Below are 144,179 nucleotides of genomic sequence, written 5' to 3'. Positions count from 1 at the left end.
TATTGCCATTATACTACACAAAAAGAAACTGAGGCTCATGTGGATTAATTAATGCCCTCGCATTGAGCACACCCATGGCCACGCTGGAGAGCAGAATGAGGCTGTCTACTTGAAGTGCTTGGGTTTATAACTGTGGTGCAATGTTACGAGTTCATTGAAGAGACATTTTTGCGTGAGAGACATTTTTGAACACAGGGCCTGTGCCCTGTCCCGGAGCTTTTTGTGCTCAAGGTTAGCCAACAAAAAGCTCTACCACTTGAGCGACAGCTCCACTTCTGGCTTTATTGGTACTTAGTTGGATATCAGAGTCTCACGGGTTTTCCTGCCTCGGTTTGGGCTTGAACTGCAATCCTCAGATCTCAGCCTCCTAGAATTACAGTGCCTGGCAAGAGAAATATTTTTAAATCAACTGTGAATACATAAATTTATGAGCCATAAAATATAAAGTTCTTGCCCATTGTTTTGAACTGTGCTCTGGCTGAGAATCCTAATATTTCTGGCCACAAGGCAGACTCTGTTGCTCATCTTGTCTGTAGTAGCTCTCTACCTCTGGCTTCAGCTACCCTCAATGGTTCATCTTCACAAATGATGCCGTGTGCCTTTGTTTGAACTAGTCCAATCTGCCTTAAATGTTCTGTTTTTCATCAGCCCAAATCCTGCTTACTTCTTGAAGTCTGACTCAGAAACTGGAAAGTGGCAGGATGTTGAAGTTTTGTGGTGGAACTGGATTGTGCACTTAGCATGTGTTTTGGCAAATATGACCCTGAAGTGAGTGAAATGACATAGTTTTAGGAGTCCTTGTCTTTGCCAAGTGAGGGCAGACAGGTCTCATTTTCTATCCATTGTGATTATCCAAGAGCCAAAGAGGTTTCTCTCTAATATGGGGAAACGACAGGGCTGTCACTCCAGTTACAAAAGCTAAAAAACCCCTTTACATCGAAGAGAAAGCTCAATCAAGGTGGAAGCCAGAACATTTTTATGTATAAATTAGAATAGTAAAAGCAGTCAATAAGTCTTTGATACCTCATGAGACTTGTCTATGCTCTGTTCTTCCTTTGGTTTTTTGTAGGGAGGATGAAACATGTTCATGCATTCGTTGTGGTTGATTATGTTATCAGGCAGCTTCTGTGCAGTAATAAATAGTCCTAATTCCTAGTGATAAAAAAAAAAAAACAATTACCTAAGCCAGGCACTGGTGGTTCATTCCTATAATCCTAGCTACTTAGGAGGTTGAGATCTGAGCATAGAGGCTCAAAACCAGGCCAGGCAGAAAGTCTGAGAGATTTTAATTTCCAGTTAACTATCAAAAAGCAAGAAGGGTGGAGCTCACTGGACACAGGTGAGAGTGCACTACACAACTGGTGGGTGGAGATGGGAAGGAGACTCTGAGAATGAAGGAAGGGAAGAAGGGAAGAAGTGTAGAACTGGGAACGTGGCTCAGTGGTAGAGCGTTTGCCTTGCATGCATGAGGGTTCGATTCCTCAGCACCACATAAGCAAAAAGAAAAAAGCCAAGCGGGGCGCTGGTGCTCACACCTGTAATCCTAGCTACTCAGGAGGCTGAGATCTGAGGATCATGGTTCAAAGCCAGCCCAGGCAGGAAAGTTCATGAGACTCTTATCTCCAATAAACTGCTAGAAAACTGGAAGTGGTGCTGTGGCTCAAGTGGTAGAGCGCTCACCTTGAGCTGAAGAGCTGAGGGACAGCGCCCAGGCCCAGAGTTCAGGCCCCACAACCGGACCCCCCCCCCCCCCGCCAAAAAAAAGAGGAAGTGTACTTATTACTTGATGCATGTAATTGTAATCCCTCTGTACATCACTGGTATAATAACAATAAAGTAAATAATATTTCAAAAAAAAAAACAAAAAGCAAGAAAGGGAAGTATGGTTCAAGTGGTAGGGCATCAAGCTTGAGTAAAAAAAGCCAAGTGATACTGTGAGGTTCTGGGTTCAAGCCCCAGTGCCAGTACAAAACAACCACACAAACAATTCTTTGGCCATTTGCATTTCCATACTACAGATGTTCCACACATGGGTTGCTCAGCCCTATCAGCCTCTTCATCGTGAACTCCATCATCAGCCTCCTCATCATGGACTCTGGGCTGAAGGACACTGAACTGTGCCTATGTGAGACACACAATCCTTATGTCAAGGGGAAAATAAAACCAAGAAGGATCCTGAAAAACAGTCCATGGCTCCTGGAATGTTCCTGTTACCCAAATTCATGTTGGATGGCCTAAGTCCTAGTCCCCCAGAATGTATATTTCAAGATAGGATCTTTGTCCAGGTGTGGTGGTGCATGCCTATAATCCCAGAAAATCAGAAGTCTAAGGGAGATATGATGATCATAAGCAAGTTGGAGGCCAGTCTAGGCTTCATCACTACAAATAAATAAACAAACACCACCAATAAAAACAAGATATAGACTTTTTTACTTGTCACTCTTATTTCCAAGATGGTATGTGTAAAGTCATAACTAAGTCCATCTAACCATTGTATAGGTGCCTAGAGAAATGTGAGTAATACAATACTGCTATTTATATATTTAAATTGCCATCTTACTGTATAAAATGTCCCTAAATTCGACTTGTTAGAGTTGCAACATAAGGATTTTGGACCTAGCACTGTAGGGCAGAGGATGAGTCCACTGTAGCCATGGGTCGTCCATACCAGCTCAGCCAGTGACTGCTGACGTGCACTACTTCAGGCAAAAGCAAAAATTCCACATGGACTCTTTCCACACAAACAAGGTAGCAAGCAAATTAGAATTCTATCTTTTCTAGAAAGCATTGCAAACGGAAAAGGGAACTTAATCCCATGCAAGTTGAGTGACAGGTGGAATCTGTTAGTAGAAAATGACATTAGCCTCATGCATTTGTGACTTTAATTTGCTCCTTGGCTTGCTTGAGTAATCCTAGTGTAGCCCACCCTGGTGTGTAACTTGCCATTCCCCTCCTTCTGCCTTCTAAATGCTGTAATTACACGTGTGTACCACTATGCCTGGCTGTAAATATGACATCCAAGGCATTTAGTTCTAGTATGTATAACATGAAACTAAATACAAACAATATATTTATTGGTATAACATAGTGAAATTTCAATTTTGCTTTGTCAGTCCAGAATTCCCTGAAATAATCATCTAGGCTCTTTAAAGACATCAGGCTAAATGAGTTTATTGTGGTTGATCTTGATCCAGGGTAACTGGTAATTTTATACAAATAGGAGATTAGGACTCTGTTGAGCATTGATGAAGCAGTGAGGGCTCCGGGCTCTGAGAGATGATCACCTACAAACTAGGGAGAAAGGTTTCACAATGAAAGCAACCCTATGGGCATCTTGATCTTGGAGATAAAGCCTCCAGAATTGAGCGAAAATAAATCTCTGATGTTTAAGCCACTCAGACTTTCTTATGGTAATACTTTCTTATGGTACTTTCTTATGGTAGTACTTTCTTATGGTAGCCCTCTCAAAATTAAAAAACAAACAAAAGAACCTTGGCAATTGGTGACATAGTTCCACTCTTTTCGATAACAGTATTCCTTCAAACTATGAAGTGATTATTCTGTGCGCCGTACAATGTTAAGCAGTCCACATGCATCATCTGCTTTATTCTCTCAAGACAACTCCATGATAGAGGCATTTTGCACACGTTTTAAATATGGGAAGATGTTTTATATATGGCTTAGAAGGCTTGAGATCCTAGATCTTCTGATTCCAGAATCATCTTCCTGCCACCAACATCAAGAGGTAATAAGACATTACTTAGTAAGTAAGTTAAAAAAAAAATACCAGAAAGTGAAGGGATTGTAAAATATATGAGTAGTACATCATGACTGTTTTGAGTTCACAATCCAGTTTACAAAATAAGAAGAAAGATAACCCAGGGAGGTTGAGATAAATGTCATATAAAAGGCCCTGTTCAGAATAAGTATTTATAACTTGGATGAGGAAAATGACCACAAAATAATAAGCAGTGCTGAGGATTCAGTTGGAAAGGAAAGTATATTCCTTGGATAACAAATTCAAAGCTTTAAAAGATGATAAAAGAAAACAATCTTGCCAGGCTTGGATGAGAATGAAGTGTAAAGGAGGAATAAAATTCTTTTAAGTAAAAAGAGAAAAGAAAATCAGAATCTATACAAGTTGATCATTTTGTGACCAAAAAGAAACAAGCCAAAGTAAGTCACCACTCTCAAGGTTCATTGGGATACAAAGATAGAATCAAATGAGAAAGATTTGAAGATAAGGATTTGAGAGATGCTTTTCTATGCATCTGAGTAAAGCAACCTGGTAAAGGTAAGAGAAAGCAAGTAACCTTGTACACGATCATAGAAAGGAGCATGATGAACAGAGAAATGAGTTCATGGCAGCCTAGAGGAAGGCCCAGTAAGGGAAAATTCCATGTATAAAAGCCCTACTCAGTTTGACATGGACGATGGACCATGGACCCAGGCATGTGGTTGACTAGAAGTGGCTTGGAAAGGTACTCACTCAATCCCTTCCTCTTGTCTTGTAGATTACAGCAAGGCAATGGAAATTTCTAGGATAGGGAAGATAACTGTTTCAAGAAACTTGGAGAAAAGACAGGAGGGTGAACAAATCATATCGGGGAGATGAGCTAGCCTTCAAAAGTTCTAGTCCATTAAAGAGAAACTCTAAGGGCGTTTAGGTAAGCCAAGTAAATGGTTAGGGTGCTCACGGATGGCTGTTCTACAGGTGCTCAGAGGTCAGGTACCACAATGCCCGCGAGAACCATCCCAGGTGGGCACAGTGACAGATGCCAGCTGTGTTCCCTGGCAGGGGGCATGCAGGACTCCAGCAAGAAGGCATGGCCACCTCTCATTACTGATGTGTGTCCTTTGCCTCTTGGTTGCTCTGGGAGTGCCCACAATGGTTTTTCTGTGGGCAGAGACTGGATTCTCCCAAGCGTAATTCCTTTGGGCGTCCCATCCTGGTGGGCCAGAAGGTCACTCTGATCTCTGTTTTATCAGAGTCTCCATCTTCTAGCTACTTCTTGGAAAACTGTAGTCTTCACTTTTTTTATTTGCAGGCGGACTTATACCTTTATCTTTAAATCCTTCGCCTTTTGAAATAAGAAAACAATTCTCCGAAAAAACCTCAGCTCTTAAAAATTAACAGATTTCAAAACGATCATCTTTTATGTGGACTTAAAAACTTGGCAGAATATTTTTTTGCTATTTCCCAGCTAAATAAATTTTAAATTTCCATTCTTCCATCCCCTTGAAACTAAAGATAATTCAAACAGTCTAAATCCCTAGATAGGGAAAAACACTATCAGATGAAATGAATATACATTTATTTTTTTGTTTTGTTTTGTTTTGTCAGTCATGGGGCCTGAACTCTTGGCCTGGGCGCTGTCCCTCAGCTCTTTAGCTCAAGGCTGGTGCCCTACCCCTTGAGCCACAGAGCCACTTCCAGCTTTTTTCTGCTTATGTGGGGCTGAAGAATCAAACCCAGGGCCTTGTGCACGCAAGGCAATACTCCACCACTGAGCCAACTTCCCAGTCAAACATTTACTTTTAAAATATAACTTTATTATAATACTTGTCCTACATATCTCTGGAGGATAAAACTTACTACATTCAAAATGAATTTACTTACTAAATTCAAAAAAAACTTACTAAATTCAAAATACATATCTCTGGAGGATAAAACTTACTAAGTTCAAAATGACAAACAGGAAAAAAAGAATAATTTAATTAATAATGGGGACAAAAACCTGAAAAAGATGTCAAATTCTAAACTATCGCCTGATAAAGATGCCAAGTTTTATTTATGAAGCTTTCAAGGATCAACTATAATCTTAAGATTTAAAAAAAACACAAAACTTTGCTCGAAAGCCTTGTTCTTCATGATATCGAGTACAGCTATCACTTGGAGGAGTTTCTTGGGTTCTGTTCCTTTTTCCTTCCCCTTGTCTTCACCTTGGGATTTGATTGCAGTAGTCTTGAGATGAGAAGACTGAATCTGAACGTGCAACAAACAGATTGCGTAGAAAACCGTGTTCAACATTGTGAAATCTGCTCTTCAGCCTTTTACATATAAAAGATCTGTTCTCATTCTCAAGGATGCTGTGTTCTCATTCCATATTTATCCATAAGTTATTTTATTTAAAGTTGGCTTTAGATTCCACATATAGTAACAAGACCTACATTTCCTCTTTAACACCAATGGCTGTGTGCAGTGGTGGGTTCCTGTTGCCCCAGCTACTGGGGAAAACACAATGGTTGCATGCTGTGGCATGGCCATGGCTCATATAATAGAGCACCTCCCCAGAAAGTACACGGATCTGAGTTTGGTGCCCAGTACTGCTAGAGAAAACCAATAAAATGTAACATACACAAAGGTACGATATATCTCCTTTGATAATACTATATTAGGGAAGGAAAATGAGGATGTATGATTAAAAAATAGTTGTAGAAGCAAAGATTTTATTTCCTTCTAATTCTTTTTTTTAATGGAAAAGTTCATTTTAGTTTATTTTCCGTATTTTTTTTTTTGCTAGCATCTATTTTCTGCACAGGGTGATTTCATTTTGAAGTGTTTGCATATCCCTCCATATACCTCGGTCAGGCTTAACCCTGCATCTTACAAAGCTTTGGTGGAGAAGTAAAGAATGAGAGCTAGTGCAAAGCAAAGGATCTACCCAAAGCTAGTAGGAGGTTCATGGAGACAGACAGCAAAGTCTGCAGCAGAGAATGAGACGCAGAGCCAAAGTGTTGAGTCTTGAAGGAAGAAGAGAAGTTTAAAATGGTTATTTAGTGCTGAGGGCCTACAACTGGCAGTGTCCAGGGCCACCAGCAGCTTCCCACCATAGCTACCCAGTACTACCCAGTGATCATTAAGTACACACAAGTATTCATAGCGAGTGTGATTTCTGCTGACTCTTTTTCTTTTCCTGTTTCCTGATTTCATCAATGTTTCCCAATAGACATTCATTACTTTTCAAATTAGTCTCAGGAAATGTTTTGGCGAGTGAGAAAATAGAGCATATAATATCTGAGAGGGGCTGTCATGATTGGGGGACAGGTATGTTTCTTATTTAAAAAGTGTCAGTTTTGAAATATTGTTGTTTTAGTTTCTTACTACCAATATTATTGATAACCTGTGGCCTATTTCTTTCATTTCATTGTGACAGTATACTATACACTGCACACATAATAGCTTAATACTTTTTTATATTTGAGGAATTTGATTATAAAAAGTTGGTACTCGTAAATTAATATAAACTTAAAATTCATCATACATTTATTTTTTTTTACCTTGACCCTCTAGCAAATCTTTAGCTTCATTGATTTTGGCTGCCATGTAAGGAGATTCTCCTTTGTCTGGACGATTTAAGAGCATAACACATCAATGAGCATCTCTTCTCCTTCCTCTATTGGCAGCAGGGCTAGGATTAATGCTGCTTCCCATTTTGTCATTTTGGGCTTTAAATACACCCCTTTAATCGCTAACACTGAAGGCAGATTTTGGTAGGCTTTGAAAAAGTTGTTCGACTTGACGCTCCATATGCTTCATGGCTTGTAAAACATAACAGCCTGCAAATCCTGCAGCAGCAATGGCCAGCCCAGCTGCTACCACTGTACTGGCCATGACTCAGTGGGGCTTCTCTGCCTCCACTGGGAGTGTCCCAGCCCTACTCAGGGCTCAGCCTTCACCACAGGTCCAGCCAGACGGCCGCAAGCTCTGGGTTCCAGGAGCCCATGAATTCTTTTTTATTTATATGTATGTTTTTCTTGTAAAAGTACTGTACAGAGGGGTTACAGTTACATGAGCAAGGTAATGGGTACATTTCCTATCAAGCATTGTTACTTCCTCCTTTGTTTCCCTCTACCATCCTTGCCCACCTCCCCAACTCCTCCCTCCCCCCACCCAAGTTGTAAAGTTCGTTTTCACCATAGTGTTTTGTAAAACTCATTGTACAATGGGTCAACCTGTATCTTTATTTAAGCATTTTGTTTTTTCCCTTCCCCTCCCCGAAATAGAGAAGTGTATATACAAGATGCAAGGCACTGACATCAAATACAGTGAAAACAGGGGTTATTCCATGGAGGAGGAACATACAAAGAAACAAAAAAATCACATGGTACATTATAAATACATTAGAAACAATAGCAAGAAAGAAAAAAGATATTTGTGTCCTATCTTGGAGTTCATTTTGCTTAACATCATCTTATATGGTATGTGTATGTAGCTTTTGACCTTTTCTGCTTGTCCCAGACATATGCTAGTTACTGCAAATAAGGGAAACTATGGGACCTATGTTTCTTTGGGCCTGGCTTACTTCACTTAATACAACTTTTTCCAGGTCTTTCCATTTCCTAACAAATGGAACAATGTCATTCTTTTTGATGGAGACATACAATTCCATTGTATGTATGTGTATGTATATATATATATATATATATATATACATATATATATATATATATATATATATATATGCCACATTTTCTTGATCCATTCATCTACTGAAGGGCATCTGGATTGGTTCCATATCTTAGCTATGGTAAATAATGCTGCAATAAACATAGTTGTGCTAGTAGCTTTAGTATGGTCTTGTTTGTGAACATTTGGGTAAATGCCCAAAAGTGGGATTGCTGGGTCATAAGGGAGCTCTATGTGGAGTCTTTTGAGGAACCTCCATACTACTTTCCAAAGTGGTTGAACAAGTTTACACTCTCACCAACAATGCAGTATGGTTCCCGTCTGGCCACATCCCCTCCAGCATCTGTTGTTATTAAATTTCCTGATTATAGCCATTCTAACTGGGGTGTGGTGAAATCTCAATGTTGTTTTGATTTGCATTTCTTTTATGGCTAGAGGAGTTGAGCATTTCTTCCTGTGTCTATTGGCCACACTTATTTCCTTTTCAGAGAAGTTTCTCTTTAAGTCTTTAGCCCACTTATTTATTGGGCAATTGTTTTTTGAGGATTTGGGGGATTTAATTTTTTGAGTTCTAAGTATATTTTAGATATGTATGGCTAATGAAGGTCTTCTCCCAATCTGTGAACTTTCTATTGATCTTGCTAGCTATGTCCTTTGCCATACAGAAGCACTGCAGTTTCATGCAATCCCATTTGTCTAACCTTTCTTTGATTTTCTAGGTCTTTATTAAGAAAATATTGGCCTGTGCCAAGGAGCCCTAGAGTTCCTCCTATTCCTTCCTATAATGTTTTCAGGGTGTCTGCTTTGATTTTGAGGTCTTTGATCCATTTGGAGTTGATTCTGTTGCAATGATATATAAAGATTTAGCTTTAGTTTTCTACAAGTGTTAATCCAATTTTTCCAGCACCATTTACTGAAGAGGCTGTCTTTCTTCCATTCTATTTTTTTAGCTCCCTTATTGAAGATTAGATGGCTATAGGTCCTTGGGTTCATTTCTGGGTTTTCAGTTCTATTCTATTGGTCCTCAGGTCCGTTCTTGTGCCAGTACCAAGCTAGGTTTTTTTTTCTTACTATGAGCCCGTTAATTCTTATGGAATAAAATAATCTGATATTATAATCAACTAAATGTTAAAAAAGGCAAAGGAGACCTCATTCTGTTTTTCTGGTGTAAAGAAACCTCTAGCATGAGGATTAAAAGATTCTGCTTTTCAGGAAGTGGCGCTGTAGCTCAAGTGGTAGAGCGCTCGCCTTGAGTTGAAGAGCTGAGGGACCACGCCCAGGCCCAGAGTTCAAGCCCCACGACTGACCAAAAAAAAAAAGATTCTGCCTTTCGTCAGAAATGCTTAGGATGACTTTGACCTGTTTTTCCTGCCACCAGATCTATTTCATGGCTTGGAATTGCCACCATTTGTATGTATTATTTGAGCTGCACAGTTGGGTAGGCTTAGTGATGAAAATGCTCCAGGGTTCAGAAACCAGAGAGGCTGAATTCCTTGTGGTCTGCTCATTCCAGGCTCTCTTCAGGGGTGTCTCAATGGGAAGTCTGATGAGGGTTCCTTGGAGACACTGCAGACAGCTCTTGGATAAGAACTTCATTGATACTTTAACATTGTCTTGCTTGCTAAATCATATAAAAGTGAATGACAAAGTAGAGATTCTTGATATCTACTTTTACAATGTCTCAGTCACTCCCTACTTCATCTTCTAAAGCAAACTGTCAGATATTTTTAAAGTTTCAAGTCAAGATCACTATTCCAAAAGGGATTTTAGAGATAATAAATTGCTTTGAAAGGAGCTCCCAGGGCTCATCCTGGGAGGTGCTAGAAGATGAGCTCATGTGTTCTTTGATTCCGATCCATGATCCTTGGGTGGTGAGAAGGGAACTGCAGAATAACCTTTTAGACTGAGTTCCTCTGAGCTCTACTGCCAAAGTCTTTATTGAGATTGTAAATCTCAGCTCTCTGGACAGATGTGGGAATCTGATCCCGCAACAGTTGAACACCACATGGCGTTCAGCTGTGTAGACGGTGAGGCAGTAACTCTGTGTGGGGTGTGAGTGCAGGTGTGGGTTTGAACTCCTGAGGAGGGGTGACTGGAAGATTTCACAGCCACAGGCAAATGCAGAAGACAAGCCCAGAGACTTACACCAAGACAAAGAGGGTAAAAAATAGTGGTTGACTTTACAGCAAATATGTATTTGGTGGTTGTCATGCAGCCTTCATGAACCACACCAATCCATCAGCAAGTGACTCATGCCCCCACTTTCATCATGAGTTTATTACACAGGAAATCCCTTTCATAAATGTATACATCCTTTATATTCATACATGATGTAACTTCTTACAAGGGCAGCATGATAATAATATCTTATTATTTTCAATGTTATTGTTATAAGGCTTGATAGATGAAGAGTTCTGTATAAACACCAGGTCTGACTTGAAAGCATACTTTTGGAATTTGGAGTGGTGTTAATGTTCAAGTCAGTTAAAAGACATTGTTTTAAGCCAGGCATCTCCTCATGTGACAAAAGGTCAATGGCATAGTAGATAAGTGGAAGGAGAACAGTAAGAAGCTTGTTTTTGGTGGGTAAAAGCCCTAGATATATATACAAACAGGCTTTTCAGATCTCATGTGAACAATCTTTAAGAACAGTGTGATCAGCTAGACAATGACCAAAGCAGGGCTGCTTTAAAGATGATGAGATTTAAGGTGGAAATTTCCCTCATTTATCATATAATTGCAATGAAAATGCTAAGTTTATACGTCTGCAGCATTTAAATAACCATGCATGTGTGTGTTTCTATGTCTGTCTCTCTTGGATATAGTACAAGTTAAAACACAGTAGTTCATCACCAGGTTCTTGAGAGATGGATCCAATGGCAAAAAGGGCCCCTTGAAATTCAGTTGGGGGTTAGCTAGGACTAGACCACTCGCCTGTCATGGGCGAGGCTGTCAGTTCAATCATCAGCAGTGCCAAAACAAATTACAGGAGAATACCGACATCCTAGATGATATTTTGTCCAAATGCCAAGAGCATCTGTCAGTGTCCATTCTCAGAGACAAAAATGGACAAGAGGGGCTGGGAAGGTGGCTCAGGGGTAGAGGCTTGCCTTGCATACCTGAGGTCCTGGGTTCGATTGCTCAGCACCACATAAGCAAAAAGAAAAAAGCCAGAAGTGGTGCTGTGGCTCAAATGGTAGAGTGCTAGCCTTGAGCTGAAGAGCTGAGGGACAGCGCCCAGGCCCAGAGTTCAGACCCCATGACTGGAACAAAAAAAAAAAAAGACAAGAATGGATGTTCTCTCCATTCTTCAGAAAAGAAACGGGTATTGTGCAATGATTGAAGATCATCTATCCAGATCTATTATCTTAGCTGATTTTTGACAGGTAGCACAGAAGTTCACTTTTCAAACATTGAAGGAATAGAGGTTGTAGTTTCTCCTCGTTTTCCAAAGCTCGCTTAGAACACTGATCATTAGGCTTGTTGGAAGGTGAAAGGTTAGCAATCTTCATTTTACAATGAGTCTGTGTAAGCCATAGACACTACCAGTCTGGGTGGATGGTGACTTGCCTACCTGTATGGCTGGTCAGGGACCCAGACATTGGCTTGTTTATAGTCATCTAAATGTCTGGAAGTGAAGGACAAACATGGAGGATCAGAAAGCTATAGCAACCATATTCAGATTCACTCACTGTCCTAAAGCACTGATGATCCTTCAGCTTGACACCAGTGAAGGGATAAGTTGAGTTTGTTGCTCTTTAGATAGTTCCTCTTCTTTGGAAAACTTTCAGTCATAGGAATTGGCAACATTCTCCCTCACTCCAGTGATGTTTATTATCTTAATAGCACCTGTCCTTTACCCTGTGCACATATTCCAAAAAATAAGTTAACAAGAAGAGAAGATGATTTATTTTCTATCCCGATGTTTTGTTATGACTACAGCTGGGGCCACTTCAATGTCCAGCAAAGAATTTCTTTGGCAAGTAATTTAGGGAAGGGTGGAAAGTACAATGGAAAAGGTCTCTGGCAAGAATTGAACACTGGGGTGTGTTCTCCCTTTCTCTTGCTGGCTCCAAGGAATTCTCACTCATGGAATCTGGCCTATCATGAAGACCTTCTCCTTTCTGTACTTGACTCAACCTAATAAATCACGTCAACCTCTTATAGTGGATCACCGGAGTTCAGCACGCTACAGAACAATAGACTTCTTAGCTGAAGTCCCAAAGGGCAAGAATAGTTCAGTAAATCCCCTTCTGCCAGGCGTGTTTTCTAACTGAGTGGGAACTTCATCACAATTCCTCCTCCAAAACACGCTCTTCTTACTACTGATCCCCTCAGACACCTGATGTTCATCCATCTCTCAGCTGCCTGTGTTGGCCAATAGTCTGAAAGGGATCACATCCTTTTAAGATAAAGAAAGGGGATATTTATGATTTAGGAGACAAAACACTTCATGAGGACAACTTGTATTCAAAAATACATCACGCCTAAACTAGAAAGATTGAGAAGTTATGGAGCCTTTCTGCCATCTTAAAGGAAGACTTTTAATAAGTCAGTCTGCTCCCCAAAATTAATGGTAACTGGTATATCAAAGGATATGAGAATGAGACGTGGGTTTTTTCCCATGTCAACAGTAGTTTGTGTGCCTGTGCTTTTAATTGTATCACAAACTGTCAGCTCTTGGTACATGGTTGTATTTAATTATTTCACACCTCTGAATCTTCTTAGAGAATCATACTGTCTCCAATAGTCAGCTTTCTAAACAGCATCTCTCCTGGAATTGATGTCTTCACCTCACTGTATCATTGACCGTGTGGAATGATCCTTACTTCTGCAAATCATCTCATTGTTTCCTAAATTTGGATTTGCTTCCATTTTTTATTTCAATTTTTTAAATTATTAATAAGTTTTTTATTGTGGAAATACTGTACAGAGGGGTTACAGTTACATGAGCAAGGTAATGAGTACATTTCTTATCAAGCATTGTTGCCTCCTCCTTTGTTTCCCCTTCCCATCCCTGTCCTCCCATCTCATCCCCCCCAACTCTCCCGCCAAAGTTGTAAAGTTCGTTTTTCGACATAACGTCTTGTACATCTCATTGTTGCAATGGGTCCACCTGTATCCCTATTTAAACAACTTAAACAGGGGTTATACTGTGGGGGAGGGACATACAAAGCAACAAAAAAATCATCTTATAAATGTTTTAGAAACAATAGCAAGAACAAAAACATTTGAGTCCTTATCTTGGGGTTCATTTTGCCTAACATCAACTTACCTGTCAGTTTCTGCTTGTCTCAGACATATACTAGTTATGGCAAATAAGGGAAACCATGGGACCTATGTTTCTTTGGGCCTGGCTTACTTCACTTAATATAATTTTTTCCAAGTTTTTCCATTTCCTAACAAATGGGGCAATGTCATTCTTTCTGATGGAGGCATAGAATTCCATTGTGTATATATACCACAGTCAACTATGTTTTATGCTTTAACTATCTTGAAGCATCTTTAAGAGTTCCTTTCAAGTGTCACTTTTCTGGGATACCTTCATCCTTCCTATCAAAGCTGTTCATCATGTAGTTCTCTGTCTTGTCCTCACTAAGTTCCTCTGTCTGAACATGTCCTATAAGTAGTTCTATAAAGAACTACAACTCCAGTTATATCCAATTTGAATTCAGCTTACAATGAGTGTGAGTTTTGGGGGAAAATAGAACCAGTGGAATACATAGATGCAATAGCGCTTCCATTCATACAGGGATGAGGGCTGCTTTGTTTTATTTTATTTATGTTTGGATGATACTGGGTATTGAACTCAAGGCCTTGTGCTTTCCAGGAAGGTACTCTACCAGTTGAGCCATGCTTCTTGTCCCTTTATACATTGTTAACGTTCTAAGTAAGGTGTCACTTTATGACCGCAAAGACCTGGGCCACAATTCTCATCCCTGGGTTTCACATGTTGCTAGGGATGTTATGCACACACCACTGGCCCAGACATTGTCCTTCCTCAGGAGTTGGGATAAGAAATGAGTTTCACTGTGCTCAGCCATTGATTGAGATAGTCTTATGAACCCTTAAGCCCTGATTGGCCTTGAATCACAATTCCCTTGATCTCCACATCCCAAATAGCTAGCGCTAGCATGCCTCATGACATTTTTTGTTGTACCTCTATCCTAAAGATTGGGGACCAGGAGAAGCCATGGTGTAAGCCCCTCTTCAAATCTGGAAGTGTCATGTCAAAGGGCAGAAGAGGTTAAATAACCCAGCTTATCTAGAAAGAATAAATGGTTCTTCTTAACTCTTTGTGGTACTGAATAATTCCTACATACACTGGCAAGGGTGATCTAGTCTTTACACAGTCTACTGATTTAAATGGTTATCTTTTCTGGAAACAGCCTCACACGCACACCAGAAATAAGACTCTATCACCTATCTGAAAACTCCTCTAGCCTGTTCCAACTGATACACAAAATCGGCTTTCACACAGAATGCTCAATTTTCATTTCTTTCTTGTATTGTCATCCTTGTGACACTTTATCTATTGGCCAATTTCTTCTTCTAGTGAATCTTCACAAAACAATATTATATGGCTTTATCATCCACATAACTAATGAAACTACTTACCTCTCTGTCAGTGAATGGAGGAAAAGTAGATAAATGGAGATCAGTCACTGGTAGATCAATCGTGTTTTATTATAGGTCATTAGTCATGATTCACATTTGTTACATATGTATGACATGTGAAATAAAGATCTTTGCTACAGGCTTCTATTTTATTCAATAAATCATAGCTAATACACTAGACTAACCAAACTCAGGGTTTGATGGGGGCTGTTATTATTTAATGAAACTATGACAACTGAAAAGGTATTTATCTATTATTGGACCCATGCTAGTTAAAGATGATATGATTGTTTCCATGACAATTTTATGGCTTCTATAAACTTTGATCCTTCTGATTCATCTGACATTTATAGTTCTAGATTTTTTTTCTAATCTAATTACCACTTTATTCACCATTTAGCCACTCAAGGATTTCATGTATCTTAAAGGTAGTGTTTTCCAAATTTAGAGGAAACACAGTTATGAGCATCTTTGATGTCCTAATCACTTATACTTGCTTCCTAATATCTCATCTCTATTAGTATTAATATTGAGGTGTAATAAATATTTCTGAGCCCTGATGCAGGACTCTTACATCTGCTTTGATGTTATTGTAATTTGTAGCAACATCTGTCACAAGTGAATTTGAAGATTGTAGACCTTTGTTAAATCTGGAATTTCTGGATATCTTGTCTGAGGCATTGATCTTCTTCATAAAGCTTGTTCATCAAATAACCCCAACTCTGGGGTAATGGCTTCTGAGTTCCCAATTTGGAACACTTGGTCAGACTTCTCACATTTTGCTTTGTAGGAGACACCAATGAAGGCATTTCTGCCTGATATTCTGTCTGCTGTCTCCATAGTCGGTCTTGGGAGAGTAATTTTCTCTTGGTTACTCACTCAAAGATACTTTTCATCCTTTGTACAGCTACAGTGGGAGGTCAGTACCTTCTCTTCCCAGTTTCTATTTTGGTCGCTAGAAAAGAGGGAAATAAATATTCCTGAAATGTCTTCTGGATATGCCATAAAACAGAGGCCAAGACATGTAATTCACAGGCGGTCTCAGCCTACCAGATGTGAAAAAGTTACATCCAGCTGATTCCTGATTCCAGTTACATTGCCATCCCCATCATGGCTTCTTCCCTGCTCATACCCCAACTGTAGTGCAGCAGACACACAAACAATCTGCTCTTGCCCTGACTAAATTCCTGTCCCCCAAAATCTCTGAATACAACTTTGTGCTGCTGAGATTGGGGTGGTTTGTAATGCAGCAGTTGCACTAAGAAGAGGAACACTTAATTCTATAAGGCAATTGGCAGATATAGGAATTGAGAGATACGTGTATTTTTCTATGCTAGGCTTTCTGACATTTCCACAATACACACAGAGCTTGTATGTCAACAAGGGCATGGGAATGACTGAGTGGACTGGGGTGGGAGAAATAAAGATTTGGGTGCTGCTAAGGCATCGTGTCCTTAGTTGCTGGTGGGAAAAGATTGTTATGTACTCTTCCTATTATTTCATCCTCAGGAAAATAGTATATTTCCTTGTTAAAGTAACTACACAACTTTGTGCACGTGCCCCCCCGTGTGTGTGTGTGTGTGTGTGTGTGTGTGTGTGTGTGTGTGTGTGTGTGTGTGTGTGTACTACTACTGGGGCTTGAACTCAGGGACTGGGTGCTGCCTTTAGCTTTTTCAGTCAAAGTTGGTGCTCTACTACTCGAGTTATAGCTCCACTTCTATTTTTTTCTTTCTTGTGCTTTTTCTTTCTTTTTTTTGTCAGTCGTGGAACTTGAACTCTGGGCCTAGGCGCTGTCTCTCAGCTCTTTGGCTCAAGGCGAGTGCTCTACCACTTGAGCCACAGTGCCACTTTCGTTTTCAGGCAGTTTATTGGAGATAAGAGTCTCACGGAGTTTCTTGCCCAGGCTGGCTTTGAGCCAGGATCCTTAGATCTCAGTCTCCTGATTAGCTAGGATTACAGGCATGAGCCACTGGCACCTGGCCTCCACTTCTGTTTTGTGAGTGTGTGTGTGTGTGTGTGTGTGTGTGTGTGTGTGTGTTTGATTGGACATAAGAGACAGACACATATTCCTGTCAGGGCTGATTTTGAACCATGAATCTCATATCTCAATCTCCCGAGTAGTTATGAGTACAAGTGTGAGCCACTCGTGCCTGACCATACAACTTCTTTTGCAGTAGCCTCCGTCAGCACAGGAGGCATTTATCTGAATTCCACATATTCCAGTGATAGTTCACTGCTAGGTTAACCTTCAGTTTCCCATTTCATCTCCTGATTCTGTGCTTGAACTGACGTGCTGAAAGACTTAGGACCTTTCTAACCCAAATCAAATGAACTAGCCAAATGGTTCAATAGTAAGTTAGAATCAAGACAACCATCAGCTCACCACATGAAACTGAAACATGAGCACCAAGAAATAAGCCTATTGGGGGCATCAATGCATGTGGCAGAAGTCACATGCTTTAGAACACTGAATGCAACACAGTGTTATAATAGGTAAGTAAAGAAGTAAAGGTATTTCCTTTGTCTTTAGCAGGTGAGTACAACTTAGTCTTTGATCTTGGAGGTAGGGAGTGCTGTTATATCTTCAACAGAATAGATTGCACTGGTGCTCTTTGCATTGGCCTAGAATGGTTAGAGATTGAAGGAAGAAATGACAAGTCCCTTAATAAAAGATGAAAATAACCACACTTGTATCTTTGTAACACAACTGGCCCAAACCAGAAAGCTTCATACGAGGTTTCGTGTCTTGGCAGTAAATATGGCCCTTACACCATTGAATATCATTGTGATCATCTGGTATCTGTAATAAGTGAGCAGTGGCCAGAATGTCTCAGGTCTGTTCTTCTAGACGTGAGATCTGGATTTTCCTCACAAAGAGCATGTTCACTATGAACCCTGGCCAGTTGTCTGACCTTTTTGCTGACCTGAAAGGGTTGTGTAGCTAGACTAAGACTCAGACTAATGCCTAGAGTAATCCCTGAGTGGACAAAATATTTCCTTTGTGACTGAGAAGAAGTTTCCAAGTCACATTGCTTTCTGGAAGAGCTCACCAAACTATTGAATTGTACAATACATCCCAGTGTAATCATTTCCAATTTACTTCTCAAGATTTGAGGCCTCTTTCAACAGGATTTAGACAAGCTACTAACTGATGAGATTATGCTGGCTCTATTAAACTAGATTTAGGTTTTAGAGTCAAGAAATGTGGGTCTGTCTATTCTCTTACATTATTTTTAATGGTCTTTATTTCTCACATGGCTAAGACTTAAAAGCTTTCACTAAAATAGTAAAAAAAAAAATTGAAGTATTAAACGTCAATTGTAGGGGAAAAGAAATACAAATTAATTAACTCTTCTGGGTAACTGATAACAAGATGATGTAATGGAGAAGATTTTGTTTTGTATGTCACATGATAAATTAAAATAATAATAGGTTAAGGTTAGACAAATATTTTTTTGGGGGGGGTCCGGTCATGGGGCCTGAACTCTGGGCCTGAGCGCTGTCCCTCAGCTCTTCAGCTCAAGGCTAGCGCTCTACCACTTGAGCCACAGCGCCACTTCCAGCTTTTATTCTTTTTGCTTATGTGGTGCTGACGAATCAAACCCAGGGCCTCATGCATACAAGGCAAGTGCTCTACCCCTGAGCCACCTTCCCAGCCCTAGACAAATATTTTTAAACCTAATATGAATTTGATCTTTACAACTTACTAAAATCCTATTTTAAGTATCACAGTTACTGTTGGGTTAGTAAAGGACTTCTCATCGGTAAGAGAAGCCATCAGGAAGACTGCATCTACTGATGATATTAATTAGTAATTCTACTTCTAAGCTTAAAGCAATATGACCAGAAAAATAAGTCATACATGGTAGAATATAACTTTCAGGAAATGAAATGGAAAAATAATAGAAAACAATGGTAAAGGGAACAGATAAAAGAGGAAACAAAACTCGAAAAAAATCTCATTGGATGGCCTTCAGTGATAATTATAAAGGCATGTAAATGAATGGAAATTGGCCTAGCTATTACAGAAAATGGTATGAAGGTTTCTAAAAACTTAAAAACAGAACCACAGCATACTTCAGTAATTCTACTACTTAGTATATATCCAGAAGAATTGAAATCTTTCTACCAAAGAGATGCATGCACTCTTTACTTCAGCACTACTCACAACTGTCAAGATACAGAATCAAGATGTGGAGCACAACACAGTAAGGGCTGGGAAGGTGGCTCAGTGGTAGAGCGCTTGCCTTGCATGCCTGAGGCCCTGGGTTTGATTCCTCAGCACCACGTAAGCAAAAAGAAGATGTGGAGCCACAGATCCACATCTGGCTTTTTGGTGGTTAATTTGAGCTAAGAATCTCACAGACTGCTGGACAGATGGGCTGCAAGCCTAGTTCATCAGATAATAGACTCCTGCGTAGCTATGATTACAGGCATGGGCCACTGGTGCCTGACTCACATAGAAAAAATTTATATTATTATGAAGAAACATTTTTTTCTTTCATGGATTGTGATTTTCTGTTATATCTGAAAGTGCACCAGCAGATTACTATGCTTTCTTCTGTTACACATATTATGGTATCCATAATAGTATATGGTATCCATTTATAGCTATGATCCATTTTGTTTAGTTTTTTGGTATATAAAAGGTATAGAGTTTGTGTCCCAATGTATTTATTTTTCATATAGATGTATAATGATTTCAACAGTGTTCATTGAAAGGATGATCCTTTCTCAGAGTGTCTTGCTCTTTTATAAAGGATCTGTTGATTTGCTGGGCATCAGAGGCTCACACCTGTAATCCTAGCTACACAGGAAGCTGGGATCTGAAGTTCAAAGCCAGCCCAGGCAGGAAAGTCTGTGAGACTCATATAAAATTAACCACCCAAATAGCCGGAAGTGGAGCTGTGGCTCAAGTAGTAGAGTGCTAGCCTTGAGTAAAAACCTCAAGGACAGTGCCCAGGCCCTGAGTTCAAACTCCAGATCAGTTGGTTATATCCAAGTGGGTCAATTTCTGGGCTCTTTTACTAACTGTTGATCTACAAGTCTATTTTCATCATTATCATATTATTTAAACTATTTTAACTGGATGTTAATTCTTTAAATGACATCAGTCCTCTGGATTTATTCTTCTTCAGTCTTGACTTAGCTATTTGGGATATTTTGCCTTTTTATACAAACTTTAGTTTAGTTTTGACAAACTTTCAGTTTGTCAAATTCCACAGAATAGCCTGCAGGGATATTGATTATGATTGGGACAAATCTTTAGATTAATTTGTAAAGAACTGATCCTTTAAAATGTTGAGTCTTCTAGCCCATGAATATGGAGTATCTTTCCATTTATTTAGGTCTTCTTTCACCGGAGTTTTGTAGATTTCTGCATAGTGATTCTATGCATCCTTCCTTACATGTATATCTGTTTTGTTTTTGTGCTGTTTTAAATGGTGCTGTGTTTTCAATTGCAGATTTCACTTTTGCACTGCTAGTATATAGAAAATTAATGTTTTGATATTAACCTGAATTCTGAAACCATGCTACAAATCAGTTAATAACATTAGAACTTTCTTTTTAAAGTTTTCCTAATATGTATAGCTTTGTTTTCTCTTTAAAGTATTTGATTGCATGACTTGTTGGACTTCCAGTATAATACTGAAAGTTTTGAGTGAAAATATTTTTACTTCCTGAAAAAAGACACCTATTTTGTGTCCATTAAGTATGGATGTTAAGTCTAGCATTCTTTTGTAAGTTTGTTTAAGAAGCTGAAAAAGTTTCCCTCTATTCCAGGCATACTAAAAGATTTGGGGGGGGGGGGAACTTGGCTATTACCAAGTAGTTTTTTTCTGTAGCTGTCAATATCATCATTCGACTTTTCATCTCCAGCCGTTGTCATGAGAAATGGTTGGGGATCCTGGAGATAAAACCCAGAAAGTGTTGGGATACTGCTATGACTGGGACCCATGCCTTTTAGTCTTAAGTTATTTAATTGTCAGCAATCCATTAAAATCAATGCTTAATTGTTCCTCTTACTTCATGTCAGTAGCTTCCAGTCATGGTCAGCTGATACCAGCTGTGATTCTCTGCATTTATTCTCTCTAGCTTTCAGGGTAACAGTTTGACCCTTAATCTAAGTTCTCTAATGACACTAATAAAAGTTCAATTTTTTTTTCAATTTTTAAAGATGAGACTGGCATTTTCCAAATTCTTTATATATCAAAGCTGAAGCCGCAAGTCAACTTGTATCTTCGTTTTATGTTGACCGCTAGGCAGCAAATGTTTCAAACTCTCCAGCTCAGCCTCTGCCATCTGGCGGTCTTGCAGACATGGCTAGGAATTGATGGCTTATGATTTCCAATTCCTGGCACTGATTTCCACTATGAAGGACCAGCTGTTGTTGTCATTTTATCTTTTAGACTGTTAGGATGACCACCACATTATAGACTTCAGAGGATGCTCTAGAGATTCAAGCCTGAGAAAACTTATGTTCCTTGGTTCTTGGGTTTTTTCCTGACTACTCATTAACAACTGTGTAATTTTCTCTGCTCACAGTCCAAGATACATCACAATAACATCCCCAAATCATGACTATCTGTTGTGGTGACTGACAGGGGAGAAACTGTGTGTATTATTTCTCCCTCTACATTTGCTCTTCTTGTCTGTCTTGATTTTACTAATCCAAGACTTGCAGAGATCATTTCAGATCAGCAAGCTAGCACCAGCATTCTCTATCATAATGTGATGTATTATAGGAGGAAACTCTAGCTGAAACTTGACTAGAATGGAATGGAGAGTGGGTAGAAAAGTTCTGGTGAGGAAATGGATCGTGGGTAAATCAGTGGACAACTTGATAACTCCCTGTTTGCTAGAGATACTCTTTTTTCATGGCATAGATTGGTAGAATAATCATTCTATCTTTGTCCTATGTCCTATGTCCTATGTCCATTCACTTCCAATGATGACAACATAGAATATACAGACTTTTGTCTGGTTTTGGTGATTGATTAATTCTATTAATCATAATAATTCTATTAAAATGCTGATGACCATATTCAGTTGGCTTAGATGCACACTTGAGGGATATCTACAGAAAGTAATTCTGTGAGTAAATACCATATACTTTTGGACAAAACTGTAGTAAAGGCATAGGGATACCATAGGACTCAGAACTGAACAAAATCTATCATCAGTGACTTATGAAGATTGTCTAGCTCGATGGACTAAAGTAGCCACTCCCACAACCTCACCTCCCTTTCTTTTCTATAATAAAGCTCATGGCCTTTGATGAATAATTATGGGGTTTTACTTTTCAATAAGAAGCAAGTCTCTTTTCATTCAAAGAGCAGTCATGTGTGACCAAGTTCAGGAGTTTGCTCTTTTTATTCTAATAATTGCCTTTTATCTGGCACTGAAACACATCAAATAGGCTAACTCAGGACATATATCAGCCACTCACCTGACAATTGTGTCATTCTTGTCATAAATATGTACCCTTGGTAAGATCGTTTAATATACTCCTATCTGCCCCTTTACTAAAGTCATCATCTGACTACTCATTAACAACTGTGTGATTTTTCTCTGCTCACAGTCCAAGATACATCACAATAACATCCCAAAATCATGACTATCTGTTGTGGTGAGAGACAGGGGGAAAGCTGCCCTTCTCCAAATTCTGTGGTCTGCTCATAGTGGTACCTATGCCTTGCTTTCAGAAAAACCACAGAATCTGCGGTGAAAATTCTGCTTGCAAATGTTAAGAAAGAAATTAAATTAAAGCAGCCTACCTCGTCTTGTATGACTGGTAACTTAGCTGCTGCCCCGTTCGTTTTCCTCAAGACCCTGATTTATATCCTTCAATATTTGAGTAAAGACCCTCCAGTGCAGGGTAACACTTGCATTTTACTGGCTCGTTTTGCTGCCTTTTATACCTTAGTACAAAGAACTAAATCTGAAATTTGATAAGATAAATTTAAAAGAATCCCAAATTCTCCTTCTCTCTCCCTCTCTCTCACTCGGTCTCAGCACTGAGGCTTAAAATGAGATTCCTGTGCTCTTTTTGCCCATGGCTGGTTCTCTACCACTTGAACCATACCTCCACTTCCTTTCATATTTTTAATGATAATAAAAGCCTACATATAATTGTAATCCCAATGAATATAAATATATTTAATATACCAGTTTAAAATAGCAGTTGTGCTCTGAATTTTAAAATGTTAGTTGCAAGCTATGAACAAGAGACACCTAAAATATATAACACTTGAAACTAAAGAATGGAGAAAGTGTGTGAAGCAAATGTATCAACGGAACCTGGAGTAGGCATATTCATGTGTGACTATTTAATATTTAATATTTAATTGAACTTTAGTAAGGATAAAACAATACCTTAATTATATAAAAGGAATCCCTACATAACATTTCAAAACTTCTATGAACTTGTATCTGTCTATCTATCTGGTAAAGGCTACAATGCTTGATAAGAAATGTACTCATTATCTTGCCCATGTAATTGTAACCCCTCTGTACAGTATTTTCACAATAAAAATAGATGATATAACTTTTTAAAATTGTATTTTATTTTGTTGTAAAGGGTTATAATTACATAAGTAAGGTAATGGGTACATTTCTTGTCAAACATTTTTACCCACTCCTTCATTTTTCTCCCACTATTCCTCCCCCAACACCCCTCCCCCAGGTTGTAAAGCTCATTTCCAACGTAGTGTCTTGTGAGTATCACTGTTGCATTGGTTCACCCTTTGTCCTTTATTTCACCAATTTGTTGTTATTCCCCTTCCCTTCCCCAAATCAGATAAATGTATATATTAAACTCAGGGTACTGGAATCAAAAACAGTGACTACCTGAGATAAACCAGAGGGAAAAGAAAGAAAGAAAACCTGATATACTTCATTAACAACAACAATAACAACAACAACTCTCTTGTTTCCATATCTTAGAGTTCATTTTGATTAGCATCATTTTATTTGGTCGTATGTACATAGCTATTGAACTATTGTAATTCTCTGCTAGGACTATCCTAGACATATAATAATATTATAAATGAGGGAAACCATGGAGCCTATGTTTCTCTGGGTCTGGCTTATTTCACTTAATATGATTTTGTCCATGTCTTTCTGTTTCATTATGAGTAGGGCGATGAATAGATGATATAACTTTTTAATGAAAAAAATTGTGACACATCTTTTATTTCTTCTACATGGGCCTATCATTAATGAAGATGGTAGATGAGGTTAGAAAGACATCTTGACATTTTCCTGGTTCTTGTCCATAACTTGCCTAAATTGCTTATTCCCACATCTATCTTCTTTTGGAAAACTATGCCTTCATTTTCTTCTTTTCTTCTTGAGGTCTTTCTGGTGAGTACCAATTCTTAGGTGTCAAAATAGATCTGCTATTGCACAGGAGTCTGGACCAATGTTAAGACTTGGAGACTATTTTGCATTTCTCTCATCAATATTTAATGCTTTATTGGCTTTCTGGCTCAGGATTTATGTTACATTGTCAGTATCTCCAGTTATGTTTGGAAAAAGAGCTTGTCTGAATTCTCTATGTCACTTTGATTTATTGCGATTGGCGATGGCATGGAAATAATCGTGGAAGCTACAAGCACCTGCCAGGTGAAGTGGTCACCTGGCCTTTTCCCACTGTACACAACTGAGGATTGATGGGCGTCACTGGACAGGTTCTTTTTAAAAATAGGTAATGATCCTTTAAAGGATGAAACCCCACTTCACAACATGCAATTTTGTTAACCACTGTGTTTAGAAAACCAGGCTCACTCTGGGTTCCCAGCGCCTGTCACCCCGTTTGACGCATGAGATTGGGGCCGGTTGGTCATGCCACTTTAGATTACTGGATCTCACAGGATGCTCCAAGGCAGACACACCCCAGGGTGACTCATTGAGTGGGAAGTTGAAAAAGATGGTTTTCTTCAGCCATCAATTAGATAAGCCACATTTTCCAAGAGAGGGGAAAGAAAAGACAGTGTCTTGAAAAAGATCCTTGCAAAACAAAGCTCACTTGCTCATAATACTTTGGGCTGTATGAAGGGAAGGAAGACCTTAACCTTAATTGTGCTTACAAATGAGCAAGTAAAATAATGCTACCCTTTCCCTTTCCTTCCTTCCTCTCTCACTCTTTTCTGTGTCCTCAGAAAGAGACACAGTTTTATGTGAGCTTTGATAAAATTAGAGATCTCTTCTTCCATGCCTCTGCCCCCAGAGTTGTGGTTTGTACTAACCGCATGATAAGTTAAGTCGTCCATTCAGGCCTGAGCTCTGCTTCTTCTCCTCTGGGTCTCTTCTTCACACATATTCATTCTCTCTTTTATTGCAACCACAGGACATTTATCATGACTATAAACATTTGTAGTGTGCAGTGTATTTGTTTGTAAATGGCAACTTAGACTTAAGAGGAAAGGTCCGGCCATGTTAGCACTCTCTTCTCCTCCAGTTTATTTGCATGTTTTGAAAATAATAGATAAGGGGTTGTTCTACTTAATTTACATATCTTACATATTTCTCAAGTGACCAGAGACATCCATGGATCTTAGTAAATTGTCTAGATAGCTCAAGGTATGATGATCTTCTTCAGTTCATTCCAATGTTCAAATATTTTCCCATTTCATCTCATTATCTGAAATAAAAGTCTCATATACCTTAAACTTTCCATAACTCACAGTCTTATTTAAAAAAATTTTTTTTAAAAAAACTTGGCCTGACTCACAGATGGCCCCAGATTGCTCCCTGATGCTAGCCAAACAAAGGCTTAGCAGACTTTGGATCCTGATTCTGGTTTTTTCTCCCAAGTTTCTCATGCATCACCATCCAGCAGGCTTTACCTCCAGTCTTTTAACTTCATCCTCCTTCAGCAGTTTAGGAGCCTAGGCTTGAAGTCAAAGCCCAACAGTTTTCTCTGATGGCTCATGAGAACCATTCCCACTTTGTTCCTAGGTAATGTGTGGCTTGGGAGGATTCATAAGCAATAAAAAATAAGGGCAAAACAGAAAGCCACCAGAGTGCTTTTTACTATATATTGTATTTAGAGCCACAGGTGATCTTACATAAGCATCTTTTCTTGAATGACTACATACGAAGGATTTATTTTTTTAGTAGAATCATGTTAGTACTGTGTTTTCAAAAGTCACACATTCTCTGAATGTTTGTGTCAACATACAATGGAGATTCCATTTTTTAAAAAACTCTACTCATTACCTGATTTAAGTAATCCCTCTGTACATCACCTTTCCAATAAATCTTTTTAAAAAGTTCAAAGGTTATACCAAAGAAGCTAAGGAAATTCATCAATAAATGGCTGCATTGTTGAAGCACTGCTCCCTTTATAACAAGTTGCATAGACTCATCATTCAATGTTTGTCTCAAGGAAATGTGGGACCCTAATGAGTAACTTAAATGCTTAGAGCAGGGCTAAAAGTAAGATTTTGCTCCTAGGTTAGAGGAGTCAGTAACATGTAGAATTCAACTTAATAGAACTACAAGTTTTAAAAAAAAACAAAATACAATATAAAAATCACAATCAACAAAGTGGCCACAAACTTATCTGCTTAGGAGTCAGGCTGTACTCTGTCTCTGCTATATTGCTAGCAGGTTGGGGTGGTGGGGGAGGGTGTCAGAGGTAATAATTTCCCTTAAGGTGGTTGTTGTCTTTGAGTTTACACAGAGACTCTTGAATGGAATGTGACCCCTGTAGTTCTTTTGACTGGATCCATTATTATGATGCAGAAGCAACATTGATATAGTGGCAAGGTATGGAAAGACAGGAACTGTTCCATAATCTCCTCATAAGCTTTGAGTTCTATAGAAAGGTTGGGCCTTCCATTGTGAATTCTCTAATACCTTTAAGTGTTTTTCTTCACCCAAAGGTAACAGAGGGATCATAATGCTAACTGAAACTGGAGGTGGATATTACCCTTAACCCCTTCTCCCACTTCCAAAAATGCTTTTTCTTGAGGGCAGTTCTTTGTTAATAGAATAGAAAATCCTTCATGCGATTGCTTTTCCTCCCTTCTGCCAGAAGCACAAGAAAAAGTTCTTTTTTATTTCACCATGAGAAGCCAGTGCTCAGAAAGACATGAGGGGCTGCTTGAAGTGTTAACTCTGCAGTTGATCACCGCTGACCCTTCAGTCATCAAATATAGACTAGAAGTTCTCACCAGTGCTGGCTCTAGACAGCAGCTTTCTCTATTGGGCTTTGGCTCTGATTTCTCTTATACCAGCTTTTGTAGCAGGCATTTGCTCTGTGATCTCAATTCTCTGATAGATCAAAGAAGAGTTATTCTTGTTCAGTTTGTTCAGTTTTTTATTGTTATTCTTACAAGGGTGATGTACAGAGGGGTTATAGTTTCAGACCTCAAGTAAAGAAGATATTTCCTTTTTTGGACAGTGCTACCCCTTCTCTTCACTTTCTCCAAGTTTTTCCCTCCCATTCCCACCCACAAGTTGTATAGGTCATTTTCCACATAATATCTAGCGAGTACCACTGTGGCATTTGTTCACCCTTTGATCCTCCACTGTATTCAGTTTTTATCTTGCTGTGAGAATAAAGTAGCAACTTCATGTCAGACTGAAAACTGGTGTCAGAATGACAGATTTAAATCCTGATGCAGACAGAGGGCAGGAGGCAAGATCTAGCCTGACATATGGAAAGAATGGAGCTTAGCTGTTCTCACTCCTCTTGGAAAAACATACCCAGAGATTGGTGTATGAAAAGGTAAGCCAAGCGGCTGCTGGTGACTCACACCTGTAATTCCAGAAACTTCTGAGGCTGAGATGGTCAGAATGACAATTTGAGACAGTCCAGACAGGAAGCAGTTTCAAGAGGTCCCTTCTCAACAAAGAGCTGGATGTTGTGGTGTGTGAGCGCGTTATCTTAGTTACTGAGAAGGAAGCCAAACATAGGTGGGTCATCCAGGTGCTCAAGATAATGAGCAAACATCGGGTTGGAGGCATCTCAGTGGTAAAAGCACCCACCAAGCCAAGGGGAGGGATCCAAGTTTAAATTCAAAGAAAGAAAGGACAAGGAAGTTATGCATAAATAAGGATCATGTTTTAAATCTGAAAATGGATATAAATCAGCATTGGTGCCACACACCTTTTGCCAATACGATCATTTATCCTCTGTCTTAATGTCATTGCTTTGCAACGTGTGACTTACAACATAAGTAGAAAACACCATCATCTTATTTTGTATTACTTGCTTAGGGCTGATAAAGTGATTTCTAGCGAGATGCAAGGAATTCTGTGCATAAATACCAATATTCAGGGCTCTCCAGCTACTGTTGGTAGACATTTGATGAACGTATTTTTTTCTCCAGATAATGATGCCATTATAATTTGGTAAAGTATAGAACTATGACTCATCTCTTTCTCCTTCTGTCTCAAAAAATACCAAGAAATTTTTATTTTTCTTGAGTAAAGATGATTCAAAGTCAATAGAAAATTTCCCACAAAGAAAACATCAGAGCCAGACAGCTATACAGCAGTTCAGCCACACATTCAAGGGGAAAAAATAACTTCAGTTTTATACCAAAAAGAACCCTGAAAATTCAGAGAGTAGAGATGGATGAAACACATATATTTTGATGACTGAACCTGATTATAGTAGCCAAATAAATAAAAATAATAAAGTAATTATGGTCTGAAACAAACAAGTCTATAGGCAATAATACATACAAATATATAATATATAATTTAACACATAATAAATAAATCTCCAAAATTCAATGTTGGTTTAATAATACAAAATACAGTTAATTTACTAAGAAATTTATAAACACATTTTGGAGTAGGGCATTGTGGCACATGTCTATAACCCCAGCTGTTTGAGAGGTAGAGACAGGAAGATTACTATCTGGGCAAGAACCAAACCAAAACAAAACAAAAGAAAAATCACTAACAGCAAAAGAATTGTATGTGTGGCTCAAGTGGTAGAGTGTTTGCTAAGCAATCACAAGGCCCTGAGTTCAAACCTCAGTATTCTAAACTTCTTTGCTTCTGAAGCACCTGCGAACTAGCACAGGACAGCATTTGCCTTTGACAGGGGCAATAATTTATCTCACCTAAAAGGACATCTATTATGCATATGGCTTGCCTTTCTGTTACAGGATTCTCTACAACAGATAAAGGTTTACACATTGATTCCTCAGTATAGACAGAACACAGCATACTACTCAGCATTATCTTTCACCAAAGGCCTTACTCTATAGCATAGACAAATATCCCTGGGGTCTCTGGGATCCCTGAGTTTTAGAACAAAATATGTAACAAATAACATACTGGTATAAGAGCAAATGAGTGGCTGAAGGTATAGCTGAACCACTACCTTGAAGATGGCACCCTAAACACATGGCAGAGGGCATTGCCCAGGATGTCTACAGCCTGTTGGTCTAGGGTTCCTGATTTCCAGGGACTACTTCAGAATCCATTTGCTGGGGATTCTAAGCTAAGATGAGCATTTGCCATGGCTTGATGAGCAGTTGCTTCTGGAAAGTGTATGGAAGTGAAAAATGCAGAGCAGAGGACAATCTCCTGAAGGAGAAGGGGAATGCTGGGGCATGGGGAATGGAGTTGGATTGACTGGACTGTCAGATTCAACACTTATTACAGTTACAGAAAACATGTTAACATCACTGCTATGGAACAGGATAAATGCTTAATGAAAAACAAGACTGGGCATAGACTCAAAAGTATGCAGAGACTTGATTAACAAGAATGTATCTCAAAGATCACTGGAAGAAACATCAATTATATCATAACTAGGTCATGAAAATCCATACATATTCGAATATGTATGACAGCACAGTAAGAATCTTCTAAAGAGTAACAGCAAAATCTAGACTACAAAACAAAAGAGGAAATTTGACTATGAAAATTAAGAACTTCTCTCTGGGTGTCAGTGGTTCACACCTGTAATTCTAGTTATTCATGAGGCTAAGATCTAAGGATTGAGGTTTAATGCCAGCCCAGGCAGAAAACTCCCCATGAGACTCTTATTTACAATTAACCACTCAAAAACCAGAAGTGGTTCTGTGGCTCAATAGAGTAGGGCACTAGCCTTGAGAAAAAGAGCTCAAGGACAGTGCCTACACCCTGAGTTCAAGCCCCATGATCAACAAAACAAAAAAAAATGACCTTTTTACCAAAAACAATCACTACAAATAAAAGTATATTTGAAATTCAAGTGACTATGAAGCATTAAATATTCAGGATTCATAAATCAATCCTACAGACCAATAAAGAAAACTTTAAACTCCATGGGTGAAACAGGAAGCATCTTTCATGACTTCTATCTCTCTGTCTCTCTGTCTCTGTCTGTCTGTCTGTCTGTCTGTCTGTCTGTCTGTCTGTCTCTCTCTCTCTCTCTCTCTCTCTCTCTCTCTCTATCTATCTATCTATCTATCGCTACTTCTGGGGCTTGAACTCAGGCTTGGGCATTGTCCCTGAGACACTTTGTGCTCAAAGCTAGTGCTCAAGGCTAGAGCAAGAGCACTACTTCTGGCTTTTTTGGAGTAGTTTATTGGAGATGAGAGTCTCATGGACTTTCCTTCCAAGCTGACTTCAAACTGCAGTACTCAGATCTCAGCCTCCTGAGTAGCTAGGATCATAGATGTGAGCCACTGGCACTTGGCTATAAATATTTTTTTAAGTACATAATGAGCCAGGCATTGGTGGCTCATGCCTATAATCCTAGCTACTCAGGAGGCTAAGATCTGATGATCAGTGTTCAAAACCAGCCCTGGCAAGAAAGTCTGTGAGACTCTTATCTCCAATTAAATGCCAAAAATCTGGAAGTGGAGCTGTACCTCATGAAATAGAGGACTAGCCTTGAGCCAAAAAGCTCAGAGACAGGGCCCGTGCTCTGAGTTCAAGTCCCAGGAATGGCATACAAAACAAAAGTGTATAATAATTAGGGGTGAATCTATAAACTATCAGTGCCTAGGTACCCATACATTCAGGCAGGGGAGATGCAGCATTGAGACTCTGAATGTAGATAATCATTCACTCATATTCTTTAATCTATGTACACTTACATTCATTGGCTTCATCACTAACATATTGACTTTAATGCATTTTCTTTACATGTGGAGGTGCACACCTATAATCCAGCACTTTAGAGGCAGAGGCAAGAGGACTGCAAATTCTAGCCCATAGCAAGACTCTATCTCCAAAAAGTCTAATGCACCATTTAAAGTACCTGTACGTCCCCCCCCCCCCCCCAATTTGGGCTCTTGGGAAAATTCTATTCCTACTCATGGCAGACATATGTGTACTTCTTGGACACTCTTGTTTGTAGTCTTAAGCACAGGAACTTGGAAGGAGCAGGACTTGGAATAACACAGTGGGATATGATGCCATTTCCCAATTTAAAGTCTGTCTTATTTTTAATACTAGCCACTTCAGTCATGTTGACCAGAATTATGTAAACTTTCTAAATAGACAAATATTCTTAAAAAAAAAAAACAGAAAAACACCAGCCTCCACATCAACCAAGTCACAATATAATGTCTGACCTAAGCCCACAAAATGAGAATATGATGAGTAGATCAGCTGTCAAACTGGCAGTGATCATAATATGCTTGTATCATTGGATACAGAACAAAAGCACGAATACAAAAATGGTTATTATACAAAGCATGCCATTCAGATATCCATTCATTCCTAAACGTGTTTATCATATCTCCTTTACAATTTAAATGCAATAATAGGTAAATGTATCTTCTGACTCTGTGTGATAGTTTGGATAATGGTGGCACTATTTGTAACATTGTAGCTCTGTTTTCAAATTCTTCCTTGAAGAAATAGGAGTGTAGGTTCAAATTTTCACCACTTGCTGTATGAATTTTGGTGGTTTTTTCCCCCCACATTAGGAAGCACTAGGCAGACAAATGAATCAAACATTATGATCCAGGAAAATTTGCCCACATTTCCTCCACAGATGCAAATGTAATGCCCATAGGACTTCTTCTGCAAGAATTTCAGCTGGGGCTACAAGCTCATGAATATATCTAACCAGCTGTAGTTACTGTCTCTTTTTCTTCCCTCCCCTTGGCTGTCAGAGTTGCCACTGCCAATAGCTTTATGTTACTGACATGTCCTCAGTAAAATAGAGAAAGGTGCTTTTGTGCTTCTTCTATTGTCACTTACTTTGCTCGAAGTTGCAAAGCCAAGCTTTTCCCTTTACTTACCCAATTTTCTGCATTTTTACGCACACACACGCACACACACACACACACACACACACACACACACACTGGTACTAAGGCTTGAATTCAGGGCCTGGGTACTATCCTTTAGCTTTTTTTGGTTTAAGTTTAGCACTTACTCTATCATTTTAGCCATACCTCCACTTATAGCTTTTTGGTGGTTAATTGGAGATAAGAGTCTCATAGATTTTCTTGCCTGGACTGGCTGTAAACTGAGATCCTTAGATCTCAGCCTCCTGAATAGCTAGGATTACAGGTATGAGTCATCAGCACCTGGCTCTGTATTTATTTCTGAATATTCCATACAAATAACATGAAGTAATTTACCTTTAATCTGCAAAGCAATCTGTTGATCCCAGTATCCCAATAGTTTTTTTTTTCCTTTTTTATTTAATTTTTTATTATGAAAATACCGTACAAAGGAGTTTCAATTACATAGGCAAAAATAATGAGTACATTTCTTTTTTTTTTTTTATTTGTGAACATACTGTACAGAGGGGTTACAATTACATGGGCAGGATAATGCGTACATTTCTTACCAAGCATTGCAGCCTCCTCCTTTGTTTATCCTTCACATCCCTTCCCAGCCTCCCCCCTCCCCCCCCAGTCCCAATCCTCCCCCCTTCCCCCGCCCCCCCCCCCCCGCACCAACATTGTAAAGCTCGTTTTTGACATGACAACTTGTACTTCTCATTGTTGCAACAGGTCCACCTGTATCCTTAAATGACTTGTTTCTCCCCATCTCCTCCACAAGTTATACTGACATCAAATATAGTGAAAGCAGGGGTTATACTGTGGGGTAGGGACATACAAAGCAACAAAGAAATAATCTTATAAATGCGTTAGAAACACATGCATGAAAGAAAAAAACATTAAAATACATATCTAAGGGTTCATTTTCCTAACATCACATGATCTGATCTTTTCCGCTTGACTCATACATATACTAGATATTGCAAATAAGGGAAACCATGGGGCCTATGTTTCTTTGGGCCTGGCTTACTTCGCTTAATATAATTTTTTCCAAGTCTTTCCATTTCCTAACAAATGGGGCAATGTCATTCTTGCTGATGGAGGCATAGAATTCCATTGTGTATATATACCACATTTTCTTGATCCATTCATCTACTGAGGGGCATCTGGGTTGGTTCCAGATCTTAGCTATGGTAAATAATGCTGCAATAAACATAGTTGTGCTGGTAGCTTTAGTGTGGTCTTGTTTGTAAACATTTGGGTAAATGCCCAAAAGTCCCAATAGTTTTATAGTAAGCCCAGCTCTAAGATGAGACCTTATTCTGTAAGAGCAGTCAAGAGCTCTCACCGCAAAAACAACCGTGTAAACTATTGCAATTTTAACTCAATTTAATTATTTCCTAATCAACATCATTTGTATGCAATAAAAACATACTATGCCTATCTCTTAACCTAAAGATTGTAATAAAGTTGGGTTTGTTTGTTTTTTAATTGTGAAAATACCATACAGAGGGGTTACAATTACATGGGCAAGGTAATGAGTATATTTCTTATCAAGTATTGTTGCCTCCCTTCCCATCTCCCCCCCCCCCCCCCAGCCTCCTGCCAATGGAATTCTATGCCTCCATCAGAAAAAATGACATTGCTCCATTTGTTAGGAAATGGAAAGACTTGGAAAAAATTATATTAAGTGCAGTAAGCCCATGACCCCTGGTTTCCCTTATTTGCAGTAACTAGTATATGTCTGAGACAAGCAGAAATGGTCAGATAAGTTGATGTTAGGCAAAATGAACCCCAAGATAAGGGCTCAAATTTTTTTTTGTTTGCTATTGTTTCTAACATATTTATATTTCTTTGTTGCTTTGTATGTCCCTCCTCCATGGTATAGCCCCTGCTTTCATCGTATTTGATGATCCATTTTCTTGATCCATTCATCTACTGAGGGGCATCTGGGTTGGTTCCATATCTTAGCTATGGTAAATAATCCTGCAATAAACATAGTTGTGCTGGTAGCTTTAGTGTGGACTTGTTAGTGAACATTTGGGTAAATGCCCAAAAGTGGAATTGCTGGGTCATAGGGGAGCTTTATGTGGAGTTTTTTGAGGACCCTCCATACTACTTTCCAAAGTGGTTGAACAAGTTTATACTCCCACCAACAATGCAGTAGGGATCCTTCTGTCCACATCCCCTCCAGCATCTGTTATTAGAGTTCTTGATTCTAGCCATTCTAACTGGGGTGAGGTGGTATCTCAATGTTGTTTTAAGTTGCATTTCTTTTATGGCTAGGGATGTTGAGCATTTCTTCATGCGTCTATGGTCATCCTTCTTTCCTCTTCAGAGAAGTTTCTCTTTAAGTCTTTAGCCCACTTATTTATTGGGCAGTTGTTTCTTTGAAGATTTGTTGTTGGGGGATTTAATATTTTGAGTTTCAGGTATATTTTAGATATGAGACCCTTGTCCATTGTCATTGCATGGCTAGTGAAGATCTTCTTCCAATCCATGGGCTTTCTATTGATCTTGCTAGCTATGTCCTTTGTCATGCAGAAGCTCTGCAATTTCATGCAATCCCATTTGTCCAACATTTCTTTGATTTGTTGTGTTTCTTGGTCTCTATTAAGAAAATTTCGGCCTGTGCTAAGAAGATGCAAGCATTTGACAGGATCCAACACCCCTTTATGATGAAGGTTCTGGAAAAATTAGGAATAAAAAAAAATTAGGAATCCAGGGAACATTCCTCAATACAATAAAGGCTGTATATGACAACCTTACAGCCAGCATTATACTTAATGGTGAAAAACTAAAGCATTTCCTTTTAACTCAGGAATGAGACAAGGAAAACCACTCTCTCCACTTCTCTCCAATTCTCTTCAATGCCTACTTACAGCAATAAGAGAAGATGCAAACATAAAAGGGATCCAAATAGGGAAAGATGAAGTAAAACTCTCCCTCTTTGCAGATGACATGATCTTGTATTTAAAGAATCCCACAGACTCCACTCCCAAATTACTCAAGCTGATTCAAAACTTTGGCAAAGTAGCAGGGTATAAAATTAACCCTCAAAAAAACAATGGCTTTTCTGTATGCCAACAATGAGAAAAGTGTGGCTGAAATCAGGAAGGCAACTTCATTTATAATAGCCCCACCAAAAATAAAATACCTAGGAATTAACTTAACCAAAGACGTGAAGGACCTCTATGATGAAAACTTTAAAACCTGAAAAAGGAAATCAAAGCAGAACTTAGAAAGTGGAAAAACCTCCCATGCTCCTGGATTGGAAGGATCAACATTGTGAAAATAAATGGCAATGCTTCCCAAGGCTATCTACAAATTCAATGCGATACTTATCAATATTCCAACCTCATTCTTCAAGGAACTAGAAGAGGCAATCCAAAAATTCATATGGAACAATCAAAGACCCCGAATAGAAAAAACGATCCTCAACAGAAAGAACAGTGCTGGATGAATTTCAATACCAGATTTCAAACTCTACTACAAAGCCATAGTAAGCAAAACAGCTTGGTACTGGCACAAGAACAGACCTCAGGACCAATGGAATAGAATTGAAAATCCAGAAATGAACCCACAGACCTATAGCCATCTAATCTTCGATAAGGGAGCTAAAAAAAATAGAATGGAAGAAAGATAGCCTCTTTAGTAAATGATGCTGGCAAAATTGGTTAACCACTTATAGAAAACTAAAGCTAAATCCTTATATATCACCCTGCACCAGAATCAACTCCAAATGGATCAAAGACCTTGGAGTCAAAGCAGACACTCGGAAAACATTACAGAACAGAATAAGAGAAACTGTAGGTCTCCTTGGCACGGGACGAAATTTTCTTAAAAGTTGGATTTATTTTGGTTGGTTGTGGGGCTTGATCTCTGGGCCTGGGCGCTGTCCCTGAGCTCTTCAGCTCAAGGCTAATGTTCTACCACTTGAACCACAGAGCTACTTCCGGTTTTCTGAGTGGTATATTGGAGTCTTTTCCTGCCCGGGCTGGCTTTGAACCATGATCCTCAGATTTCAGCCTCTTGAGTAGCTAGGATTACAGGCATGAATAAGGTTTTTTAAAGAGCTGGATGTATAGCTCAGAGAGCTTACCTGTTAAGTATAAGGCCCTTAATTGAAACCCAAGTATCACCAAAGATAGCCATAATAATAAAACAATAATAATATGTTTTTGCTAGTACCAAGATTTAAACTCAAGACTTCATGCTTGCTTGCTCACTCCCACCCAGCCTGGCTTTTTGTTTGGTAATTCTGAAGGTGAAGTCACATGGATTTTTCTGCGCAGGCTGGCTTCAAACCATGGTCCTCTCTATCTCAGTCTCCTGGGTTATTAAAATTACAGGTGTGAGCCACTGGTGCTCAGTACACTAATATTTTTAAACAAACAAATCAAATTTCTGGAATTTGACCTTTGAGAGAATGGGATCACAGGATGCGGGCTGCTGGAGTGTAACTCTGCCCATCTTTCCATTGTGCTGTTGTTTTATCATAGGACGAATGAATGTCTATATTCAAAATTTGAAAAAAAAACCAAAACATTTAAATTATAGAATTTAGATGCCCAAATTATTTTCTAGTTAATTTTTTTTTGCAGCTGTGGGGCTTTAACTCAGGCCCTGGACACTTTTCCTGAGCTTTTTCCTCTCATGGCTGAGGCCAATCAACTTTGAGTCCCACTAGCACATCTGGTTTTCTGGGGATAAGAATCTCATAGATTTTCCTGTCCAGGCTACCTTTGAACTGCAGTCCTCAAATCTCAGCCACTTGAGTAGCTAGTTAATTTTTGAAGGCAATAAAGAGACTTCTTAAGTATGTCCTGTTTCTTTATTTTTGACCAATCAGAACTTGCTTAAAAGACTTGAACTTGGAATAAGGACCACCACCACAGAAGCTTCACCTTAACATCTTTAACTACTGGAAAAACTTGAGAGATCATCTGTAAAAAAATTTCAACTGGTTTCATTGGCTAGCCAGTTTAATGCTATTTACTTATATGACAGGCTGGAGGTTTAACTCAGATATTGAGTGCTTACCTAGTATGCACAAGGTGCATCTCTAACACCATCTTTCTTGGAAGAATTTATTAAATTCACTGGTGTTATTATTTCCTTATTAGAGATTCTCAGTTGAATGCCTTCTTTTGGTTAGACAGCTATCAAAAATAGAACCAAAATTTTTACTTAACTAAAGCTGCCAACTTAAATTTATGAGAATATTCATGACTATTTCTGATCCCATTGACACATTTTGATAGAATAGAAACTTTGGCATAATAAATTTCTGGTTTTTAAGAGCTAACTTGTGAAAACTATTAAAATAACATTATGAGGAGTTATTATCATATCTTAGGCATTATCACTCAAAATTTCTTGAACATTAGTTGACATATGTTAAAATTATTCCTTTTAGGAGTACTGTATTTCTGCCAGGCACTTGCAGCTCGCACCTGTAACCCCACCTACTCAGGATGCCGAGATCTGAGGATCATGGTTCTAAGTCAGCCTAGGCAGGAAAGTCCAAAAGACCCCTACCTCCAATTAGGCACCAAAAAATAAACAAAACAGCAACACATCAACAAAAAGCCAGAAGTGGAGCTGTGGCTCAAGTGGTAGAGCACTAATTAGCCTTGAACAAAAAAAGCTCAGGGACAGTGCCTAGGACCTGAGTTCAAGCCCCATAGGACTGCCTTCCTCGAGAGAGAGAGAGAGAGAGAGAGAGAGAATAAGGAAAGAAATAAAGGAAGGAAGGAAGGAAGGAAGGAAGGAAGGAAGGAAGGAAGGAAGGAAGGAAGGAAGGAAGGAAGGAAGGAAAGAAAGAAAGAAATAAAGGAAGGAAGGAAGGAAGGAAGGAAGGAAGGAAGGAAGGAAGGAAGGAAGGAAGGAAGGAAGGAAAGGAAGGAAGGGAGAGAGGCAGGGAGGGAGGGAGGGAGTACTAGTTTTTTACAAGTCTTTCAAGAAGCAAATATCAAAATGACAATAAGCATCCATTATGTTGGCACATTTTCCTTTTGTTGTTGATATTTGATTTTAATTTTACCCATTATACTAGATGTTAGTTCTTTTTCATTGATATCTATATTTTTTTTAACACAGAACTACATAAGTAACCCTACAGGGCAAGTAAAGTCTATAGAGGAGATTTATTTTAGATAGTTTCCCAAAGCAAATCAGAATTGATTCAGTCTTCAAAAGAAACCTGCAAACACTCCTGGCATCCTGCCCAGGCCTGTGGAGCCTGCTTCAGTGAAAGTCAGCTGTGCATGGAGTTCTTCAGAGGCAGCAGACCTCCACTCAAGAAGGTGAATAATGCCAGGAGCTGATGGCTCACACCTGTAATTCCAGCTACTCAGCAGCTGAGATTTGAGGATCATGTTTCAAAACCAGAGTGGGCAGGAAAGTTTATGAAACTTTTGTCTCCAATTAGGCACCAAAAAGCCTGAAATGAGCTGTGTCTCAAATGGTAGAGCATGCTAATCTTGAGGGAAAAAAAAAAGTTCAGGGATAATGCATAGGCCATGAGTTCAAGCCCCTGGATCAACCAGCACACACACACACACACACACACACACACACACACACACACACGGATGAGTAATATCCCAAAACCTTGAGAAACTTTTGATTATCTTTGGGTAAAGATACTACAAAAAGAATGGAGAAAATAGAGATGGAAAATGACCTTAAGTTTATACTGCAATGAATAGAGGATGAGGGAAAGAATGATTGTGAAATAACCTCAACAACTCCTGAAAAAGGAATGAAACTTATGAAAGTCGATTTCCATTATGCTTCACATGCAGGGTTTACTCAATTAAAAGTCTGTCTTTTTTGTATGCGATCTAAATTATAAGCATCTATGAATATATATATAGGGTCATGTGCAGATAGACAAACACATTGAATGAAGTATGGTATACCCAAGGGAGGAGTCCCATACTGTAACTCCTATGGCCGCTGACTAAACACAGTGGAGTCTGGACAGAAAGCTTCTATTCCAAGAGTGAGTAAACTCAAGAGAATGAGCTCTGCGCATCCACCTGGACTTCATCTTGGTCACATGCCGTGTCTCAGCTGCTTGACACCCCACCCCTTACAGTGCTGCCACGTGAACACTCAGTCCTCCTTTATGCTTTTTTTCCATAATGGGAAAGTAAATAACCAATCATTTCTCCCTTGAAATACCTATCAGCTTTTAATTGTTTCTTGAAAATGTATTATTTCCCCAAATATATTTATTCCCCAAATCTGGTAGTGGTTGTAGCGTGTGTGAATGTGTGTGTGTGTGTGTGTGTGAATGCTTATGTGTGAAGGTGTGCGTGTTTTCAAAACCAGCTAATTGATATCTCACAGGATAATTACCAACATGACTTAATTGAAAATTCTGATTTTTTTAAAAAGATGACCATATGTCTTTTTAAAATACCTTAAAATATTAAAAGGAGGGGAGTTCCGGGAAGATGGCGGAGGAGAAGCTGGAATCTGAACAAGCTCTCGCATAGAAAGCAGGTTTAGAGTTCCAGTGAACAGTCCTAAGCCAGAGAATCACACCAAGTGTGCCATCACAGGACAGAGAGTTAGACAAGAGAGGGGAAGCCAATACAAGGAGACACATCTGAGCGCCTGCCAGCAGCCGCGGCGGCGGCGGCGGCAGGGTCGCGGCGGCGACCGCAGCCGCAGCCATACCTGAGCGCTATCACAGAGAGTCGGGACAAAGGAGCCAGACGCAACGGGGCGAGAGGATTCTACTCAACACCAGCAAGAACCGACAAGGAGCGGACATCTTCATCCTGCAGTTTGCAGACCAGAGACCCGACCCAGGATCCAAGACTCGGCATGAGTAGAAGCCCGACATCCTTACTCCTTCTCCGGGAGCAGAGGAGGGAAGGCCACCCCTCCCCCCCCAGCACCGGTGATCTCCATCTTGGATACCGACAAAGCTCGGAGGAGCTGCTAGCTCCAACTCAGGCCTTGGAATAAAACGAGTCATATAACAGGTCACAAGAACTTAACGGCAAAGTGACCTGCCAGACTCAGCTCCATCCAGGGAAAAGTCACCCAGCTCAGGCACCAGCCATTGAGTGGCTCTCCTCACTGGGTAACCAGAGCCAGAGGCTGCCCCTCCCTCTAGCAGCCTCCACAATCAATTGAAAAACAGAAACCCTGAGAATGGCTCCAGGGTGGGCTCTGTGAATTTTTCACAAAATAGCCCCAGGGAAAAGCTACTGTTTGTTGAAAGGCCTCAACTCTACCAGAACCTAGCCTCATCACCCCTCTTTTGTGATTCTCAAAGCAGATCACCCTCCCATTAAACTAACCTGGGAGGGGGTTCTCAAAATCTTGGGTAAAGCAGAGCATTTTTCTGCCTGTTCGAACAAACTGACTTAAGAAACCATCAAGCCACAGGACCTCAAGCTGACCAGAGACTCCAACAAGAGGCTGGTTACAGACAAAAGGGAGATACAGGATTCTTCCCACCCTCCCAAAAAAATCAAAAAAAAAAAAATCAAAGAACTTTTTTTCTTCTTTTCTTTTTTCTTTTTTTTTTTTTTTTTTTTTTTTTTGGTACCTTATATATATAAAATTTTTTTTTCCTTTTCTAAAACTTTTATTAATCTTTAATTTTTGCCTTTTTTGAAAAATAATTGTTTTCCAGTAACTTTTTTTTCCCTCTTATAATTTTTACTTTAGGAATACGTGAATGTACGTTTTCCTTTCTTTTCTTGTCTTCTCTCTCTTTTTCTTTCTTTCTTAATTATCTTTTTGTTTTTTGTCTAGCTCTACTGAACTTCTGATCTTTTTTTTCTCCCTTTCTTATCCTTTTCACCTTTTCCTTTCTTTTGTTCTTCTGTATGTGACTTAACTCTTGTCCTGCACATCCTCAGATAAACCCATAGTTAACTAGTAGACCCTATCCCCCATTGTGTACACACTTAATCCACAAATTTATTACTCAATCCAAAACCTCTGAGACTTAAATTCCTTAATAGCAGTACTACCTCTTTATACCTATATAATATTTTAAGCATTTTTTAAGTTTTTCACATCTCCTCTATCTCCCTCCTGTTTTCTCATTATATTCACATTCCTCCCTAAATAGATGGTCTTTCAATCTCCATAACTATATTAATTTTTACGTTTCTAATTTTTTTTCTGGTCTCTTTTCATTTCCCTTTCCCTTTCTTCTTTTTCTCTCCCTCTCTACTTGCATCCTGCCCAACCTATTTCCTGCATTGAGATTAGGACATAGTTAACTCTCCCTGTGCCTCCCCACACCAATCTATTCCTAATTTTTACCCACATCTCTCCCTAACCCTAAAAATTTCTGGTTTTCCAAATTCTTCTCTGCGGTTCGAAGCCCATTAACCTATAGTTGTTTGATGTTGAATAGATGTATCTGTTGAACTAGATTGTATCTGTAGACTATTGACTGTATAAATGCAAACGTTGGTTGATGGTTGCCTTAAGATAGTGTTCTAGCACAAAACTGGTGCTATTTTCATCTCAAATGGGCAGAGTAAGCCGGAAAAACACAAGAAAAATGGCAAATCCGGGTATCTCAATTCCCAATCTTGATAATCAGGGGTCAGATCAGATAATGAACAATCCAGAGGAGAGTTCCCAAATAGCTCTACAAACACTGGTGGCAAACATGATAAATGAGAAGTTTGACAACTTACAAAGGACTCTGTATAAGCGTGATAGGGAGAGAGAGGAGGCATCCCAAAAGTTTATACAGGAATATCATAAGCGTGAGGAAGCTACTCAAAAACTGATACAGGATTTGCGTGATCAACTTGAGAATACTCAAAGAGAAAGGGAGCAATGGCGTGAGCAGGCTGAGAACACTCAAAGAGAACTGCAGGAATCCCAGGAACGGGAGGAAAGAGAACTGCAGGAATCCCACAAACGGGAGGAAGCTAATCAAAGAGTAATTCAGGAATTGAGAGACCAGGTAGAGAACACACAAAGATCACTAAAGGCATTCATGGAATCCATTAACAAAGAGCTGAAGGAAGTCAGGGAGACCACAAAGGGAATGCTGAATGGAACCCAACAGAAGGAATGGGAGTCCAAAGAAACCATAACCAATCAACTAAGTGATTTGAGAACAAACACTGAACACCAAATTAAGGAAGTAAAGAAATTCATACAAGACCTAAAACAGAGCTTCAACAAAGAACTTGAAGCCATCAAAGCTGACCAATTAGAAGGAAAAGAGATAAAAAACAAAGTAGAGAGTCTTGACAGCAGGTTAGACCATGCAGAAGATCGAATCTCAGGGATTGAAGACAGCCTAGATATTATAGAGAAAGAACATACAACCATCCAAGACAAGTCCAAGAAGTATGATAGATCTATCCAACACCTGGAAGACACCATCAGAAGGCCTAATCTAAGGATAATGGGTGTAGAGGAGCATCTAGAAACAGAAGTTAATGGTCTAGGAAATTTGTTTAACAGGATCCTAGCAGAGAACTTCCCAAACATACAAAAAGATAGGCCTATTCAGATACAAGAAGCTTTTAGAACCCCAAATAGACCAGACCAGAATAGGACATCCCACCGTCACATTATAATCCATACAGGATCAACTCAGACCAAGGAAAAGATCCTTAAAGCTGTCAAGGAGAAAAGGGTAATCACCTATAAAGGGAAACCAATTAGAATCACCTCAGATTTCTCAGCAGAGACAATCAAAGCAAGAAGAGCCTGGAATGATGTATGCCATGCCCTAAAAACAAACAACTATCAACCAAGAATACTGTACCCAGCTAAACTCTCCTTCATAACTGAAGGCCAAATAAAAACCTTCCATAGCAAAGAAAAATTGAAACAATACATCTCCACCAAACCAGCCCTACAAAAGATTCTTAAAGATGTCCTACACATAGAAAACCAACAAGACTGCAACAAAGGCCAAGAAACTGCACCCAAACTGAGAATCCAAGAACCATAGGAAGAACCCAGTTTTCGCAGCCCCCAAGAAGATGGATAACATGGCAGGAACTCCCAAATACCTCTCAGTCCTATCTCTTAACGTTAACGGACTGAACTCTCCAATTAAGCGACATGGACTGTCTAGTTGGATTAAAAAACAAGACCCTTCTATCTGCTGCCTTCAGGAGTCACATCTTGCCCGTAAAAACAAACACATTTTCAATGTTAAAGGCTGGAACAAAATCTACCAAGCAAACGGCCCCCATAAACAGGTGGGAGTTGCAATCTTAGTATCAGATAAAATAGACTTCAAATTAAAATTCGTGAGAAGAGATAAAGAAGGTCGCTACATACTAATTAAAGGATCTCTCCTTCAGGAGGATATTACAATTCTAAATATCTATTCGCCAAACAATGGAGCACCCAAATTTATCAAAGAAACACTACTTTCCCTCAAATCCCATATAGATCCAAAGACATTAATTGTTGGGGATTTTAACACACCACTCTCCCCACTAGATAGATCAACTCGGCAAAAACTCAACAGAGAAACCACAGATCTAAACAGCTGCATAGATCAACTAGACTTAACAGACATCTACCGAACATTTCACCCAGCAGCATCAGAATACACGTTTTTCTCAGCAGCACATGGAACGTTTTCTAAAATAGACCACATTTTAGGCCACAAAGCAAACTTGTCTAAATTCAGAAACATTGAAGTTATACCTTGCATTCTCTCTGACCACAAGGGAATAAAATTAGAACTCAACACCAAAAGCCACCAAAGAAAGTGCAGTATCACATGGAGGCTGAACAACACACTGCTGAATCAAGAGTGGGTCATGGAAGAGATTAGAAAGGAAATTCAAATGTTCATGCTATTCAACAAAAATGAACACACAAATTACCAGCTCCTCTGGGACACAGCAAAGGCAGTACTCAGAGGCAAGTTTATAGCTCTGAGCTCCTACATCAACAAATTGGAGAGATCTGAAACTAGCAATTTAATGACACATCTAAACCTCCTTGAAAAAGAGCAGCAAGATAAACCCCAATCCAGTAGACGGATAGAAATAATCAAAATTAAATCAGAATTAAATGAATTAGAATCCAAAAAAACTATAGAAAGAATCAACAAAACAAAGAGTTGGTTCTTCGAAAAACTTAACAAAATTGACAGACCCTTAGCAAATCTTATCAGAAAAAGAAGAGAACACACCCAAATTAATAAACTCAGAGATGAGAATGGAAACATCACCACGGAAACAACCAAGATTCAGAACATTATAAGGGAATACTTCTCAAAACTTTATGCTAATAAGTTTGAGAACTTGACAGAAATGGACCTTTTCCTAGCAAATATTGACATGCCAAAACTAAACCAAGATGAGTTAAACCAGCTTAACAGGCCCATATCAAGCATTGAAATAGAAACAGCAATAAGAGACCTCCCAGCTAAGAAAAGTCCAGGACCAGATGGTTTTACAGCGGAATTTTACAAGGCCTTCAAAGCAGAGCTCACACCAATACTCCTCCAACTCTTCAATGAAATTGAAAGAGAAAGCTCACTACCGAACACATTCTATGAAGCCATCATAACCCTCATCCCAAAACCAGGCAGGGACTCATCAAAGAAAGAGAACTATAGACCCATTTCTTTGATGAACATTGATGCAAAACTTCTCAACAAAATTTTGGCCAATCGACTTCAACAATTCATCCAAAAAATCATACACCACGATCAAACAGGATTCATTTCAGGGATGCAAAGCTGGTTCAATATACGCAAATCAATTAATATTATTCATCACATCAACAGGAGCAAGAATAAGAACCACATGGTTATCTCAATAGATGCAGAAAAAGCATTCGACAAGATCCAACACCCCTTTATGATGAAGGTTTTGGAAAAATTAGGAATCCATGGAACATTCCTCAATACAATAAAGGCTGTATATGACAAACCTACAGCCAGCATTATACTCAATGGTGAAAAACTAAAGCCATTTCCTCTTAACTCAGGAACAAGACAAGGATGCCCACTCTCTCCACTTCTCTTCAATCTAGTATTAGAATGCCTAGCTACAGCAATAAGACAAGATGCAGACATAAAGGGGATCCAAATAGGGAAAGAAGAAATAAAACTCTCCCTCTTTGCAGATGACATGATCTTGTATTTAAAGAATCCCATAGACTCCACTCCCAAATTACTCAAGCTGATTCAAAACTTTGGCAAAGTACCAGGTTATAAAATTAACCCCCAAAAATCAATGGCTTTTCTGTATGCCAACAATGAGAAAAGTGTGGCTGAAATTAGGACAGCAACTCCATTTGTAATAGCCCCACAAAAAATAAAATACCTCGGAATTAACTTAACTAAAGAAGTGAAGGACCTCTATGATGAAAACTTTAAAATCTTGAAAAAGGAAATCAACACAGAACTTAAAAAATGGCAAAACCTCCCATGCTCCTGGATTGGAAAGATTAACATCGTGAAAATGGCAATACTTCCCAAGGCTATCTACAAATTCAACGCAATACCTATCAAAATTCCACCCTCATTCTTCAAGGAAATAGAAGAGGCAATCCAAAAATTCATATGGAACAATAAAAGACCCCGAATAGCAAAAACGCTCCTCAACAGAAAGAACACTGCTGGAGGAATATCAATACCAAATTTCAAACTCTACTATAAAGCCATAGTAATCAAAACAGCTTGGTATTGGCATAAGAACAGACCTCAGGACCAATGGAATAGAATTGAAAACCCAGAAATGAACCTACAGACCTATAGCCATCTAATCTTCGATAAGGGAGCTAAAACAATAGAATGGAAGACAGACAGCCTCTTCAGTAAATGGTGCTGGCAAAACTGGTTAACTACATGTAGAAAACTAAAGCTAGATCCTTATATATCACCCTGCACCAGAATCAACTCCAAATGGATCAAAGACCTTGAACTCAAAGCAGACACTCTGAAAACATTACAGGATGGAATAGGAGAAACCCTGGGTCTCCTTGGCTCAGGCCGAAATTTTCTGAATAGAGACCCGGAAACACAACAAATCAAAGAAAGGTTGGACAAATGGGATTGTATAAGGTTGCAGAGCTTCTGCAGGGCAAATGACATAGCTAGCAAGATCAATAGAAAGCCCACGGACTGGGAGAAGATCTTTACTAGCCATACAACGGACAAGGGTCTCATATCTAAAATATACTTGGAACTCAAAAAATTAAACCACCCAACAACAAATCCTCAAAGAAACAACTGCCCAATAAGTAAGTGGGCTAAAGACTTAAAGAGAAACTTCTCTGAAGAAGAAAGAAGGATGGCCAATAGACACATGAAGAAATGCTCAACCTCCCTAGCCATAAAAGAAATGCAAATCAAAACAACATTGAGATACCACCTCACTCCAGTTAGAACGGCAAAAATCAAGAACTCTAACAACAACAGATGCTGGAGGGGATGTGGACAGAAAGGAACCTTACTTCATTGTTGGTGGGAATGTAAACTTGTTCAACCACTTTGGAAAGCAGTATGGAGGTTCCTCAAAAGACTTCACATAGAGCTCCCCTATGACCCAGCAATCCCACTTTTGGGCATTTACCCTAATGTTTACAAACAAGACCACACTAAAGCTACCAGCACAACTATGTTTATTGCAGCATTCTTTACCATAGCTAAGATATGGAACCAACCCAGATGCCCCTCAGTAGATGAATGGATCAAGAAAATGTGGTATATATACACAATGGAATTCTATGCCTCCATCAGAAAGAATGACATTGCCCCATTTGTTAGGAAATGGAAAGGCTTGGAAAAAATTATATTAAGTGAAGTAAGCCAGGCCCAAAGAAACGTAGGTCCCATGGTTTCCCTTATTTGTAATATCTAGTATATGTATGAGTCAAGCGGAAAAGGTCAGATAATGTGATGTCAGGAAAATGAACCCTTAGATGTGTATTTTAATGTTTTTTTTCTTTCATGCATGTGTTTCTAACACATTTATAAGATTATCTCTTTGTTGCTTTGTATGTCCCTCCTCCACAGTATAACCCCTGCTTTCACTATATTTGATGTCAGTATAACTTGTGGAGGAGATGGGGAAAAACCAGTTGTTTAAGGATACAGGTGGACCTGTTGCAACAATGAGAAGTACAAGTTGTCATGTCCAAAACGAGCTTTACAACGTTGGTGCGGGGGGGGGGGGGGGGGGGGGGGAAGGAGAAGGATTGGGATTAGGGGGGGAGGGGGGAGGCTGGGAAGGGATGTGAAGGATAAACAAAGGAGGAGGCTGCAATGCTTGGTAAGAAATGTACGCATTATCCTGCCCATGTAACTGTAACTCCTCTGTACAGTATGTTCACAAATAAAATTAAATTAAATTTTAAAAAAAAATATTAAAAGGAACGATCCTTCCTTTGCTACGTTTCCCCTCCGCTTTCTTGTATTTGTCCCCAGCTGGCTCTTAGAAACAGCTGGTTGGTGACTCTGGCTTGCCTCCTCAGTTTCTTTCTGGCTTCTCCCCCCAGCCCTAGTGTTTGTTTTTTATTCCAACACTGACTCTTGGCAGATTCCAGGAGTTGGGGGTTTTGTGACTTCTAAATCTTAAGTAAAATTTTGGTGAAGGCAGAAAGGAGAAAAATTGTGCAATTCTCCCTAATCTTGACTTCAGGACTTCAGCCTAGCAGATACTGTCATGCTTTTGAGAAATAAGGATTTTAGAGACAGCTGAACTGAGCCAGCAAAGTTGGCCACTGAGTGCACCATAAATGACCAACAGCTCTTGAGAGAGAGAAGGGGGGACGAGAGAGAGAGAGAGAGAGAGAGAGAGAGGGCGCTCAAGACAGAGATAGAGAAGAGAGAGAGCAAGAAAGAGAAAGCAAGAGAGAGAGAGAGAGAGAGAGAGAGAGAAGGAGACCTCCTTTATCCTAGCCTCATTACTTCCAAGGTTGAAAGAGTTGAAGGCACCCATTTAGGAGCTCTAGGTCCATGAGCAACTCTTTATCAGTCTAGAGACCTGTAATGCCTAGACAGATGAACCTGTCTTCCTTTCTTTACACGATGGTGTAATGATATGTAGCTATTATTGCTCCGCTAATTAATTTGGATGTCAGATAAGTTAGAACCAACTTTTGAGCTCATTCCCAAATTGGCCACTCTTTCCTTTGTATCAACATCTCCATGGGAAAAAAAAAAAAAAAAAACAGCCAAAGGCATATACTGTTGTCTCTCACACAGGTTGCGTTCTCTAATAATCTCTGCCTTTAAAGTACATATCATGGGTAAGAGCACAATGAGCAAAGGAGATAGTATTGTTTGGGTCAGAAGCTATTCTAAGTGCTTTCCCAATGTGAACTTGTGTCATAGTGATAATATTTCTGAGAAAGATGCCTGAGGTGAGCAAGTAGGCACAGAGAGGTGTAGTATCCTCCAACCTCTTATAATTAATTAATAGTAGATCTGGGATTGGGATTGAGATAGCTGGACTCTAGGGTCTGGATTTACAGTCTTTACTTTTTTGTCTTTATACAAGCATCATTTCCTTTATACGAAGGGCTAAAGTACAGTATGTTCACAAATAAAATAAAATTAAAATAAAAAAAAATTCCAAAAAAAAAAAAAGAAACGAGAGCTTAATAAAAGTCTAGTCAATTGTTCTAAGGATGACAAAGGGGAGTGTTAACACAATGACCACAGCAAGTGCTTTAACATGATCAGGCATCTGAATTTAGAGACTTCTGATACGTATCAGGAAACGGAGATTTAGAAAGTTGGAGAGCCATGGCTCCTTGATGTGTTGGCACATCTGCAGGAGTTTCTCTCTGAAGCCCTTAAAGGGGATTGGCTGAAGGCTTTGTTCCAACTGGTTTTCCATAGTAAGAAATGTACACAAAGGGAGGTCTGTGGTAACCATGGAACCTACTGGGGTGTCCCTTGGCCCTCGCATGGCCTCGCCTCCTACAAAAGTTTGGTTCTCAATTTGAAGCAAAACTCACTGAAAGCTGTTGAATAAAGCAAGCGTTACACTGGGAAAGGGAACATAGATGAAAGTACCGTATGGTCTAGTGCAACCCCTTTGAACGGTTAACATAATCTCAAAAATGAATGACAGGTCCTGTCACAGTGTGGTGCCAGTCGGAGGGGAAGGGCAAATGAAGAGGGTGCATTAGAGTGAATGTGGTTCAAATACTTTAGCTACATGTGTGGAAATGGAATAAGGAAATGTTTGGACATTGGTTTGGGATTAGGAGAGAGAGAAGGAGGGAGAATGATGGAGGGGCTGACTCTGAGGGAGGAACATTGTATGCATATATGGACACATCAAAACGAAGTCCCCTGTTCATTTGTCTAGCCCCCTCCTCTTGGACCCATCCCCCTCTTGCAGGTACCCATATCCTGGTTCTTATTTTGTTGGGCATGGTTGCAGTCTTTCTAAAGAATTAGACAAAACCAGGAGAATTCAGGCAAGAATTCATTGTAAATACCACAATATTAAGAAAAACAGGGAAGGGATGGGTTGAAGGGGGTAAAAATATTGAAGAGATGACACGGATCAAGATACATTGTAAACATAAACTGCTTTGTTACATGGAGAAAAAATTCAATACATATCCTACAAAATTAAGAAAAGTGAGGGAAGGGGTTGGGATGTTGAAAGGGATGACACTGATCAAGATTCATGGTAGTCACAAACTGCTTTGTTGAATGGCAATTCGTTTGTACAACTAAAGATAATAAAAATATACTTTAATAAAATATCCTAAACAACTAATTGATGTCAATATAAGATAATGCAGATGGGAAAGTGAGCACATCTGACTTGTGTTCCTGCCCCCATCAGTAAACCTGGGATAAGGGAATGATTTAATATCTAACCTCTTAGTAAGGTTATGAGTGACACCAATGCATGGATTTGTCAAAGCTACTCTAAAGGCTCACTGAAGAGATTTGTGGATTTTATTTTTGTAAATTACACCTATAAAAAAAGAACTACAAGTCTAAAAACATTAGTTAATGGTATGCATGCTACAGATTAGTATCTAGACACATTCAACTTTTGAATCTATTTTAAAATAATGAATGGATGGGAAGACAGAACTAGATATATGATGAAGCAAAAGTAATAAAACGTCAACTATAGAAGCTAAGTGTAGTTATATGTGTGTTCTCTATTCACTGAATGTTTTTACAGGCTTTGGAACTTTTGTTTATTTTTATTTTTTTGGCAGTGCTGAAGTATGAACTCTAAGTGCTCGCTTGGTAGGCACTTGACCAATTATCCAGGCTTCCAGCCCAGGAAGTTTTAATTTTCAAATGTGAATGAATAAAAGAACACAATATTGCCACATTTCCAAGATGATCCTACAGCAGTTTAAAAGTCTGATTTAATAATAACATCTTTTTTTAATTTTAATTTTTATTTTTTGTGAACATACTGTACAGAGGGGTTACAATTACATGGGCAAGATAATGAGTACATTTCTTATCAAGCATTGCACCCTCCTCCTTTGTTTACCCTTCACATCCCTTCCCAGCCTCCCCCCGCCCCCCCATCTACTCCCCCCCAACATCTATAGAAAAGAATACAATTCAAGTAAGAAAGACGGAACTTTTGAATGCCTAGTGTTGAACCTCAGATTCTGTCTGTATTTTAAAGATGAATCTGCAGTTGATTTTCATTATTGAAAACGGAATCAAAACTTAATGCAAAATGTTATGACTAGAGAGCACATATCAGTTTCCAGAAAATCTATGATTTTTTTCCCAGTATACAGCATTGGAAGTGATGAGAGCTATTTTCCTTTCACTTACTGTGTGTGCCATTATATCATTATGGTTTTAAAAGCATCATTTGAGCCGGGCACCAGTGGCTCAGACCTTTAATCCTAGTTACTTGGGAGGCTGAGATCTAAGGATTACAGTTTGAAGCAGTTCAGGCAGTAAAATCCAGAAGATTCTTATTTCCAATTAACCAAAAAAAAAAAAAAAAAAAAAAGCAGGAAATAGAACTGTGGCTCAAGTGTTAGAGGGTTGTAACTCAAGGATGGCACTCAGGCCCAGGGTTCAAGCTCCAGTACCAACAAATTTTTAAAAAAATAAATTAAAAAAAATTTTAAAGCATAATTTGGAAGCTGTGCACCTGTCATCCTGGCTATTCAAGAGGCTGAGATAGGAGGATTGTGATTCAAAGCCAGCCCAGGTAATAAAGTCCATGAGGCTTTTCTCTCCAATTAACCACCAAAAAGCTAGACGTGGAGGTATGGGTCAAGTGGGAGACTGACAGCATCCAGTTCAAGCCCCAGTGCTGGCACATGCACACACACACACACACACACACACACACACACACAAAGCATGGTTTGGGAGTCATCACTGAGTTAGCAGTAAACTACATAAAAACCCAAGAAACCCCAAGTTTGGGCCATTCTTAGTTAAATGGATAATACTAAAAGATCTGTAAAGAGTAGTAATGTTAGGTTCTGCAGAGGCAGCACCCATACAAAACATTCATTTGGCTAAGGCTTTCCTCTGGCTCATTGTGGTACCAGATCCATTTTCTCTCTTTCTCTGGCTCTTATAAAACCAGGAAACCACTCAGCAGACAAACACACCAACTCACGAGCCCAGGGGACAATTTTCCTTTCCCAGCAGCAGAACGTGGCCCCTCCCTGGACTTTACAGATAGCATTTATAACAATAGTTAAGTTCTTGAATAGTTGGATTTTTTTACCCTCTATTTAAGCAAAGTAACAGTATAATAGTGTCTTATCTAAAAGTCTGAGGTTCAAACGTTTGGATTCATCTTTCCTTTAGTTTTGATTTGAATAAAGGAGACTTTAGAAAGATACTAAGCTGTGAATATAGATGTATGATTATTTCTCATAAAGGTTTCACTGGTTCATGAGCATTAGAGTATTCTATAATTTCTGAAGATTAATAGGGTAACTGACAAGCAAGCTGTCAGCAGTATTCCACTATCAGCCTCAGAATTCATTCATTTAAAAAAAAAATCACGTTAGCCGGGTACCGGTGGCTCACTACTTTAATACTAGCTACTCAGGAAGCTGAGCTTTGAGGATCCTGGTTCAAAGCCAGCCCAGGCAGGAAAGTCCATGAGACTCTTATCTCCAATTAACCACCAGAAAACCAGAAGTGGCGCGGTGGCTCAAGTGGAAGAGCGCTGGCCTTGAGCTGAAGAGCTGAGGGACAGCGTCTAGGCCCAGAGTTCAAGTCTCATGACAGACAAAAAAAAAAAAATCACATTAGCCACATGCTGGTGGCTCAGGCAGCCTGTAATAGTAGCTGCTCCATAAGCTAAGACATAAGGATCCAGGTTCACAGCCAGCCACAGCAGACAAATCTGAGACTCTGATCTCCAGTTAACCAACAAAATATTGGAAGTGAAGGTTTGGTTCAAATGGTAGAGTAGAGCACAAAAAGCTGAGCAAGAGGGTGAGGGCCTAAGTTCAAATCCCAATACACACACACACACACACACACACACACACACACACACACACACACACACACACACACACACACACACACACAATCAAATACAATGCCTGCCTAGAGAGAGAAAACTAGCTTATCAGCATTTCATTCTAGTGTTTACATTGAATTATGTCTCCTTTTTTTTTTTCTTGAAGGACATCCAAACTTAGAAAACATTGTTTCATAGTTTATTATGATTGGCTTAAACGATAAAAAGCAGTTGCAACTTTTATCTTTTAATGTGAAAAGTTCCTCCCCATTTTTTCTAGGAAAGGACTTTCAGAAGCAAATTAAAATGCTAAATGACTCCTTACATTGCTGAATATAAAGGATCAAAGTCTTAGGTCCTTGTGTTGTTATTTTTTTTTTATTTTTGTCAGTTGTGGGGCTTGAACTCAGGGCCTGGGTGTTGTCCCTGAGCTTTTTTTGCTCAAGGGTAGGGCTCTACACCTTTGAGCCATATAGCACTACCTCTGGTGTTTGAGTGTTTAATTGGAGATAGAGTCTCAAAGGACCTTTTCTGCCTGGGCTGGCTTTGAACCATGAACCTCAGATCTCAGCCTTCCAGTAGCTAGAATTACAGGTGTGGGCCACTGGTGCCTGTCTCAGGTCCTTCTAAAAGCAGATTACAAAATTCTAAGAGAAAGGTGTCCATTAAGACAATTTGGCTATTTGTAATTTTCAAATTTCTTCAACAAAGAGATCTTTTTCTTTCTTTTTTTTGTTGTTGTTGTTGGTCGTGGGGCTTGAACTCTGGGCCTGGGCGCTGTCCCTCAGCTCTTCAGCTCAAGGCGAGCGCTCTACCACTTGAGCCACAGCGCCACTTCCGGTTTTCTGGTGGTTTATTGGAGATAGGTGTCTCACGGTCTCTCCTGCCCGGGCTGGCTTTGAACCGCGATCCTCAGATCTCAGCCTCCTGAGTAGCTAGGATTACAGGCATGAGCCACCAGTGCCTGGCAACAAAGAGATCTTCAAACAACAATATTGTGCTCTTTTTAAAGGGTTAAGAGATTTACAGGATATGCTTGACCTGGGCTTGTTATTAATGGCTGGTCACATGGCTTTTGGTCTGCCAAGTGGTAACATTGGCTTCCAGGAGAAAAGATGTTTTGGAAAATGATTATGTATGTGACTGTCTATTCCAGTCCATTCTGTGTTGGCAGAGCCTCTCATCCTACTGTCTATTTCCTTTGGTTTGGCTTCAGTTAGTTTTCAGTATTGTCAATTCAAGTTCTTTGGAATACTCTGAGAAGAGACCCCCCCTTTTTTGCATAAAATCAAAAGGGATTTTACTGCAAAACCTCAAACCATATTAAATTTGATCATTCTAAAATATGCCATTGATTTTTTTAGTTTCAAGGGTCTGTTTAAATGTTGCTTTTTGCTCTAAAATTTTCCTTAGAGGAAATTGACAATTTTTTAGCCTCCAAACTGCCAGACCTAAATGGGTAGGTCTTCATAAGGAGGCTGTGGAAGTTCCTTTCATTGATTCTAAGATTCCTGTTAAGAGGCACAGTCTCTGATTACCAAATCTCCAGTAGTCATCAGAATTAAATCTGGGACTAAGTAACAGAAACTATGATACTTATAAGGTCTTTTAATAATTTCATTTACCATATAAAACAGAATCTGTGAAATGAACTGTGAGGATGCTGTAAATTGACTGAGTACTGTGTTATGGTAGTAGCTTGAATATACTGAGATAGATTGCCTTTCTTTTCATAGTTAAGGTAGACTCGTTCTTTGAAGATATTCTGGTTACTAGATCTTGTCTAACAGGGACTTAGTGTCCATTTTCTTCCACTTTGTAAATTTATATTTTCTGGTTCATGCTAACATGACATGATTTGTTTCATGATAATGGAGTTCTTTTCTTAACTTTCCTCTTCTGATTGTCCATTGTATTTAAAGATAAAACTGATTTTTGAGTATAAATATGAATACTTAAATTACTCTTCATGGATTTTTTTGTAGATTATTTGTGGGATCTTCTGTATAGGATAATGTAATGGGAGAGAATTATATTTCTTCTTTTCCAATGTATATGTCTTTTATTTCTTTTCTGGGCCTCTGGATGGAACTTCTGTTGCAGTATTGAAGCATAAAGTGTGTCTTATTCCTATGCTTAGGGGGAGACCTTCAGTCTTTGCCATTATGTTAGCCTTGTCTATTTAATAAATGTCCTCTGCCATGTTCCTTTCTATGTCTGATTTTTGGAATTCTTGTTTCATACTGAAAGTGTAATGAAGTTTGTCAAACGTTTCTTTATCAGTTGAGATGATTGTGTGTTCTTGGTTTTATTAGTGTTATACATACACATATATACATATATATTAAATAAATTGATTTTCTCATGCTGAGACATCTTTGCATTCCTAGTTAAGTCACTTGGTCATGGTTTATATCCTTTCAATATTTCAGCTTGATATTGTTTGGAACCTAGGCCTGATTGTGGTATCTGTTTTCTAAGGATCAGTGTTTATTTGGGGGGTTTATCCAACACATTTGTTTGATTTTAGTTTTAGAATAAGGTTGGCCTCATAGACTAAATGGAAATGTTCATTTCTTATGTTCTTTCTATTATTGGGGAATAAATTCTCTATTACACGTTTGGTGGAATTCACTAGAGTTCTTACCTGGGCTTTTCTTTATTGGGCTTTTTTACTATTAAATTTTTTTTTGCTTTGTTGATCTGTTCAGCCTTTCTAGTTCTTTCTCTTGAGGCACCTTTGATAAATTTGTGCTTTCCTCTCCATTATTTCTGCCCTTTCTTGAGACCTGGATATTGAAAGAGGCAGCTAAGATTGTAGAACTATTTCCTCCTTAATATATTGGAGAACTCTATCAACTGGTGTGTAAATGTCCTCAATTATTGTCTTGATAAACTGACATTTTTTCAGTAAATGATATACTTCTTTGCTCCTTATAATGATTTTTTAAATTAAAGTCTGTTTTGCTTGATCTTAGCAAAGCTAAGCCAGTTTTCACTTTGGGTAGTAATTATGTAAATTATATTTATATGTTGTGTCATATTTCGCTCTCTTGTGTTTTTTGAACTAAAAAATATCTCTTGTAGGTGGAATAAAGTTAGATTCCCAAATATAAGGGATTTTTTTCCAGAGTTAATTCTTTCAGTCTCCATTTTTTACTGCTATTATAAAGGTGACATACAGAGTGGTTACAGTTATATAAGTCAGTAAAGAGTACATTTCTTTTTGGGTATTGTCACCCTTTCCCTCACTCTCTACCAGTTTTTCTCTTCTGTCCCCACCCACAAGTTGTATAGTTCATTTTCAAAATAGTATCCAGTGAGTACTACTGCTACATTTGTTAGTCTCTATTTGCAAACTGATAAATGTATATTAATATCTTTGTTTTTTCTTCTTATAGGCAATAGAGTCCCATTTTTTCTGAAGTAGTGAGAATTAAAACCAGGGCTTTGTGTACAATAACCAAAAGCTCTACCATTGAGGTATATTCCCAGATCTTCCTACTTCTTTATATACCCATATTCTTTTTCAGACTCATTAGGTTAGAAGAGGGATCCAAGAATCTGACATTCTAACACATTCCTTGATGATGTTGATAAAGATAACATAATTACTATTCTGAGAACCACTGTTTTAACTAACATAGCAATTAAATATATTTTGTTGTCTTCTTGTCACAAATATGAGATAAAAATGCCATTTATGGGAAAAAAGTGTTACAGGAATATAAATGTATCAATATAAGCATCAATTCAGTCTGAAGATACTAGAGTAAGGAGAAAAATCTACACAGTTCACAAAGCTTAAAAAATGTGTTTGAGCAAGGTGTCCAGGCAATCTAATGCCACTAAAATATGGAACTGTTGGTGATTCTGCAGATGGCTCAAGATGTGTGTTTGAAATATGTCTGCTGGGATTGTGGAAATAATCCTAACAGGAGAGAAGAAAGCCACTGGGTCCACTGCAAAGTGGATCTGAGCTAAGCCCCCACTGATCATGTGACCTCTATATTGCCTCCACTTTGTCTAAGGCTGGAGTGACCACAGGGCCTCCAGAAATTGATGTTAATTCAGAGCCAGTGTCCACGAACCCTCAAACACTTAGATGATTTCCTTTCCTTAATGCATGGCCTACCTCTGGAATGGTGCCATCGCAGAGTCTTGTTTTCTCTGCTCCTGAGAGATTGGTCACTAAGCCATCAAGGTAGACAGGTGGATGATTGCCCTTGGGTATGTAAAAGTCTGTGGTTGCTTGCAGCATTTACACACTTAAGTCTTTGAAGTACTAATGTCTGGACTGTAATTACATTTACTACTCATGTATATACTAAACATTATTTTGAATGGGTTTATTCTTCAGATTTCCCTCTTTGAAGCCTGTCTCATCTAGCAAGTGTTTACTGAGATGGCCGCTGACCAACATCTGGTTCTGAAAGGAAACTACAGAAATTCATCAAAACACATTTGCTTGATTCCTGTGGGATTTGGGGTGGAGAATAAATTTAAACTCTGCATGAACCTAATGAGGATAAAATAAGTAAGGACAGAGGGATAAAATATTAGGTTGGGACTGCAGGAAACCAAAACAGTTAGGTTTTATGCCCTGAACTTTTCCTGTAAGATAGCAATATTGTTGGTTCCAAAGGATCTGGTCTGCTATACAACTTATCTTGCACTGCAAAATTTAGGCTACTCATATGCTATTGATACATTGAAGTATCATTCAAGTCTTTCTTTTGCCACTGTGGACAGGAGAGCTGCATAATTATGAACAGATATAATGCTAGTCAAAAGATAAAATTTATAAAACAGACTCTTTCTCCCTCCCAATCTATGCTTGCTGCTAAGATGAGTGGAATCAAGCAAAAGTCTGATAACTTAATCAATAAAATTATAGAATATTCTGTAATGGATGTGAATTAACAGAATTTTATTCACACTAGATTACCAATCCAGCTACTCTGCTGATAGATCATGTATATAGGAATCCTATACCCCAGGAAATGGAAAAGAGAGGAATCCATCCCCCAGTGTTTCATAAATTACTTACCTTACCTTCACAAATTACTTCCTTTACTTACTTCTGCCTTTTCAAAGGTAAAAGGATATGTAACCAATGTTAGCTAAACATAGAAAATAGATTCGTTAGCAGGCTTCAAGTCTATAACAAAGAAAAAAGGATTTCATATATTAGTTCCTCAATGAGGGAGGGGAAAGTTCATGGAAATTACTTCATTGAATCTATGATGTGATCCATTGTAAAAAAAATTACTATTATTTCATATGCTTTAGATTGGGTCCCCAAATGACATCCTTAGACTTATTTTGTGAAAATGGACAAGCTGTGTCTAAAAGCTTAGAAAGTATATTAAAAAATAGAGCCTTTCACAATAAAAAAAAGAGCCTTTCGAAGAACGTATTCTGATGAGTTGTTCAATTTTTTTTTCAGTTGTTCAAATTTTAATCATGGATTATCAAAATTCGGCGAGAGAGCGGAATGCTCATAGACGATTCCAGGGGCTTTAATGTTATTGTGTTCATTTCACTCATTCTCGATATTGCTAATACTGACAGTGGTAGGCTTTCTGTTGCTGTGACAAAACACTGAGGACAAACAACTGAAAAGAGGAAAAGTGTATTTTGCTGGTGGTTTCAGACTTATCAGGCCATGGTCATTGGGACACATTGCTCTTGCCCTGTAGTTCAAGTAGTTCAGTGCCACGCAGTTCAGCATCATGGGAGCATGGGGCAGGAAAGCAAGAGAGGGGAGGGACAGGGCCCAGCAACCTTCCAAAGGACACTCCCCAGCCACTAACTTTCTCTCAGAAGGCCACATCTGGTAAGAGTTCCACTTCTTTGAAAAGTACCACAGGCTGGGGAACTAAGGCATTAGCACATGGTCTATAGGGAAATTTTGTGTGTGTGTGTGAAAATACTGTACAGAGGAGTTACAATTACATGAGCAAGATAATGAGTACATTTCTTATCAAGCATTGTAGCCTCCTCCTTTGTTTCCCCTTCCTATCCCTTCCCATACAACCCCCCCCACCCAATCCTCCCCCCTTCTCCCCCCAACCAAAGTTGTAAAGTTCGTTTTCAACATAACGACTTGTACATCTCATTGTTGCAATGGGTCCACCTGTATCCCTATTTAAACATTTGTTTTTTTCCCTTCCCCTCCACAAATTATACCAACATCAAATACAGTGAAAGCAGGGGTTATACCATGGGGGAGGGACATACAAAGCAATAAAGAAATCATCTTATAAATGTGTTAGAAACAATCACATGAAAGAAAAAAACATTTGAATACATATTTTAGGGTTCATTTCCCTAACATCAACTTATCTGACCTTTTCTGCTTGATTCAGACATATACTAGTTATTGCAAATAAGGGAAACCATAGGATCTATGTTTCTTTGGACCTGGCTTACTTCACTTAATATAATTTTTTCCATGTCTTTCCATTTCCTAACAAATGGGGCAATGTCATTCTTTCTGATGGAGGCATAGAATTCCATTGTGTATATATACCACATTTTCTTGATCCATTCATCTACTGAGGGGCATCTGGATTGGTTCCATATCTTAGTTATGACAAATAATGCTGCAATAAACATAGTCGTGCTGGTAGCTTTAGTGTGGTCTTGTTTGTGAACATTTGGGTAAATGCCCAAAAGTGGGATTGCTGGGTCATAGGGGAGCTCTATGTGGAGTCTTTTGAGGAACCTCCATACTGCTTTCCAAAGTGGTTGAACAAGTTTACATTCCCACCAACAATGCAGTAAGGTTCCCTTCTGTCCACATCCCCTCCAGCATCTGTTGTTATTAGAGTTCTTGATTCTAGCCATTCTAACTGGGGTGAGGTGGTATCTCAATGTTGTTTTGATTTGCATTTCTTTTATGGCTAGGGAGATTGAGCATTTCTTCATGTGTCTATGGCCATTCTTATTTCCTCTTCAGAGAAGTTTCTCTTTAAGTCTTTAGCCCACTTATTTATTGGGCAGTTGTTTCTTTGAAGATTTGTTGTTGGGGGATTTAATTTTTTGAGTTCCAGGTATATTTTAGATATGAGACCCTTGTCCATTGTCATTGTATGGCTAGTGAAGATCTGCTCCCAATCCGTGGGCTTTCTATTGATCTTGCTAGCTATGTCCTTTGCCATACAGAAGCTCTGCAACTTCATGCTATCCCATTTGTCCAATCTTTCTTTGATTTGTTGTGTTTCTGGGTCTCTATTAAGAAAATTTTGGCCTGTGCCAAGGAGACCTAGGGTTTCTCCTATTCCATCCTGTAATGTTTTCAGAGTGTCTGCTTTGACTCCGAGGTCTTTGATCCATTTGGAGTTGATTCTGGTGCAGGGTGATATATAAGGATCTAGCTTTAGTTTTCTACAAGTAGTTAATCAATTTTGCCAGCACCATTTACTGAAGAGGCTGTCTTTCTTCCATTCTATTGTTTTAGCTCCCTTATCAAAGATTAGATGGCTATAGGTCCGTAGGTTCATTTCTGGATTTTCAGTTCTATTCCATTGGTCCTGAGGTCTGTTCTTGTGCCAGTACCAAGCTGTTTTGCTTACTATGGCTTTGTAGTAGAGTTTGAAATCTGGTATTGAAATTCATCCAGCACTGTTCTTTCTGTTGAGGATCATTTTTTCTATTCGGGGTCTTTGATTGTTCCATATGAATTTTTGGATTGCCTCTTCTAGTTCCTTGAAGAATGAGGTTGGAATATTGATAGGTATCGCATTGAATTTGTAGATAGCCTTGGGAAGTATTACCATTTTCACGATGTTGATCTTTCCAATCCAGGAGCATGGGAGGTTTTTCCACTTTCTAAGTTCTGCTTTGATTTCCTTTTTCAGGTTTTTTTTTTTTTTTAAGTTTTCATCATAGAAGTCTTTCACTTCTTTGGTTAATTCCTAGGTATTTTATTTTTTGTGGGGCTATTACAAATGGAGTTGCTTTCCTAATTTCAGTCACACTTTTCTCATTGTTGGCATACAGAAAAGCCATTGATTTTTGAGGGTTAATTTTATACCCTGCTACTTTGCCAAAGTTTTGAATCAGCTTGAGTAATTTGGGAGTGGAGTCTGTGGGATTCTTTAAATACAAGATCATGTCATCTGCAAAGAGGGGGAGTTTTACTTCTTCTTTCCCTCTTTGGATCCCCTTTATGTTTGCATCTTGTCTTATTGCTGTAGCTAGGCATTCTAATACTAGATTGAAGAGAAGTGGAGAGAGAGGACATCCTTGTCTTGTTCCTGAGTTAAGAGGATATGGCTTTAGTTTTTCACCATTAAGTATAATGCTGGCTGTAGGTTTGTATAGGGAAAAATTTAAATTGCAATCATACCAATTTCATTTTCTCTCTTCCTCACATCAGTCTTATCAAAGAATACCAACCATATTGGTCTTTTTTTTATTTTTATTTTTTGCCAGTCCTGGGGCTTAAACTCAGGGCCTGGGCCCTGTCCTTGAGCCTCTCTGCACTCAAGGCTAATGGCTCTACAATTTAAGCCACAGTACCACTTCCAGCTTTTTCTGGTGGTTAATTGGAGATAAGAGTTTCATGGACTTTGGTCTGAACTCTGATCCTCAGATCTCAACCTCCTGGGTAGCAAGGATTACAAGTGTGAGCCACTGGCACCCGGCTTGTATTAGTCTGTTCAAAGAACTATTTCTAGTTTATTTTCTTGGCCATACATTCAGTTCATAATGAACTAAAAGTGCTAATTTTTACTATCTTCTTGAAATTAATAGATCATGTTTTGATTTTTGTTCTTGATAATATAAGCTATATCTTTTCTTCTAAACTGTTTCATCTGAATCCAAAAACTTTTGATATGTATTCTTTTTATTATCATCCAATAAATTTCAAGTGTCATCCAAATTCCATTTTTATTTCTCTAATTAGCAAAAGATTGTTTATAATTACATTAAATTTCTGTTTATAATTACATTAAATTTGATGCAGCTATACTTACCCTTTTTTGTTACTGAATTCTGAATTACTAGTATTATTAGAGGGGACATCTGAATAGATGAAATTCTTTGTAATTTGGGCATAGTTGCTTTATGGCCCAATATGTCATCTTTTAAGGAATATGTCATTATTGCCAGGAGTGTAAAACATGTCATTTTGTCAATGTGATCAGTCAGTTCAGATACTTAATATTATTTATTTTTCTGCTATTTAGAGAAATGAGATGTCTCTAACTTTTCAATGTAATTATGAATGTCTTTTCTACTTTGTTAGTTTTTTTGTTTAAAATTATGTGATTAGATAAAAATGTTTTGAATCATTTTCTTTCTGGCAGACCTATCCTTTTAGTATAAGTATTTGTCTTTGATGCTAGTAACATGCCTTGTCTCAAAATCTATACTCTGGATCCATAGAGCTACATATTGTATATATATAGATAAGGAATGTCTTATTCCATAATGCTACTATCAGCCTTTTTGTTTCCTTATACTTAAAATTTTTCCCATGTAGCCAGGCGCCGGTGGCTCACACCCGTAATCCTAGCTACTGAGGCCCAGGCAGGAAAGTCTATGAGACTCTTATCTCCAATAAACCATTAGAAACTGGAAGTGGCACTATAGCTCAAGCGGCAGAGCACTTGCCTTTATCTGAAGAACACAGGGACAGCACCCAAATCCAGAGTTCAAGCCCCACGACCAACCAAAAAAAAAAATTTGTGTTGTGTAAGAAGCATGTAAATTAGCCATTTGATTATTCAATCTGATTGTTTTTGTCTTTTAATTTGAATAGTTAGTATATTCATTATGAATTCTTTACATACAATTACTAACGTAATTGCTATTATAGCTGCTATCTAAAGTTGTATCACTTATTTTATATACCATTGGTCAAGTATTTTGTCAAGGTTATTATCTATCATCTATCATCTATCTACTGTCTATGTCTTATTTTTCTATATGTTAGAATATATTACATCCTTCCAGTGAAGAGTAAAAGTAGTGTCTAATAATTTGAAAAGTCACAAGTAAGTATAGATATGCATATATTATCTATTTTATATTTACTATTGTTGTTCTAGGGATAATAGAGCACACTTTTACACTTTTGATTTATTTTATTTTATTTTATTTTTCACTTTACATGCAATAAGGAAATGTTACAACTTCATAAATTTGCTTTATGCTTTGTAGGTCCTGTGTTTAGTTGACTCTGCTGCTATTATAGTAAGAAAGTGTCCATACAAAGCATGTTAATCAATTAAAAGGGCTGTGCTCTAACAGCAACTGATTCAAATAACAAGTGTCTGACTTTTTTAGACCTTCATGTAACTCTAGCATCATCATCTTCTCTTTCCTCTTCCTTAATCTCAACTTCACATGTGTTCTATACAGGTGAAAATTAGGACATAGCCTTAAGAGAGTGGTTTCCAATAGCAGGTAATTCAAAGTGTAAGCAAACAAACTCCCTAGAAACTGTAGCATGGAATTTCTTTTTTTTCTATTTTTTCATGTTTTTTGGTGTAAAAATATTGTACAGAGGGGTTACAGTTACATGAGCAAGGTAATGAGTACATTTCCTATCCAGCATTGTTGCCTCCTCCTTTGTTTTTCCCCTACCATCCCTTCCTCCACCTCCACAACTAGCTCTGCCTCCCCAGCAAAGTTGTAAAGTTCATTTTCAATATAGTATCTTGCACATCTGATTGTTATAATGGGTTAACCTGTATCTCTATTTAAGCATTTTATTTTTTCCTTCCCCTCCCCCAAACTATCAGACCCCACTGAAGCTAATTATCAGTGAATTAAGTATTCACTTAATCAGACTAGAACTTATGCTACTTATAAGATAATTATCTATTTATTTCAGAAGTAATCAAATTATATCAACTGACACTTAATGATTAGCATTAAAATCTCACATTGCAAAGCATCATTTTGTTACTGGTGTCTTTATTATAATTTCTTTCACTAGGTGATGCACATTCCAGGTTACCTCTAACTTTGAAAGTGATGAAGAGATTGCAGACAGGCAAGGATGGACCTGGATGGCCAAATTGTCTTGGCCTGTCATGTTTTCATAAATCTGGGTTAGTGGACAATGTTTAAAGTGTGAAATGAGGCAAGCTAAGTTCAGAGAGAAATGGTTCATTTTTTTTCTCATATGCAGAGCTAGATCTAAAATATACAGGGATATGATCAATTATGCAGATCATTAGGCATTCACACTGAGACCAAAGGAGGACACTCTTAGAGGAGGAACACGAAGGTGCAATGCCTCTGTGCCTCTGATTGTATAAAATAATATTTATTGGGCGGGGAAGGTGGCTCAGTGGTAGAGTGTTTGCCTTGTATGCATGAGGCTCGATTCCTCAGCACCACATAAGCAGAAAAAGCTGGAAGTGGTGCTGTGGTTCAAGTGGTAAAACCCCAACCCTAAGCTGAAGAGCTGAGGGACAGCGCCCAGGCCCAGAGTTCAGGCCCCACAACCGAAAAAAAAAATCTCATATAAAATAATATTTATTGAAATGAACTCCAGAAATGGAAACAGAAGCATTTTCCCCCTTTAAAAAGAACTGTATCATCATCATCACCATCATCATCATCATCACCACAACCACCACCACTACCACCACCACAGACATGTCATCAAACCCAGGGCCTTGTGTATGCTGTGCAAATACTTGACCACTGAGGTATATCCCCAAAATTTTAATTACTGAATCTCTTGCTCCTAACAACACTGTTATCTACAGCTAGCCAAGGCTTAGCTCCTTTAGAAGGATCCCATACTTTTCCATTTCTGGCACTGCTTGGCTTTCTCATCTCATCTATCTTCACTTTATATATTTCTGTCTGGTCCCTGGAGGCAGTCCTCTTGGTGATCTTTGCATTACAGCTTTACTAGAAGCTTTTGAATTCTGTCTATTTATCCCAAGCTACTTAGAAAAAGGAACTACTGGCCGGGCGCCAGTGGATCACACCTGTAATTCTAGCTACTCAGGAGGAGGCTGAGATCTGAGGATCGCGGTTCAAAGCCAGCCCGGGCAGGAAAGTCCAATCTCCAATAAACCACTAGAAAACTGGAAGTGGCGCTGTGGCTTAAGCAGTAAAGCACTAGCCTTGAGCTGAAGAGCTGAGGGACAGCGCCCAAGCCCAGAGTTCAAGCCCCATGACTGACAACAAGACAAAGAAAAAGAAAACAACCAGTGAAATTTCCTTCAGAAGTATAGAATGTGAATTTTAAAACAAGAAGCCACACAGAAATTAAGTTATGGTTATTAGTATATAAGATGAATGTTGACTTAAAATAAGAGAGGACCTAAGAGTAAGGTCACAAGAATTTGTGTGTGTGTGCATGTGGTGGTGCCGAGGCTTCAACTTCCCTCTTTTACTTAGCTTTATTTGCTCAAGACTGATGCCTTACCACTTGTGCCACAAGTCCACTTCCAACTCCTTGCTGGTTAATTGGAAGTAATTGTGTGATGATGGACTTTCCCATCTGGACAGCTGTGAAGCTAAGATCTCAATCTCCTGAGTGACTGGATTACAGATGTGAGCCACATGTACCTGGCTACCTGGTAACTTTAATGCTTGCAAATCTTTCTACTATTTGAAAAACTATTCCGTATAGATTTAATCACCTTGTATGGATTAAGTCAGCATCTTTTGGCTTCACAGATTCTAAGTGGAACATATAAAACATCAGCCACAGCTCAGTGCCAAGAAGATGATCTACAAATCCCTACTTACTAAAAAATACTGACATCATTACTGTCTAAGATATAAGTGCTAGGAATGCATGAATTAAGTAGCAAATGATATTTAAATGAAGTCCAATTCAGCAAAAGTTGCATCTCTTATAACTCTATATTCATTACAGAAATGGTTGAGATGAAGTTCATGTGTGAAAAAAATGCAAAGTATAGATATGAAGATCACAAAATGATCTGTCTGGAAACAACCTTAACAAATTTTTATGTAATAACATAAAGATAGAGTCAGCGATAGGAAATGTACTCATCCTACTCATGTAACTGTAACCCCTCTATACACTATTTTTACAATAAAAACATATTAAAAAAGTCAACTTTCATCTAATGAGAAAACAGAAATATACAATGATCTAAAGTCACAGTTTATACCAACTCACTTCCTGCTAACTGGTAAGCATCTCAGTCCCAAATCTTTGCTATCATTTCCCAAAAGCCATCATTCCTCCCTGGCCTCTAGTGGTAGGGAAAATGCTGGAATAGTTCTAATAGGTGATCCATACTCGAGTTGTTCCATTGTCCAACTTCTGAACCCAGCCACATTAGTTCCATTGTGAATTAGGAATCAGCTACTCCTGACCATGGGCATTGAATGCACCCATTGCTTATTTTGCAAAATCTTCCAGAAATAGAATTTGCACTTGCTTTTTTACCAACCAGTTATAAAGATAATTGGCACCCAGGGAGACTATTTTTTGTTAGTATAGTGATCCATTTTTGTATGAATTAACAACAACAAAAAAACCTTCTCCTATGAGATCATTTACCTTTAAAATGGAGTCTATTGAAAAAGTAACTTTCTGCTGCATTGATGGAACCCATTTCAATGCAAACAAAAGAAAAAGTTGAGAATTATATGATAAAGATCAATCAACTAGTTCAAGCTTCAGACTTTTTGTTTATAGACAGGAAGTTAATTATCACTGATCATCTATGTTAAATGGTGGGCTAAGTGTACTCTTCATTACTGAGGTAGTTAAAAAAAAAACAGCTGACATTACTGTAGGAAGGCCCTATTACGCCATGCTGTGTCAGAATAAATTGGTCCTTGTCTCCAAATTTCCATAACGCAATTCCCCTCCCCCCACCAAATCAATAATGTTACATACTAAAATTTCAGTGTTGAGCTTCAAGACCCTCGGTCAGAGACAAGGAAGGAAAAACCGCTGTCATTCTGTCTACTTGTTGTGGTTTGTAAGCAATGCAAATGCCAGCTGTGTGTCATCATATTTCAATGCTCACTGATGGTTATGGGCTCACATGTTATGGTATGCTTCAAATGAAAGCACAGATACCTCCTGGCTGTGGCTGTGGGTTACATGCATCATTGTGCCACTTCATCAAAATGCAGTCTTCGGACCAGAGAGTTTATTATAAAATGCAGCAAAGCAGAACAGAACCATAAGACAAACAGGATAGCACTTCAACTCTTTTGAATTAGTTTGAGGAGTGGATTTTTTTCAGGGGGAAGAAGTCTACTTTAGTCTTCACTCTACCCAATAACCCTGGCTCATAAAGCCAAGTGCCTCTGAGATGCCACAGAAATACCTGCCCAGAGGATGAAGCACATTGTCAGCCTTCTTAATAGAATGTCTTCCTCTCCTCAGACTGAACACTGTCATCCAGTCAGCTTTGGGGGTAGACTTTGGGTAGGCAATGTTTACCTAGATGTAGTTCCAGTGACTTTAATGTATCCAGGGAGATATGTCAATCAAAATGAAGATGAGAAAATAATCAAGTTGAACAAGGCTATTTTGGGGGGAAGGGTAGAAAAATAAAGTAACTCACTCTGCCAGGTGTCAATAGCTCATAATTGTAATCCTATCTACCCAGGAGACTGAGGTGTGAGGATTGCAGTTTGAAGCCAGCATGGACTGGAAAGCCCATGGGACTCTTATCTCCTAACGAACCATCCAAAAGCCTCAAATGGGGCTGTGGCTCAAGTGATAGAGTGCTAGTCTTGAGCAAAACATTGAAGGGACAGACTAGGTCCTGAGTTCAAGCCCCAGCACTGGCATTAAAAAAAAAATTCACTGAGTGTTTAACACTCATGGTCAATGATTCTGTCCCTCTCTATCAGTTTCAATTCTTCAAAAACAACTTCATATTTCTTTGATCTTAGCATGATTTAAGGTGCTGAGAACTTGCAGTTTGCTTTTTAATTTTCAATTTTCTTTTTCCTGCATTCAAAAAGAAAATCTTTTTTTTTGGGGGGGGGGGGTCCGGTCGTGGGGCCTGAACTCTGGGCCTGAGTGCTGTCCCTCAGCTCTTCAGCTCAAGGCTAGCGCTCTACCACTTGAGCCACAGCGCCACTTCCAGTGTTTTTTCTTTTTGCTTATGTGGTGCTGAGGAATCGAACCCAGGGCCTCATGCATGCAAGGCAAGCGCTCTACCACTGAGCCACCTTCCCAGCCCTCAAAAAGAAAAACCTTTTAAGTTGGCTAAAACTCCTTTTACAACTTTGCTTGAGGCAGTTTTGAAGCTGAAAGGTTGCAATTTAAATCAAACCAAGATGTTGTCTTGTGTTTCTGAATGATTAAACATTTACATTTGACTGGTCAAACAGTGTCTTTTTCCTAAGCATATTCTGACCAGAGGTCACAGCAACTCAGAATATACTTTCTCTGATCAGAAGACATATTTTATCCCAATTCAGCTAAACTTTGCTGATGAGACAGAACATTTAAGTACCAGGGTAGATTTTTCAGAAATCTTTCTCTTAGATTACATAAACACTACAAACCAGCAAAACAAAGCAAGTGATATGTTTATGATGTTAATTACTGAACTTCACTAGCCCAGTTTCAAATATATTAAACAGCTGCTTATATGAGCAATGGATCTTATTTTAATTTTGAAGCTTTTCCTTTTTTTTTTATTCCTCCCTGAGAGCAAAGAGCCATTCTTGTAAGAAGAAGCTGAAAATCCTGAATTTATTTGCATAGCAAGTAACCACTTTCAGGATCCTAAGGTCATATGCTTTGGGGTAGTTGAAAAAAGTGAATGAGGCTTTTAGAGTTGACAGATATACAAGCAGAATAGATTGGTCTACAGTAGAGTTGTACATGATCATATTTAAGGGTAAAACGGAAAACAAAGTCAATTCTAATCATCTGTTCTGGAAGGGAAAAAAATCATTTGTCTATTTTCTTACTGCCATTTTCCAAAACCTTTTTTTGTGTGTGAATCTTCTACAATTTGCATACTCTGCAGATTGAGAAATTTGGTGGTTATCCACAGTAGTTAATGAGAACAGCCTAAGAGTTCCATGTTTCCACAGAGTTTCAAAATCTCTAGCCTAAGTCATCCTCCCTTTGACGCATCTTTAAACACTACCCCAGGACCAGATTATTCTGCCACATGGTAGTTTATTAAGATAAGGTTGTTCCAGTGGTACAAGCACCTTGAAATGTTCCCACCACTGAAGCAATGCTTCATGATCACACTGTTGTTGGTGTTTGAGGCCATGTCTAACAACTTGCTTACCTACTCTTCTGTTTCGTCAGCACTTTGCAGTATCTGATACAGTCACTCTTAACCAGATTTTTCCTTAAGTGATAAGGTAAAAGAGATCAGAATCAGAGAAGTTGACTTCATTTCTTTTCCCCTTCAGTATTGATCTGGGGCATCTGTAAACATGTAGTTAAAAGTAATAGAACTGGAAGCCATGCTTTGGATCTTCACCTTCTCCACTTAAGCTCAAAGCATAGTCTGGTTCAATTCAGGCCTCAAGAATGTGTGTAGGTTCCAGAAATGACAGATTGCAGCGTCCCACATTCTCACCACGAACTCCTGACGTGCTCCCAGAGGATCATCTTCCCTCTGACCTTGCGCTTACCCCAGACACTGCCCCTCCTTGCTACCTCACCTACCCAGCCTATGGATGCACAGATTCACTACCCACCCTGAGCCCATGATTGATTTCATCCTCCTTTCTCACCAGAGCCTAGGTTTATTTCTATATTACCCCTGCCCCACACTCATTCTTAATGTTATTTGACCTTCGGCTAAGAGATAAGAAACAATCCACCTTCTCTCCTCCTCTATCCAGAGGACTGAGTCTTGCTAGAAAAAGTCACCTAACCCTACCAACTTAGGAAACCAAACCTCAGAGTCTCTGGCCTCACCGAGCCATCAGCACCTCCTACTGGCACTTGTATTTATAAGTCATTTCCTTATCTATTCTATGCAATGAATTTTCTCCATTAAACCATTACTTCTCTTCCACTGAACTTATAATCTAAATACAGACACCAGTTGTATCTTAATTATTATGGTTCCTGGAAACCCTTCTCCATCTGCTCAGGTTCAGGCTGTCACCCTAACCCCCATGGAGATAGGAAAGATTCCTAACTACATACACCTTTAGATTGTTTCTCCACAAAGCTGCCAGTCACCACATTTATATGACTACTGACTGGGTCATTTTCATGCTCATTTCCCCTCAATGGTCACCAAGGAATAATGTGTGTGTAAGTTACTTCAGTTATTCTCCCTAAAGTTCTCCTTTGGCAATAGATGTCCCACTTGATTTACCTTTTGCATTATAAAACAGATGGAACTGCCCACATGTTTCAAACTGTTTCTCTCCTGGTTGTCTTTACACATGGAATTGCTTTTTATTTTAATGGGAGCTAGCCTTTATAAATAATAGAAGATTTCCATAAACAGTGGAAGTTAGAGGCAAATTTCTAACAATATTTCCTGCCTTTGATAATCAGGATTCAATTACATACTAGCTTTCCATTATGTGTATATACATACATTAAATATATCCCCATTACATACATACATTAAATATATCCACACATTACATACATACAAACAAATATATATATATATGTATATATATATATATATATATATATATATCAACAAAAATTCCAAAACTGGCAATAAGAAGAGGTTGGGTGGTCCAGGTTGGCCCAGTTTGCAGTATCTCAGAAAGCTCATGTCACCTAAAATGCTCTTGGACATGTTAGTATGATATGTGAAGCCAGGTAACTATGAGAAGAACTTTTCTGTGCTTCAAAATGTTTCCATGACTAAGAGAGCAACATTTACTTTGAGATCGTAACATGTGCTTCAAAATGTTTCCATGACTAAGAGAGCAACATTTACTTTGAGATCGTAACATGTCCTTTAAAGTTCCACTGGCTTGCCGTACACATTCTCAGTCTCACCTCTCATTTCAGTCACACCCATGCATCTCAGAGGGTCAGGAACAGCAACAAACCAAGGCAGAGCCCTCAGTAAGGAGGCTAGGGGCTGGTGAATAATTATGTCTTCATTCATGAGTTTAGTTTTTAAAATATTAAGTAGTTGTACAAAGGAGTTACCATTTAACAAAGCAGTTTATGAACATAATATGTTTTGATTAATGTCACTCCTTTCAACTCCTTTCATCCATCCCTCCCCTACCCACATTACTTGGGGATTCATACCCTAGGAACTCATGGAAATTACCTATGCCATTTGAAGAGGCAGCCAGTAACTGTCCCCCATACAAAAACATGGGTGAGGAATTCTGCTAAGCATTGGGTTGGTCTCATGTTGTAACAACACAAGAATGGAAAAGATAATGTGTAAAGACAATGAGTTACTAGCTACCCCATCTGTCAGCATCCTTTCCACATAAAGAGGAAAACTGAGCTGGGCATCAGTGGCTCACACCTGAAATCCTAGATACTCAGGAGGCTGAGTATCATCACAGTTCAAAACCAGCCTGGGCAGGAAAGTCCCTGAGACTCTTATCACCAATAAACCACCAGAAAACTGGAAGTGGCACTGTAGCTCAAGTGGTAGAGTGCTCGCCTTGAGCTGAAGAGTACAGGGACAGTGCCCAGGCCCAGGGTCCAAGCCCCACAACTGATAAAAAAAAAAAGGAGGAAAATTACAGGGAAAATATACTGTGTTCACCTGAGACCAGTGAGTGGAATCAGCTTTTCATTGGACACTGGGGAAGCAGGTGAGCATTGTTAGTGCATAGTTAAACACTGTTAAAGCACTGCTCAGGACAATGGAAACCTTTATTTGTGAGCATCATATCTTTGATTATTCTTTTTCTTCTAAATATGTTAAGATGTTGAGTTCAAGGCATTTTGACTCTCTGACATTTGTCAGACTCTTCTTTAGTTCCCTGGTTGCCTTGAGTGGAGAACTCCCAGCAAAGTGGCCAACCAGATAGTTCTCAGGCCAGTACTGGCTGCTCTTGCACATTCCAAAGACAGTCTGAGGATGCTACATGGCAACCACAGCTGCTGGCTGCCAAATCACAACTCTAGTTCCTGAAAGCACTAACCTAGCCACGACTATTTCAAAAAGCCTGGGCCAGACTTTCGGCTATCAGAAGCCTCAGTGAACTCTAAAGGACCCTGTAACCATTTTTACCAGGCCAGAGGGGAGTACTTCCCCTAGTGCTACAAGAAGACCTGTGATTTACATGAAAGATCTGTAGTGATTGATTGGGGCTGACACCCTTCCTCTGAGCCAGGAAAAAGATACTCTCCTGGGCTGCCCTCTGGCTTATACAACATACATAATAAGTATAAGGTAACTGTGATTTATATGAAAGTAAAGTGTACATTCTAAAGCACTATGAAATTCATCATAGCATTATTTTCTCATAATGCTCCTCTAGAAGTTTCTTTGAGACCAGAAGATATCTTCTCTTTAAATACTTGATATAATGTCCATGACAAAACACAGATTCTGGTAGATGTTTGTATTTTTCTTTGAGGGGTAGCAGTACAAGTAATTCAATAACTATTTTTCATTAAAAGATCTTGGTTACAGTGTCACAAAATTACTGCATAGGATAACTTAGCATTGGTTACAATCACAGTCAAAACAAAAAAAATGCTAAATTTAAAAAGGGTTGAAAAGGGGGCTGGGAAGGTGGCTCAGTGGTAGAGCGCTTGCCTTGCATGCATGAGGCCCTGGGTTCAATTCCTCAGCACCACATAAGCAGAAAAAGCCAGAAGTGGTACTGTGGCTCAAGTGGTAGAGCTAGCCTTGAGCTGAAGAGCTGAGGGACAGCACCCAGGCCCAGAGTTCAGGCCCCACAACTGACAAAAAAAAAAAAAAAGAAAAGAAAAAAGAAAAAAAAGAGTTGAAAAAATTTGGAAGAATGAGAAGATAATTGATATCAGTATTCTACCAAGAAAACTAGATTTATACTTATAAAATCCCATTATACTTATTCCATATTCTGACATAAAAAATTAAGTTTGATTTTTCAAAATCAATTTAATTTACTAATCTCCCTGATAGAATTCCATCCATTATCTGCCTTCACTGATGTATACATAATCAATATAATTCCCAACACAAAAACCACATTGTTTCTCTCAGAGTTAAAATAAAAAACTTGTAGAAATATTCTTTTTTGAATAAGTCATAAGAGATTTTATTTTTGAAGTGAAAAACATACTCTTAATCACTTCATCTTAAGCACTGATTTCATTGTTCTAGGTCTGGTTCTTGGCCACAATTTATCCTATAGCCACGGGGATGAGTAAAACAGGGACCTCTATTCTTCTCTCAAGATAGTTAAGTGGCAGAAGAGTCATGTTAATGGGTCAAAGAAGACCATTTCTTTCTTTTGTTCATGTAAGAAGCAGGTTTGTCTTTTCTTTCTATACCCTTACCTTTTTGCATTTTAAGAAATAACTATTTTATAAGCAATTACCAGTTTCATATAATTAACAACTTCTAATTCATTATTATGACATTATTACAGAAGGTGAGGTAAGAGAATTATTTAGAATCGTGAATCTAAAACTCAAATCCTCAGTCTCAAATGTTATTCAACATATTGGAATAGTCGTACACATGGGTCTAGTCGATCAGGGTGTTATTTCCAAATATACGCGACAGTGTTTGTAACTTGAGTGCTGTATTATTTTCTCTCTCATAAACAGCTCCTCTGTTAGCTCAGTTTTTCCAAACTTGTTTAATTATGAGACTTTCATAAAAGCAAGTGTTTAGGGCTGCTCTCCCAAAGAAGCTTGACACATTGTGTGCCAGGGCAGAAATCTATGTCTTGTCTGTTGACCCAGGTGGTTCTTACAACCAAGCATGTCTGAGAAATTACACTTCAGCTGATCTACCCATCTTGCTGATTGGGGGAAAATGTATATATGCAAGTCAACCACTAAGATTACATTTTTTCTAAGTAACAGCATGCCCAAATTCAATTATTGTTCCTTCAGAGTTAGCAGTGGGTTGAAGCCTGCAGGCATAAAAAGTTAATTGCAGTGAAGGTAATTTGGCCACACAGCTCTTTGTGGCAGGGTTGCATTTCTTGGTTAATCGATGTGATTTCCAAGTAATTTGTTCCCTCACTATTTCTCACTGGTATGAGAAAAAAGGAGGAGGAGGAGGAGAAAAAAGGAGAATGAGAAGGAAGAGGAAGAGCAGGACAAGGAAGAAGAAGAAGAAGAAGAAGAAGAAGAAGAAGAAGAAGAAGAAGAAGAAGAAGAAGAAGAAGAAGAAGAAGAAGAAGAAGAAGAAGAAGAAGAAGAAGAAGAAGAAGAAGAAGAAGAAGAAGAAGAAGAAGAAGAAGAAGAAGAAGAAGAAGAAGAAGAAGAAGAAGAGGAGAAACAGGAAGGGGGAGCAAGAGAAAGTTGAAAAGGAGAGGAAAAACAGCAGAGGAAGAGAAGGGAGATTTATCAAAATGAACCTGCAAAGTGAATTCTAGAACGTATAAAATAAGTGAAGGCAAGTAATAAAATCAATAATCAGAGCTTTGGGGGAAAAGTTCTTAAATACATGGGTTTCAAACAGACATGAAGATATAATAGCATCTATAGAAACAAAGACAAATGGTGAAACTATAAATGGAATTTTGAAATAGAACCAATAGTTTGCATTGGAGAGCTGATAGAGAACATAAATGCTTATAGACATCTTACATATAGGTAAACATATAGACAAATGCAAAATTACTTTTATATTGGAATACCTTTAAAAGTCCAGTGTAAAATTACTTTTATATTGGAATACCTTTAAAAGTCCAAAGCATGAAATAGCTATACACTTAAGTTATTGAGGACACAGTATAAAAAAGAGGTCATTTGTGACATTGATAACATTAAGCCAGAGAGAGGATAGAAATGTAAAGCTGTAGAGTGTTATATGCAATTGAAGTCAGGTTGTTAGCAGTTAAAATTAACTGTAATAACTCTAAGATGTTCTATGTAATCCCATAGTAACCACAGGAAAATTCTTATAAAGAATACACAAAAGAGAAATGAGTATAATCAAAGCACACCCCTATTCCCCAGCCTCCCCCAAATCAACAAGACACAAAGAAGTCCGTAAAAGTTAAAAGATGGCACAAAAAAGCTAGAAGATAGAGAAAACTAATAAAAATAAGAGTAAGTGTTTGCATATTGGTATTGCACTAATTCTAAATAAATTACCATTACGATCAGAAGGCACAGACTGTGTGAATGAACAACAACCCCTAAACAAACCACAACATAAAACTTCATCTATGATCTGTTTACAAAAGTTCATTTTAGAGGGGCTGGGAAGGTGGCTCAGTGGTAGAATGCTTGCCTTGCATGCATGAGGCCTTGGGTTCAATTCCTCAGCACCATATAAACAAAAAAAAAGCTGGAAGTGGCGTTGTGGCTCAAGTGCTAGAGTGCAGCTTTGAACTGAAGAGCTGAGGGACAGTGCCCAGGCCCAGAGTTCAGGCCTCATGACCGACCAAAAAAACAAGAAAGAAAGAAAGTTCATTTTAGACCTATGAGTTGGATATATGGATTGAGAATTAAAGGTTAGGAAAAGTTATTTCATGTGAACAGTAGCCAGTAGATATCAGGGCCCTACTCACACTTGGGGGAAAAAAGACTAAATAGAAAACTCTTCAAGTGACAAACATGGACATTTTATAATGGTAAAAGAGTCTGCTTACCAGGATATTATCACAATCATTAATAAACATATACGTATGATTGGAGCTCCCAAATATATAAAGCAAAAAGAGAAGTAGACAACATGCAATAACAGGACACCTTAATACTCTCTTTTTAATTGTGGGTAGAGTAAAGCAGACAGAAGATCAATAAGGAAACAGAGGACTTGAACAAAACTTATAGATGAATTGGACATAAAGGTATACAGAAAAAGATCAGCCCAACACGGCAGAGTGCGTATTCTTCTCAAATACACATGGAACTTTCTCCAAGACAGACCTTACATTACACCATAAAACAAGTCTTAACACATTTAAAAATATTGAATCATACGCAGTATCAGTTACAACCACAATGGAATGAAATTAGAAAACAATAGCCAAAGGAACATTGGAAACTTCACAAATATTTAGAAATTAAACAACAAACCCAAACAACTAAGGTCAAAGAAGAAATCCCAAGCGAATTTAGACAATATCTTGGGAAAATGAAAATACAAAACTAAACATACCAAATTTTTGTAGTTGTTGTGAAAGCACAACTATTATAGTGGTAAATGGTTTCATTAAACAAAGAAAAATCTCAGCCAGGAATGAAGGCACATGTCTGTAATCCCAGTACCAGGATGGCTAAGGCAGGAAGATCACAAGTTCAAGGCCAGCCTGAGCTACCTAACAAAACTCTGCATCTCCTCCCCTCACAGAAAAAAATTAAAACCCAGAAGGAAGAAAAACTTCAAATCAATAAACAATCTAATTTTATACCACATACAATGAACTAAAATAAATGAATCAGCAGAATAAGAAAATAAATTTTAGAACAGAAAACAAAGGTAGTAAAAACCAAATAAAATCAATGAAATTTTTTTCTAAAAATGTTGACATTTTTAGATAAGCTAAGAAAAACAAAAAAAAAACCTCAAATAAAATCAGATAAAAAAGAGATATTACAACCGATATAACAGAAATAAAAGGATTGTAAGACACTACTATAAGCAAGCATACAACAAATTGAATAGACTAGAAGAACTAGATGAAAGTTCCAGAATCATGCAACCTACAAAGATTGAGAAATAAGTAATAAATCTTAACCCATCTAAAACAACTAAGTAAATTTAAGAAAATCTTCCCTAAAAAGTGGCCTCATTGTAGAATTCTAGAATACATTTAAAAGAGAATTAACATAAATGCTTCTCAAACTCTTTCAGAATATTAATGAAGGGGAATACCTTCAAATTCAGAAATGAATGAAGCCGGGACTAGTCAACTACTGAAGCCAAATATACTATAAGAAAATTTCAGGTCAATATTTGTGATAACTATTAACGCAAAAATCCTAATTGAAATATTAGCAAACCAAACTCAATAGCACAATAATGCACCATGACCAAGTAGGATTTACCCTGGAATAAAAGGATGGCTCAAAATATGAAAATAAATCAATATAACACATGACATTAACAGAGGGAAAATAACCGTCTAAGTTGACAACAAAGAAGGATTTTGAGCCACATCAGTGACTCACCTATAATCTTGGATACTCAGGAAGCTGAGATCTGAGGATCATGTTTCAAAGTCAGTCTGGGCAGGAAAGTCTGTGAGACTCTTATCTCCAATGAACTACTCAGAAAAAGCCAGAAGTGGTGCTGTGGCTCAAATGCTAGCCTGAGCACAAAGAGGCTCAGGGACAGTGCCCAGGCCCTGACAACAGACTGCCAACAAACAAACAAACAAACAAATAGAAAAGGCATTTGGCAAGATTCAATATACTTTCATGCAGAAAAAAACCCCACAAATTAGAAACAGAAGGAAAATTATGGGAGTATAATAAAGGTTTTGTATGAAAAGCTCACGGCTGACATCATTCTCAGTGGTCAAAACCTGATTTTTCCTGTCCTATCACTAAAAGTAAAAAATTTTCACTAATTTTATTTGACATAACCCTGGAAGTCCTAGTTGGAGTAATTACACAAGCAAAAGATATGAAAGGATCCAAATCAGAAACATAGAGGAAAATTATCTTTGTAGATAGCACATAGCAAATCCTAAATATTTCATAGAAACTGTTGGAACTAATTCAGCAAAAATATGAAACCAGCACCAAATAGTTACATGTCTATAAACTACCAAAGAACAATTTCAAAGAGAAATCTAAAGAACACCTTCATGTATAATACACCTAAAATAAAATGTTTAAGATAAGTTGGACGCTATTCCTATAATCCTAGCTACTCAGGAGGCTGAGATCTGAGAGTCCTGGTTCAAAGCCAGCTTGGGCAGGAAACTCTGTGAAACTCTTATCTTCAATAAACTACTCAGAAAAAGGTGGAAGTGGTGCTGTGGCTCAAGTGGTAGAGTACCAGCCTTGAGCACAAAGAGACTGAGGGACAGTGCTCAGACCCTGAGTTGAAGCCACAGGACTGGAAAAAAAAAATGTTTGGGATAACACTTAATGAAGAAGGAAGTCTTGTAAAATTCAAAGTACAAAATATTTTTAAAAGAAATTAAAGACATTAATAAATAAGTAGATACCATGTGCATGGATTAGAAGACAGTATTGTTGAAAAGTCTGAAATGTCTGTAAAACAATCTAGAGACTTAATGTAATCCTTACAAAAATTTAATGGCACTGGGTTTTTGGTTTTTTGTTTTTTGGGTTTTTTTTGCAGAAGAAAAAAAAATCCTGAAGTTTTTATGGAATATCAGTGATCCCAAACAATAGACATTGTCCCATAAAAGAACAAAGTTAGAGATCTCCAGCTTCACAACTTTGAGATTTTACAAAACTACAGCAATAAAGATTCATACTAGCAGGAAGACACACATTTGGTTCCTTGGAACAAAAAACTCAGAAGCAAATTCTTGTGTATGTGGTCAAATGAGCTGAACAAGGGCAACAAATCACACAAGGAAGAAATGTTAGACTTTAAAAGTGGTGGGAAAATTGGACATCAACATGAAAAACAATGAAATATCCTTTTACATTGTATATGAAAAAGAACTAACAAGGGCTTAATGATTTAATGTAAGACCTAAAACTAAATAATAGACACAAGCTTCCTGACAGTGTATTTTATTTTATTTTTTTAAATTTTTTTTTGGGTCTGGTCGTGGGGCCTGAACTCTGAGCCTGGGCGCTGTACCTCAGCTCTTCAGCTCAAGGCTAGCGCTCTACCACTTGAGCCACAGCACCACTTCCGGCTTTTTTCTTTTTGCTTATGTGATGCTGAGGAATCAAACCCAGGGCCTCATGCATGCAAGGCAAGCGCTCTAGCCATCTTCCTAGCCCTTGACAGTGGATTTTTGTGTGTGTGTGTGAAAATACTGAACAGAGGGGTTACAATTACATGGGTAAGATAATGAGTACATTTCTTATCAAGCATTGCAGCCTCCTCCTTTGTTTCCCCTTCCCATCCCTTCCCATCCTCCCCACACTCCCTCACCCAATCTTCCCCCCCAATCCTCTCCCACTCCCACCCACCACCCCCCCACACCAAAGTTGTAAAGTTCGTTTTCAACATAACTATTTGTACATCTCATTGTTGCAATGGGTCTACCTGTATCCCTATTTAAAAGATTTGTTTTAGACACAACACAAAAACCATAGGAAACAAAACCAAAGCAAACCAATGGGATGATATAAAACTGTAAAACTTCTGCTCATGAAAGGAAACAATCAACAGAGTGTACAAGTAACCTGCATGAACATCAACATAGGCACAAGTGGTTTTTTCTTTCTTGCTATTGTTTCTAACCTATTTATAAAGTACCGTGTGATTTTTTTTTCTTGCTTTGTATGTCCCTCCCCCACCGAATAATCCCTGTTTTCACTGTATTTGATATTGGTTTAATTTGGGGAGGGGAAGGGAAAAAGCAAATTGTTTAAATAGGGATACAGGTTGACCCATTGCACCAATGAGATGTACAAGACACTATGTTGAAAAACGAACTTTACAATTTAGGTGTGGGGGGGGTGTATAGTTGAGGAGGTGGGAGGGAAGGGATGGTAGGGGAAAAAAACAGAGGAGGAGGCAACAATGCTTGATAAGAAATGTACTTATTACCTTGCTCCTGTAACTGTAACCCCTCTATGCAGTATTTTCACAATAAAAACTTATTTAATAAAAAAAGAAACCTGAAAAATGGAAGGACATATTTGCAAATCACATATCTAATCAGGATATAGTATCAAACCTAGATAAGGAACTCCTACAACCCAACAACCCAAAATAGTCAGTCTAATAAACAAAAATGGGTAAAGGACTTGAGTAGAAATTCCTCCATAGAAAATATAAATGGCCAATAAGATATGAACATCAATCATTAGATAAATGAAAAGTCAAAAAGCTACAATGGGATATTACCAAAAGAAAACAAGAATAATCTGGGTGCCAGTGGCTCACATCTGTAATCCTACCTACTCAAGAAGCTGAGATCTGAGGATGACAGTTCAAAGCCAGCCAGAGCGGGAAATTCTGTGAGACTCTTATCTCCAACAAACTATTCAGAAAAGGTCAGAAGTGGCACTGTGGCTCAAGTGGTAGAGTGCTAGCCTTGAGCACAAAGAGGCTCAGGGACAGCACCCAGGCACTGAGTTCAAGCCCCATGACCAATGTTAAAAAAAAAAATCAACAAAAATAAACAAGAATAAACATTATCAAGATGTGCAACTGGAATCCTTATGCATAGTTGGTGTAGATGTAGAGAGATAACACCATAAAAGGAATATTGAGTTCTTTAAAAAATAAAAGTAGAATTACTATAGAATCATACAAACTCACATATAAGTACACATAAAATAATTTAGAAAAGGAGCTTCAAGTGATATTTTAATATTTTTAATATTCATGTTCTTACAGCATTATAGGCTAGAGGTAGAAGCTATGCCAAATGTCTATCAAAGTATGAAAGATAATGAGGTATATATATATAATGGAATGATATTCAGGTTTATGAAAGAAAGAAATCCTATTCTATGTTATAGGGATGAATCTCAAGTTCACCATACTAAATGAAATAAACTAATCACAAACAGAAAGCCACTATATGTTTCCACTTGACAAAATGTCTGAAAGAGTCAGTCAGAGAAAGAGAAAGAATAGTAGTTGCCAAATTTGGCAGGGAAGGAAAAATGAGGTGTTGTTATTCAGAAGAAAGAAGAGTCTCATTGTGCACAATGCAGAACTTCTAGAGAGCAGTTGGACTACATAGTGTGAATAAACATTTAGAATGTGGGAAGATGTTAAACTATCACATCAAAATACAACAAAATGATCTGGCCCAGAGGCTACAAAGTAGTCCTAAAAAATTGCATTAAAGCCGATACCTTTTCTGCCTGTCTTCCATTTCATTTCTTCCTTCCCTATTATTTGTTCCTCTAGCTCCAAATTCACTGGGCTCGATCACTGCTAGAGAGCTCAGACTAGCACTAGAGAAAAAGGAAAGGAACAGACAATAAATACCCTTTCATCAAGCAGTGAACTATTCACTTGTAATGGACTCGGCAAGGGGTGAGGTAGGTTTTCCTCTTACAGGAGATGGAAGTGCTAATCAATATGTACTAATTCTCTGGTAGCACAGGACTCTAGTTGATAATTTTGAGTTAACAAGGAAGGCCCAGAAGAGTGGATAAACATGTACTGTTTGAAACCATTGGCTAAGAGAGAAATTTCCTACTGAGCATGTTTAAGAAGACAATGGGATACAAAAACAAAGATGTTTTCTGAAGTGTTTTACCTGTCCAGTGCACAGATCTGAAATGATGATGTATACAATGTTTAAACAGGAAGAGTTGTAAGACAGTCCATGAGAAGCAGTAGTCATCTTCAGGGAGGGATTAAAAGGGTGGCAATTTTAAAGATTTTTAGTCTTTACTCTGCATTATTTGCAAGAGGCATGCATTGATCCACCAATCACATAAGTGATTGGGTATTTTTAAAGTTGAAAGTAGAAGCTGGGCACTGATGGCTCACACCTGTAATCCTAGCTTCTCAGGAGGCTGAGATCTGAAGATCACTGTTCAAAGCCAGACCAAGCAGAAAACTCCATGAGACTCTTATCTCCAATTAACCACAAGAAAACCAGAAGTTGCGCTGTGGCTCAAGTGGTAGAGCACTAGCCTTGAGCTGAAGAGCTGAGGGACAGCACCCAGGCCCAGAGTTCAAGCCCCATTACTGACAAAAAAAAAAAAGTGAAAGTAGAGATCAACTTATTATGTGGGTTCATTCATGTAGGTAATTAATGGGTCTAAATACTATCTACTGTTACAAGCAGATACTAATGGACCTCTTCAGAAAGACAAACTTACTTTGAAATTGTTGGAACCCAGAATGGGTAATAGGGCCAGGTGTCAAAACTGTGGCTTCTAGATTTTTCTTTATAAAAATCTTTTTCTTTTTCTATAGAAGACGTCAAAGGAGGAAAAAAGAAAGGGATGGGGGGGGGAAGATAATTGATGATGGATTGACTTCCACCTTATTCCCCTGGTCAAGCAAGACAGCAGATGTGCACGAACAGGCTTGACCACATGCCTGTCCGCAGGCAGGTTATTCCAACCGAGGCCTGGGCGAAAGTTCCCATCACCCCTGGTGGGACATTTTATTCTGGACCTAACTGAAAGTACCCATCCCTAACCCCTCGATTTTTACAGCCTGCTTTTTACTTCTTTATTTCCTCGTTAATACCCCCAAATCCAGTCCCTTGTACACCCTCCAAACCCCTGGGAAGGTCTGTGCCTCTCACTGGCAATAAACGATCCAACCCTCTTGAGTCCAGCCTATTCCTTTTCCATTCTCCTCCATTTTCCTAACAATTGCAATCTCCCTTTCCCTAACATTTAAAGCAGATTAATTTAAAACCTAAACAAAATACCTCAGTAACCATCAATTTGTACTTGTGCTGGAAAAGATGTTTGTATTACAGCCAGATGCGTGGCTCATGCCTGTAAACCGTAGGCTACTCAGGAGGCTGAGATCTGAGAATCATAGTTCCAGGCAATCCTGGGAAGAAAAATCCATGAGGCTTTTATCTCCAATCAACACCAAAAAAAAAAAAAAAAGCTGAAAGTAGAGCTGTGGCTCAAGAGGCAAAGTGATATCCTTGAGTAAAAAAAAGCTCAGGGACAGCACCCAGGCTCTGAATTCAAGCCCCAGGACCATCACAAAAATAAAAATAAAAAATAAAGTTTAGCATGGTACTATCAAAAGTTAAGAATTACTAATAATGGTTTTACTTGAATTTCTTTTTGAATTTCTTTTTGTACCACAGCAAGGGCATCAGGTTACAGACGCTTACAAAAGAGTAACCCCCAGTAAGTTAAAAAATAATAATAAAGCAATGTGGATAACTTTCTTTGAAAATAATTTGTGATAATGGTAAACATTCCTTTCCTGGATATTCGGCCATTATTTTGGCCCTTCCTCACGTTACCCCACTACAGTCCTTAGGGCCTTCTTGATGCCAACATAAACATTGTGTGAAACTGTGCAAACATAGCTGGGAAGAATAGACCAATGACCTCCATATGACTTCTGGGTAGCTTTGCAAGACGAAGGCCTAATTTGACTTGTGGAATCCGTGGTTTAACCAGCGTTGGCTAACGTTGGGTCCGCAAATAGGGAGGTGCGATGGCTCCCTCCGCGGGTCTCCAGCTCGGTCTCATCCGTGGTGAGTCACAGTGGCAGATGGGTGCCTCCTTCCTGGCTGTCTTGACTCATTCTGTGGAGCAGGAGATGATTCTCATCTGAGTTGTGGTCCTGCGTTGTAAGAGAGACCGCATTGAGCTAAACAGCTTCACCAAAATGCAACCTGATTCCCCGCAAGTAGGGAGAAGACAGGATGGAAATGAGCAAATGCATGGATGCCTTGGGTTGGCAAAGTTCTACCAAGTTCTAACATTAGCTCTGGGCTCATAAATTATACTTTACTTGGTCTTTTTTACTTCTGACAGATAACTTGCCTCAGCTGAAACCCTCTTCAATAACTTATATAGGAATTGACCTACTAGTCACTATAAAGAGTGAATTCAAAGTGTAGCAGGATCAGAACCCGTGTCTCTGAATAGCATGGATACTCTATCACACAATGGTTGTCCACTGTTGCATTTTCCTTTTTTTGGATTGATATGTTTGTTTTGTTTTAATAAATTAAGCTGGCAATCCCATATTATCAACTTTATTTGCCCAATATCATTTCATCTTATGAAAACCAGTATAGTGGGTACCAGTGTTTGCCTAGTTATTAATGGTATTGTTCTTCTAGAAACACCTTGGGCACTTTTTAACTACAAAAAAAATTTACAAGGAATGCATGAAAAATTAGGAACAAATTGTACAGGTCAGTCATAATTCAAAGTGATTTATCTGCTTAGAATAGTCATGGACTATTAATTTTATGGATTATTTAATATACTGAAGCAGCTGCCAGAGCTGCCCTCAGACTCTCTCCCTCTTTCTTGTCCTTGAATGCATGTCCCTTTCTACTTTCCATCTACCCTCTTCAGTTTTTACCACAATGTCCTTGAAAATTAAAATTATTCCTTAAGTAAACACTTCAATTTCTAGTAGCTTGTGTGTTCTTAAATTTTTCATCGGTTGTCATGATTTAAAATCTCTATCACTTCTTCATTCATAATACGTAATCACCTCTGCCTACCTATGTCTATTCTTGGGTTCTCTCCTCAATCTGTATATCTCCGAGTGAAATCAACTATACCTATGTGCATCTCTCAAGTGCTTTGTGCTGAGAATCTAGTTCTCTCTCTCAAACTCTCTTTTCTCTTATTGTTGTGAGAGTCCTTACGTCATCTTCATACACAGATGCAAGGTATTTCATTATTTCTCACCTTCTATCATTCTTTCTACCCTTCTCCATTATCCCTCCAAATAACTCCATAATTATAATCAAATTCTGTGGGGGGGGGGCTGAATTTGGCTTAACTCAACATTAGATGCCTCTTAGATGCACAAATGCATACAAACTACACCTATCTCAACCTACACCTATAGAAGTAGTTCAAAGAATCAGTCCATAGCTCAACACCTGCCTAAACAGCATCCCTTCTAGTCTAATTTATGCTAATGAAAAAAAATCACCTTTCCCACTTCATTTTCCTAAATAAAGTCAATTTTCACATGTCATTTCTCACTCTATAGCTTATGTATCTATCACGTCCTTTTCCACCTCTCTGATATGTATTTTTCCTAAGACTTCCGTTTTTACCATGTAGTTAACACTCACTAGCAGTAATAAGGATAGATTCAAAAGTAGCATTGTATTGACAAGGACATTGTAAAAGTCAGGGACATTGAATTACTATTCATCAAGTATTTTTAAGTGCCAGGTATGGGGCACACATGTGCGTGCGTGCACACACACGTTACTAGTCCTAAATGGAAGCTAGGAAAGAGGTGGCAGATCAGTTCAGCATTCTGAAGCATCCATTCTGGGTATCTCATTATGTTTGGTGTTTTATAATATGACATGTTTGGCTTTTTTTACTTAGTTTTGGAGGTTCATTCGTATTGATGGGGCTTAGTACATCATTTTTCACTGCCGAACAGTATTTCACTATATATATATTATATATATATATATATCCATTTTTGTGTTTTCATTCATCTGTTGATAGACATTTGAGATGCTTCCACCTATTGGCTACTGTGAATGGTGATTCTATGAATGTACAGGTATATACAGATACTCAGGGTCTTGCTTCGGTTATTTTGGATGTATGCTTAGGGCTGGAAATAATGAGTCACTGGAGATTTTTACTTGCTGTTAGTGTGAAAATTGGTGAAATTGGGTAACTATTTCGTAGTGTCAGTGCTAAACATACATAAACACATGCATGTTGTGACACAGCTACTCTAAACATACTAAAACCATATGTGCCACTGCAGATATTAAACGATGGCTACAAGAATATTTTTACCAGCATTATTTGTAATTATTTTAAACTTTAAATAATCTAATGTCAAGCAATAGTAAATCAGGTCAAACAACTTCTAGAATCACAAATCTGAAAAGGAAAAAAGTGAATAAAGTATTATTACAGTACTTAATACAAATTAACCTTGCAAATATATTAAGCAAAAGTAGCCCACAAAAGTATATGTTATTTGTAAACTAATTTTGGTGGAAATATCCAGAGCAGAGGCCATTTGTATGTAAGATTGTAAAGACTGAGCAAAAAACTTCTCCATCACTGGTAAATACTTAAAATCTTGGAATGAGAAGTAGTGCCACAAGTTAGTTCACTTTGTTACCAAGGTAAGAAGCATTGCTTCTATTAATAAATACAATAAAAATAGTAAAAGACAAACTACATATCTAAGGAGAGGAAAATGGTGAACTAAATTATAGATTGGTTCTGACGACTTTCATACAGCATTTTTAGAGCGGAGGTGGCCTTTTTGGTAGGCATAGAAAGATCTCAACTTCAGCGCAATGAAAAATAACTTCTACCCAGCTAAATTCACAGGAAGTCAAAGCCATCATAAAACTGGGTTTGTAATTGATATCGGCCAAGGTTATTAGCTACTTTGTAATGCTTTTTTTTTTTTTTTAAAGTTTGAGTGGGTATTTTATGTGTGCAATCTGAAACTTTAAAAGCACTCAGAAGACTGTGGAAGAATAGCCAGAAGCAAAACCAAACAGCAGCACATGATTTTCACTGTATACACGTTCACATCTTTAAAAATCGTAAATAAATATAAATAAATAAATGCAATCCTAGTATTCAGGAGGTTGAGATCTGAGGATCACTGTAGAAGACAGCCCGGGCAGGAAAACCCATGAGACTCTCATCTCCAATTAACCAGCAAAAAGCTGGAAGTGGAGCTGTGGTTCAAGCGGCAGAGTGGTAGTCTTGAGCAAAAATTCTCAGTCAGTCCCCAGCCCCAAATTCAAGCCCCAGGCCTAGAACCCCTGCCCCTGCGCCCAAAAATGAGAAGAAAAGAAGATACGACAGTCCCACCTCTCGGGGTGGGGGTGAAGCCTAATAAATGATGCTGTTCAAGCCTGTAAGGACAGACAGACGATGTGGGCTACGCAGTGGCAGCTGAATAACCGCTCTCCAGACGGGGGGCGTGACAGAGATGGGTGCTGTTTCCATTACCAGACAGCGTAGGGCGCCCAAACCCATCCCTACGACCTCTTCCCCGAGCCACCGCAATGGCGGTAGCAACAAAGCAGAGCACAGACCACCACTGGAAGAGACGTCCAACAAAAGCACCACGCAGACAGCGCAAACTCTCACCCGAGCTCCAGACAGCCCACCCCCCTCCTCCAGTTCGCGTCGCTTATTGGCCAGCAGGTGACTGATATCTCCTTGACTAATCGGTTGGCTCCTCTTTGGCTTGCTCCGCCCTCAGCCGGGTCTTCCGACCGGAGTTCTGTGCGTAGACGTCAGCGTGCTGATGTCACGGGCCGGCCTTGGAGGCGGTGCCGTGGTAGCTGGCTGCGGGCGGCGGGCGGCTCGCGGCCTGCTGGGCCCAGTCCCAGCTCCCGCTGAGCCCCGCCCCTTCGCCCAGCGGTCCGCAGCCTCCAGGCCCGCCTGGGCCGCCGGCCCGGAACCACCCGGTGAGGTAGGCTGGGTTTCTCATCGCCCTATTTGACCGGTTGGAAAACTGAGTCCCTGAGGCCAGGTGACCCGCGGGGCCGACTCACGGGAGGAGGAGGAGGAGGAGAAGCCGCCCAGCGCCTGGGCCCGGGCCTTTGCCCCGGTTTGGGGGTGGAGGGGAGCGGGGTCTGTGCAGGGGACGCGCTGGGAGGGCCCAGCCTCCACCCTGAGGGGTCCAGCCTCGGGCCGGCCTCCCCAGCGTCCAGGGCCTCGGGGCCTGGAAAGCACAGGAATGACACCTGGGGGGGACGGGCCTTTCGTGTTCATCCGGGAGAGTGGCGTCCAAACAAAACAATAAAAGCTAAAGCTTGAGGCATGAAGGGTCTGGCTGTGGTTTCTGTTCACTGCTTTAGTCACCCATTCTTTATGAAATCGGTGGCACGCCTGCCCCTCCCTCCCCCTTTTCCTTTTTCCTCCCTCCCTTCCCTCCTCCCTCCCTCTTCCTTTCCCTATCTCCCTTTCCCCCTTTCCTCCTTTCCTCTTCCCCTCCTCCCTTCCTTCCCACCTCCTTCCCCTTTCTCTCCCTCAGTTCAATACTTTAACCATCTTTCTTTATGAAATCTGTCCCTCCCACTCCCTCCTCCTTTTCCCCCCTTGTTCCTGTTCTCCCTTTCTCCTTTTTCTTCCCTCTCCCTTCCTCTGTTTCAGCATGAGTTCACATTGGAACTTTACTCGTGTGTGTGTGTGTGTGTGTGTGTGTGTGTGTGTGTGTGTGTGTGTGTGTGTATGTGTGTGTGTCTGTGTGTGTCTGTGTGTCTGTGCTTATACTGGAGCTTGGGGCCTCCACCCAGTCCCTCAGCTTTTGTGCTCAAAGCTGGCTCTCTACCACTTGATACACAGCGTTTGGGTGATCAGTGGTAGATAAGAGTCTCATGACTTTTCTGCCCTGAGTGGCTTGGAATACAGATCAGCAGATCTCAGCCTCCTGAGTAGCTAGGATTACAGTCATGAGCCACGTGTGTCAAAGCTTCTGTTCATTTCTTAAGGTGGCAGTTGTTCATATGATTGCTCATCTCCCTCACTAATAGAATCAGCTGAATTCAGCACTTGACTCAGTTATGGTTCAGGTAAATTATAAACTGTTGTTACTTTTAATGAATGTAGTAAAAATAACAAGTTGTAACTTCCCAACACACTGGGTTAGCCCAGTGTTGTACTGTGGGATTTGGAAGGGTTCTACACAGGTAATTCCCATTGATTTTCTATTGATATATATTTGATGAAACAAAACAATACATAGCAAGTTTGCCTTACTTATGGATTAATAAGACAGTGGGTTATCATCTCCTGAAGTGAAAATGTTTACTATGAAATATATAGAATAGTATGCCTACTGATAGAATGTTCCGTATTTCAGAAAGTGGTCATTCTCTTTAAAGTCTTGCCTTCTTACACATAGGCCTTTTAAGATTGCATGATAGTGTATAAAATTGCAGTGAAAAAAAGTTGAATGAAAACCACTTCTCAGGACATAAATTCATAGAATGATGGTGATTATTACTGAAAGGATAAGTCACAGCCATCCCAGGGGACCACGCAGAGGCAGGCAGGCACAGGAGAAAGATTATTACAAGGTTTATTAGAGGAGCCATATTTGCCTGGAGAGAGAGCACATGCCAACCTCTGCTATCTAGGTAGCAGCATGGTCTGAGTGTCAGAAGTGAGGTAGATGGGAGTTCAGATGGGTCTGGGTGGGGAGATCGAGGGGCCAGCAGGTCTGGGTGGGGCTGAGGACCAAAGGTGGGCATAGCTGATGAATGTCTATTTCATACATTGTATTTCAGAGATTCGGTGACTGAGCAGTTTCCTGACCTCAAAGACCTTAGCAGTTGGTGGAGATGAGATGGACATGCAAACTGAAAAATGATTTGAGATAGTATATCATGTTTATAAGGAATAAGATGCACGATGGGGGCTTAGGGTATGTGAGGAAATGTACTTATGGTCGGCCTCCCATGGAGGTGATGGTTTGGGTGAGAGTTGAATTTTTAGAGTGAGTCAGCCTTGGGAAGATCTGTAAATTTCCAGTAAAACTCCAAAGGAGCTAAAGGAACAATGAGCTTGTCATGTTACAGGAAGGAAGGGAGACCAGTATGGTTGGAACAGAGTAAACCTAAGGGAGTGAGGTGGAGGACAGCTCTGAGAAGTAATAAGAGAGAGTGGGAACTTCACCATCTGAGTCCCAAGTGGGAATTGCAGACTGGTTAAGGAAAGATGATTTGCATATTCCAGAACCATGTTTTCCTTTGGAAGCATTCATAGACTAACCATTTTCTGCTTTATTTTGGTTAAGACATAGTTGCAGGGATGCCTTTAATGAAAGGAAAAAGTATTTTCCTCCCACACTGTATCCCATGCAGTTATTAAACTTTCTATTGTTATTACAGACAGGATTCAAAACCTCTGCTTTTATCTCCCTCCCTTGAATCCTCTCCAAAGTACTGTTCACCTGCTTTCCATTTGGATCACACTGGAAGGCAGTCCCTGCTCTATCCAATCAAGTTCTGGGAAACTGCAGGATTAAGTAGGTTACTTTTTCCATTAGAACTTGTGTTACTTGGGGGATGTTTTGGTGCCTACAGGATCAGGTACTTTGCATACATTCTAATCCTGTCAACATTTTGCAAAGATCAATGTTGAACCTTTTTATCAACTACTACAAGTTGAGTGCATTAGTGTTGTTCTAACGTTTTTTATTCTCCTGCACTCATTGCTTCCCAGAGTGATTAGCCACACTACAGATCTGTTATTGAAAACGTGTTTCATGATGTAAAATTTTAGGACTCATGTGATTTGACTTATTTTAGAGGTGGGCTGTGAAGCTTAAACTGGAAATATAAAAGACAGTGGCCAAATTGGTATCAGGTTCTCACCTTATGTTTTATGAGTTTTTCTGCTGTTTCCTACTTAAATTCCCATAACAAGGAGTTTCTGTATCTAGAAGATACAGTGTTTCATTATCTAGAATGTACTGTTCATAAACTCATAAAAGGTAATTTTAAAATGAGACAGTGCTAAAAAATCTTTTGCTTTATTTTCCTTCTGTTTTCTGAACAGTGAATAGATACAACTTTTCAAATGCCTCCTTGGTTTTAAGATGACTTAAATAGATACCTGTAACCTTAGCTACTGGGGAAGCTGACTTGGTAGGAGTTCAGTCAGCCTGGACAGCTAGACTCTGTGTCAAAGTAAAATAGTAAATAACAATGAAAATGGCTGGATATATAGCTTGGTGCAGAGCTCATGCAAGGTTCCAGTTTCAGTCACCAATATGGCAATTTAAAAAAAGGCTTTAAAATATAAGCTTCAGTTTTAGAAACATTTGGAAGGGATTTGAAATCTGTTACTATTTTTCCAGCTTTAATCTCATACTCAGAAATGTGAGAATATTGCCTAGAGTTTGCTGGATCACAGTTTCTGGTAGCAGGTAGAGTTTTCAAAACTGAGGAAGTTCTTGGGTTAGCTCAATGATGCAGTTTCTCTTTCTTAGCAATATGATTTTGAAAAATAAACAGCCAGGTGCAATGGCCCACACCTGTGTTCCTAGCTACTCAGTAGGCCGATATGTGAGGATTGCAGTTCAGACAGAGCCAATCTAGACAGGAAAATCTGTGAGGCCCTTATCTCCCATTAAACACCAAAAAAGCAGGAAGTGGTACTGTGATGCAAGTGGTAGAGTGTCAGTCTTGAGCAAAAAAGCTCAGGTACAGTGCCCAAACCTGAATTTAAGCCTCAGGACCAGCACAAAAGAAAAAAGTAGAAATAAGTTATAAATTATATAGTTGAGGAATATTGTCCAAAATTAGAAAAAAAAAACATTTTTTATTTCTTAATTTTGCTTATTTTAGTGATTAAAATTGAGATATTCTATGAATAATAACAGATTCATGGACTGTCTTAATGGAGATTGTTTTTGCTGTTAATCAAATTAGAATAATATTATAGAATTAGCATCTTCTTAAGTATTGTAAAATGTTTAAATTTAGGTGAAGAATATTTTTCTCTTTAAACCAAAATATCAGAACTGGATATTTTGATATCTATGTCTTTTAAGCTCGTTCGTAAAACTAATGTACATAATCTAAAAGTCCGGGCCTTGTGATTTGACTCCACAGTTTACTTACTGCCCTCCGTCTTCACTGAGCCCTGTGGCCTTAATAGGCTCCTTAGCCTTTACTTTAGTGTGGTCCTTGCTCATATTCTCTATGGAATGCCCTTTGCATGGACCACTCCATTGCTGAGCTTTCTCAGTGAAACATTTCCTGTGTCCCTTTGTTGAATGCTTTGAGTCACATAACGTTTTTTTTTTTTTTTGACAATCCTGGGGCTTAAACTCAGGTCCTGAACACTGTCCCTGAGCTGCTTTTGCTCAAGGCTAGCACTCTACTACTTGAGTCACATTGCTACTTCCAGCTTTTTCTGAGTAGTTTTTTGGAGATCAGAGTCTCACATCTTTCCTTCCCAGGCTGGCTGTGAACTGCAGTCCTACAATCTCAGTCTCCTGAACAGCTAGGATGACAGGTGTGAGCCACAGATGCACAGCTCACGTAACTTTTTTTGTTGTTGTTACTGTTGTTTGTTTTGCCAGTCCTGGGACTTGAACTCTAGGCCTGGGCACTGTCCCTGAGCTTCTTTTGCTCAAGGTTAGCACTCTACCACTTGAGCCATAGTGTCCCTTCCAGCTTTTCTGTTTCTGTGGTCCAGAGGAATTGAACCCAAGGCTTCATGCAGGCTAGACAAGCACTCTACCACTAATTCCCAGCCCTCACATAACTTTTGAGAGATTTTCTTTGCCAATCTTGCCATCTTTTATTTTAAAACCAATCTTGCCATCTTTGGTAATGCTCTGTCATATAAGTTGGCCTTAGATATATATTGACATGAACTTAGAAGACTTAACCATCTGTGTTATACATGCAATGTTTGTTTTTGTAGATTGTAGAATGCTCTTGGTTTTTTTTTTTACATTTTTTTTCCATATATACTTTTTATTGTAAAAATACTGTACAGAGGGGTTATAGTTACATGAGTAAGGTAATGAGTACATTTCCTATCGAGCATTGTTACCTCCTTCTTTGTTTTTCCCCTACCATCCCTTCCCTCCCCATCTCCCCAACTCTTCTCTTCTTCTCTCTTCCCCCCCACTCCAGGTTGTAAAGTTCGTTTTCAAGTTCCTGTACATCTCATTGTTACAATGGGTCAGCCTGTAATCTATTTCAGCATATTATTTCCTTTTCCCTCCCCAAATTAGAAAAATGTATATACAAGATGCAGGGCACCAGAATCAAATACAGTGAAAACAGGGGTTATACATACAAAAGAAACAAAAAAAATCACATGGTACATTATAAATACATTAAAAACAACAGCAAGAAGGTAAAACTACTTGTATCCCTATCTTGGGGTTCATTTTGCTTAGCATGATCTTATATAGTCACATGTACATAGCTTTGGAGCTTTTCTGCTTGTCCTAGATATATACTAGTTATTGCAAATAAGGGAAAACATGGGGCCTATGTTTCTTTGGGTCTGGCTTACTTCACTTAATATAATTTGTTTACATTTTCTTGACCTCAGCTTTGTAAGCAATACTGGTAGATGTTCTTGGCTTTGATTCAGTAGAACCTGTCTCCTATTTCAGTTTAAGGCACTGACTTCTCAGGTCCCTTGAGAGGAATTCAAATCTTCAGGTGATAAACATGGAGAGCACATTGCCATAAATGATATCAGTGTTCTCTGTGTTTATGTTACTGGAAATTCACAACAGTTTCTACCTTTTCATATTACAGATGAGAAAACTAAGGCTCAGAGAGAGAAGGCAGGGCCCTTTGCTACTTGCAATGTAGGCCCATGGCCTGATCAGCATTCAGGACTCATTATAGCAGAGCCTGATACAGGCCATGTGTCAGAGTTCCTGGCAGCCCCTTAAATAATTATCCCCATAGCAGGGCCTTTCTGATGGCTTCACTTGCTTGACAGGATCTGGAAGATCCTTCTTGTCATAAATCAAGATCAAAACTGAACTCACAGTGATCCCTGACTCTTGAGTTCAGTATTCAAGCCTGAAGAGTCTTCTTGGACAGGCATTGGGTAGTGTTAGGCTAAGTACTCTTCAGTTTCATATCCTTCTCTTCTATTTCTCTTGTCAAAATTTTCTAAAATACATCTTTTGGGACTAGAGAACCTTTCCTCTGGAATGTGAGAAGTTTGGCTCAGTACTCTCTAAGTTGCAGCAGTCACAAGATTCTGTGTCTCGTATCTTCCAGGACAATATTTCTTTTCAAGTACTATGCATTTTTGTTCACTGTGTTCTTTTTTTCTTTTTCTTTCAGAAAGATGTATTTCATATTAAAAAAAAAAAAGAATTTCTTTTTCTTTTTTTCTCTTACTTGACTATCTCCCCAGCCCTCTTTGAATTAGTTTAGTTTTCAGGTAGGTTCTTAAGCTAGTACTATCCTCATATCTTCTCCCCCTCCACTCCCAAATAACTGGGCTTATAAGTGCATCACTATGACAGCTTGTTTTCAGATGGTCTTACTAATTGGTTTGCCCAAGGTAGCCTTTAACCCAAATCCCCTTATCTCCACTACCCACAAACCTGAGATTACAGTTGGATGTCAGCACTTTTGGCCCCTTGAATTAGCCTCTTGATTTATAGAATTAGTGATGCAGAACCAGGTAACTTAGGTACCTTTTTCTAGTCATGTGGTACTGTAAGTTATTTTGGCAAGCGTGAGTGTCACCAGCCAGAACTTGCTCCTACTAATGCTGTGTCTTACAGGGTTTTCTCTATGTCCAGAGCTGTTCTGATATCTTCATGTCAAAGTTTTTTCCTCCCCAGACCATTGACAATTTGGGCCTGGAAAATTCTTTCTTATGGGTTCTGTTCTGTGCTTTACTTAATATTTAGGACCATCTCTAGCCTCTTTCCCTGGAGGACAGTGACACTTCCTCTAGAACTGATGACCAAAATATCCCTAAATGGTCCCACAGATTGAGTAGGAGTTTATAGCCCTATCCCTTACCCTACTCCCCATTGAGAACAACGATTTTGTGTAAACCAGTTTATCGGTTTATACAAGGTTAGGTTGCAGTCTGAATGCTGCCCCCATTTTACAAAGAAACTTAGATTAAATTGTGAAGCGTGAACGAAATGTAGTAATTTTAGGTTTGGATTCCATTTTGTCTGGGAACTGTGTCAGTAACTCCCCTTGAGCCCAAATTCCAGGAAATCAGCAACTCCCCTTGATCACCTTGAGCCCAAATTCCAGGAACTAACCCTCTTTATGGAGAATTCCACTAACCATAGCTAATCATCAGATAACAGGATAAGGACCTTTCGGTGGGGGTTCAGACCATCTACTCCAGCCAATCATTTCGAAGAGCATCAACCCCATCAACCAGCCAATCCCTAGCACCTGGTTGGGTCCTGCCACTGGTTACACTAATCATCTTTTAGAATTATTTTATGATTTTCCCGCGGTGTGATATGATTTGTTAAGTGTTGCAATGATGTATAGAAGTCCCTAAAAACCCTATAAAAACCCTGCTAGAGGAAGGGTCAGGGCTCTCAACTCTCACCCGCTGCATCGGTGATGGCTGTGAGTCCAGGCTCGAGCTTGTAATAAATGACTCTCGTGTGCTTACATCAGAATCGGCTCCATGGTGGTCTTTGGGAACCCTTACCTGGCCATAAGAAAATAACTTGTCCAAAGTTACACAACTAGTCAGCAGCAGTAATAGGATGTGGAACTTGACAATGCTCTTAAGTTATCCTTCACCCACCCAACACTGCCCTCTCCACTGCTCATCAACTATTAGGAATCTGAAGACTGACTTCCCCAGAAGGAACCAGAGGCAAATGGAGTGCTGGTGAACTAGCGTTATTGCCAGGATTTCCCACATTTTCTAAGAGAAGCTAGGTGAAGATCTGGATTCCTTCTATAGTTCAGGGTTTAAGAAATCTGTGCAGGCCAGCAGACAAACACTGCTACCAGTATGTGGGCAAGATTTTTCCCCCACCTGAAGTAGACCTTGAGATGGGGCCCAAGCTGGTATGATTCTGTTTTGCCTATGTTTTGGGATTTTAGAGTCGATGGGCCTAGTTCCTGGAATGAAAAAAAAAAAAAAAGCATCTGGTTCCCTTCCCCTTTACAACCTTACCCACCCTTGATTGTTGAGTTAAAGACTGACCGATAAAACAGGTTGTAATCTGGCTCAAATTGGTGACAACACTTGCTTACCGTAAACCCTGCCTTTTGCACATGCTTATGGTGAACTCCGCCTTTTGCCCACCAAAAGGTAGACCAAGCCTTACCCACTAAATTTGTGGGCCACTTTAAACCAAGGTGATAGGCTGGCTTAAACAGCCATTACAGGCAAACTGTAACCTCCTTGGCCACCTGTGTGTAGTCTGGTATGTCTGTACAATCCTTTGTGTCTGTTACAATCCCATTGGTCACCTGTGCGTGATGGGGCTCAACCTCATGGATTTTGCCTTTAAAGACCAAAGAATGGGGGCCACTCGGGGTCGTAGTATCAGCTCCCAAGTCTATGCTGCTGCCCTGACCGTCATTGTAGGAACCTTCTCAATAAAGTTGCTTCTTTATTAACGACTTTGTTGTGGTGACCTCTGTCACGCTGGACAACTAGGTGGGCTTGCCTGCCTGACTAGGGGTCTTCCTACTACACACCCATCAGTTTGCAGACTTGTTTGTATGGTCTTTGCAATACTTCCACAGTCTAGAAAAACCTACATTCATTTGATAGGGAAAAAGATAGACTATGTGTGGAGGTTCCACGGTAGAATTGAGGGTTGGTAGATGGGGCTTGTAGACCAGAGAGATGGTCTTAAATTGTGTTAAGGCAAAAGAGCATGTGAATTAAAGTTCATCATCCAGAGCACTCTGAAATTGTACTATTCAGATGCTCAATGCGACTTGGTCAAAGCCAGTGTACTTTTCATTACTTTGAAAGGCATTGTTCATAACTTTATGACCTCTACTTTTCTGAGTGTGAAGTATTTCATCAGACATTGAGAAAACATGGATTCTGGAATTGAATACCTGTATCCTGGAGAAATGAACCATGAGTGCTGTATAGCTAGCTTTATTGACATCCACTAGCCCTGGAACTCTATTTAACCACATTGAAAGGAAGAAACTGCCAGCATTTTAGAAGCAGTGACCTCTTTCTTCTTGGACTTTGCCATTTTTCCCTGCCCCTCTGTTGAGCCGATGTACCTTTGGTGTGGATGGCATGCTTACTTCCCTGTGCAGGTATGTCTGCACACTCCCAGCCCAGCCCTCTAGTCACATGACCTGGGATTCTCCCCAGACACTTGGTGACTCACTGTGTACAGACACACTTGTCCTGCTTTCAGTTTGCTTTAGTCTCTCTCTCTCTTGGAACATAGCAGCTTTAGGTTTCCTAAAGTCATGCATCCTCTCTAAGGCCCTCCTTTTATGAAGCCTGTTGTGACCACAAAAACCTCCCACAACACTGATATTCAGTCTTCTTTGTGTTATGCTTACCTTAGACTTTGTTTACTAATTATTTATGAAGATATTACCTCCTTTATGAAAGAATAACTTGAAGCTGAAGATCAGGTCTTTTCCATTTGTCTCTCCCACCCCCCTCCCCCTCTAGTCACTGACACAATGTTTCACATGTGGCTGATCCTTAATAAATGTCCATTTGTGTGGCCCAGGTAGGTTCTCACTTATGGTGATTTCATTGTTTTCTGTATATTTGTGTCTGTTTCTGTGGTGTGTTGTTTGAGTGATGGCACTGCATACTTTGAAAAAGGTATTAGAAAGGAAGTTGTACGGGCTACCTCTTGGCACAGCAAGGGAATTGGGTTGGTATTCTCATCAAGAGGCTCAGTACAGGTTACTAGGAAAACCTTTTGTTGTTCCATGGCACATTCCTACTCCAAGTTTGCATCCTTCTTTATCGACCTCCTTTTCCAAATCAGCTGTTTTGTAGTGTTGAGAACAAGTGATGCTTCTTATTGCACTGTTAGTGCCCAACAACACAGTCAGTGCCTTTGGTCAAAACGGTATTGATCAATTAGCCACTAGGTCTCACATGATTGCATTACGTGAGCTTAAGCTAACATGTTGTCTCTCTTGTCTTCTCTAGGGATGGTGAGGTAGGAACAGCGTTCCTTTATCCCTTCTCTGGGACGAGCCACCTCCAGAAGACATGGAGAACACCCTCACTGGGAGCCAGAGCTCCCATGCTTCCCTGCGTGATGTCCATTCCATCAACCCTGCACAGCTCATGGCCAGGATCGAGTCCTATGAAGGCAGGGAGAAGAAAGGCATATCTGATGTCAGAAGGACTTTCTGTTTGTTCGTCACCTTTGACCTCTTATTTGTTACCTTACTGTGGATAATAGAACTAAATGTAAGTTGTAAATTTTTTTTCAATTACTTCATGAGATCTATTTCCAGAAGGAGGATATTACTATTTTTGTTTTTGAGTAATGGTCCTAGGGCCTGTGTACTGTTCCTGTGCTTTTTTTTCCCCTTCAAGAACAGTGCTTTACTGTTTGAGCCATAGCTCCATTTCCAGCTTTTTGCTGGTTGATTGAAGTTAAGAATCTCATGGACTTTCCTGCCTTTGCTGGCTTCGAACTGTGATCCTCAGAGCTCAGCCTCCTGAGTAGCAAGGATTACAGGTGTGAGCTACCCTGGTGCCCAGCTAAAAAAGTTTTTCTTATCATTTATGTCTCTGTGAATTCCATCTTTCTTTCTTTTTTTAAAATAAGGCAACATTGTCTTTCTCTAGCAGATTTAGACTGTATATTCTGTGTTATTGTTTGAAACAAACCTGGTAAACTTTACTTTCTCTGGACTTGAAATTGGGATTTCAACATGTTTTGCTCAGTAATAAGAATTTATAAACTATAAGCTGTGAGACAAATTTCACTGGTCTGTGTTGGTACTATCTTGCTGAACAAAACCACATCCATCCACTTACACCTCTGTTCTTTGTATCAACTAGTTGAGTTGAGACCTTTTGACTCAAAAGGAAAAATTATTTTCTAGGCCATTTCAGAAAAGTTTGCTAGTTCTTTTCCTAAGAGAAAACAAAATGCTTCTGGCATAGATTTTAGGTAGTCTGTCGACTTGCATTCTTATTACCTTATTTGAGATTTTTATGTATACATTTTGTAAAACAATTGCTGATTCTAAATCTTTGAGCAAGTTTTATTCAAAAGGGGGATAATGCAGTTATATTGCCAAGTAATTGTCTAAATCAATACTGTCCAGTAGAAATATAATGCAGAATGTAACATACTAATTTTGAATTCTCTAGTTCTACATTAATAAAATCCAGGTGAAATTCATTGTAATAATACATTCTGTTTAACCCACTATGCTTTTATTCCCTTGAAAGCCTTGCATCTGGTTCCTGGCACTCCTTACTGGGCCCAGGGTGGCCTCCTGTAGAAGAGGCCCTCCCATCATTTGCCGCCTCCTCTAATTATCATTCACCAGCCAGCCTCACTTTCTGCTGCAGTGCTAGTCAGAGAGACAGAGACATTGTTTTGTTTAGAACAGTGGTTGGCACTTGGTGCCCATCAGGTATCTGCTGAAGGGATTAAGATCATCATGGTAGTGTTGAATGAGTTAAATGAGAAGAAGGTTGGCAGCAAGTACTTTTAACTCAGAAGTTGTTGAAAGATTGTCATAAAAGATGGTCTGACTAGGAGAGAGCTCACCGAGAGAAAACTAAGGAAGCCATAACAGAAGCTTGCTGAAAGGCTGAATTTACACACCTTTGCATTCAAGATGGTACCAGGGTGTCCAATGATGAAACCTAAAAGAGCAGTACAGTAGAAGATCCCTTATCTAAAATGCCTGAGACTAGAAGTATTTCAGATTTTGGATTTTTGAAAAGTCTGAATATTTGCATATATACAATGAGGTCTTAGAGATGAGATCCAATTCAAAACAAAATTAATTTTTTCATCAATGCTTTTACACTTGGCCTGAAGGCACTTTTATGATGTAGTTTTTGTGGGCCTGCAGTTTTCTTCACATGAGGTCTGGTATGGAGTTTTCCACTTATGATGACATGTTGGTACTCCAAAAGTCTCCAATTCTGGGTTGTTTTCAATTTCAGATGGGAAGGAAGTTCAGTTTCAAACAGAAAGAACTTGATTGGGCAGGGCAGGTATGGTCTTTATTGGAGACAGCTTGCACTAAAGATTGCAAAGTAAGGATTAGGTTACAGATTAAATTATAAATAACTCCTTTAAAGGTGGCACAAAGTCAGGATGTTTTAAAGAGAACAGATACCAAAGAGGGGTGTTTCCTACTGGCAGGTCTGTGCTGGCTACTTTGACTGCTATCAGAAATGGAAGGGATGTCTTGTGGAAAATGCTGGTTAGAACCATCATTTGTTTTTAATAGTAGGGGTTTTGATAACCTCTCTTAGTATGAGGGGGAGGGGGACACAGCCTTGCTGCTGCCAGGTTTTCAGCCTAGTGATTTGGCAGATCTACAGCCAGTTTGAGCTATCCTCAGATCCTTAGTAGGGCACAGAGAAGATAGTGCTTGTGGTTTCCTTTTATTCACATAACAAGTGCAGATCCAGGAAATTGTATGTAAGCTGAGACCACTCTCTAAGTGACAGCTTTTGTACTTATGTAATTAACTAGGGACTCTTGCAAAGATGTTCTTTCTTAATCTTCCCCTCTTCCCAGACAGTTATCTGGTTAATTGCTCTGTTTTGTCCTCTTTCAGAGGACACCAGGATTGTGTTTAAAATGAGGAACCTGAGTGAACTCTTGTATATCATATTCCCATCCCTTCCGAACAGGAGGATTCTTGGGCCCCACTCACAGAGTGCATCAGTAGTCCAACATACATCTTCTCTGATGTCTTTAAAAATATGTACTTCATACTTAATTTCTACAGTTTTGACCTTTATCATTTAAAATTCATTTTGACAGCAGTAGGAGTAGGTGATCATGCATAACTCTAGGTCTAGATCTGATTCTATTTTTTAAAAACCAAGTTACATATTTATATAGAAGTAGAATTTTTTATTTTATTATTTATTTATTTATTGCCAGTCCTGGGGCTTGAACTCAGGGCCTGAATACTGTCTCTGAACTTCTTTTTGCTCACTTTGCTAGCACTTTGCCACTTGAGCCACAGTACCACTTTGGGCATTTTTTATTTATGTGGTACTGAAGAATCGAAGCCAGGGCTTTATGCATGCTAGGCAAGCACTCTACCACTGAGCTACATTCCCAGCCAAGAGTGGAAATGTTTTAAATGCCAAGAGCAAAGAAAGACAAAAGTCCAACAGAGAATTCTTGACTTCTAACTATGTCATGGTAACTGTTCTCATACAGGTTTGCCATGAGATCAAGTCTTTTTTAAGATGGAAAGCTATCCAGACAGATCAGAAAATAAAGGAAGCCCTGAATAAATCATTGCATTTCTTTCTTTAAAAGACACTTTTGTGTGATCACCACCTTTTTTTTTTTTTATGTGACATGATAGTTGGCCAAAATAGGACCTACCAAATATGAACTACCACGTTGTTTTTTGTGTTTGTTTGTTTTTGTCAGACATAGGGATTTTTTTTTATTGTACATTTTAGATGTGGTAACTAGTTGAACTCAGAACTGAGGAAGTATGGCATGCTATGGGCCCCTTTTTCACCAGGTTCTTTTGTTCTGTTTTTGTTTTGTTTTTTAAACATTTCTGGGTTCTGAGGAGTGTATGTGGGCCTTTGGTCTTGTTTTCTCTTGCCATGTCATCCCTCCCCATTTGCTTCTTACCCCTCTTTCTAGGTGAATGGAGGCATCGAGAGCACCTTAGAGAGGGAGGTGGTGCAGTATGACTACTACTCTTCTTATTTCGATATTTTTGTAAGTAGCTTTCATTGTACCTCTCATTTCAGCCTAACAAAACTAAAACCAGGGGCACATTCCATTGAAATAGGCCTCAGGACCATTATTTTTCCTGGTATATGCAGACTCTTAATTTTCCTCTAAGTTACGCCCCTATTCATTGTCTCCCTACTTCCTGACTCACTCACTAATAGATTCTCTGAATGGAGATGAGGGAGGGCAGCAAAGGGAGCCTATCCACATTCCTTCTGTCACCCTCTCACCGGGCTAAAATATAAAATAGATCTCATTGGTACAACCTAGTTTCTGAAATGAAAATTTACCTCTTTGTATGATAGCACTGTAAGAGTGCCCACTTATCCCTCTCTCCTTTTCTCTTTTCCTTCTTCCCTCCCTCTCCCTCCCCCTTCTGTCTCTGTCTCTGTCTCTCTCTCTCTGTCTTCCTCTCTTTTTCTCTTTCTTTTCTTGTAATGAGAAGTTAATTGGGAACTTTACTTGGGTGGTGTTATATTGGCATCTTGGGGAGGAAGGCACACGTAGGGATCCACACGTCTCTGAGATAATAGCAGTGTACCCTCAAGATGGTCAGGCAAGTTTAGAAAGCTGTGCTACTTTGTATATGTTGTATTTTAAATTGCTTATCTTCTCTTTCTATTTTCTCCCTAGCTTTTGGCAGTTTTTCGATTTAAAGTGTTGATACTTGCATATGCCGTATGTAAACTGCGCCATTGGTGGGCTATAGCAGTGAGTATGCTGAGCAGAGCGGGGCACTTCTGTGAGTCATCCCTCCAGGGCTGTGGCCAGGGCACTTATCACAGGCTGAGCTGAGAGAGAGGAGATGAGATTTCCTGGATTTTCCCCTCTTGGCTCACTTCAGTGGGTTTAACACAAGTTTAACATGCCAGAGGTGTTTTCATAGTCAAGGATTAACTAGCCAGATATCTAGGATGCCAGGCCATTGACTCTAGAGGCTCAGCATGGTTATTGGCCAAGCTTCCACAAACCCTCCACTTCATTTTGTAGAGAAGAGATGAGCATAGTACCTCTGTCACAAAACCGTGTGGAAATCTCTTCTTTTTCTTTGATACTGTTCCATGATTTTCCTCCATGATTGGGTCTCCATTTATTTTGATGTTCAAGTAAACAGAAAGCTTGCCTACACCTTCACACCTTCTTTTTGTTCTTTCTGGCTCCTTGAGGACCATCACATTTTACTCCTCTCTCTCCTTGCATCTAGCATGGAACTTGGGCACTTTGTGTGTCTCATTGATAGGTATTAAGGTTGCAAGGGTTGCAAGCAATTCTACTTGAATGAGTCAGTTGGAGGAGGGAGGATAATGCTGACAAGGGAGGGGGTTGCCTAGCTCTTCAGTCTGAGGAGTCTGCTCAAGAGAAAACAGGGCTCTGGCATGAAGGCTATGCTGGTTCCTAAGACGGTCCACCAGAGGTCATAGCTGCCTGAGCATGCTTAGCATCCCAGGAGGTTAGACCCACTCCTGAACTTTGATTTTAGGAATATAATTAACTAAGCTGACTTGTCACCCTTTCACACTTGGGGTGTGATAATTATAACTTACTGCTTTTCTCCAACAATCTCTATTTGGTGGGTTGATTCCACACTCAAAACAACTACTATTAGCCACACTGTCCATTGCAAAGCTCTTCCAACAAAAGAGGTTGACCTGTGTGCCCTCAGAGTTGCAAGGAAGTGGCTTCAGTATCTGCTGTGAACTTGTCTTAAGGAGAAATTTCAGTGACGCTGCCTTTGGACTAAAATGTCTTAAGGATGTCTCAGTTATAGCAAATCCATTTTTTTCTGATTCTTTTTTTTTTTTCTTTTTTTGGTCCGGTCGTGGGGCCTGAACTCTGGGCCTGGGCGCTGTCCCTCAGCTCTTCAGCTCAAGGCTAGCGCTCTACCACTTGAGCCACAGCACCACTTCCAGCTTTTTTCTTTTTGCTTATGTGGTGCTGAGGAATCGAACCCAGGGCTTCATGCATGCAAGGCAAGCGCTCTACCACTGAGCCACCATCCCAGCCCCTTTCTTCTGATTCTTATTTAGAACATTTTCAGTAAGGAGAAGTCAGCTGGAACCTGCAAGTACTTAGTGTCAGCCTGTAAAGTACGCATTTCCAGGAGGTAAGGTGCCTCCTCCCCCAGTAGCTCACTTTGGCTAGAGTGTATGTTTTCTCCTGAAACTCTGCTGGTATCACTGAGAAAGACGCTTATGTTTCCTGGCCTTGGTTCTGTCATTCATAGCTCCTGGCATTCATTTTGGTCAGATTTTATCACACCTGAATATCTTAATTGGAGGCAGAAGTGGCAAGGCTCATGCATGGCACAGATGTTCTGTCCTTCACAGTCCTAGAGTCCTGGCCTGCCTTTCTTCCCTGGATGTTGCACCTCTGATGGAGAAGCCTTCTGTGTACACCATCAGGGAAGAAATACCATAAGCCACCCATCAAGGAGTCTATTTTCTCCCAGTCTGGGTGGAGGGGACAGAGCGAGTATACTGTGGGAAGGAGCATGTGTTTCTCATGTACTACCTGCTCCTGTCAGGTGGGTCTCCTGAGGGAGAGGCCCTCATATATGAAATATCTCACTTGAGCCGTGCTGCATTATGTGTCTTACAGTTGACGACAGCAGTGACCAGTGCCTTTTTATTAGCAAAAGTGATCCTCTCAAAGGTATGGCTGTCCCATTTCCTGTACCACTGTCCTCTGCGAGGATGACTCTAGCCCCTTTCCAGTGCAAGCTGATCACTGCCCTTCCCCCTCCTGTTCATTTCTCTTCCTCCAGCTTTTCTCTCAAGGGGCGTTTGGCTATGTGCTGCCCATCATTTCATTCATCCTTGCCTGGATTGAGACATGGTTCCTGGATTTCAAAGTGTTACCTCAAGAAGCAGAAGAAGAAAACAGTAAGTTTTGGTCAGAGTCAGCCTGCTGGGCTACAAGGGAGAGATGTGGCTTCTAGATGTGAATTCAGATGATGGGTGCATGGCTACACAAAAATAGAGGGAAATGTTGTGTAAGTGGGATAGTGACAGGCAGATCCTCTTTCTAATTGTCAGAAAGAACAGGTGAGCACCTGTTCAAATGACATTGAAAGTAGCCACCATATTTATACTCATGATAAGATACTCAACATTGTGTGCATATCAACAGAACTTTGCTGGTGAAGGGCACAGAAAACAATTATTAGAGAAAAGGCAGCAATTCCCCACATAGTCCAGGGGTCTGCAAAGTATTTTCTTTTGCCTTGTACTGCTGAGTGGGTGGTAAATAGATCAGATAAGTGCCTGGACTTGGGACTGGAAAGATGGACTTCAGAGGAGAGAGACCTCAAGCCAGACCTAGCCTGCCCTTTCCTGCCCTCCCTGCACCAATGCATTGCTCAGCCCACACAGCCCTCCCTTGTCCTCTGAAGGACATCCAGCATCATGTGTACCTGTGTCCTGCCTAGGTTATCAGGACTGCCTCACCATTAACTTGGAAGGCCCAGTGATGGCCTGAGCTGTGTGGCTCACTGTTGTTACTGCCCTCCCCATAGGAGGTCTTCATGGAAGCCCAGCCCTGCCCCACCCCTCTTTGACAAGTCAGTGTAGACACCCATGCTATCTCTAGATTGGCCACATGGGTCCATTTCTGTCATCCACCTCATAGGAAACAGTCTAAGTGTGATTATAACTTCACACACAGCAGGATCAAAAATAACATAGTTTTATTTTGAAAAGTTTGCTTAACAGAAAAGCAGTCTTTAAGAAAAGAGTTTTACTTCAAAGAGTGTCCCCAGTATTACAAGTTGTGTCTCTTTTCTGTGCCCCTATTCTGGCAAAGAAGGGGCAGATGAGACTGAGGAAGCACAAAAGGCTACTTTCATTAGATCTGATTTTCAAGATGAACTCTGCTGAAGGTGCTGCAAGTTTAACAAGATGGACACATGAGTGGCTATTTCACAGTAATTAATAAAGCTCAATACACAATTTATGACAAATTTGAAGCAGCATTTGTTATAATCAGTGGCAGATACAGTACACTGCTAGGTGTGCACCCTGTGTATATGTGATGGCCGCCCTCCTCAGGAGGGAGTGTTCTGGAGCTGACCTGTTTTTGCCATCTTTTCTTCAGGAATCCCCTCCTTTAAAGCAAATGTGTCTCCACCTTATTACTCTTCATATATTTTTATGAAAGGCCACTGAAGTATTACACTTGCCTTCTGGTGTTTCTCTAACCAGATGTCGATGATAGACCAATTGTACAGGCTGACCAGGTCTTGATTCACTTTGTATTTTGTTTTAGAGGTTGGTGTCGATACTTGTACAAGGTAGTCATTCTCAGGAAAAAGAAACACTCAATACTGAGTTTAATATCCTAGGATATTAAGGCAATTTAAAAACAACTTTTTTTCTGTCTTTATAGAATTATTAGTAAAGCCTTTCATTTTTGATTGAAAAATTTGCAGGGTAAATTTGTTCATAAGAACATTTTTTAATAATGATACCTTTTGACAATACTTAATCTCACTGCCAAACTCCTGGGGAAGGGAGGCGCATCCCAATGCCTGCATTTCTTCTATTCCAGGGCTCCTGATAGTTCAGGATGCTTCAGAGAGAGCAGCCCTCATCCCTGCTGGGCTTTCTGATGGTCAGTTTTATTCGCCTCCTGAATCTGAAGCAGGTAAAGACTTAATTGCTATTTATGTCTTTGCTTATAATTTAAAAGCGCTGCCCTCCTTCCTCTCCTGCTCATCTCTTTGTCAGCACACTGAGTGTACATTCACATCAGGATGTGAAGCTCAGAGTTAGGAAGAGTGTGAGGCAGAGAGGCTGAAAGTGAAAGTAGGGAAGAGGCCTAGCTCCTAGGATTCATGATCCCTGCTTTAGGAGACAGGCAGAGGAGGAACGGGTCCTCATACTCTCCATTGTCTTCCACTGCAAAGCCAAACGTTCTCTGGGATTGCCCAGGGCTGAGAATGGTAACTCTGTATACCTTGATTGTGTCCCACATCTCATTCACACACCTATGTCAATGCTCCTTCCTTTTTCTGTCTCCCTCACCTCAGTCCAGTCCTACCATTTCTTCTCAGGTCAAATCCTAGATCAACATTCCTTGCTTCAGAATTTGTCACAACCTCTTTCCCAGCCTCCAGTATTGCCTTCCACTCATCAGCTACCAGAACACTCTGCTAAATAACAGTGTTCTCAGCACCAAATTCCTAGAAGACCCCAAATGGTGCATGAACACAATGCTTCATGTCGCTAATCACTAGGAAGATGCAGATCAGAACCACTGTGAGACACACCTTCACCCAAGTAAGGGGACTGCATCAAAAACCCTTCAAAACAGTAAAGATGTGTTGTGAGGATGTGTGCAAATTGGTGTATTCAAGTTGAGAATGTAAACGGAGCTACATCCTGTAGAAAGCAGATACTGTTTCTTTCAGAAATGAAGCACAGAATCACCATATAACTGGATACTTCTGGGAGGAACGAAAGCAGGAACTTACAGAATTTTGTACTGACAATGGCCAGAGAAGATAATAACCCAAATACCATGATTGGATGAAGAATAAAACAAAGATGTATGCATCCAGTAGAATATCACACACACACACACACACACAAACACACACACACACACACACACACACACACACACACACACACACTGAGTGATATTTAATTATGTCATAGCACAATTTAGCATTGAGCCCATTGTGCTAAATAAAATAAGTCATCAATGCCCTCTTCCTTTTTCCTTCCCGATACTGGAGTATGAACTTGTTCTGCTTTTACTCTCAAAGCTGACACTAATCTGCTTGAGCCACATCTCCACTTTGGACTTTTTGCTGGTTATTTGCTGATTTTGAACCATTTTTCTCAGATCTCAATTCTCTGAGTTGCTAGGAGGAGCTACTGGCTCTTGGTCAGGAACTCACAACCTCTTTGGTGAGGCCCTACAGTAGTCACATCTCAGGATCAAGTAGAATCCTTGTTCCCAGGATAGAGGGAGCTGTGGAGACAGGTTCTGATGGTTTTCCACAGTGTAGATGAACTTAAAGCTCTGGATGATCCACTTAGAAATTGTTAAGATGCTACATTTTGTGATATTACCACACAAAATATTAGTGATAGTGCTGCACCCTAAATTACTTAGTTGCTCCGGCTTTCTTGGGCAGGGCTGCTCTTGGCACTGTACTACTGTTCATTCTTTTTCTCCTCATCTTGGCTCTGAGGTGTGAACCTCACATTGTCCCTGGTGTAGACAGGGGCAAGTGAGGCGGAGGTGGATGTAACTGCTCAGCTTCAAACATGTCAACAGTGGCAGAGCTGGACTAGAGCCTTGGCTCCTATGTGAGTCTGATTGTCAGTGCACTTGTGTACATGGCCCAACAGTGTCTGGAAAAGCATAATTGACCATTCCAGCAACATACCCAAACCCCAAAGCCTTCACTGACATAAAGACCTAAAAAAATACACCATTAGCCTGGCAAAAAGCACCTCTGTGATCATTCCTTTACCTGCTTGTCCAGCCTTTGGCCTTGTTAATGCCTTCTAGTAGCTTTTCTGAAAATGCTGAGCTCCAAAGCCCTCAATCTATTCTGCATCTTGATATTTCTGTTCTGTACGTGTTCCAAAAACCCTGTGCTCTTTCTGTCCTTGCCATTGCTCAGGCAGTCTTGGTCAGTGTATCCCGTGTGGTCTTTGCAACTTTCTCCACAGCTCATTATGCTCTGGCTGCATTGTATTCAGTAATGACCCGGTCTGTTTCTACCACTAGCGTTGAGTTAGAGATAATGTTGTATTACCAACATTTTAGACATGCAATCTAACTAAAGAAATTCCTGTGCAAAAGCTCTGTGTGTAAGTTGAAGGGTGCAGCAGTGTGAACATCACTGACTAAGGAACTTGTGGGCACCTACATTGTGGACTATTCATGTGCAGTCTAAAAGGGGTGGCAAATGCAAATGCTTGTGACCTTGTGAAATACAGACATGGATTAGAAGGTCTGTAAGGCACTAGAAACTAAGTGTACTAAACCCTTCAGGATCTCATTGCAAGAATTATTTCTTTCAAGTGTTTTATGCCATCGGACTCATTATAATAAAATAGTTTATATTCTATTTTCCTGAGACAAATCTAATTCCTTTAGATAATCCTTGACATAGTGTCCAAATAGTAGTGTACAAAAGCTCAGATCAGCAGTTTCATGATAGTGAGGAATTCTACCTGTAGCTTTCCTTCTCCATCAAGCTTACTGTTATGATGCTTGCTTGTTTCTGTGGTGTTAGCACCACCTAGTAGATTTTTTTTACATTCTCATTTCTGTGGGTGAAGCTGAGCAGGATCAGACAATTCCACAGTGTTCTGGAGAGCTGCTTTGTGGAAGACAATGGAGATCTGTTGTAGTGGATGGAGAACAAGCACTCAAAAAGCTTGCCTGCTCTCTTGTACTTTCATTGTCTGAAGGGTCAAATTACAGAACTTAATGTTCCTAATAAAATGAGCGTGTCCTTTAGAACAACATTTTTGCATTATGCCAGTAAGTAAAAATGCAAGTTTTCCTATCTGACAGTATAAACCACTCTCAGCCTGATATAGCGCTGCTGCCCTAGTAGGCATGAGGGCATCTGCAAGGACTTGCATCCCCTTCCCTGCCACCTAAGACACTAACTGGCAAATGATACATTTATTTTCTGGTTGAATCAAAATAACCTATTAACAATAAAAAGGTTGTAGGTTAAATAGCACCCTAAAGGTTGCAGGTGCTATCATGGGAAACATTTTCTTGCCTACTTCATATGATGTATATACAAGACACAAGGTACCAAAATCAAAAACAGTGACAACAGGGTATAAACCACAGGGGGAAAAATGTAAGAAAAAGAAATAACTTCACACAGTACATTAAAAACAAAAACAAATCCTCGTTTCCATATTGTGGAGTTCATTTTGATTAGCATCATTTTATATACATAGCTATTGAACTGTTCTGCTAGGACTATCCTAGACATATTCTAATTATTACAAATGAGGGAAAACATGGAACCTATGTTTCTTTAGTCTGGCTTATTTGATGATTTTTTTTCTAAATCTTTTTTCTAAATCTTCCCAATTCCTTATGAATAGGGCAATGTCTTCCCTTCCCTTCATTCTTCATTCTTCATTTTTCGTTCTTTCATTGGTCATAAGGCTTCAGGGCCTGGGCAACTAGTGTTCTATCATGTTGAACCAGGATACCACTTCCAGTGTCATTCTTTCTAAATGGAAGCATAGACTAGACCTATATCAAGTATTAAAATGGAAATGGCAATAAAAGACCTCCCATCTAAGAGAAGCCTAGAACCAGTCAGATTCATAGCCAAATTCTGTAAGGCCTTCAAAGGAGGACTCATTCCAGTATTCCTCAAACTCTTTAATGAAATGGAAAGGCAAAGATCACTACCAAACTTGTTCTATGAGGCCAGCATAACCCTCATCCCAAAATTAGATAGGACTCATCTGTCTTTTTATGGCTGGCTTCTGTTCTGTGGTTTACTATAGAATAGTTCATCAGTTTAACCTAGCTCTGAACTTTCCTAGGAATGTATTTCAGTGGACATTATTATTTTTCCTGGATTGATTTCTACAAGAAGGTTTACTGTGTCCTATGGAAAGTTACTCTTTTGGTTTTCTGTCTCTTAAGACTGGATAATTTCTGTCAGTCTCTCTTCCAGTGCACAGGCCTTTTGGCCCTCTTCAGTATTTTCTTGATTCAAAAATGTTTCATTAATCTCGGCTTTTGCAAGTCCAGAATGTCTTCTTCCCCCCCCCCCCAATTCCTATTTGTTTATTCTTGTAATTTTTTTCCTACTTAAAAATGTGGGTTTTATTTAAGTTAATTGATTTTTTTCTGATACTGGAGCTTGAATCAACTTGGGTCCTGATAGTCTTCCTTTTTCTAATACTGTGCTACTTCAGCTTTGCCCCAGTTCTCACTTTTTGCTTGTTAATTGGAAAGAGTGTCTTTGATATATCTGCCTAGGCTGGCTCCGAACCATGATCCTCAGATCTCAGCTTCCTGAGTAACTAGGATTATAGGCCACTAGTGCTTGGCCTTAATTTACTTTTGTTAGCTTTTAGTTCTTTAATTTGATTCTACATAGTTATTTGAATACATTAATTGTAGGTGCTCAGATGTTTTACTTGCTAAATACAACATTTGGAAACACTGAAGATAAGGTTTGTTTTCACTATACTTTGGTGGTTTGTTTTTCTTTCTTAGAATGATCACAATTGCCTGAATACTTTCTGCTCATGGTGGTTTCCATGCTTTTGACCTACAGGTGGAGAGGGAGTTTAGGAATAGGAGGGCCTAATAAACGCCTCTCGTATTAGAAAGCAGCTAAAGCACACTGCTCTCCATGGTTCATGGCAGGCCAGTGGGTTGGAAAACAGTGTCACACCATTTCACCAAATTCAACTTGAACTTCCTGTCTTTGTGGAGTTAAGATATGGAACACAATCTTAAGATTCTTCACCATTTTTTCCCCATGAACACCTTTTTCCTTGCCTATAATCCAGGCGGAGTTCTGAAACAACTTGTCTTCTTTTAATGAACCATGTCACAGGTTAGATCAGTGGAGATGGGCTGCTTGCTGTCTGTGTGAACCTGCTACCTTGTATTTCCTTCTCTCACTATGGAAAGGCTAAGTGTTTTTGTAAAATCCTGGAAAGAACAAAACTGAAGCTTCCTCTCCTCTACACCTATTAACAACATCAGTGTTTACAGCTCTGGGCATTCTCCCGGCATTGTATTCGTGCCACTGCTACCCAGGTCATATACAACTCATTTAAAATTAGAAATTAAGGCTTACTATTGGTATCCTAAGATATTCATAAAATATGTAAAAGACACATGTTTATTTTCTTCTAGATTTTATTTTCACTTATCTATTTGGCCTTTTACTTTAAAACTGTAATTGTATTTATCATGCATTGATTTTGCCCTAATGCACATGTATTTTCCATGTTGGTATGAATTAAACCTGACTCTAGTTTAAAGGTATTTTATGGAAATATCATCTAGCTTTTTTGTAAACTCAATATGCTTAGCTTTATTGTCTTAACTTTAGAAAGACAAATTGAGATAATGAATTATAAGTATTATTCTGAGACCTAACCTAAGGATTTGCCTAGCTGTGTGATATGTAGGAATAACATGGTCTTGTGAGTGATTGGGGGGTGAGTGGACAGTAGTTGCTGTCAGCAACGGAGGGCAACCATCCAGCCTTGTCCTCAGCCTTTGCATCCCCTCACTCACTCATTTCGGTGAACTTTAAACATGGTTTTCTTATACATTATTTGCATACAAAAATACACTCTCAGGCCTGTCGAGATCAGGGTTGAGGAAGACTAGCAAAAGTCCTTCTAAGAAGTTAGTACAAGTGCTTGGTTGTATTTTAAAAACTTTTCTCTTGTAAAAAGTGAAAACTAAAATGTCACTTTTTATGTTCAATCTCTTGAGGTTTAAACATGAATCTTTATTATTTTGCCTGTCAACATTATAGTGAATCAGTTCATACTTTAATGGGATGAGACATATTTTCCTTCTCCTTTCCCACCACTTAGGATCTGAAGAAGCAGCTGAGGAAAAACAGGACAGTGAGAAACCCCTTTTGGAATTATGAGTCCTGCTTTACAAAGTAAGTTTTTATAAACAAAGTTGTCACAACAAAATGTTTAAATGTGCAGCATCTTCTTCAAACAATGTGAGTACAAGTACACAGCCAGTTTGTTGTATGTACATGGATATACAGCAACATCGCAGTAATACCACATTTCTTAATTTTTCTGTGTAGGTATAAATTTGTAAAGCTTGAAAAAATGAGGGAGATGTTCATGTTTGTGACCTTGACTAGACTGTGTCTGTGTCAGGCACTGTAGAACAGAAGCTCAGGCTATGGGAAAGCGGTGTTCTGAGGTGTAGGGACTGCTAGTACCTCAGTGTCACAGTCCATGGGCAGAGATGGGTGGGGACCGGTCCAGGGTCACACATCTAGAATGAGATGTGTGTTGGTGAGATCACCAACACCAGTGCATGGGCCCAGGGGCCCTGTACAGGGAAGCTGTGGGTAAGCATGGCTGAGATGAGAGTGGCTGTGCATGGCAAAGTCCAAGGATCCCTTCACGTCAGAAAACGGAAGTGTTTTACCCTCATAAGCAAGGAAACACATGGCAAGTGAGCAGTAGTCACAGCAATGCTGCCTCATTCCCTAACCACAGAAGGAAGCAGGGCCTGTGGGAATTTGAGCCCTGGGAAGCCAGGGCAGAGGAGGAGATGGCCCCTAGGGCCGTCAGGGTCCTGGCAGACAAGCCCTGTGTCTGCATCCGCAGGAGCACCAGCAAGGCCCAGCAGGCCACAGTCCCCTCCACAGCAGTGGGGGACACCCTTACCTTTCCCAGTCTCATCACAGCTCACCTTCAGTGCAGACCCTGGGCAGGCAGCGTCAGCGCATATAGCATTTGGCCTCAACTCCACAGCTCAGGGTTCGTCTCCATTTTTCCTAAGTGTGAAGAACCCGTCCTGAAGGTCATCTGAAGACACACGATGGAGTAAGTCTCCCATGCACGGTTGATGTGGTGACCTCTACGGCTGGCCTGGAACAGATAATGAAGGATTGTGTGTGTGTGTGGTGATACCTCATAGCTATCATCCCTCATCCACTCATTTGGTCCCCACCTGTGGCCATCAGGACTTCTCATGGGCCTTTCTCTGTTCATTGGGACTCAGGCTGACTTGTTTGTGAATAGTTGAAGGCAGAGGCTCATGCTGTATCTGGATCAAAGGATTTCTTAATATATTGAATTTGTAGTATGTGAATACCTTCTTATTTTAATTCATATTTGTTTCATGTCTCAGATTTCTTTTGTATTTCTTTTTAACACCCTACATTTTCCTTAATTTTTTTAACTCATGCACATCTGATGTTTGTACAAGTAAAAAGTAATAAACATGTCAAAATGATTACTTTTGTTTTCCTTGGTCTCTGTTCTCTATTTGGCTTAAAGTTTTGGAATACCAACTTGCAGACAATAGAGGTTGTGGAATCATATAAATGTGGTTGTATAGTCTAAATTTTTATATGATATTATATCTTTCTGTAGTATAAGGGATGTGGAATATCATGTTATTTGTAAACATCAGCAAAAGCTGTGAAACCATTAGGCATTTCTCCTTTTTTGCCTTACTGGAATTAAAACAAATTTTTTTCTTATTAGTTTGGATTAGTTCTACAGGAGAAAATTTCATTGTTACAGTTCTATATGAAAATGAACAAGCCCTGGGTTCGATTTCCTCATTACCACATAAACAGAAAAAAAAGCCAGAAGTGGTGCTATGGCTCAAATGGTAGAGTGCTAGCCTTGAGCACAGAAAGGCTCAAGGACAGAGCCTAGGCCCTGAGTTCAAGCCCAGGACTAGCAAAAAAAAGAGGGGGCACTAAATTTGGTCCTGAACAATTTCTTCCGGTGTGATTGCCATCATTCTGCTTGGTACAGCATGGCACAGCTGTTAGCCAACTGCGTCATTGGTGTGGCCTTAGTTGTGAGTACAGCAGCATCAGCCGCTGCCTTCTGTGGCCGGTGCTGTTCTGAGTGTCCAGATCTCAGCACTGTGACCTGGCTCTCACCGGGAGGCTAGAGCCCACTTCTCATGGTGGCTGAGTAAAGAAACCACCACCTGGCCTTGGGTAGGACTTGAAGAACTCAGTAGTGTTCTCTGTGATCATCTTCTCTTACAGTTACACACACCAGGACCACAACAGAAGTTGAAATCACAAGTAAAGGATATTAATTTAACCTTGGAGAGAGCATCTCTCTGGACAAGCTGAAATGATCAGGAAAAGTTTAAGGGTTACTTCTGAGCACAGACCAAGAGGGAAAGCTGTGAGTAATTTAATGCAACAGGAAGTCAGACATACAACTGTAAAGCAGCTATCAAAGCAGAAACTGAATTTCCCCATGGATTGGCCAGATGAGCCCCGAAACTGGCACCCACTCTGCTCCATGCGGGGCAGCAAGACAGTGGGACATTTGCTCTCTATGCCCACTTTGGTGAACAACCCTCTTTCTGAGGGACCTCAGTCACTTGTTCCCCTGATGCTAATATCCTTGCTCAAGTTGTCTGTGACCATTTTCTCTCTGTGGAGCTGCTGTTATGATTCAGTATCTAGCACTGAATTACTCAATGGAACTCTGAGTCCCAGACCGCACTGTTCCTGAAGCACATCACCATCCACATGTGTCTCTCTAATGGGGTCATGGGCCCAGGATGTGTGCCACTCTGTCCACCCTGGGAAAAGCATCTGATGGGACCTGTGTCCCTACATCAGGGCCAGGGAACACAGACACATCGGAACAATGTTAGGATTGTGCTGGTGGCCTTCTCAGTCCTTCCTTGAGAACTGGGTCAGAGATGAGCTAAGACGTGGCATCTGCACCTTCCTAAGTGCCAACTCCTATTTCCACAGCAGCTCAAGAACTCAGCAGAGGCAGGAAGCTAAGCTGCCCCAAAAGGAGAGCAAGAACACCTTCCTGTATGAAGATGGAGCTTTCTTTCCATTAGCTGTGGCCTTTCCAAAGTGAGCAGCCTTGGCTGTGGTTGCCTCTGTTTTAACAGCCTTTATTCTCTTCTCATACTCTAGCCTTGCCTGTGCCAGCTGAATGAGCAGAGGCTGGTTTGAATGTGAGCGTTTTCCAGGAAGCTAATACATTTGTGAGAGCTCACAAACAAAAGCACTATCACCAGAGCTTTTCTTCTCTGTGTGGCCAGAGTTCAGATTGGCTAAGGTGGATGGAGTAGGAGTCAAAGGTGTTGAGAGGCTTGACAAAAGCACAAGGGACTTTGCCTAGTGCAGCCAAACAGAGCCAAGAATTATGTCTGATCCATTCACGTGTTTCAAAGACTAGATACAAATTAAATTTAGTGAGTCTTCTGCATTTCTAAAAGAACTCCTTGTATAGAATCTGAAGAGGGTTGTTAAAACAGCAACAATGAACAAAGAACCACATTGCTGGCTGCCAGTAGCTCACGCTTGTAACTAGTTACTTAGGAGGCTGAAATCTGAGATCATGGTTCAAAGCCTGCTCAGGCAGGAAAGTCCATGTCTTGCTGCCCAGCATGGAGCAGAGTGAGTGCCCAGTTTGGGGGCTCATGGGGAAATACAGTTTCTGCTTAGATAGCTGCTTTACAGTTGCACTGCCTGACTTCCTGTTGTATTCTCTCAAAGAACTACCCATGAAAGGCTGGAAGTGGTGCTGTGGCTCAAGTGATAGAGCTCTAGCCTTGAACACAAAGATGCTCATGAACAGTGCACAGGCCCTGAGTTCAAGCCCCAGCACCAGCAAAAACAACAATAAAACCTACCATATTTCTGATGTTAAATTTGCTCATTAAATCAAATAGATAAAAATGTTTAACTTTTAAGACATGCATGAAAAGTAAAGATGCACTGTGTTCTTACAATTGTATCATCAAGTGAACATTGTTTTATGATCTTCCCTGCAGAACTGCAAACACAGTCAACAAGTGTTAGACAAACAGTATTATTACTCAGTAGAAAAAAGTGACCCATTCTAGGCAGTTCACCCACTGTATTCTGGGCTCTGCTGACTCCTTCTTAGGAACAGCTGCACCCTCGTTCCCATCACGTGTGCTCTGCAGAGCAGCCAGCTCCAAGGCCTGAAGAAGATGTGGGGGTTGGTTGGCAGGTGGGTGCACCTTTCTCCTGGGCAACCCTTGCTTCCTCGGCCTAGCGTCCCTCATCTGGGAGCCCAGTGGCAATTCCCCATGGCAGGGACTGCGGCTCTGCCCAACTCAGACATCTATGGCCTTGCTTAGGATTTGCCTGTGTGGTTGGGATTCCTTTTGTGCCACACATTGCACAAGGCCCCTGGAGACTTTTTCCTTCATAAACATCACAGCCACACCAGTCTATGCAGTGCTCTTCCAAACAAAACCACTCTGGGAATTGGGGTGAAGCTGGCGGTTTCCCTGCATGACTTTGCTCCAAACCATGTGACCTAAAGGTCAGAGTGGATCTTGCACCCCTCTGTTCCCATTAGGATGAAGTCCTGCCTCAAAATGGGCAATGCATTCACACTCCTCCACTCTCTCCCTCTCCCATCTGTCACTTTCTCTCTGCCCATCCTCCAGGAAGAGTCTTCAGGTCTTCCAGGAGCTGAAGATGATGTACTGCCATGAGCAAGTATACAAGGTGGTATGAGCCCTGGAATAAGTTTTGGCCCACGGAGGGAGGGAGACGATTTCCTCTCTGATGGAATTCTAGTGGCATATTCTAACATAGCTTATAGCTAGGCTAGAAGCATCCCTCGTGGGCTTGGGTATAGGATAAAGTGTGTGGGGAACAGGGGGTCCCTGGGGACCCAGTGGAGTAAGTGGAGGAGGCCACCTGGGTGTCTGAGGAGGGTGGAGAAAGTGACAGGGTTGGGTTGTCAAGGTTGCTGCTGAGATTTCCTGTCAAGCTTCCTCCTGAGTGTGGCCTGTGTTGAGGCTGCCTCTCTACACCCCGCCAGCCTGGCACCCCCAAGCCATGCCCTGGCTCTATTTCTGGGTGGCCTCCCCATCCCAGGAGGGAAGCCTAGCCAGTCATGTGAGGTCAAGATGTCCCTCCAGATCAGGCAGCCACAGAAACATCTTTTAGGGGATGCAAATGGCCACATCCACCATGGAGACAAGCCTTGGGATATGCTCTGGCCTGCCCAGGGATACAGTGCTGATGGTCACAGGGAGCCTGAGATCCTAGGGCCCAAGCCATGGCTGTCACACCACATGGCAAGAGGGGACTTTGGAGGGTTGAATGGTTAGAGAATGAGTATGTTCCACATCCATGCTAACTGCTGCCAGGGGCGAGAGTCCAGATACAAGAGCTTCTGGAAGAAACTCAAGAGAGGCTGCAAGAAGCCTCAACAATTGGTGAGTGTGCATGCCTGAGGCCAGGGGCTTTCTAGAAGGAGTAGTTGAGGGGGGTCCCCCAACCCAACCGACCTGTTGGCCCACTCCCTTAATGCCCCATCACACCTGGCCTCTGCTCAGATGGCATGTTGCAGCAATGAGTTGCAGCCACAGCACTAAGGCCTGCACAAGAGTAGAGGGCAGGGCCACAGACCTTGCCCGTGTGTCAAGTGCCACCCTTCTGATCTCTACCCAATGTCACAGGACTATCCCAAGGGCACTGTCCCTCAGCTCTGCACCATCCTCACACACCTGGCCTTGCTGCACAAAGACAAAGATTCAGAGGATGTGAGTGAACAGGGGCCCAGCCCTGGGAAAGCAGAGTGGGGACAAAGAGCCTCTCCCTGCCCCTTGACCTCCAGCAAGAGCCCGTGTCCTCCCTAGCCCCAGAGTGCCCAGTCCCACAGCAATGCTACTTCTGATGCCCCATGCCCCCAGACCTCAGTGCTGCTGATGACATTTGGCCATGTCTCAGAGGGAGGTCAGCGAGGTTGGCAGTGTGACAGCAGGTGCTCAAGCTGACATAGCATGTGGGAATAGCATGGCCTTGTCACTGGAAGCCTCAAGTCTCTGCCATGTCCACAGAGAGTTGAGCAGTGAGCTCCCTGTCCTCAGGCCCCTGGCATCCCTGCCCTAGACTGAGAGCAATCCTAGTCCAGCTGTGCACCCAGCCTGCCCTCTGCTGGAGGGACTTGGTAGGGCGGCAAGTGGCAAGGAAGCCTTCAGGGTACAAGCAGCATTTTCTTATCACATTGATTCTGTGCTTTGCAGCGTTCTTGGCTGAATATGAAAAGAAAACGAAAGGTGAGAAAATGGCAATTTCCAAGACAGGTGGCCAGCTGTGCAGGTCCGTTGCCTCTGAACATGGCCACATTGGGTTCAGAGGATGGGAGATGGGGCCCTGAGCCAGGGATCTAGGATAGCTTCCTGGGGGTGAGCAGCAATGGCAGCTCCCAGTTGGAGACCTGTGAGCAACTCAGCAGTGGGAGTGGCAGCCACACACCCAGTGTGCACTGGGGCTGCTCACCCAAGCCTTGTGCACACTGCAACCCATTATATCAGTCTGCCCCAAACATCTGCGGGGCAAACAATGACAGAAGATGAGGGCATCTAGCCAGTCCTGAGCCCCCAGACCTCCAGTAGAAATGGGGATGGGGCTCTATCCTAGGCCGCCTTTTCTTTAGCCAAGAAGCCTGGACACCAACCATCGAAAATAACATTCTCCAGTGCATCATGGGAATGCATTGCACAATGTGCCAAGTTGCAAATGTCATGGATTACCCATTGGGGAGGGTGGGTGGGTGGGTGATTTCCATTAAAAGATTAAATTGAAACACTAATAGTCTGTTAAAATAATTTCTCAGCAATAACATGGTTTTTGTGGGTGCTTTACTTTGCCTTAGTGGCAGAGACTTCCACATATCCTCCTTGAAGATGAAATCTTTTCAGGTTTGTAGGTCATTTTTTGCAGAATGAGGAAGAGCAGGTCCCTCTTGGGGCTAGGTTTGGAAGTGTTCTCACGGACCATTCCACAAGCCTTGAAATCTGAGTGTTGAAACGTCTCCTGTGCAACAGCCTTGATCTATATGGGAAGCTGCTGGCTGGCTTCTGTGCAGGCAGGGAATCCACCCTCAATCTGCTGGGAGGGACTGGAGTCACCATGCACAACTGCAGGACCCTGGGGGAAAATCAAAGAGAGGTCACACCAGACCCAGGGCAGTGCTCCAGGGAGGGAGACCCTGAGCTGCAAAAAGAGCTAAACACAGTCACACCAAAATCACAGTTCTTCCAAAGCAAGTACCTGCCTAAATCCCTAAGTACACTGATGAAGGGAAACACAGGGAAACATGGAAATGACGTGACATCACAGAACATAATCAGTCAAATGCCAGAGCCCTAGGTAATATAAATCCTCTTCACCCATCATTTCACTGAGATCAAATAATTCTTCAGTGGTTGCTCCCCTGGGCACTTAGGTCAGCTACGGGAAGAAGTCTTGTCATCATTACTCCATTAGACAGTTGAAGAAAGCAGCCATGGCAAGAGCATTTTGCCTTTGTGTTTACTTCACTATCTCCAAGTTCCAGTGGACAAAATGCTCAGCAGGCCAAGCAGACAAACATGACCAGAAAGGAATTTAGGGGCTGTGCACCTAGAATCCTTCAGAGAGCATGTCCTGTAGAGGTCACGAGATTGTTACCTGGGTATTTGTGGTTTTAATTGTTACAGAAATGTTTGTGGTTTATGCACTTGCAAAATAACTGCTAAGGTTCACTTCTCTATACCAGCTTGCTTGCACCTACACTAAAAGAATGCATGTTTTGCCTTTATAAACCTTGAGCTACCTGAGTTTGGGGCTGCTCACTCCCAAGTTGAGTTAGCACCAGTCTGTCCATCCAATAAACTCCACCTTTTAAAGATAGTGTTCAGCGTCACTGAGTTTGTCCAGCGGGTCAGTCCACCTCCACCTGACCCCATTTGTGTTTAAAACTTTGTGAAAGCCAGAGCTCCAGAACTGATTCCCCAGTCAAACTGCTGGAGTCAAACTGCAATTCTCTCAATCTCTGACATCTTAGTGAAGTAGGGATGCTGGGTCTAACCAGTGCCATCATGGCCACAGTGGATAGGATACTGGGTTTAACTGGGACCATCTTGACTTCCAGGTGAAGGAAGGGGAATTCCCAACCCCAAGGTGCTGGGCATACCTGAATTGGGAGAGGCAGGGGTGGGGACTTCGATGATGTGTTACTGGACCTCTGACATGACATTATTTTAGGGCAGACAGCTCAGAAGCCTTTAAGCCAGACCTCATGTGCTGTGTCCATATCCTGACTCTCTTCTGATCAACATGGCCTCCCACTTCAGGCCTCCATTGTGGTTCATATGGGTTGTTGGTATGGTGTTTTTACTCTTTATTTCTTCTCTGGTCTCCTGACTCAGTTTTCTAACAGTGTAAAGGTATTCACAGGACTGCAAGTCTTTGTGACAGGAGTATGCCTACACATGCCAATTTTTTAATGAAGACTCCCAATTTGGCCTTTCAAAATGTGGCTTCTCTGGATCTTGCCAACTGGTTTTACTTTACAACATCAGTCCCTCCTCTTACCTGATCAAGGAACACATCCTGCCTCTGTCATTTCTTTCCAAAAAGATACTGGTAGGAAAGAAACATTTGATTAAGTCCTGCCTGTATCCTCATTGCAGACAGTGTCTTGTTATGAGTGTCGATGGATGTAAATTGTCCACAGGAGCTAAAATGACCTCCTAGTGTTTAAAGGGGAAAGCAATCAAATCACAAGAAAGACAAATTCCGACCAGTCTTGGATTCTGAAAACAATGGCTTTGTCCTGACAGTATTACTCTAACCACTGCAATTATGTTTATTGACAGTGCCATCTAGACCCTTACCTACCAATGAGCCATTCTTGAGTTACAGATATTCAGGTCATACTTCATTTTTGATTGAGATTCTAGGTGTAGGAGAAAAGAGTTCCTCAACTCCACATATTAGTTTACTCATGAGAGGAATTGATTTGACTTAAGACCCTTTTCCTCTTGCAAAAGTACCTATGTGAAAATACATAGCATATAAAGCCACCGGCTTTTGGTTTGAATTGTTTACTGTGGGAGATAAGAAGTAGCATTCCCTTCATAGTCTTATCTGTAGAAATTAAAGATCCGGGAAATATTTGCAAATAAAAGGGAAAACATGTAGCAAAGCCTTCTGATTAAGGAGACCACAACCAGGCCAGGATGCCAACATGGCTGTATCTTCATCTAGGTATCTGTTGAGAAGCTACTGTGGGCCATGATCTCTACCAAGTCCTTTATACCTTCCCTAAAGTCTTCCCTACAGTCTGGTGAGGTGGACATTGGTATTCCATCTTGCTAAGGAGAAAGTTGTGCCTGTGCCAGCTCATACAGCTTGCCATGAGCTGAAGTGTTTTGGCAGGAGATGGCACAGTTTTCAGGCCCAGGAGGCCAGTGTTGCAAAGGCTGAGGGTCTTACTGTAAACTCTTTCTCATTCACACTGTGGCCATGCATCCTGGCACATAGCATCCTGAAGCCCTGAGGAGCTCAGCTCCACACAGTATCCTTGTTCTCACATTATGAGTAAATCATTATAAGATGCATGTACAATGAACCAGATTAATGTAACAGAAACTCAAGCATCTAGTGAAACGTTTTGTTTTCAGGGTTTTTTTGTGTGTGTGTGTATGCTCGTCCTGAGGCTTGATCTCAGGGCCTATGTGCTTTTAGGCCTTAGCTTTTAGGCACAAGGCTAGTGCTCTACCACGTGAAATGCTGCTCAAGTTCCAGCTTCCTTGGTGGCTAAATGGCAGCAAGTCTCACCTCATCCTGCTCAGGCTGGCTGGAAACCAAGATCCCCAGAACTCAGCCTCCTGAGATGCTAGCGTTACAGGTGTGAGCCACTGGCTCCAGGCTCAAACTAAATTTGAGTAGCACTGTCTCCTCTTTCATTGGAAGATTCCAAACTGAATGGGACTGATCTGAAGGAAAGTTAGTGACATGAAATCTCAACCTGTTCAAGCATAGCATCTAATGTAATCTTGCTAAATAGTAAGCCATCACTGGAGAATAGATGAACACATGAAGCCATCCATCTGACATACAAATTAGTTTATTTATAATTTCTTCAAAATTAATCAAATTAGGATATGAAATAGAAATTGAACACATTCATGTAATCCCATGTACCCAGGCAGCAATTTGAAACCAGTGATTGAGGGGTTGGAGAACCTGAAGGATCTTTCACTTTCAGAGGAGCCTGGAAAAAAAATTTAGTGAGACCCTGTCTTCATCAAGAAGCTTGGTAGTGCTGAGTAGGGTATTTGATCCCTGCTCTGTGGGTAGAATGTACTCTCGGCCTCCTGTGTAGGTAGGATTGCAGGCATGGGCCACGAGCCCACACTCCAAATCACACAAAAGGGGACTTTGCACACCAGTTTTAATGGACAGCCCTGGCAACAGCTTGTCTCTGGGAAGCAGAGCTGGGCCTCAGGCTTTCCCCAGACTCTTCTTGATGAAGTAGCTCACCAGCCTTTGTGGCCTCTGTTGGTACTCAGCAAGCACTTCGTGGGGGCTGCTGATCTGGTCCCCCTGCAGGCGGTCCAGGAGGGTGACACACACCACAGCAGCTGCCAGAAGCAAAGGCCATGTCAACACCAAGTCCCAGATCCCTAGCTTCATTCACATGAATCAGACAGAGCAGGGAGCTGTGAGCCTCAGCCTGAGTGTCCCCTAGGGAAGTCTTCTGTGCTCACACTAACCCAGCAGAAGATGGGTGGATGAAGCAGGCAGGGAAAGGCACTCCAGCCAGCTCAGGAACGCTAGAAGCTCTGCCCTTGCACAAATCACCTTGCCCTATGTCTTACCCATCGCTTTCCATCGTTCCAAAAGAAAAGTCCTACTAGGCCAGATGCAATGGCTTATGCCTATAATCCTAGCCACCTGGGAGATGGACATGAGGATAAAACTGGTGCAAAGCCAATGGAGTAAATGACAAGATCCTATCTCAACAAACTGGTTGTGGTGTTTCGCTGGGATAATCACAGTTAAAAGAAAGATGGAAGATTACAATGCAAATTGGCCTGGAAAAACAACTCCAGACCCTATCTGAGATATATGTTAAGCAATAAAAAGGACTGGAAGCATGGCTCACTTGGTAGATCACCTTCTTGGCAAAGGAAGGCATGAAACTGTGATTTTACACCCTAGTCCACCCCCAAAAAAGGAACAAATTTCCAAGTTGATTCCAGGGCCAGCTCCAAGCTGTCCTGAACAGCCTGGAAGGCTACAGGTTGCTAAAGTGATTTGATGCAGGGATTTCTGGGAGGGACAGCTACATTGAAGACCTCCACATTCAAAAGGCCAGAGAGCATTTAAAGCCAAGGCTCAAGGAACCTTATTAGCCAGCAAGCCTGTATCTGAGCTTATGGATCTTCTTCAGGACTCACCTTCTCTGTACTATGGGAAGTCTTTGTCCTGTCACAATCACAGAACGTTGTCCACAAGGACTCGGTCAGATACTGACTTGTGAGTCAAAGTCGATAAGAGTCAGAAACATCTTGGGCTGGGGCAGGGGGAGGGACCCTGGATTTCAGGATTGCCCTGCAGAGCAGAGATGGCAGAAGGAGGCCCCGAGGCTATCCTGTGCCCGCTTACCTCGGAGGCCACACATACTGCACATGGCTGCAAACACCGAAGATTCCATCTCGATGTTTCGAATGCCAGCAGCATGGGCAGCTCGAAGATAGGCCTGCTTGTCCTTTTCTGTGTAGGAGCAGAGGGCACCATCCAGGCGGCCTTGCCCTGCAGCACAGACACAGGGACTCTGTATTGTCAGCTGCTACCACATGGTGGTGCTATACTCACACCCAGCATGGAAGCAGGGGAAGTCGACACAGGTCCTGCCTGCTCCCAAGTGCTGTGCATGCTTCAGAGCCACTGTTATAGCCACCATGAAATGCTGAGATTGGGTGACAGACAAGGTGCAGACACCCCAGCCCAGAGAACATGTGAAGCAGGATCAGAGTAGGGCAGGGATCCTGGGTTAAAGGTTCACTCAGTCTCCCCCCGCCTCCCGCCCCCCGCCTACCTTCGTAGAAGTCCAAGGTGCACATGGTGTTTCCCACCACAGTGGTGAACTCGCTCAGGTCCGCAGAGCACTTCATTAGCTCCTGCACCAGCTGCTCATCCAGATCAGTACTTCGAACCACCCGTTTCCCCAGGACAAGCTGCTCAAACTCTGGCTTGAAGCAGGCATCCACTGCCTGCCGGGTGATGACTACTGAGCCAGGCTCCAGACCTGAGGAAGAAGCAGATGTCACCGTTGTGCCAGAGGCCCAGGCAGTGCACAGCACAGCTCAGGGAGAAAACACTATAATCCATGTGCACCTTGACTGTTCTTACGACTCTGGAGAATGAGATATGAAGATCATAGTGCAAAGCCAGCTGGGACAGACAAAGCTGAGACTCTTGTCTCCAACTAACCAGCAAAAACTGGAACTAGATGTGAGATTCAAGTGGTAGATTGTTATCTTGGAGCAAAAATGCCAAGTAAGAGCTCAAGGCCCTGAGTTCAAGCCCTAGTACCACCACCAAGGTAAATGGTGGAATGAATGCTTCTCTTATTAATTCACATGCAAACACTGAAGACAACGTACAAAAGCACCAAGAGTGTTGGAAATGCCCGGGAATCTCTACAGTCCCTCTCAGAGGTGTGTCTTCTGGCCCTTACTATTTTCTCCATGGCCTGGCATTCCACCATGAACGTGAGCACTACTTAATTCATTCCTGCTTTAGTTCTTTATTATGTTAGTGTTTAAGCACAGTATAATAAACCCTAGGCACCCTAAAGCTAACTTCACGGTTTACCAAGTTCTGACCAACCTGCTTTTCTTCTAGGACTGGTGTATCATTAGGTCCTATTGTGTCTCCAGTTTTAAGCAAACCCTTGTGAACTATTTTCATGTTAATAAGCATGTTATTCTACTCCTTACTTTGTTTGTAGTCACTTTAATGGGACCTAACCACTGTTATGACGACTGAATGTATGTCTCCCCACATTCCAACTTGTACTTGCAAATCCTACCCAGTCCCCAAGTCAAGGATGGCTTTTGCAGTTTCTGGACATGGGTGGGTCCCAGAAATTTGAGTCCTCATGAATAGGATTGATGCCCTTACAGAAAAAGAACTCAAAGCGGGTCATCAGTGGCTCACATCTGTACTCCTAGCTATTCAGGAGACTAAGACCTGAGAAGTGCAGTTCAAAACCAGCCTAGGAGCTGGGAAAGTAGCTCAGTGGTAGAGTGCTTGCCTTGCATTGATGAGGCCCTGGGTTCGATTCCTCAGCACCACATAAGCAGAAAAAACCAGAAGTGGTGCTGTGGCTTAAGTAGAGCACTAGCCTTGAGCCGAAGAGGTGAGGGACAGTGCCCAGGCCCAGAGTTCAAGCCCCACAACCAACCAAAAAAAAAAATAAAAACAAAAACAAAAACCAGCCTAGGAAGGAACATCTGAGAGATTTTATCTCCAATGAACCAGGAAGAAGGCAGACTGGATGCATTGCTCAAGTGGTAGAGTGCCAACTCTGCATGGGTTCAAAATAAAGCAGAGTGAAAGTTCAAGGCTCTAAGTTCAAACCCTAGAACTGACACAAAGCAAAATGAAAACAAGAGTACTCAGCCCTGATGTGTCCCTCCACTTGTGTGGTCATAGCAGTGAAAATTCCATAAAGAACAAACTGGGTCTTCATCAGATCTGACTCACCTACGGTCTTCATCTTGGACTTCCAAACTCCAGAATTGAGAAATAAATGTCTATTATTTACAAGCCAGGCAGACTTCAGTATTTTTATAGCAATTCAAATACAGTTCTTTCACCTATTTTTTTGTTTATATGTTTTGTGCTCATCTGGGACTTGAACTCAACACTTCAAGCTCTCACTTTGCTTTTTCACTCAAAATTGGTACTCTATCCCTTGAACCACACCCACACTTCCAGCTTTTTGCTCATTAATTGGAAGTAAGAGTCTTGCAGAGATTTCTATCCTAGCTGGCATAAAATGGTGATCCTCAAGATCTCAGCTTTCTGAGTCACTAGAATTATGGGCATGAGCCACCAGCATCCACTGCAAAATATTCATTTTAAGGTCATGATGGGAGGAGATATAAATCAAGAAACCTTTTCCTAATCAGCTGGGAGACTTGCCAGTTATTTCCCATGAACCATTAAAACATTTCCAAATACTACATGAAACACAAAAAACATAGCTGATTGCTAAGACCTTCTACTTTCCATCAAGCTTGACTTCCCCTTGCCCTCACCTTTCTGGGCCAAACTGGGCAGCCTGAACCTCTGCCCAGCCATTCTTCTGAGCCCTGAGGATGGAGCTCTGGAAGAACATGCCAGATGTTCCTTGGACTCATAGGGTCTGGGATGTGCCACTGCTTCAGGCCCCAATGTCAGCTTTTGTGGGCACACTTCCCTAGGAGATGTCATTGGCTGTGTGGGGATGCTTCTGTTGTCAAATCTGTCAGATATCTGTAGCCCCAAGATCTTCCTGATCAGGTGCCAGTAATACTCAGATACCAGGCTATTATTTATCCCCTAACAGTCACAGCTTGTGAGGACACCATGTCTGTCACACTTTGTTTTCAGTGATGTTCATCAATTTTGGGTTTTGAGATTCAAAGAGAGACTCAAGCTTCATGACTTCTACAAAATTCTTTCTGATCATCAATTAAAAAATACTCCCTCAGAACACAAACTCAAGAACAGCCATTAGTGGTGGCTCATGCCTTATTATCCCAGCTACTTCAGAGGCAAAGTTCAGGAAGGACCTAGTTCAAAGCCAACTCACGTAAAAAGTTATCAAGAGTCCATCTCAGTCAAAAGTTGGGCAAGATGATTCCTCGGATTGGGGACTGAAGCCAACCTGGGCAGAAAAGCTCAAGTGCATATCTGAAAAATTACTAAAGCAAAAAATGTGTGACTCAAATGGTTGAGTGCCTGCCTAGCCACAGCAAGACCCCGAGTTCTTCTACAAGAAGAACTCAAGAATACCTGCTAGCCAGGTCCTGGTAGGTCATGCTATAATCCTAGCTATTCATGAGGCTGAGATCTGAGGATCTTGGTTCAAAGCCAGTCTAGGCAGAAAAGTTCATTAAGACCCTTCTCTTCAATTACCCAGTCAACAGCCAGACATGGAGGTGTGGCTCATGTGGTAGAGCAAAAGCCTTGAGTGAAAAAGCCCTGAGAGCAAAGCCCTGAGTTCAAGCCCTAGTACTGGCATAGAAAAGGAAAGAAAAAGGAACGAAAGAAGGATGGATTTTCTAGCTGGTCTGCTAGAACTCAGAGTCAAGGTCAGCCTGAGCCTCATACTAAAACCTTACCTCAACAATAGCAAGCAAACAAACAAAAATCCCAAGTAAATTCCCAGGTTTCACGTGAGAATTCAATGGGTCACAGGTGGAATTAATATTATTAAGGCTTGCCGGGTGCTGGTGGCTCACGCCTGAAATCCTAGATACTCAGGAGGCTGAGATCTGAGAATAATGGTAGAAAGCCAACCCGGGCATTACGGCTGTGAGACTCTTATCTCCAATAAACCACTAGAAAACCAGAAGTGGTACTGTGGCTCAAGTGGTAGAGCGCTCGCCTTGAGCTGAAGAGCACACCAACAGCACTGAAGCACAGAGTTCAAGCCCCACGACCAACCAAAAAGAAAAGATTATTAAGGAAACTGCATCTGTATAGTACATGGACAGACTTTCTTTTCAAAAAAATGTCTTTCCCTAAAGAACAGAGTATAACAATCTATACCACCTCTACATCATATGAGGTATGGTATGATTAGACTAAAGTAAGTCAGCTTCTATCAGAGTTCAAGCCCCATGACCAACCGAAATAAAATTTACCTAGTCTGTGGTCTGTGATTAGTATTAGAGGCACAATTCCACAGTCTTTAGCATTTTTCTTTTGCGTTAAATCCTATTATTTTTCACCCTCTTGGTAATTGCTGCTGTTTTGCTGTTCTGGGACTTGAAGTCACATCCTGGTGCCGTCCCTGAGTCTCTTTGTGCTCAAGGCTAGTGCTCTGCCACTTGAGGCACAATGCCACTTCTGGATTTTTCTGAGTAGTTTATGGGAGATAAGAGTTGCACAGACTTTCCTGCCTGAGCTGGCTTCAAACTGCAGTCCTCAGATCTCAGCCTTCTGAATTGCTAGGATTACAGACATGAGCTACCAGTGTGCCTACTTGGGAAGTTTTGGGGGCCTCATTTAAGGACCTTTCCCTTTGTTTTGTATCTTCCTGTCTTTCCCTCTTAGGTTGCTTTGTGATTTTCTCATCATGGGCCCCAAGAACAACAGGGAATGAGTGGAGGACAGGAGAAAGAAGAAAAAGGGAACCAGATTAGGGGCAAAGGGTGAACAAATGCAGCAGTGGTACTCACTCGACACTGGAAAATGAACAGTATGACTTGTGGGTGAGGATGGGAGGGGGAAATGGAGAGAGTGAGGGAATGGGTGACATCATTCAAAAGAAATATACTCATTACCTAACTTAAGAAACTGTAACCTCTCTGGATATCACCTCTATAGTAATAAAAAATAAAGAAAAAAGGGAACCAGGCAAATAAGGTCCCAAGTAGCCCAGAGGACATACTTCTGTGTGTGCAAGGTGTAATTCCTTTCTGCTACCAATCTCTGTGGTCCAGCTGGAGGACAGGGTAGACATTGCAACAGAACAAACTTCCTTTCCACTCTCCATGAATAAGCTCTTCTTCAACAAAGGCAAGGTAGGAGACGGTCTACCCAGCATTGCACCATAGTGGTGCTACTACAAGGAGCTCTGGGCCCTCTACAGTCCTTACCTATGCCCCCAGAAGTGCCGATTCGTATGATGGTGACATTGGAACACCTGGCATGGTACAGCAGCTTGATGAGCTCATGTAGCATGATAGAGATGGATGGAATGCCCATGCCATGCTAAAACCAGAGAAAAATGCCAAAGCTGAGTCCAGGGCAGTACCTTAGTGCATACACATGTCTCTTCTTAGCCACACAAGATGCAAAACACCAGTAATACCAGCACCCTGGGGGCAGAGGCAGGAGGACTGTGAATCTAAGGCAAGCCTGGGCTACTTAATGAGACCCTATCACAGAAAGAAAACCAAAGAGATGTCATCCTTTTTCAGAAGATAGACTCTGTGCTCTTTTAGTTACCCATAGTCAACAAGAAGGATCAGTTCCGTATGACCAAATATTCTGCAGAAAAGCAAGAGATCAAAATTGAGGCCACATTCACATAACATTTTGAGAGGGCAGTACTGGGGTTGGACCTCAGGGCCTTGCATTGCTAGGCAGGCCCTCTACCACTTGAGCCGCTCCACTAGTCTTTTGTGCACTGGTTATAGGGTCTCACTTTATGCCTGAGCCAGCCTGGACTGTGATTCTCCATGTGGGCTTCCTGGCTTCACTGAGATGACCAGGTGCTCACCATAAAACTCAAGTCACTGGTAGAGGTGAAGTCTTCCAAATTGGAGGTAGGGAGGTCAGCAGGGCTGGCCTGGACTTGAACTGTGATCCATCACTCACCCATCTCCAAGAAGTAAGGACTGCATACAGACTTGAGCCACTGTGCCTGGCTTCACATGATTTTGGTTACAGTATATTGCTATAATTACTCTATTATAGGTTATTTTTGTTCAGCTGTTGCTGTGCCTAGTTTATATATCATATAGGAAAAACAAACAGTAAAAATAGGGTTTTTCACTCACAGGGAGTCTTGGAGCATAACAGGGGCTGAGGTGACTACTGTGAGCCTAACCTCCTCCACCTTAGGAGCCACTCCACTATCAGAGGCCCTGATGTAAATAAAGTATGGCCTGTCCTGAATCTGGTGACCCAGGCCCTTTGCTAAAATTAGCTGACTCAGGCCTTACCAGGTGACACAGGGCCGCTGCAACCATAAACCTTAGCCCCCCCAAAAAAAAACCAAAATCCCCTGCTCACACATCTCACAAACTCCACATCCCACACAAACCAGACTACAGAGTACCCCCAACCCTAGTAAAATTCCCCACCTCAGCCCCCTAGCCCCTTGCTCAAGGACAAGTGCTGTCCTAGCCAGAGAGGGTCAGTCTGACAATAAACTTTGCTGCATGTGTCTTAGTGTGCACATGGTCTTCTGGACTGAGGCTTTCAACTACTGTGTTCTGTTTATATTTTATGCAGTGCACGCCAATGGAATGAACTTATCACAGTGGCAATAGAAGATGATTTTTTTTTTTTTGAGGTCCGGTCGCGGGGCCTGAACTCTGGGCCTGGGTGCTGTCCCTCAGCTCTTCAGCTCAAGGCTAGCACTCTACCACTTGAGCCACAGCGCTACTTCCGGCATTTTTTTCTTTTTGCTTATGTGGTGCTGAGGAATCGAACCCAGGGCCTCAGGCATGCAAGGCAAGCACTCTACCACTGAGCCATCTTCCCAGCCCCTAGAAGATGATCTTTAAAGTGGAGATTTAAAACTATCTACTTGAGAGATTCAAAATCCTCAGATCCATCCTATACACGACCTCCATACAAAGTTTTGAAGACTCAGCACTGGGGAACTGAATGAAGCTCAGTAGGAAGGTCGCAGCAGCTCCTGCTGGGTAACAAACAGCCCCTTCTGACATCACACCACACTGGTCATTTTTTATCTCCTCAGATTTATCCCTGGCCCCTCTGTCTCTGCCAAAGTAGGTGGCTGGCTGGACACTCCTCACACCAACCGGACACCTTACTGTGAATGCACATCTGCCATTTTCTCCCTTTGAGGTCTCTGCACAGCCTTTCTCCCACCTTTCAAAACCTTTCCCCCACCCCCAGGATGCCCCTGCCATCCCAGTGGCTATATAGTAGAGCCCTAGCGGAAAAGGAACCCTTCAAGAATTACAGCCAGGCACCAGTGACTCATGCCTGTAAGCCTAGCTACTCAAGAGGGTAAGATCTGAGGATCATGCTTCAAAGCCAGCCCAAGCAGGAAACTCCATAAGATGCTTATTTCCAATAAACTACTTAAAAAAGCAGGAAGTCAGAGCTGGGAATATGGCTTAGTAGTAGAGTGCTTGCCTAGCATGCATGAAGCCCTAGGTTCAATTCCCTAGTACCACATGAACTGAAAAAGTCAAAAGTGGTGCTGTGCCTCAAGTGGCAGAGTGCTGGCTTTGGGCAAAAGCAGCTCAGGGACAGTGCCCAGACCCTGAGTTCAAGCCCCAGGACTGGCAAAAAAAAAAGAAGAAGAAGAATTTGGCTCAGCTGGGCACTGCTAGTTCACATCTGTAATACCAGCTACTCAGGAGGCTAAGAACTGAGGCTCACAGTTCAAAGCCAGTCAGGGCAGGAAGCTCTGTAAAACTTTTCTCCAGTTAATCACCAAAAAGCCAGGAGTGGAGCTGTGGCTCAAGTGGGGGAGTATCATCCTTGGGCAGAAAAGCTAAGGGACATGGGCCCCAAGTTCAAAACCTAGTACTGTCACATACACACACAGTTGTGTGTACAGTTGTTATGAAGTAAGTCACTCATTGTGGGATGGCAGAGAGAACTGGAGGCCTGGTACCCTAGCTCCCCTTGCACCCTGATCCATGCAAGGCAGCTCCTCCTCCGTTTCCTCGCATAAGCTGGGCTCCTGCACTGTCTGCCCCTGCCACACACACACTATGTGCACAGCTGTGTGTATCTGCATTGTGTTTGGATCTGTGTGCTTAGGTGCTCTGGGAGACAAAGTCTTAAAGTCACAGCCCTGGTCGCATTCATCCCCACTGCTTCAGGCTCACCAGGATCCCACCACTGACAGTCAGCAGGTGGTAGGGCGCCAGCTGTGTGTGTGTAAGGGTGAGGGGAGGCAGGACCCCAGAGCCTAGAGACCCAGCCTAAGGGCGTGGATGGTACTCACGCTCACAGACAGCACTGGTCCAACTTTGTACATGGCATAGCGGTCGGTCCCTGCACAAATGTTAGGAAACTCTTCTCCCGGACGGTCAAGGCCCAGCTGTGTGGCCACATACCTGATGAAGGTGTTCATCCGAGAGGGGCTTCCACCAACGCACACAAACTGCAACCAGAGAACAAGGACGCCCTCAGCACACTGCTGCCAGCACAGGTCTTTAGAGCCAAGACTTCTCACCAGGAACTTCAGGGTTATTCAGGAACCTGGTCAAAATGCAAGCTCCCTGGTTCTGCCTCACCTACTGTACTAGGGAGGAAGGAAGGGTAATTGGCTTTAATGAATTGGCTGGCCAGATTCAGAAGCACTGATCTTGGTCTCACTGCTCATGAGAGAGTAACTCAGAAAACAATGCAAAACTCCATGAGGGGTACTGCAGGAGGCCTGAGACTGGGCTGGAGGGTAGGAATTCTTCACTCTCCTCCACTCTTCCTACAACCAGTGTCCTACAGACCATCTGAAAAATGGACCACCAGTTACCTCCTAAGTGCCAAAGAGTCAATGGTCAGAAATAGTTGGGGAGGTTTAGGCAACTGTGGGTATAAACTCAGAGAAGTAAAATCCTTAACTTGTGACGTTTCATGCAAGAAAACATTTGAAAAAAAATATAAATGTATATATAATATACATTACAAATATATTCATAAATATAAGCATATATAGTGATGGAAAAAGAGAGCACTAGTTTTAGGAAATCTGAAGATAAAAGAAATGGTGTATTCCTTAAACATGAGATATCCATAGGCTGGAATATAAATCATGATAGATGATTTAATGACGGAAGACCCAGAAGCCACATGCTAATGGTTCATGCCTATAATCCTAGCTACTCAAGGAGGCTGAGATCTGAGAATTGAAGTTTGAAGCCAGCCTAGACACTCTATAACCAGCAAAGAGCCAGAAGTAGAGTTGTGACTCAAGTGGTACAGCTCCACCTTCAGCAAAACAGAGAACAAAGCTTTGAATTCAAGCCCCAATACTGAACAGAAAACAAACAAAACACTAAAAAGGGCACCTGGAAAGTTCCCTAGAGTTAGACATCAACACTGTACCAATAACAGTACTGGATGTTGAAAGACACCTAGCCCTGGGTTCAGCATCTTTGTACACAGCTCTAGGTTGGATGGTGGAGCTTGACTTTCTTCCAGTTTGCAATTCCATGTGTTAAGTCAGCTTTACCCACCAGAACTAGAGATTTACAAAGTCCTTTGTGAGCAGGAAGGTATCTATGGCTAACCACAATTAAATGTAGCTAGAAGAGAGGATCATGAATGTTCCCAAACCAAAGAAATATAAAATTAAGTTATGGAGATGCTAAATACCTTCATCCAATCATTATACATTGTAGAATTGTACTGTAGTACCACATTGTACCCTGTAAATACATACAGTCTTTACGTGTGAAATAAAAATCAACTTAGCTAGGTGCTGGTGGTTCACACCTGTAATCCTTCCTACTCAGGAGGCTGACACTTGATGATAGAAATGTGAAGCCAGAGCAGGCAGAAAAGTCTGTGAAACTGTTCTCATCTCCAATTTTCCAGTAAGATGCTATCAGTGGAACTGTGGCTCAAATGGTAGAGTCTCAGCCTTGAGTGGACAAAACAAGCAAGAGGACAAAGCCCTGAATTCAAGCTACAGAACTGCTCCCCCCAAAGAAATAAATACATTTAAGAAGATTTTTAAAGCCTATTAGGATAACGCAACACTGAGGAATTTAAGATTTTGTAGACACCTATCCTTGGCAAAATAAGCCCTGAGAGACAATTAACTTAAGAATGTATTAATATGCACCTTAAAGTACAAACCATTGTAATATAAATTACCTATATAACTATCCCTGCTTCTCTTGGAAATATTTTGTTATCTCCTTACTCCCTATTAAGCATTAGGCAACTTACTCTATTTTATTTTTCTTGTTGATCATGGGGGGCTTGAACTCAGGGCCTGGGTGCTATCCCTGAGCAGTTTTATTCAAGGCTACAACCGTAACACTTTGAGACATAGGCCTATTTCCAGTTTTCTGGTGGTTATTTGGAGGTAAAAGTCTCATGACTTTGTGCAATCCTCAGATACCTGCTTCCTGAGGTAGCTAGGATTACAAGCATGAACCACCAATGCCCGGCATTTTATTTTTACTTATTCATTCATGTTTTGGGATGGCAGTATCAATAGGTTGCCCAGGCTGGCTCCAAACTCATGGTCTCAAGCAAAGTAAACAGACTTCAAAGTAAACAGACCTGCAGTATAAGTCTCTTGGCCTGATTCAAGAAGTTTCCTATCTGTACAGTTCCCATTATATACTAAAGTTGTAAAAGATCAATCGAGGTCAATGCAGCAATAGTAGTTTCCTCTACTTTGTATACTTAGACATTTGTAAAAATCTGATAAACACATAATGGCTTGCTCCTGTCACCTCTCTACTATCTGTGAGCAGGCCTGGCTGTATCATAAATGAGATTACTGTACAGCAAATTGCCAGAATGAAAGCCTGGGCTTTTACCTTGACATCGCCAAACATAGCTGGGAAGTCGTGTGTGCTGGTGCTGAGGCTGAAATGGTAGAGAACATCTTCCTTCATGGTTGCTAGGTTTGGATTGGAAAGCTGAATGAGGCAGTCGCTGTTAGAAATAAGAAAATGGGTTTATAGATCATGGTGCTACTGGCTGTTTTACTGCAGCAATGTTCCCTGTGAGGCACAATCAGAACCCAGTGATAAGACACTCCTATACTGCCAAGGTCTTCACTAGCCCATCTCCTCCCTCTTAACTCCACTTTCTTCTAACAGCCCCTGTTCCAAGGTAACCAGCACAAATTCAGAAGATCCACCACAGGACTGACATCACAGTGGTAAATCACCCACACACAGTTGCTATATATAGCTGATCCATATCAAGTTCGCTTCATACATAAACCTGAAATTTTGGTGTTCACCTTTAGGAAACAGGGATAGAAAAGAAAATCACTCCTACCACCCAGAATTAAACTTTCCAGTCCACATAGCTCTAACTTCTTTTTCTTGTCTTATTGCTATAGCTACCACTTCTGAATCCAGTAGGAATGGAGAGGGAAGACATCTTTTCACTTATTTTGTCAGTGTAGCTCACAATACATTGCTTTAATAGGCGTTGAGAATCTATAACATGACTTTTACTTTTACAGACCATTATGTTTCTGTCAAAATCATTCAAGTCTGCTATTGTCTCAGGTACAACACAAACAATGACTGTGTTCCAATGAAATTGTAGTTACAAAAGCAAGTATGCCGGGCTTAGGCAATCCCATTCCAGCCTGTCAAGCTTCCTGAAAACCAGAGTTTACTATGGCTTCACCAACAATGCCTGTCTTCTGATTTCCAGAGACAGGCATGGCTCCTTCCCATCAGGAACTGAGTCCCTGAACTCAGAGCAATCAGAGCTTTCTTTTTCCTCCTTCTCCATCTAACTTTATACCAAGAACCAAATGACCACATTTCTTCCTCAATCTAATTCATGAGAAAAGGAAAAGAAGAGACAGCAAGTGTCTCTGCTGCCTGTGATTGGAAATAAGTAATCCAGATTTAGCTGGTTCCACTTGACAGTGGTGTGAAAGTGCTAGACATTCAATAAAGCAATTGAACTTGAACTTGGATCTTTTCTGGAGCTAATAATATGCACTGCAACCCTTCCTAGCAAGGCTATGCAGCCTCCACAGCTCTTGATCAGAGGCACCATCACAAGAGGAATTCCCTGACACTGCACAAGGTGCTGTGTTGCTAAGCTAAGCTGTTTGTTAAGTTAGACAGAGGTACTGCAGTTTATGATACTTTCAACCTACATTAGGTTTATAGGAGTGTAACCCAGTCTTAAGTCAAGGAACACCTGTAATATTACACAAAATGACTTCCTCAAAGATGTCTCCCTCTCTCCAGAGGATGCTTGTTACACCTTATGCACATTGTATTACAACAATAATGCAAAGCTGGGTGCTTGGCTCAGGCCTGGAATCCTAGCTACTCGGGAAGCTGAGATCTTAGGAACACAGGTGAAAGTCAATCCAAACAGGAATGTGCATGAAACTCTTATCTCCAATTAACAGTAAACAGAAGTGGAGATGAGGCTCAAATAACAGGATGCCAACTTTGAGAAAAAGCTAAGCACCCAGGCCCTGAGTTCAAGCCCCACTACTGGCACTGGAGAAAGAAAGAAAGGAAGAAAGAAAGGAAGAAAGAAAGGAAGAAAGAAAGAAAGAAAGAAAGGAAGGAAGGAAGGAAGGAAGGAAGAAAGGAAGAAAGGAAGAGAGAGAGAAAGAAAGAGAGAGAGGGAGAGAGAGAGACAGAGAGAAAGAAAGACAGGGAGAGAGAGACAGAGGGAAAGAAAGAAAGGAAGAAAGAAAAAGAAAGAGAAGGGAGGGGAAGGAAGGGAGAGAGGGAAGGAACGAGGAATGTAGGAAGGAAGGAAGGCAGGAAGGCAGGAAGGCAGGCAGGAAGGAAGGAAGGAAGGAAATAATTAGTATTATCTCCATGATAATTATGTCATAGAGGTCAAGACTACGCCTTATTTTATCTGCAGGCAAAACAACATTGAATTGGCTCTGCTCTGTTTACTAGATTATTTCATCTATTCTTGAATTCTTTCTGCAGTCAGCATTAACAGCAGACACTGGGCCTTTCTTTCTCCCTCTGCCTACATCTGTTACTTTCTTTACTATTTCTCGTTTCTCTTTTGACCCTCAACCACTAGAGTGGTGTCCAGAAATCCAGCCATGTTAACTTTTTCAAAAGGCAGTTACAGAATAGAAAGTATAAAAGACTAAAGAGACAATTGGTGGCCAGTGGCTCACACCTATAACCATAGTTATTGAGAGCTGATGATGACAGTTTGAAGCCAGCCAGGGCAGACAAATCTGAGAAACCCTTATCTCCAATTAACCAGCAAAAAGCCAGAAGCAGAGGTATGGTAGAGCACTAACCTGAGTGAAAAAGCTAAGGGAGGACGCAAGGCCCTAAGTTCAAGTCCCAAACTCTGGCAAACAAACAGGACTAAAGAGAGAGAGTAAACATTTATACAAAGCACGCAGCCGACTGCTCTATAGGCAAGTGTGAGAAGATGGTGCAGCATGGGTTGATGGATAAAAATATCGTGAGTGACCACCGGCAGGGACACAGGGCAAAAGTGCTATCCACTTTGCTCCTAAGGGGCAAGCAACCAGCTCCAGGAAAAGCATGCCTATCAGCTAGGAGTTCTCTTCCTAACAAATTCAGAACTCGTTTTACTAAGGGGTAAGGGAATGGGATGTTTGTTTTTAAAGGCCCAAATCCAGAGGGTTAGGACCATCCCAGAAGGCCTTTTTTATCTCTAGAAAACTCTGAAACGCTGATCTTTATAAAGCAACCTACGCAGAGCATGTTCAGTGCCTTTAATGACAACTGGCTTTGATATGCTGGTGGCACCCTGGTCTCTCTGAGAATGTCATGAACAAAACCCAAAACCAACCGTCGATGGGTGTGCCCTGAAATGATGCAACAGGATGCCATGAAGACAATTCAGTCACGTATTTCAAAACAGAAAAGCTTTCTTCAATGCTTGACTCCAGGAAGAGCAGAAGGAAACAGAGTGTAACCATGAGATCACAAGGGTTTTAACTACGCAACTTTGACCCTTATCATAATGAATGTAATAGGCTCCCACAAACTGGTGTGTGTGTGTGTGTGAGAGACAGAGACAGAGACAGAGCAGACGTGTGCCAGTACTGGGGCTTGAACTCAGGGCCTGGGTCCTCTCACTGGGCTTTTTCTGCTCAAGGCTGGCATTTGACCATTTAAGACACACCTCCACTTCTACCTTTATGCTGCTTAATGGAGATGAGAACCTCATAGACTTTTCTAACTGAGCAGGCCTGGAACCTCAATCCTCAGGTCTCAACTTCTTGAGTAACTATAATTACAGGTGTGAGCCATCAGCACCCAGCTGTCAAATACTTTTGAAAGGATTTCAAGGTAATGAGGCATAAGACAAAATGTTCCCCATCTATACACAATTCCAGGAAATTTATCTCTGTATTCATTTAACAAACATTCGCCGAGACTGTCCTATTCAAGCCCCAGCAGCAGGACAGAGCGCCATCCCACACACCCATCAGAAGTGATGGGCAGCCAGAGAATGAAGAAAGTACAACAGTCAATGGACTCAGGTCTAGATAGGGAATCTGGGAGTGTGGCCCAGTGTAGAGCACATGCTTAGCATGCTCAAAGCCTGTGTTAAGAAGTTCATACTGGTAATCCTAGTGCTGGTGCTCACACCTGTAATCCTAGCTACCCAGGTTAAGTTTCAGTAAAGTGGCTACAAATAGCAGAACACACACATTTAGATGTTAAGCTGTCTCATCTTCTGAGACCACAGGTCCTAAAAGTTGAGGGCAGAGACACCAGGATCCAAGCTAGAGGTCTTTTAGGCCATGAGAAACATGAGCCCTCCAAGCCCTTGATCCCTCATCCTGTGTCATTTGACTTCAATGCTCTAACATATGTTAAGTTCTTAGGAAAGCAAATGGCTCAAAGCATTGCATCATTAAAGACAACCCTACATATCCCCAGCCAACAAGGATCAATCCTACTTGTGATGATTTTCAAGTTCCTTTTCTTCCACTTTTGCAGCTGCCATCTCTCCCAGTAGCAGGACCTGAAAGAAAAGCATTGCATAGAATAGTCAAGCCACCCAATAGGGAGCAAGGTCGTGTGCAGCTCTGCTAATACTCAAAACATTGGTACAGATGGGCACCAGTGGCTCACACCACAAGAGACTGAGACCTGAGGACTGTGATTCAAAGCCAGCCTGCCTAGGAAAGTCCATGAGACTATTACCTCCAATTAATCACCAAAACTCCTGAAGTGGACCTGTGGCTCAAATGAGACATGCTAGCCTTGAGGGAAAAAGCTAAGGGACTGTGTCCAGGCCCTGAGTTCAAGCTCCAATGCTGTCTTAAGAGAGAGAGGGGGCGGGGGAGAGAGTGGGAGAAGACAGAAAGAAAAGAAGAGAAGGGAAGAGAAAAGACAAGACTACTCATTCCAAGTCGGTAGGCTGTAGCCTTTTTCCTGGATCTCAGTTAATAGTCCCACAACCCACTTCACCCCTTGTATCTCACCACTGTCTTAACACCAAAAAGTCCTTTTCAATGAGCTGGATTTTTCATAGTTATTAATCAAAATATGCTGGCTATTTTCAGTAAATTCTGAAAACCAAAGAAATGATAGTGGTTGGATCTAGAGGAAAACTGCCCCAGCAATCACTGCTTGCTTGTCTTCATCTAACTTTTGTTCCCCCTGGCATTTGTAAAACACTTCTTTGAAAATGCCAGCGATTAAGACCCTGCCAGGGGAGCTTTAAAAGGAGAGTTTGTTGTTTTTTGCAGTGCTGAGGGTTGAACCCTGGACCTCACCCCTGCTAGGGAAGTGCTCTACACAAGGCTACATGCCCAGCCTGGGAGTGACTTCTCCTAGAAGTACAGTCCTTTGTCCTGTAACATCAGCAAACAAATCCAAGCACAGTGCAGACAAAGAGTATTTATAATGAGTCAGAGGAACAAAGTAGGAGGCTTTTCCTAGTGTTGAGGAAGAGAGTGGTACTGTGGACAGTGGGGGCAGAGGCCCTGTGCTGGCCCTTAGGAAGGATCTGGGTTGTACACCTCTGGCAATGCCTTCAGGCTTTCTGCAGTACCCACTGACCAGATGCTCCCAACTTTTATGTTATTCTGGATCCTGGGAACCATCAGGAGCAGCACTGTCCACAATGGTCAGATGGACTGGCCTTCTCTGTGTTCTGCCTCTCCTATGGTCATCACCTGGCTGTAGAATCTGGTCTCTGTTAGGTCTGAGTGTGTCCTTATCATGGGATCACAGACCAGTGCCTTGATTGCCAACCACTCCCTGCCCTACCTTCTCTCCACCTCCCATGCAGCTGGCACCAGACCAAAATTTACTGGCACTTTAAGAGGTGAGGGCCTTAAGCAAACAACACCCCCTGCCCTCCAGGCTGGTCTCCTCCCTACCTCTAAGCTGTGACCCATTTTGCATATTACCTATGTCCCAGGATCAGATACTTTCCTACTAATCTCCACCAGGCAAAAGCAGCATTCTCATGGAGTATTACACATGTCCTAACAGGGAAGTGACACATCTCTAGCTTTGGCCAGAGGCTCTCCAGGTATATGTTCTCCCCAATCTGCCTGTGCTGGTGTTGAGCCATGTGTCTATTTCTATTCACTAAGTGAAGAAGGGTTTGGGGATCCTGGAGAATCACAGTCCCCAGGGATCCTTAAGACAGACAGGTGGTCAGAGAAGCCAATTTCCTGGTCCTGGCCTCACCTCTGCTGGCACCTTCCTGAGTCTACTTCCTCCTTCCCCTGGTATTCGTTGGACTTTGAGGCTTCCACCTCCAGACCTTCCTCCCTTCATCTCAGCCTTCTGCTTAGCCAGGACTATTTAACAACTTCATGGGCAATGGCAGTTGAAAGCTCGGTTGAGAAAGGGCTAAGGGTGACCATGTACACTGGAGGAGGTAGGGGTGATGGTCTGAGGTTATCCACAGGGGCCTTGAATCAATATAAAGACCAGAGGAGAGAGAAGAAAGATGTCACCTCCTATGCCAACTGGAGCCTCATGGGATGACAATGATGAACCAATGAACACACCCTGTGAACTCACCTGTCCCCAGAGGCTACCTGGTGAAATCTGAGCTAATTGTCCAGATGGAATATGGGCACTAGTACAGGAACCCTCTTATGCACAGCGAGGGTGAGGTAGTGACAAGCGCCCTCCCCACCTGTCTGTTGCAAGCTGAGAATATGCTGCCCAGGAGACTCAAATATTTGCAAACCTCTCCCCTTAAAATCTTGATTTTTCAGAGTGTTGGTATCTCATGCCTATTATCTTAGCTACTGAGATCTGAGGGTCTCAGTTCAAAGGATAGAGCCTTACCTCCAATTAACCAGCAAAAAAGTTGAAAGTGGAGCTGTGGCTCAAGTGGTAGAGAGCTAACTTGAGGAGCAAAAGCACCCAGGCCTTTAATTCAGTCTGCTGTGCATGCACACACACACACACACACACACACACACACACACACAAATCAATGTATCACTGTGAACCTAGCATGTTCTGTGAAGGAGTAATGGTCCCTTCATGATTCCTTACTAGGAATCAGACTGGAGAAGCTACGGTGAGGATGACAGAGCTAAGGACTAGTACAAGGAGACAAAGTGCACATAAACTCTGGGCCCTACCCAAAATATCATTTAAAATTATACTTTTAGCCACGTGCTGGTTGCTCATGTCTATAATCCTCAAGTCAGGAGTCTGAAAAAGGAGGATCACAGTTTGAAGCCAGCCCAGGCTGGAAAGTCCATGATTCTCTTATGTCTAATTATCTACCAGAAAACTGGAAGTGAAACTGTGGCTCAAAGTGGTAGAAGGGGGCTGGGAATGTGGCTCAGTGGTAGAGCAATTGCCTTGCATGCTTAAGGCCCTAGGTTCGATTCCTCAGCACCACATAAGCAAAAAGAAAAAAGCCGGAAGTGGCACTGTGGCTCAAGTGGTAGAGCACTAGCCTTGAGCTGAGGGACAGCGTCCAGGCCCAGAGTTCAGGCCCCACAACTGGACCCCCCCCCAAAAAAAAAAAAGAAAGAAAGAGAGAGAGAGAGAAAAAAAGAGAGAGAGAGAGAGGAAGGAAGGAAGAAAGGAAGGAAAGAAGGAAGGAAGGAAGGGAAGAAATAGATAAATAAAGAAGATTTTTAGTTTTTTTTTGTCAAAAACACCAAGCTTGAAGCCCCTTATGACAAAATGAAACTAAAACTAGTGAGGTTGAGATGACTATACAAATGACAAACCATAAACTGTCACCATGGAAAGATCTCATTCCCCAAGGAGCCCTTGGTACCTCCCTAGAATCTACCCAGATGTCAAATCATCTGTCCCACCAGAACCATAGCATCTTCTCTTGGTTTATCTGTTCCAAGTTATCACCTTTGAAAGGCTCACACCTGAGCAATAGATTATTAACTTCCCACTGGCTTAGTGAAGACAACACCCCTGATGTGTAGATTGTGATCACAGTTGCCTGACTTTCTTCAGAAAACTTCTGAAGGCCACTTTAGCTGAAAATACTGAGTCTTTACTAGAAGCTCTGGCTATCTGATGGATGGTTAAAGTAAGAGAAAAGCCTTGAAATGCCCATCTTCTTCTCATTCTGATCCTTTGCTACACTGACCCGTGAGGCAGATCCTACTCAGTAGTGCATGCAGACAGGTCGATCATTTTTTCCAACACCTTTATACAAGACTATTGTCTGTTAGAGCTGGTCTGTGTTTCTTCTACCACACCCTGGGATTTCTGAGTAGCTAGCACTCACAGGCCCAGGCCAAACCAGGAGGTCAGGGTATTACATACAACTATGAGTAATTCGACTATTCCCGGGTTCAAGCATTGCTCATCTGCAAACCTCAAGGCAGGATGCTAGCACACAAGAAGGAAAACATCTTTGGCACATCCACAACCAATGGACAATCACCAAACTCATTAGGCATGCTAATTATTGAACAATGAGCAGCAGGTACACATGGTACACTGCTTTATTCCTACAGTGCAAGCTCAAATCCCAGTAAAGAGCTGGGCACCAACGGCTAGCACCCCGTAAACTTAGCTACTCAGGAGGATGAGATATGAGAAACTCAGTTAGAAGCCAACCTAGACAGAAAACTCTTATCTCCAATTAGCCACCAAAAAGCCAGAAGTGGAGCTGGGAATGAAGTAAGTCTGGGAAAAAGAGAGGAAGAGAGGGTGAAGGATAGTAAAGAGGAAGAGTAAATGTTGAGTGATTATTTTCAGAGTCTAGAAAAACTTGGAAGTTTCACTTTCAGTTTTCTGTTTGGTTTGCATTTTGCTTTTTTACAGTAAGTTATAAAGCTCAGTAGATGTAATCAAAGCACACTTAGACAAAAAAGCCAAGAGTCAGGTGTCAGAGGCTCACACTCTTAAATCCTTGATACTCGGGAGGCTGAGATCTGAGGAACATAGATCAAAGCCAGCCTGAGCAGGAAAGTCTGTGAGACTCTTATCTCCAGTTCATCACCAAAAAGCCAGAAGTTGATCTGTGCCTCAAGTGGTAGAGCACTAACCTTGAGCAAAAAAAGCTAAGGGACAGTGCCTAAGTCCTGAATACAGGCCCCTGTATGTGTGTGCATGCACACTTACACATACACACGTGTGTGCACCAGATAAAGAAATACTGATCTCTTTTTCTTTCTCCTGGACTTAAGGCTTAGTACAACCACTTCTGCTTTTTGGGAGGGAGTTGATTGGAGATGAATCTTATAGACTTGGATGCGTGGGCTAGCTTCAAACCGCTATCCTAAGATCTCAGCCTCCTGAGTGACCAGTTCTACAGGCATGAGCCACTTAATCTAGCTTTTCTAGCTAAACTATTAATAATGGCCAGCAGTGCTGAGAATATCTGAACCAATATCTGAGCCTAATGAACCTGCGTTGGATGTCTGCAGACATGGAGGGAGACCCTGAAGGTCAAATTAGCCTCCAAAGAATGGAAAGAAAGAATGGTGGATCCGCTGAGAAGTGAGTGACTTTAGTTAGCCCAAAATGTAGGAGCACACGTTACACAAATGGAAAGGTGAACAGACAATGGCTGGCCCTGAGCATAACCAGCGAAAGCCTGCGAAGAGTGAGTTTTGGATATTCCTTCTAGTAAGGACTGGGGTTTGAAGCCAGACCAGGCAGAAAAGTCCATGAAACTCTTCTCTCCAATTAAGCACCAAAAAACTGGAAGTGGAGCTGTGGCTCAAGTGGTAGAGCACCAGCCTGGTCAAAAAGCCCAGCAAGAGCACGAGGCCCCGAGTTCAAGTCCCAATACCGGCGCGCACACACTCACACACACACACACGCGCGCACACACACGCACGCGCTTGCGCACACACACAAACACACACGCATGCACGCGCACAGAGCAGGTGCAGAATCTGTCTTTGTAAGGAGGGCGCGGTGAGCACGTTGTCTGGAGTCCCGAGCTCCCTCCCCACGCGTGAGCGCCAGAGCTGCTCTCCACGCCCTGGGCCTGAGCGCTGCATTCTCCACGCGGCGGCTGCACCACGCGGGGCCGCAGCGCCCACCGGGCCGCTCCACCTCCCGGCCCCGCTCCCCGCACATCCTCCCCGTCCTCTCGGTCCGGCGATCGTGACACAGAGCTCACCGACGGCCACGCGGCGCTCGGTCCGAGCCCGCGGCCGGCCAGGATCTCCGCAAAGACCCGAGCCCGACCCCTTACCGCGCGCGGATCCGCTGCAGGCGCTCGGCCCCGTACGTCCGCACCGGGATGCCGGGCCGGGACCGGGCACGGGGCCGAGGGAGGCCGGCGCGGGGGTCTGGAGCGGCCCCGGGAGCCTGGCGGATCCGCCTGGAGCGGCGGGCGCGCGGCCACCTCGAGACCGGAATCTGCGGTCGCAGCCCGGAGCCCCGCCCGCCCCGGAGACCCCGCCCGGGGACCGGCCCCGTCCCGGCTGAGGGCCGGCCCCGCCCGCCCCGTGTCCCCGCCCAGGGACTGTCCCTGGTCCAGGCTGAGGGCCGGCCCCGCCCGCCCTGGCGCCAGGCCGCTCTGCTGACCGCGCCCCGCCCACCTCCCGCTGCCGCGGACCCCGCGGGACAGGGGTTCTAAGTCACCGCTCTTACGAGATCCCCGGCACTGCGGGGACTGCTGGCCGCGGGGCCTACCTGCTGCAGCACGGGGACCTGGATGCGCCAGGTTCTTTTGCTTCCCAAGGTCACC

General features: G+C 41.0%; 2 protein-coding genes and 1 pseudogene across 3 annotated transcripts; 1 reads left to right on the top strand and 2 right to left on the bottom strand.

Moving 5' to 3' along the window:
• Nucleotides 1-7,267: 7,267 nt before the first annotated feature.
• On the bottom strand, nt 7,268-7,642 carry LOC122120810 (annotated as a pseudogene).
• A 79,166-nt stretch (nt 7,643-86,808) lies between these two features.
• On the top strand, nt 86,809-112,855 carry Stard3nl (STARD3 N-terminal like). The gene is made up of 9 exons (XM_042695139.1): nt 86,809-86,938; nt 97,117-97,383; nt 100,793-100,870; nt 101,519-101,596; nt 103,484-103,537; nt 103,650-103,767; nt 105,431-105,526; nt 111,460-111,533; nt 112,400-112,855. Exons 2-8 carry the CDS (start codon nt 97,180-97,182, stop codon nt 111,516-111,518), a joined length of 687 nt encoding a protein of 228 aa, XP_042551073.1. The 5' UTR covers nt 86,809-86,938; nt 97,117-97,179; the 3' UTR covers nt 111,519-111,533; nt 112,400-112,855.
• Nucleotides 112,856-121,488: 8,633 nt separating this feature from the next.
• Nucleotides 121,489-143,756, bottom strand: LOC122120849 (uridine phosphorylase 1). Of its 2 annotated transcripts, none has more exons than XM_042695076.1 (8): nt 143,682-143,756; nt 137,971-138,035; nt 133,880-134,000; nt 131,326-131,484; nt 128,264-128,378; nt 123,484-123,693; nt 123,051-123,197; nt 121,489-122,023 (listed from the first exon to the last, which is right to left on the bottom strand). In XM_042695076.1, exons 2-8 carry the CDS (start codon nt 138,015-138,017, stop codon nt 121,884-121,886), a joined length of 939 nt encoding a protein of 312 aa, XP_042551010.1. In that variant the 5' UTR covers nt 138,018-138,035; nt 143,682-143,756; the 3' UTR covers nt 121,489-121,883. The 2 variants fall into 2 exon arrangements, with proteins under 2 accessions (XP_042551010.1, XP_042551011.1); XM_042695077.1 differs by having other exon boundaries at nt 133,880-133,997.
• Nucleotides 143,757-144,179: the final 423 nt, after the last annotated feature.

This window comes from Dipodomys spectabilis, unplaced genomic scaffold, assembly GCF_019054845.1.
Source record: "Dipodomys spectabilis isolate Male_0828 unplaced genomic scaffold, ASM1905484v1 ptg000178l, whole genome shotgun sequence".
Lineage (NCBI taxonomy): Eukaryota > Metazoa > Chordata > Mammalia > Rodentia > Heteromyidae > Dipodomys > Dipodomys spectabilis.
This window is presented reverse-complemented; position numbering and strand designations above follow the sequence as displayed.

Excerpts from the sequence above, each read along its gene's own strand:
- Stard3nl (XM_042695139.1), top strand. The coding sequence starts at position 97,180 with ATGGAGAACACCCTCACTGGGAGCCAGAGCTCCCATGCTTCCCTGCGT. Across the intron at positions 97,384-100,792 it reads TGTGGATAATAGAACTAAAT|GTGAATGGAGGCATCGAGAG; the intron begins GTAAGTTGTAAA and ends CCCTCTTTCTAG. Across the intron at positions 105,527-111,459 it reads GCCTCCTGAATCTGAAGCAG|GATCTGAAGAAGCAGCTGAG; the intron begins GTAAAGACTTAA and ends CCCACCACTTAG.
- LOC122120849 (XM_042695076.1), bottom strand. The coding sequence starts at position 138,017 with ATGGCAGCTGCAAAAGTGGAAGAAAAGGAACTTGAAAATCATCACAA. Across the intron at positions 123,198-123,483 it reads CACCTTGGACTTCTACGAAG|GGCAAGGCCGCCTGGATGGT; the intron begins GTAGGCGGGGGG and ends TCTGTGCTGCAG. Across the intron at positions 122,024-123,050 it reads CAGTATGTGTGGCCTCCGAG|CTGCTGTGGTGTGTGTCACC; the intron begins GTAAGCGGGCAC and ends TGCTTCTGGCAG.